General features: G+C 41.2%; 2 protein-coding genes and 1 long non-coding RNA gene across 6 annotated transcripts; 1 reads left to right on the top strand and 2 right to left on the bottom strand.

The window, feature by feature from the left end:
- Positions 1 to 44,108: 44,108 nt before the first annotated feature.
- On the bottom strand, positions 44,109 to 65,794 carry KIAA0408 (KIAA0408 ortholog). The gene is made up of 7 exons (XM_064649561.1): positions 65,528 to 65,794; positions 59,168 to 59,274; positions 55,087 to 55,283; positions 52,005 to 52,346; positions 51,586 to 51,665; positions 48,895 to 50,269; positions 44,109 to 46,997 (listed from the first exon to the last, which is right to left on the bottom strand). Exons 2-7 carry the CDS (start codon positions 59,172 to 59,174, stop codon positions 46,824 to 46,826), a joined length of 2,175 nt encoding a protein of 724 aa, XP_064505631.1. The 5' UTR covers positions 59,175 to 59,274; positions 65,528 to 65,794; the 3' UTR covers positions 44,109 to 46,823.
- On the bottom strand, positions 65,572 to 100,600 carry MTCL3 (MTCL family member 3). 4 transcript variants are annotated; one of them, XM_064649558.1, is made up of 9 exons: positions 100,444 to 100,600; positions 99,608 to 99,722; positions 96,565 to 97,517; positions 96,009 to 96,233; positions 92,519 to 92,677; positions 68,955 to 69,026; positions 67,153 to 68,328; positions 66,387 to 66,533; positions 65,773 to 65,863 (listed from the first exon to the last, which is right to left on the bottom strand). In XM_064649558.1, exons 3-8 carry the CDS (start codon positions 97,441 to 97,443, stop codon positions 66,429 to 66,431), a joined length of 2,616 nt encoding a protein of 871 aa, XP_064505628.1. In that variant the 5' UTR covers positions 97,444 to 97,517; positions 99,608 to 99,722; positions 100,444 to 100,600; the 3' UTR covers positions 65,773 to 65,863; positions 66,387 to 66,428. The 4 variants fall into 4 exon arrangements, with proteins under 4 accessions (XP_064505627.1, XP_064505629.1, XP_064505628.1 ...); XM_064649560.1 differs by having other exon boundaries at positions 67,162 to 68,328; XM_064649557.1 differs by lacking the exon at positions 66,387 to 66,533 and having other exon boundaries at positions 65,572 to 65,863; positions 100,444 to 100,599.
- Positions 81,660 to 87,453, top strand: LOC135411667 (uncharacterized). The gene is made up of 2 exons (XR_010429250.1): positions 81,660 to 84,347; positions 84,859 to 87,453. It is a non-coding gene; the product is annotated as an uncharacterized LOC135411667 (long non-coding RNA).
- Positions 100,601 to 107,798: the final 7,198 nt, after the last annotated feature.

The raw sequence follows: 107,798 nt of genomic DNA, 5'->3' as shown, positions 1-107,798 counted from the left end.
TTCCTCCTCCTTCCTGGGAGTGAGAACCAAGAGCCAACTGAACTCACTGACCTGGCAGGAAACTCTTTTAGCACAGCAACTAGTTTTTATTTTGATTCCAGGGCTAAGGAACTGAACCAGCCTGGCTTGCTACCTGGGGAGACTGAGGGACACAAAATAGGGGAAAGAAGATGGAGAAAACTGGAGGACGAAGGCCATCCTGTTCCAGCAGCGCTGAGCTGTCAAAGGGACCCACCTCCCAGTGGCGCTGAGGTCATTGCCGATTTGAGGAGAGGGAATGGGTTAGAAATAAGTGGCCCAGGGCAAAGCTGAGAGGTGCATGAGTGGGTGCCTCTCTTTTGAGGAGACTGATTGTACTGGAAAACTGGAAATCAGCCACCGAGACAGGATGATTGTACTGGAAAACTCGACCCTAAATCTCTTTGAAGATCTGGTTTTGTTTCCTTCCTCTTCCTTAGGTCTCTGTTGCCACTGTTCTGTAAAACTTTCAGGGGAAAAAAAAAACCAGCATGCCTTTTTCTCCAAGAGCATTTGAATCACACCGAAGTAGGCCAGGTGATAATTGCACAGCATATTGTAGTGCTGCTTAAATGTCAGCTGTTAATTAAAGCCTCTCCTGAAAATGGGCCATTAATTAGGGCAAATGCAGCCATTCTTTATGGATTCTAACTAACCGGTGAATAAAAGCATTATTTCAGCTTTGTTATGTCTGAGGTGTGTTTGCTATTGAAAGAAAAACAACTGAAAAAAATTATAACTCCTTGAACTTATTGTTCTTTCTTTTAAAGATGGTTTGAAATAAATACTCTGGCGCAAGAATATTCGCGCACACACAGATTGCAATAGGGAACATTTCAGTATTAGGTCCAGATGTCTCTAGCAGTTGTATAACCTCGTTAGGAATGCTGAAATGCTGTAGATATTAAAATACAGCTCTGACCTGCAAAAACAGCCTGTTGTGGTGCTTCACTCGTGGCTTTCTGTTCTTAAGAAAATGGCACTATCTGCATGAATAATGTTGCAGACACCAACATGTTTGCTAAATCAGGGCCAGAAAGTAAGGCATGAATTTCCTTTGAAACTTTTCTAAACCACCATGAACTATTAGGGATAATCATAACATTGATAAATAAAATATTAATAAAATATTAATCTAAGTGTTCCAGACTAAAGATATATTTACATATTTATATATATTTTATATATATATATGTATATATATATATATATCTATCTCCAAGCCTTGTAACTTAACCATCTTGCTTTTTTTTTCTTTGGCCTGGATTCAGCAAAGCAATTAAGTCCCTAAATAGTCCGATTGATTTCAGTGACACATAGGTAGTTGGTTGAACCAGGTCCATTCTGCCTGCCAAACTGCATTGCTTCCTGCCTCCCAATGTATTAGAGATTATGGGAGAGCAGTTCCAGTTATTATCAGTAGCTGTAACATGAAATCATAGTACATGTTGGCACTTCTATGCCTAGATACCTCTGCAGGAGGCCCATCTATGAGAAACTATGCAGAGATCTGGCTGAAGATTTCAGTCTTTCACAGCAGCGTTGCCACAATTCCACGAAGTGCATGGTTGAACACACCACAGCAGACACCATCCACTGCATCCATGGCAAGGCTTCCATCCTTGGAGCAGCCAAATCTCTGCAGCTAAAGCAGAGACAAGCCCTTGATTCAGGACCGATTTCTGAAATCTGGATATTGGAAAGAATCCCCTGTATCCGCTGTGCCAGAGGGGCAACTATCATGCATGGAGACCAGGAGGTGCGGGGGGGCATGAGTTCTATAGCCAGGATGGGCACTGGGGTAGAGCTGGGTGACACACTGACTGCCAGCTCCTCAGCTCCAGCTCCTATGGTTGCTGGTCACAGAAACACTAAATTGAGGTTGTTTTTGTTTAATACATGGTTATAGTTCCCCTTTTCACATGAAGAGATAGTGGTTCTGGGTGAAATGGAAAATGGTGTGATGTGAGGATTGCTGCTAAATAAGAAGAACTGGAATATTTTTAGGTACCTCCTTTTTTAAAGTAGCATTATCCCCTTGTCTCACCTGCCATTTCATTTCTCTTTGATCTTTTCTGGTCATCACTATTTGTTACTCATAATATTTTTCTAATTTTCACACTTTACAGGGAAAGAAGAAGTTGTGAGAATTAAGTGGTGACAGGAGCTGCAGAGCTTTCCTCTTTAAAAGCAGAGATGGTTTTATTTTTCTGAAGTACATGTTACATAATTGTATCAGTTCCACAGCTGAATTATTTCAAAAAATGGATAATGAGGTTGTCAGCTGAGTTGAGGCAAAGCTGCCTGCTGAATCCTGACTCCATGTTTGTCAGGGCTACTGGAGTTTACATGGGAAAGCTGACCAACTTAGAGCTTATCTTGTAGTAGCCAACATTAAATAGAAGAATAAAGCATGTGAAAATATTGTAATGGTAAAAGAGTTATTGAAAAAAAGAAAATTCTGACTGTCACCGGAGACTTCATGGTATTAAATCTGGTATTTTAATAATATTAAAGAACTGTTGATGGCCGCGATCATGTCTCTGACATAGTTAGTTTATACTAAATTCTTTTATACCTCTATGTTATTATTTTTTAACTATTATAAAATGCTGGGTTTGTATATATTTCTTTGTTTTTGCAGGAAAAAAATATTGAATATCCACTGTTCTTAAAGCCTTTAAACGTTAACCAGGCCCTGCACTTTTCCTCCATTGAAAGCATAATCCTATACAGATCTAATGTTCCAACCCATCACTCTTTTTACAAAAAGAGTTTCAAAATTTACTGCTTTTGTCATTTAATTTGAAGCTAAAAGCAAGTGCAGAGAGATTTGGAAGCAAAATGAACCTCTAGAGATTCTTATTGTGACACTGATGCTTCTTGTCCTGGCTCATTTCCTCCTGCAACAGAAGATAACTGGACAAACAGCATGCAAAAAACCTCAATTAAGTGTTTGGGATTTTTTAAATAAATAAATACAGCCTAAAGTAACAACTGACATATATAACACTGGAATATTAATATCTGTGAATTACCTTATCATTCATGCTATGTTTTCATTAGCAGTGCAGTCAAATCTTATTTCACTTAACTTGGTCTAGATAGGTGCATGTTGCCATCTGGCCTGAAGAAACAGGTGCAAAATCTCTGGACCATCAAGGGTAACCAGGCTGAAGTCAGTGTAAGTGCAAATTTATACGATCTGCGTCCCCAAAGCCCGGCTGCTCCTGCTTGCATTGGTTGTGCATAATCTGGTTGTACATTCAGACAGCTTTATTCAGGATGCTGCTGCAGAGTACTTCCGAAAATATGACCAGCCTACCCTGACAGGAAATAGCATAAAGAAATGAACACTTCATCAATTTTATCATCTTCTCTTACCACCTTTTAGATGCATGTGAATAAAATAGGATTTGAAATACTAACAAAAAGCCTGAATCTTCACAGAATGCCTTTCTGTCTTTCTGGTGCTTCAACAACATGCACTTCCCAGTAACAGACCAAGAAAACAAATGGTACAAGCTCTTAACTGCTGAATCAAGTAAATAAATAACAGTTAATTATTTAATGTAGACAAATTTGTTTTTCTATTCCTATAAAGCTGGTGATGAGGTACCACGTGATCATTTCTAAGGGTGCCTAGGATTTCTGTTGATCTTCCCTCCACACTTTTTACCAGGATGCCTTGATCAGCTCGGAGGGCAGCTGGCCCATGCACGCGCGTGTGTGTGTGCGTGTGTGTGTGCTGGCACAGTGCTGAGCGTGGCCCGCGGTGCAGTGTCACACAGAGGCAGAGAAGCTACATGAGCTGGCAGTGGGGGTTGCTCTGCCCGTGGGGTTGAGCTAACTTCTCTGCTCAGAGTGAGCAAACATTCCCCATTGATGAAGATGATGGGCACAGGCAAGGGGAGCCTCCTGCTTTTCCTTTTACCTCTCCTTCGCCTTTAACTCTCCCTCCCCTTAGCAGAATGATGGATCAATGACTAGACAGGTATCCTTTATAGTGTGTTTTCTGTCACTAGACATTGGTGTTATTGTTCATCAAATGTGATCAGACATTTGTGACCTTATGGTGTGCTGTGCAGTATTCCATTTGCTGTTTCCTCATTCAAGCAGGAAAAGATGAGTAGAAAGCATAATCACATATTTCAAAAAACCCGAAAACCACATCAAACAAAAATAGCAGAAATTAATCTTTCTATAGATTCAGGACAAAGATGCTGCACGGGGTTTTAGCCTCATCTCAAGCCGTACGTGGTTAAAATCCTGTTTGTAACCCGGTACCCAACCTGTCTGCAATTGTTTGGGAGCCTCAGAGCAGCTACTGTGCTCTAAGTGTCACTGAGGAAGGGTTAGGCAAGCAGAGAAAAAGTGAACCAAGATATTTGTCTGAATACGGTCCACGAGACAGGCTCTGTCTGTCATGTGCCAGGTCACACAGAAAGGGCAGGGTCCCCCGTAAGTAGCTTTAGCAGTCACATGAATTGTGCTGCTCCACAGCACTTCAGTTGCTTCCTCTATTGCTCTCTGGTGCATCTCAGCTGTTTGTCAAACAGCTGCAACAACAAATCTTTTCCAAGTACAAGGGAGGCTGAAGAACCTCCTGAAATGCATGTGATACAGGTCTTTGAGAGGAAAGTGGAAAAAATGTTCCACCAAAAATGTAGTGGTGGCTGTCTGATCCCATCTCTTGGTGGGCTCCATTGAAGCTGACCAGTGGGTGCTCACAGTGGTGCCCGGCTCCAGCTACTGCCCTGACCCAGTCAGAACCAGGAACTGAGCCACCGCTTCTCACAAAGGTTTCTCAGAAGAGATAAAGGCTTTTTCCGTGCTGTAATTAAAATAGGTCCTGTCGTAACTTGTAAAGCCTTTGCCAATACAAGACGCTAACGCAAATAAGCTCTTCCATACTAGAAGATAGAGGAGGGTTTATTGGCCTAGGAACATTTACTTCCAGAGATCTTTCTTCAGGCATTTTTTTTGTCAAACAATGACAAATAAGAAGTAGAAAATACTAGAGGTGTTTATCTGTGTTAGCTGCCATGTGAGCTCATTCCTTTTACTACTGTGCCTTGACAACACATAAGAACCTGTGACTTTTCAGGTCCCTGATGTACTATCATGCCTCTTCTCTGCCATATTGCTTTTGAAGTGGAATTAATACCTGTTCAGACAGCGCTGAAATTCCATTGATTTACTAAATCATATTGTATATTCCATTAATTTACTAAATTATATTGTATATTTAAGGCTGTAGGGAGAGAGAAGATGACTGACTACAAGAAGACCAGCATTCATTACCCCCTGCACTCCAAGCTTAGGAGACTCAGTATTGGGACTGACTGGACAGTTCTTTCTGTGAGCAAGAAAACCAAGGAGGTGTAATTTCCTATGGATTTGTGCATGCCTGATGACTCATCTAACTCCTTTGCAACAACCCTATGTTCTCCATAGGGCACCCCAGAGGCATCTCCATAGGCAGAGGCAGCACACCCCAACGTATGTACTGGCTGGCTCCTGGTGCAGTGGGTGACCACTGCTGGAAAGAGAGAGTAATAGTTGTTGCTTAACTTAACCTGGAAGGGGAATTCATTTGAGTCTTATTTACCTGAAACTTTCAGGAATCTGAATACCTGTGAGGCTCAGAGATCTTTGTCAGACTTGGCAAAGTTCTGGGTTCAGAACTGATGTGCAGACAGCACAATTCCATAAAACTAATTTTCAGGATAAAAATCATAGTAAAAAATGTAATGTTCATATATGTGTTTCTTATCTGGATTCTTCAGTCATGAGAATTTGGATCACATTTTTAAGAGTGTTAAAGAAGTAGTAAATTGAACTTAAAAGATTAAAAATGGATATTCTCACATAATTATTTGACTTACATTTGGAAATTTAAACTGACAAAATTCCTTGGAAATAAAGTAATTGAGTAGGTAGAGGTAAGTGCACGTTAGAGTTTGCCTACATCTGACAGATGCTGTAGGTTCAGGGAAGTCCTGGTGGCAAAGCAAATTCTTTTCCATTTTACAGGTAAGGATTTTCACTGGGAGAGGTTTCTTTCAGGCTAATGTCCTCACTGGAAACCCCTGCAGCTGCTGGAATGCAGCCTGGTAGGGGGACAAATGCCCACAACCTCCAAGACCTCTGGCTTGCGGTGTTTGTTGCTATGACAGTAGGTCAACAACAAGGACGGACCAGGCAGCCTGTAAAGAAGGGTTTGAAACTCACTACCTTTGTAGTGAGTTAGACCACCTGGAGTAGAAATTTTCTTTATGTGGTTTTGCTCCACTTCTACCCCTTGTCTTCTCGATAACTGATTTAATTATGGCATTAGTTTTTCTCCCAGCTACTTCACTGAAGAAGGTTTGTCTATCTTTCCTTCCATTTCAAAGCATAAAGATGCTTTCCTAAGATTCCACCTGGCCAGATGGCTCCTGCTAGTCTTAGCGCTTCAGCAAGTGAACATATCAGCCTCTGAACATATATGGATTTGAACACATTACTTGTTTACAGCATTATAACTTCAGAGCTAATCGTGATGCAGCAAGAGAAGCAGGGCCAAGGAATGGGGCCCATTAGCACCTCTCAGTATGCACTGGATTGGACTGCAGACTTGCGTTCTTTGTGCTGGCCTGAAGTGACAACTAATTGTGGCAAAAGGATCAGAGACTTTGCATTAATAGCATTTCCCCATGTTCGATAGCAGTGCTGCTGCAGTTTCTGTAGTACTCTACCTTCCTCTAGGAGCTCATTCCTAACCCAAGACTCTTCCATCGTGTCGTCACAAAGGTTTGTGTGTTCAGATTTGAATCTGTGTTTTGGTTTGGATGACAAATAGCACAGCCAAGACAGATAAGTTCTCTGATCTGGTGCATTGCATGACTATACAAACAGTTGTGCAAGGCACAGTAAAGGGGGGAAATATGGTGTAAGAACAAGATGCCAAGGTGAAGAGGAAGAAGGGGTCATTTCAGCAAGCCTTATCGCAGTATAAAGGTCCAAGGAGCTGTAACCCAGGCTGCTGTAGCAGAAACTAATAATTCTGATAGTTTCTGCACCAAGTATTATCTCCTTCTTTAATAAGGTATAGAGACATTAGCACTTCTTGGCAGTTTTCCTGTCCTTTTAAAAATAAATTTTCAACAATAATGTAATATGTCTGCTAAAATGACACAATGTAGCCAAGGCATACATCTGAGCTATAATAGCTTTTTCAATAGAATAAATATAAAATTTCCTGCTTTCACTGTTCCTCAGAATATTAATGTCTTTTTGACATTTTGCCTGCATTGTCCTGTACTCTGAGATCCCTTTCCAGATGCAGTCAGTCTGATACATGGAGGCTCAAATAGCTCACAGCTCAAATAGTTCACATCAGGGAAACCTCCTGCACAGGCAGTCAGATGTGCCAGATATTAGCACCTTTTGTAGTAAATATAGCTGTCCTCTGACACCAGATTTACACACATAAGGCCTGCACTGCATGCATACCTATCACCTGCAAGGAGAATGAGCTCAGAGAAGAAATTTATTGTTGTAATGGGATCATCTGCCCAAGATGTTCAAGACTCCCTGGCACACTTTCACAGATATTATAGCTTGTGTAATATGGTTAGTTTAAGGACTTCAGCTGCCTTTTCTGGCTCTCCTAGAAACACAATGGCAACGCGGGAGCCTACAACCCAGGAGGAGTGTAGTTTTAATCCCCTTATAGTAATAATATTTATTTCTTTCCGAAGGGGCTGCCCCTCTCTTCTTGCCTTATAAAGTCAAGACAGGAAGAAACAAGGAGCAAGACATTAATAACAATGGCAAATTTATACAGTGAAGGCAGAAGAGAAGTGTCAGGAGGGAAACAAAAAAAAGAGGAGGGAAAGAGGATAGGTGAGGTGTTGTGTACAGATTGCTTACTTGGTTTCACCAAGTTCAGAGACAATCAAATCTATTTGCAAAGATGACATTGTCTAGTCAACGCTTTTGTTGTGAAGCAGATGGATCCTTTGCTCTGGCCATGGTTTTTGTGCTTTCAGCTGCAGGACTTGTGCTGATAAGTAAACACTATGTTGTGTATCAATGTCCAGGTGTCATCCTGTCTGAATGACAGAGGTTGTAATCTATCTACTGAGGCTTGGGTGAGCAAACCAAGATTAATTTCTCTAGTGTGTGGTGACCCTTCATGGTGACCCAGCTGAAGAAGGAACCTAGATAGGTAGATGATGGATAGACTGAATAGATAGATGTATTAGATAGATAGATAGATAGATAGATAGATAGATAGATAGATAGATAGATAGATAGATAGATAGATAGATAGATAGATGATAGATAGATAGATAGATAGATAGATGATAGATAGATAGATCTGTGTGCCTACAAAATGATACCGGTCCAGTTTGACCTCACTGCGCTCTTTGAAATATTGGCATATTCTGATAATCTTGAGGTACCTACTCTACATAGCCTTGCTTCAGCATAAAACAATGACAGTTTTAGCAGCAGGACCACCCTAGCCTGAGACCTCTGTTTGAGTTAAGGGTGGATCCTGAGAGCAGGCACAGAATTATTGTCCAAGCACGTCCTTTAGCCTCAGGTTCAGGTGCTGCACTGATTTTCTAGAGGAAAATGCAGTGAGGGGCTTCGCTTAGTCCCAGGCGCTTGAAAGTCACAGCAACAGTGTGATTCACAGGAACATACCATGTGACTCAGCTGACGTTTGCCCCAGCACAGAGATGGAATTGCCCCTTTCTTTCCCAGAAAGAGCCACTTCAGCCACGGCAGACTGGGTGTGAGCTTGCAGCATGGCTGCCCACATCTCACAGAGGCCAGAAACAGAGGCTGCAAGCTCTGGTGCTCCTGCTGCTGTCTGTGACAACCTGGGACTGAGATCGGGGACAATCATGGGGTTTGCTTTCAAACAAACAATGGATGAATTTCTTCCAGATTAAACAATGTTGTTAATCATTAGTGGTAGTTATATGGAATCCCGAAGTAACTGAGAAATACTTTAGCAAAACAAAATGGAAGTACAGTATTTTTACAATAATAAGCCAATTCAAATTCACTGTAGGTTCAGACAAATGAGGTAACCCTGTTTTTGAACCAGAATAGATGAACATAGGACAACATAGCTGGCACTTTGTTGACCTTAATACAGCTCCAGAGAAGGCAACACAGCAATCAATATGCATTTTAGTTTGGCCTGGTATTCCCAGGACAGGCTTGACTTCAAGAAGGAAATAGCATGAAGCCTTGCACCCAAGGCTTACCTCAGAGTGGAGACTTTGGGAGTTGTGGCTTCTTGATAGGAAAACACTTCATCTCCTCATTCACTACTGACTTCACCTATCTGTGAGGGATGGCCACCCTTCCCACAGCAGAGATGCCAGAGCATTTACCCTGACAGGGACCAGTGCTGGTGAGCAGGCAAGGCAGGCAGCCCATGCCAGCAGCTCTTGCTTGCACCAGAGGAGTCTCACAGAAGCTGCGCTGAGGCTTGTGCATCACCTATGCCTTGACTCGGTTTTGTCATCCTCATGCCCACACCTGAACAAGGTATCAGTTTCTACAGGGTCCTTTGTGCCAGCAGAGAAAAAGTCATGATGTGAACTAATGTGAAACAGTTAATACCACATGATAAATCCTTCATGTTTTTAAGTGAGAAAATAGACACCTGTTCTTTGAGCACAGGGGTGGAGTGGGGAATTAACCATGGGAATAAATGCCAAGAGAACCAGCGGGGTTTTTATCTCTTCACGTGCATGTGACTCAAACATCTTCTAATCAAATTCTCAAATAACTGCACTGAGTGTAGGAATAAATGGGTGAAATGCAATGCTCTGTTTTGTCGGGTGGTCAGATGAAGTGGTTCCCAGTCTGTCCTGTGCTCACAGTTTATAAATCAGTATCCAGTACACTCTGTTACAGAAAGATAAAACCAAGCATTTTGAAGAATATTGCTGTGGGCAGGAAACGTATGATGATATATCCTAAACTTCACTCAGTAGTGTCCCAAACTACAAACTGTGACTGTCTTAACAAAGCCTATGTATAGCTGTAGCTGCCAAAATAGGACTTGCCAGCTGTTTGTTTGTAATCCAATAATCCAGTATCACCCCTGCAGCTGGCCTGCCTCCACTCACACTGTCACAGGCAGGCAGCAGAAGTTACACCACCATAATTATGAGACGGCCTGGACACAGTCATCAGATAGAAGTAGACATGTATCCATCTTACTGGAGGAATGATATTCCAACATATGCTCCATAAAATGTGTTTTCAGCTGTCTTGCAGAAGACTGTTTTCCAGTCCAGTTGTGGGAAGGAATCAGCTGTCTGCTGGCCATGAACTGCTTTCCCAAAGTACTGTATAGAAGAGGTGACCAGCTTTGATCAATAACACGAGGAAACTGGTGCTGTACAATGCTGACAAAGTTGACTTTTATGAGGGATCTGCAAAATGACCATGGTTTGTGCAGCTGGTTCCACCACTCTGAACTAAACTGTCTCAGCCCAGCCTTTCTTCATAGTGATCCAACTCCTCATGATGCCCAGGCAAGTTGACCAGAGAAGGTGACCAAAAAGCCAGTTTTCTAACATTTTGTGCAGAACACATGTATCTGTCATTTTAAGCTGAGATTTTCCAAGCAGCCATGTTGGGCCCAGTTCCCAGTCCCTCTGTGACCTCAGCTGTATTCAGTTAATGACCTGAGACTTCCATCACCACACAGCAGCTACAAAACACATTTCAGGGTTTTGGACACTGTACCTGTGGTGCTACAAAACAGCAGACCAATGGATCTGACCAATGTGGTAATAAAATACATGGGAAACTGTGTGGGACCAAGTGGGATAGTGTAAAAACAGTTGACTATAGGCAGGTTTTTTTTGGAGAATTGAGGAAAAAATATCCTGCAGTGGCAAAGACAGATGATGTTTTGAAACTGCTCATCATGATGTTCAGTTATTGCTCTGCCAGTCTATGCCAGGGAATACTCTATTCTCTTCAACCCAGTTACCAGGGAAATTAAATAGGAGGTTGTTACTATTTCAAGACTCAGAATGAAAAACAAACGTACTGGTTTGCTGCAGCACAATGAATTTGCAGGGACCCTCCAGGCCAGGGTGTTGAAACAGACTGAAAAGTGTGTGTGGGTTTTTATTTTTCATGTCAAAAGCAGACTTACGCTCTGAGTTTCCAAGGAGGAAAAACTGTAGTGGAAATGAATTCCCTTTACCTTGCCTGCAGTATGAAGTGAAAGAAAAATGTGCATATGCTATTCAGTGAAGCCCAGCTTAGTCTTAGTTAAAGATGTTGCAAAGACTTTAATGGTAGGAGTGCTTTTCTGCTGTTCAATTACTGCTATGCCTCATTTGGAAAACCTGGTAGTTACTCTGACCGCTACACACTGATACAATGAAGTCTCCGAGAGAGGCTGAAAGCTGCTCACAAAGCTCAGTGACGTGCTGGGAACGAAGTAAGAACCAGGGCTTCAAACAGGAATTTCTGTGGTTTGAATCAAGAGTATTCCCTCCCCTCTCTACCGGAAGTCTGGTTTCTTTTTCATTACGAAGCTAAAAAAGCTCAAATGTATATTGGTGCAGGAGTCTGGCATTAAACAGTGAAGGTAAATGTGGAGAAGCAGAGTTACTAGCTATACAGATTTATTGCTCCAAGTCATTACAGGAAAAACAGTGGCAAGCAAAACCATTCCCTAAGTTATATTTTGATAACCTCATAAAATTAATGACATGGTATTACATCCTGAAATTCACTTGCAGTTTCTCTGAAATTTCCTCTGTGCTCTGCAGAGGCACATGAAAAATTCATCCTCTGGCATTGCTGCTTTGAGTCAGAGGAATGAATGATCTCCTGTGAGGAACTGTATCTTCACTGCATTGACAGTTTATCAAATGCCAGAAGTCCTTGGTGAGTTCTGTTTAAATGAACAGCAAGGGGAGAGAGTAAGAACAGATCACCTATCAGATACTGCTGAAAAGTGACTCTCCTCTGCAGGGACATGCTACCTTTGCTGACTCCAGCGACCACTGGAGTAGCATGGAGTTAAATGGTGTCACTGGCAGAACACGAGTCCTCTGAAAACAGAATAGCCTCTCGGCAGAGCCAGACACTGTCCTGTCAGGCCACGCTCTGCAGGACAGCTGACATCAGCCAGCCACCACTGTACCTGGAGGTGCAGCACTGCTGTGCCCCGAACTCATGTCAAAAGTGACACAAGTCATCAAATGCTGCTTCAGACCTCTGCTCTCCTCCTCCCTCTCCTTGCCTGTAGCTACAAATGTAACATAAGGGTTTATGCCTGTCAGCTTTGCAAAATATTTACCATAAACATCACAAATTGTGAATTTTGCTAGAAATGCCACAAGGGGGAAGAATTGGGTTATTTACAGGGCAGCATTCGCTTAAAACATTTGGTTTGTTCAGTCGAATTAAGACTGAGATTACTCTACAAACCCTTTGTTGGGAGAGACAGGAAGGAAAGAGGAGAAAGGATAGGGTGAAACTAATCCCTGAGATCTAAGGAAAACTCAGTCAAGCAACCCTAGTTCTGTATCTAGACAGGGCATACTGAAGTATTGCATTGTACTGGTTCAAAAGAACTCACATCTGCCCCATGCCAAAACACTCTCTCAAAAGGGCTCTTAAGCAAACTGGTTTTTGTTAAGCCTTCCATTAATCTGTTCAGCAAAAGGTTTAACAGACTGTCCAGTTCTACACCTGACAGTACTTCCTCTGGCTTTGATAATAAATCACTGAAACCAGAGGTGGGGTTGACAGGGGCCTACCATGGCAGCACAGTTAGTCAAAGTGCCTGCAGGGTCACTGGGCACAATTCTTTTTTAAAAAATTGTTTTCATCATCATTCTAATGGCATCTAAGCACCTTACTATAAAATGAAAATCCCAGCCACACATTTCAGGTTTGCTTCAAGGCAGCAGTGCTTGCTTCGCCAGCAGAGCTGTACCTTGCTAATACTGTACTAGAGAGAGCACATTTGTATGACAAGGTGCTGGGTTTTTACAGTAAAGAAGCAGAGGCCAAAACAACCTTCTGATTCAGATTAACACATCAAACCATAAGTGCTAGAAATGCATGTATATATATGAGAATGTTGTTATACTTATGGATTGACATAATGAAGATGTGATTTCATGATGGTGTCATTTGGACACTCTTGGATATCTGAGCAGTTCAATGAGACAGCAAAATGAAATATGGAGTGCAAATAACTTTAAAACAACCTTGTATGTTCCCAAACTTCTGCCTGACTGGTTTGACTGTATGAAAAGAAAAAAGAGGAACACTGAATTAGCATTCCTGGGAAATGAATAAACTATTGCAGCCCAATCAGGAAGGCAAATATAATGTTTTCTCTCCTCTCTCCTCAGGAAGTAAGGAAAGCTGACTTCATGCTGTAAAACATAATGCAGAGTGTTTGTCATAAGTTAAAAATCAATGAACTCCAGCTGCTCCTGTGGTCCTGGGAGCTTCATTTTCAATAAAGAAATATTTTTTCTTGCAGGACTATTCTAGAAAATAGACTTCATCCTCAGTGACAGTATGAAAAGTCAAGTTGGATGGGACATAGCTTTCCAAGCTAGTAGATAGGATCCCTGATGAGCCCTTAAAATAAAAAATGACCTTGTTAAATGAGAGTATTAGCCCAATATTAGCTCAATTAGAAAATCAGCAGAATGAGACTTTCCTCCTCTTTTGAACAGAGGTTCAGCGTCTATTTTAGAAGCTGTCTACTTGCTTGCCAAGGAGCACTTTCTCTTACCAATGCATTATGCTGAAGTATGCAGAAGACAAACCAACTTCTGGCATGAACCAGACTATCCTTAGGGTGTCTATCTAGTAAAACATTTACTTATCTAACCAAGAAGGCATCTCTCTAACCAGAACAGATGGATCATGCAGGATTTTGGCTTCTTCATCTTCCATTTTGGATCTGCTTCCTTGTTATCATCCAAGAAAGTCTTCTGGTTAAGTGTCTTGCCTCCGCACAGGGATTGTAGATGCTTTAAGTCCCCTTTGAGTAGGAGGAGATGCCTCAGTGTAGAAGACATGTCAGGGATTTAGATCTCCAGTTCTGCTTTTTATTCCGTATGGGCATTGCAATAAGTCTGTGTGATGGGGAAGAGATGAAATTAAATGCAAACTGTGCACCCAGGCAATCGATCTGCCAGTATTCTATCTACTGTTGGAAAAATATCCCACATACAGCCTGTTTGGGTAGAAAAGAAATGAGTTCATTGTTTCTGGAGTTCTTGATTCCTGCTCATGTCAGTGTCTCCCAGGGAAAAAAAAAATATTCTAATGGTATTTTTAAGCCAGAGTTGGAGCCAGGTAGTCAGCCATGAAAAACAATCATGTCACATTTGAGAGCAAGCACAGCAAGAAGAGGTGTGAGGGAGAATGGCTTCTGTGTCCAACTCTAAAAATGCCAGCATATGTGTGAATTTAGCCTAGAAGCACGGTAGAGGAAACCCACCTGTACTGCAGCAAATAAAAATCAAGTTCACAGAGCAGTTTGGTTGCTAGCAGTTATTCACACATTGTGAGTAAATAACTGTGTCAACAGGAAAGAAGACAGGGGAAGTTACAGTTAAATCATAGTTCCACATTCTTCTTTTAGGAAATGTAAAACCATAATAATTTCTTACGGAAAGTGGGAATTTGATAGCAAATTTGAGCCATGACTTCCCAGGAATGCAAGGTTCACAACTAATTAAAATGCAATGTTTCACAATTTTTATCATCTTCTAATGGTGGTGCAACCAAAGGATTACATGGTCTCACCTACAAGTGCTAAATTTAGGTACTGCATTGTCTGCATTAAATGTAAGTTAAGTGCATTGATTTTCATGCTAAAGCTATTAAAAAAATGGGAGAGGCTTTTCCCCCTCAGTTTCCTCAGGCTGCACCTTTCTTGTAAAGTTAATCCTTGTCACAAGCTGCAGTAATAAGCAGTGCTTGTGCACAAATACATTTTTCTGACGTCATGGACTTGGATTCAGTGAACTTGCTTTGGAATATATTACTATGAGTGAATTCAATTTACCTCAACTGATTAAAAAGACAATTTTTAAACTACAACCAGTCGTCTGTAAAAAAGCACCATTCTTTTGCAATCAACATATGCTCAAGAAAATAATGTATTTTTCTTAAAAAGATTTAAGTAGGATTTAAAAAAATCTGGATGTGCAATGTAGCTCTGAGTCTCAATGGCTTTCCTCCAGAAGTCATAGCAAAAATAATCTACAAAAGATCAATGACCTTCTGTCAGTATTTCTGGTAAGTCATAATATATTTGAGACAATCCCAAGTCTGGAAGTGTTCAAACAGAACACAGAAGAAGACTCAAATGATTGCAGGTCATCTATCCTGATATCATATTCAATGTGGCATGGTGTCAAGCAACATAGTCATCAAAAACATTTAATGTAAGACAGCCCTGATTTCACCTACTGAACAGTTCAGTTGTTAAAAGTAGCTTTCACATACAGCACCTTAGAATCATAGACTCATTATGTCAGATAGGGCCTTTAAGTTTATCAAGTCCAACTGTTATCTCAACACTGCCTAGTCCACCACTAAACCTTGTCCCTAAGTGCAACATAGAATGATGGAATTGTTTGGGTTGGAAGGGACTTTAAAGATTATCTAGTTCCAACCCCCTTGGCTATGGGCAGGGACACCTTCACTAGACCAGGTTGCTCAAAGCCCCATCTAGTCTGGTCTTGAACCTCCAGGGTTGAGGCATCCATAGCTTCTCTGGACAACCTGTTCCAGTGCCACACCATGCTCACAGTAAAGAATTTCTTCCTGGGATCTGTTCTAACACTACTCTCAGTTTTAAGCCATTCCCCCTTGTCCTACCACTTCTCATCAAGGAAGAAGAGATACAAGCTAAGCTGACAGACTGAAAGGCACTATGCTGGGGAACAAACAAGCAAACAAACAAAATGACCTAAAAAGTTCAATCATGACAAAAAAGATGGCATGGCTGCATGGTGACACTTGATGAGGAAATATATAGGGTTTCACAGAAATTTCAGAGAATATTCTGAGTTGGAAGGGACCCACAAGTTTGAAATATCTCTAATTGTGTAGACATAGGGTTACAATAACTATGGCTGGAAAATGAAGCGAAGCTAATTAATGTGAGAAATCAGATATATACCTATAACCTTCCTTGGTGTTTGTGCATGTGTGTGTGTATACTTATATAAACCCAGCAACCCAGAACAAACTGAATGGTATGACAGATTCTCCATCACTGTGATCCTTAATTTCCTCCCAGAAGCCTGATCTAAACTCATTACTTTTGCATTAGAAATGACTTATTGCACTCAGTACAGGAATAGTTGGATGAAGTGTGTTGACCTATTGTTTTATTGGAAACCAGATTTGAAGATCTAATTGTTCCTTTAAATCTCTGAAGCAACAAATTAGCACCATAAGCAGAAGTATTAGCAACCATTATCCAAAAAGCTAGTCCCAAGCTAAATATTCAGTCAACCTAAGTGATTATGTTTTGCATTAAGGCCCCAAAATTAGTCTCTAGAAACACCATGATGTTGGAGATTGTGGTCACATTCTTGGAGACCCTATGCCCAGCGAGAGATTAACTCATAAATTTACTGTCCTTTTTTTGGTACTGTCTTTTTCCTATGGCTGATGAAATGGCTTGGATAGGCAGTGTGGACTGAGTGGGCCAGGGACTGCCTGCTGCATGGCAGAAGGCTGCACATGGCTTTTTACAGCAGTTGGTTTCTTATGGATTTTATTTGCACATATTGGTTCAATAAAAGAAAGTTACATGTGAAAATCACAAATACAATTTGTGGAATCTAAACAGGTTTTTGATTTAGATGTTCAAGGAGCAGAGACATGGAAAAAGACAAAAGATAAAAATCAAAGGAGGTAGACTATAAACTACATCATCCTCAATATGTTACTAAACAATCCTGTCAGGGCCCTTTCTGCCTATCACCTTCCTGTCTTGCAATAAAAACAGTAATTCTTAAGAATATAAATCATTATTACACCTATCAAAGGGTTGACAGAGATGATGGACCCAAGAAGGCTGAAATACAAACACTAGGAAAATTCTAGATGCAGAAAGAGACGGGAGTCTTTCTTCATGTGGGCAATGATTGCAAGTGCAGCAGCTGGCATCATCTAGAAATACAGACCATCATGCACTCTGATACTTTCTTGTGTCTTCAAATACTGCCTCAGTACTGCTTCAGATTTGGCAGTGCAAGATAGGTCTGGTTTGATGGGAGTACCCAGCATATGACATGAGCGTTTGAAAGAAGACTTTCATAGGGTAGGAAATGAATGAGAAGGGAAAGCACAGGGCTGGAGCTGGATTTCACAGGCAGACAATAAAACCCAGCAGGCAGGAGATGGAGCAAGTTCAGAGCCTGTTTCTGCACATCCCTGTTTTCCTCATTCCTGGCTGTAATAGAAATGCTAGTGAGGAAACTAATCCAGTCAGTCAAGACAGAAAAGAGCAATTTGGGTTGTGATGCAGCACAGATACATAGCAAAACTGTCAAACTTCACTTGAGCTATTCTGCCGTCACTGGGTCCCACCTATTTTTATATTTTGTTTTGCAGAATACACAAGTTCACTATCATTTTACAAACTTTGCATGTCAGAGGGCCTCTCGCCTTTGAGGTCATTTTATTCAGGTAATGTAAATGTCAGCTGCCAGTTGTAGGTATTATTATTTATATGGAGATGTCAAGGAGTGAGGGGAAAATGATGCAGGCAGCTCACTTCTGTCTTAGCTCTCAGGAAAGGTCAGCTGAGCCTTTCAAAAAGGGCTGTCAAAGCCAAACCATCTTTCAAAATACATTTGGTAGAAACAGTGCAAAAAAGCACATGCTTTAAAGCCAGCCAAGGTAGGGCTGAAGTGACTGGTTTTTTCTGTTGTCAAAAGGTTCCATTAGTGACTACTAGTGGTGTAAGAACCCAAGGCAGCCAGAGAATGGACAGAGCTCACTCTAGTAACTGCATCCAACTGCATTTTGTTTACTTTGGGGATTATGTTTTTTAGCCTTCTGTTTGACCTAACTCACATCTGAGCAAATTTCATCCTCTGATGAACATCCCCACATATCTCCATTTCATCCTCCTGATCTACCAGTACACAGAGCAGCTCTCTACCCCACGACCCGGATGGGAGCAGAGGAAGACCAAGATGTACAGCCTACAGCTCTAACAGTGAGGGTAGATTTTGTCCTTGCAAACTTGGCAAAGGAATATGGGGGGTATATGGCTGACAACACTAGGATTCGAGGCAGATTATGGCACTTAGATGTGGATAGACTGGGCAGAAATTTTGTAAGTGCAGAAGGGAGATCTCTTCACAGAGGTTTGGTTCAAATCCCAAAAATATTTAGGTGCCTGATTTCCAAGGAAATCAATAGCAATCAAATGGCTAAATGTCCTGCCAGTTACGTAAAAGAAGCAGAAAGAAATTCCTTTAGTTCTCCTATAAGAATTGCTTATGCAGTTCTATGAAAATGTCCCAAAGAGCATAAGAATAAAGGAGGAAAGGCAAATTCCAGATGAATGCAATGACTAACTGCTAGTTATTCAGAGGTACTCTCTCAAGAACATCCCAGCCCAAAAATGCTCTGTTTCAAGCATATTGAGTTCTAGACTAATCATTCCATCTCCTTTTTTTTTTTTCTTCATCCAATTAAAAAAAAAAATCAGGAAACACTCAAATTTCCCTGAAGACATCTAAAAGAGACAAGAGACCCACTTAATATTGCTGTTGCATAATACTTCAAGAAAAAAAAAGTGAGCAGGACTTTATGATCTCTGCCCACATCAATATTTACTATTCTGGCTCCTCATTAGCCAGGTCCGCGTTACTAAAAAATGAGATCTATCCCCAGTAGGATGTGAGTGAAACCATATAGGAAGAGTGAATCCCTCTGTCCTGCTCCCAGTTTTCTGATCTGAGGGGAATGTTGAGCCAGACTGTGTGGTTACAGAGCCTTGCCCCTTTTGACATGGCTACCATGTCTATTTTTAATTTACTGGTGTGCTCAGCTATTTTTTTTCCCCTTGGCTCATGTCCTGCTGGGATCTCAGCTTCTGAGACCTGCCTACGAAATTCACAGGCACTGAGAGAGAGAAGCACTAAAGTGAAAAATAGTTTCATGTGTATTTAAGCCTAGTGTTGCTGTAGGGCCAAGTCCTTTGAGTAACAATGTACTTAAATCTGAGCTTGTTTTCGCTGCTGTTTCTGATTCTGCCATAGGAGGTCCTCAGGAGCAGAAGCACGAGAAGAAAGACAAAAGCCCACTGCCAGATCACATTTTGGATGAGGTTATCACATCTTGGAAAATGCACAGCTCTTTCACCCATGGGGCTGATTTCCCTTTGACACAGAGTTTGTCTTTGCTAGCATATACTGAAAGCTGGAAAGACTTGCCAGAAGTTGTGTTCACTAGGGAGATGGAAACACGAATTCTTTGGTTCCTCTAGCTCTTCACCCTCATCTGTGCCACCTCTGGCCATCCCAGCAAACTGGACACTTTCCTGCAGTAAGCAGACACTGGTTAACACGGCTCCTTATCTCCCAGCTGAAGAGGGGGCACTGTCTGATGGTAGGGCTCGAGAGAGCTGCCTGGACTTCACCAAGGTTTCTTGCAAGATGGTGGAGAAACCCACATATACCAATCTTCACCTTCTCACCTGTAAAATGGGAGGAGAAGTGTTTTCCCACCTCATGCCTCTTTTTAAGTCATCCATGAGTAGGAAGTTCTTTAGATTAAGTGTTTATCCAAACATCAGGCCTTATCCTTTCTATGCACCATTTGTTTTTGGCTTCTTATCCCCAAAGAATTTTATTGGGAGTTTGTTGTTCTTCTGTGTTACTTATTCCCTGGAGAGGTATATCACTCCGTCTCCCCTTTTTTATTAGCTCATTCTCTCTTTTAATTATCTTGTTCTCTTACTATCCAATCGCTGCATGTGTCTTCTCTCAAGACTGTTGTTTATGATAATCAGTACCAGACCTGAGTATGAGGACAAATGAGATCAAACAATCATGTTTTTGCCAAATTAACCCAAGCCCATAGCAGCGGTTTCTGGCAGATTTTTTCACAAGAGCTGGGAGAACAGGCAGTACCTGATGTGGTGTGAAGTTAAAACAGTGACATAAAGCCAGCTGATAAAAGCCAAACCTTTCAATGTTCTTTGAAGAAAAGTAAAATGGAGTGTTTTTTGCTGTCAGATTGGTTTCAGGGATCCAGTACTAGAACCCCAAACTTTCCTAGTCTTCAAGTTCTTGTATTACCAAACTGCAGCCTTATGCATGTAGACATACCAGCTCCTCCATCTCCTCTCCTTGTCCCTCAGTACTGGTGAGCTGCACCCTTTCCCACATCCCTACCTGGCAATGTTGGTGTGGGGACAAGAATGAGAAGTGAAGAAAAGCAATGCAGGGCAGAGAGCGAGGAAAGGCTTTCACTGACAGTGTAACATCTGAACTTTTATTTAGCAGTTGGTCCCTTTATAATCAAGAAATAAATAAAAAAGATCAGGAAATTGAATCCAATGACAGTGGCCAAAGCAAATTCTGTACCGCTTCACGGAAGTGAATGTATAAGTGAAAGTCTTTGCCAACTCTGGGGCACTGCTTTTGCTAGTCAGCTCCCAGGTCACTGCATGCCTGCAAGGACTGCTCATATGCTCCAGGCTTGCAGCTGGGCTGTGTGTGACTGTCCGAGTGGTGAGGCTGGCCAGGCAGGCATCCTGGAGCTGATGATGGTCTGCCAAGCTGCAGTGCCACCTTGACTGCTATGTGTGGTCCTTACGTTCACCTGGAGAGCTGTGTCAGGAAAGGTCAAACTCTCAACATCCCCACTTTTCCCCTTTGGAAAGTCTGGCATTGGGAAGGCTATTATTTCCACACATAAGAATAATTTTTTTTCTCTGACAGCAGGATAGCTCTGGGACTGATATGTCAGTCAAACATTGCAGAAGGAGAGACCATACACACTGCCGTTTTATAAATCCTGAAAACCTATTTGTAATTAAAAGGAAAACCAAAATTACACAACCCCACAGCTCTGATTTGTTGTAAAGATGGGTTTTTAGAATTAAAAAAATTATAGAATTTAGGGGAAAGAGTTGTTACCATGAAAAAATTTTCATATAGATTAGCCCTGTGGGCAATTTTGTAAGTTTATGTGAGAAGGGAAATTAATCCATTCAAGATGCCCACTCAGCCCTTTCCCACAAATAAAATAAAACATCCAATCACATATTGACAATAGGAAACAATGTGTGTGTTGCAAGATGGTCTGGCTGGAACTGAGTGAATTTTTTACCTATTCCCATCTATTTCAGATGTTCTGATACATTTATTACAGTGAAAATACTGAAAAGTACCCTTTTGTGGCAACCTGAGAGGATAAGCCATCACTTTACCTGTGTCTATGTGCTCTCTCCCTATTTCCCTGACCTTGAAAGTCACCTTGCAATTTTTATGCAAAAAAGCCAAAAGTCAGCAAAAAGGTGAGTTGCCTTGGTAGAGGATCTGCAGCGTGTGGGGGTGTGTGCTTGCACAGAGAATATCCTGAGCAGACAGTTTTTTATGGCCCTCTGGCTCTGTTTGTGCTCTCACAACACCAATGGTGTAACTGCAGTAAACAAGTCTGAACAAAAGTCTTTGTCTAAAGCTCATGCAGGACCATGTTCAGGCTTTCTACAGCAGGGACCCTTCTGGCAGCCGTTTTCTTCAAAGAACAAACCAACATGGACAGGAGCACCCTGGAGTAGGATCTTCAATGCAAAGGCCTGGTAGACATGAAAGCAAATGCTGTGAGGAGAAAGGGAAAACCAATTCTCCATGTCAATAACAGGTAAAACAAGAAGGAAGAGTTTTAAATGGAGTGAAATGTCAGATGTCCTGTTCAGCCTTTGAAGAAAACTCTCCCAAGATTAGGCATAATAAGGCATGGGAAGAGAGCTCTCTGAGGCAGTTCAAATCTGGCTAATCTTGCCTGGATATTTCAGAGTCTTCCTGAAGCTTCTTCCATCTCTATTTCCTATCATTTTATGAGCTATTCCAGAATGCAGATACCTTTTCCTGTAACTAAACTAGCCTGACCAGTGAGCTGTCCTCTGTTTCAGGCCTTGTGTCATACAAATATAATTTTTCTTTTATTAACCTCAGATCATCTGGGAGTTTCCCAAGCTGTTGCATGTGCAAATAGTTTTAGTGTAATTTGCTTATGTGCAGAAATGCTTGTACTTCCCTGGGAATTTCTGCTTTAGCAGGTAGTCATGCATCAACCAACAAGCTGAGGAGTCCACAGAAAATATAGCTAAGGTCCATGTCACCTATATATGGCCATATAGCTAATATAAGCTAGTAAGCTAATAAGAGAAACAATGGCAACTTTATAGCACACTCTGACAAACCACAAGCATGTAAACTCTCAGGCACCCTTTACCGAAGAGAAACTGAGCTAGCCCAGTACTTTTCAGCTTATTTTGTTTCAGAGCACCATGCATTTCCCAGAGAAGAAGACCTTTCTTCTCACTTTCCTTAGCTTGCTTTTCTTTCTATGAACTCCTTAAGAATGATACACACAGTTGACCACAGATGCTGCCGTGGGAGACGGCTAGTTCTACATTTCTGAGGTAATTGGAAATACCAAGATGCAGAAGGAGAAGAAATGGACTGGCAGTTTCCATGGCAATTCCCTAGTGTATTAAAAATAATCAATATAACTATAGTAACAAGTAAAAACTTGCTGACACAGAGCAGGGAAGCAGGTAGCAGGTTCATTCTGTCCACACCATACCAACGTGATGTTCTTGAGACGCTGAAGTGGAACTACCAAAACAGAAAACTACACTCGACCTGATTTTCTTTCTGCATCCAGAAACATTCCTGACCTGAGCAGGAATTGTGTGCGCCAGCATCTCTGAGAAACAAGGTCCTAACAAGCATATACATGAACGGAGCATCGGGACACAGACCATGGCAAAATATAACCTGCTCATACACAGGGTTATTCACAGTCTGTTTCAGTCAGTATTGCTCTATCTCTAATAAAATGCCAGAGCCCAGACGATTTCCCAAGAACACTTACATCAGCAAGGAAAGAACTATAAAACCAGATTAATATCTCAGAAGCTTGGTTTAAGGCATTATAACCGTGACAGTTATGAATTAAACAAATCTGTTTTCACATGTGTAAGCAGAGATTTTGCAGAGCTAAATATGCTGAGAATTTTTACTCTTGGGCCAGGTATTCGTACTATTTTTTCTTATTCAGTAGATCTCATCAAATGCATGCTCTGTTTTTATGTTGTTAAGTGATTTTCATTACATTTTCATGGAACAAATGCCATTCCTTCTGCTGGATATCCAAAAGAGCTTGCTGCTTGGGCCATCTGATCTTTACAGAATTTTACTTTACTGCTGTCTTTAAAGGAGTCACTGCGATGGGCAAAAGCCTCCTCATGCAGTACCACAGGCAGGCTTCTCACCACCCCTCCAGTATGTTTGCAGGGCTATCACACCCTCAGTGCACACCAACATATATACCTTCTGAAATATGACAATAAAATGTGGCTCTCTAATGTCACATGCAGTAAACAAGATATTTAAAATGCAGGAAAGTACTTAATCACTACATTTGCTAATGCTTTTTAAAGCTTTCAACACATTTTAGCACAGAGAAATTCCTTAGGAGGAGAGCTCCATTGGGTGGTGTCAGCCTGTGCCATCTGCTGAATGCATTCATCAGCAGACTCTGCTCTGGGGTGCTAAAACACAGCAGCTTTTGTTAGGGATGTGCATCTCTGTGGGCACTAGCAGAAAGGCACTGGCACAGCTGGAGGGTGGCTTTCCATACAGGCATTGGTACCAGCCAGGGAAGGGTTTGTCCACCCTGTGGTCAGCCATAATAGCCATGTGTCCTTGGTACACATATCAGGATAGACATGTTCCTGGTGGTGGGGTGGGGGCCTGGAGAGGGTGGGTTGTAGGGTATGGGGTGGGAGCACACGTCACTGATGCCATGAGCTCCTACAACCTGTCAGGCTGACCTGTCTCTGCACCACAGCCATGACTGTGCCCTCTTGCCATCCCCCCTCTACCCTCTGGGCTTCAGCTGAAAGCCTCCAGGGACAGCAGCTGCAAGAATGAGCCAAAAAAACCCAGCAATGCCATGTACATCTCTTTTTTGTGTGCAGCCTTTCTTTCCCTGCGGAGCAGGGAATGGAACAAACTGTGAACTGTGTGGCTGAAATTCAAACACTCGGGGTTAAGGAGCACATGAGAGATTAAAAGCAGCATCACGCTACCAGGTGAAGCTCATGACAGCAACAAACCTGATGGTAAAACTTCCCCCCAGTCTCAGACTTGCTCTTACAGCATTGCTTGCATGGAATAAAGTCTGCTCTGTGAATTTGGCAGTATCAGAGGACACAGAGAGTTGGCTGCTTTTGGGGCTGAATTCCCTTGCCTTTGTTCAGCCTTTGAAGCAGGAGAAGCCAAGCCAGCAGGAAGTGACTGGAAACAAGCCCATTCCCAGCTGGCCAGTGCCTGGCAGGGACCTGGGGTCACCCAGGCAGAGCGGGGAGGCATCACCACCCTGGCAAGAGAGGGTCTCTTCCTCCCCTCAGCTCCCATTCCGAGAGGGCAGCCCTTCCATCAGCACTGCAATATCAGGCTGGCTATATCCACTGGTGAGACTTGGCTCCCTACCTGCTACCCAGTGATGTACAGCAGAGGTATGTATCTACAGCATCCAAGCACTATTCCATCCATCTGCAGGCAGTACAGCAAACACAGCTTGGTTAATTCCTCACTACTCACTACACTTTTCCTCCTCAGTGACAGTTAATGAACAATAATACTAGAATGACCCTTTAAAAATAGGTCTGCTATAAGAGCATGTGGTTGTAATTACTGTCTTTATGGACAAATCTATTATTTTTGTTTCCTTCTATCTCCCCTGTGTTATAGGAAATGTGCCAGTTTTCAAGCATTCTGCTTCATTACTATTGGAAGGATGTTTCCAAAAAGTAGAGTTTGTTTAACACAGGTTCCTGAGCCCATCCTGAGAGTCACCCTCAAAAGCTGGGGTGGAATAAGTTTGAATGAAGTTTCTAAAACTCCCAAGCACTTCCTTGCTTCTTCACTGTCATTCTTTATTTATCTCTATTGCATTAATCTTCTGCATATTTTCTTTCCCTTTTTTCCTTCGGATTCTTTTTACCCCAAGTCCAGCTTCCCTTCACCTTCTTCCCATTATCTTTTCTCTTTTGCATACAGCTATCCCATCAGTCCTCGTGCTGTCTCCAATGCTGGTATTCTTCCAATGTCCTTCTGTCACCCCAGGCAGTCCCTTCTCTTTTTCAGCACCTGATTTCCCTTCTGGGTGTCTGAAATTGTCTTCTCTCCTTATTTTCCCTGTTCTGTCCTCCTTTCCATGGTTTCTCATGTCACCATCTTTTCCCCTTCCTTACCCTTCCCCCAGCTCTCTGCTCAGCTGCCCTCCATCATCCTTCTCTATCACCATTTGTCTTCCTGAGGGCTTTCCTTGTAGGGCTCCCCCTCTCAGTCCCTGTTGCCTCCATCCACCATCTTCAGCCCTCCCTCGTGCCTTCTTTGCTTGCTGTCAGTGCTGGGGTTACCATCCGGCAGTGTTCCATCACTCTCCCCCTACATCAGCTCATGCTTCAGTGGGTCTGACACCAAGGTGGCACAGGATTCGCTGAGGGCCATGAAATCTGAATGGCTTGCCAGGGGGCTGCCGCTGCACTGGAGTGTTGGCACTCACTTTCCACCTCCATGTTGCCCCAGGGAATCACTGTTAGAGCCAACAGGCACAAGGCAGCGTGGGCTCCAGCTCTACTGTGAGAGTTTTGTTTGTAATGGAAACAACCCTGATGGATTAAGGGAAGCTGCCTCTTCCAAAAAACACATGAGATTTCAATATTAAATGGGGAGAAGTGGCCAAAGTAACATGACCCACGAAATACCTCTGAACTTTGGAGTTTTTTGGCACAATGGCAGCAGGCATGGTGTTTCATTCAGCTACCAAACCAGTCCCACTTGCATGGCTAAAACCACTCCTGCTGCTGCTGCTAAGGGTAACCACAGAGCCCTGCCTCCTACCAGAGAATTTTGGAGTGCAATGCAAATAATTGATGAGTTATCAGAACACTGACCGCATATTTTCATTATTCTCTCACGCACAAGGATTCCGATCAGGCATAGTATGTATTTCCAGTGCTACTCACCACCTTCATTCTCGCATCATTTTGATACAAGAAAGATAATCTCGCAGGTTGGCATAAGGCTTGATAATCCAGGAAAGTGGAATAATGGGCAGGCACTGGAGCACTCAGAAAATTAAAATGCATTTTTTATAGTATTTTTGGTTTAGAGATTTGGGGATTTCTTATTTTAAAAAATTATATTTAGAAGCTTGAACACTGACAAAATCTAAAAATGCAAATGGGCATATTTAGGATATTTCTGTGTTCAAAAACTGAACTATTTTTAGGGGAAATCTGCTCTGATATGCAAGGCTTACATCTGCCACCTTTGGTGAAACCACTCTGTCACATACCTGTCTCATGCATAGACACGTGCACACAGTCAGAGTACTCCTCCTAGATAATGTAGTCAGTGCACCCCATGAAATTAATTCCTAGTTTTTGCAGGACCAGAACTGATCATTAATTCATAGATTTATGTCTTTCCGGAATAAAGTAGGAAAATCTCAAAATAAATGGAAAATATTGGAAAAGTAAATGCACATGCTTTTAAATTTACAATATGATTTTCTTTATTGACATAATTTATTATCAAAAACTATTGGCTCAAGCTGGTTTGAGTTTCCAGGAAGTTCTCTGGCCCCTGACTGCCCATTACTGTCAATCTCAAGTCTGTACACATACTGACATTCCAAGTATGTAGTCAGTGTTTCACTGCAGTTCAAAACAGCTCCTAGAAACGGTCAGGTGACCAGTCAGGGCCAAGGCAGGCAGTAGCAAATGAATAGGCATGAGAGGAGAGGGGCGTGCATGGAGACAGTGAGAGGAACAATGGAAAATTACACTTTCCTAGTAGACAAAACCACAGTGGAAAGGAACAAAGTGTAGTGTAAAGAGAAAGTGATTGGATCAGCCATGTACAAATGGAAGAGGAAACCAGAATGTAAAAGCTTAAAGAGTAGAAAAAAATATACAAGTAGAAATACAAGTACTAATGTCAGGGAAGCCCAGAATAGACATGAGATACTTGCAGGACTGAGCCTCATGTAGATCACAAACATGTTTGTTACATTAGATTAATTGCTGCCTTTTATATGAGAGGGAGAAAGGGCTGTGCAAGGCTGCTCCCCTTACCACCACAGGGTGCTTATGCAGGGATTAGACATCAGGAAATCAACCTCTTAAAAAATCTATCTTAGAGAGTGCACAAGTCCTGACAGTTTTGCTTAGGTCTTTGTACAACAAGACCTACATGAGAGACATGACTGCAAACTAGAGATGTGGAGTGCATTTCTCCTGACTCAAGGGGAGCAGCCACCAGCTGCCATTAGCAAAACCTCACGAAAACAAGAGAAGCAACCTGTGAAGGCTACACAGCATGTTGTGGTGATGAAGTTTGCCAAGTCACAAGCCTTGGATGAGCATATGAGCTAAAGACAAATGTGTATTGACAGCAAAAAACAAAGAGAAAGCATCATGGGTCTTCCAGAAGGCACAGAAATCAGGCAAAGAGTTAGCTGGCATGGCAGGCCACATGGCTAACGCTTATTTCTATTTTAATCTAAAAGAACAGTCCAGAAAAACAGCCTCCTTGAAACAAACCCTTGAATGCTACTCTAAGTCTGACCTGCATGAACCAGTCTGGGGTTTCATGTGCGCAGATCTGATTTCACACTGTCATCAAAAGGGATAAGACTGGCCCTGCTGCATATGTCTAAAGCTTCCCTTGCACTGTCACCAGCAGAAGTAGGGACCTAGGGCAGGGAATATCTCAGGCTGAACATGAGTCATTATTTTTCCTCTGGATCGGTTTTCAGCTGCACCTCTCCCCAGATCCTGCCTGCCAGGCAGAGGCACAAGCATTAGCCCTAGGAGTGTGCAGCTGGGAGTAAACTCCCCTTTGGCAGCAAACACCGGCATAGACTGCAGTCTGAGTCAGCGGCACCATCTGATACCGGTGGCATCACAGGGCAACATGACTCCAAGTCATCCTGGGACATGTGTGCCTGAGCTGAGCATCTGCATGTGTATGTGTGACAAGGTCCATGGGTAGGATCTTAGTCATAGCAGAGCAGCCCTTGCAAGCATGGAAATTGGTAAACATGTGATTTTTGTCCTGACTCGGCTAAGCTTCTGCATATTGCTGTTATTAGTGCGTTTTTAACTTTCTGTGGTCCAGCCCTTGAGACCACCCTGAGCTTTTCACGGGATATGTTTGGCAGCTACAATTGTTTACATGCCAATTGGATTGTATTTTATATATCAGCAGCTGTGCCTGGAGCAGCGCCTGATCTTTTGACTTCCTTTTGTGGTGACCTCCTCTTTTGTTCAACCACTGCATGCTCTGATGCCTGTCAGTCTGTCATGTGCCAGGGAAGCAGCAGCAAGACAGAAATTCTCCAATATTTTTATTTTCTTTTTCACATGAATTCAGGCACAACAAGGAGGTTCATGAAGAGCATCTTGTGAACAATTCAGCTCTGGTTGGACAGTGTCCTCTGTGTCAAGCAGTGGGCCAGCAGGAGCTTCTGGATTTGACAGCTTTGGTTTGTCTGAGGTAACAGTCATGCAGACAACCCAGCCCACAAAAAAACAACGAGATCTCGTCATCCCTTGGAGATGATATATGTCCTTTGGCTAGTGGCCCTGTGAAAGTTTGTGTGTTTGTACAGATCCTGCCCTTGCTGTACAGTGATTTAGTTGTGCTCTCTAACAAAATCTTAAGCTGCTATAGGCCACTCCTTGACACAATATGGTACCTAAGATCAAATTCATATCCCACACCACATGGTCCAAAGGATTGTGCCTACCTTTTCACAAACCCCAAGACACTGCTAGCATCAAACCATTCCCTGCAGACACAACAGATACGTTCACATGGGTCTGCTGACTGCTCAACATAACTTCATGGATCACAGGTAGTGAGGAGTGGGACCCACATGTTCTCCTGGGACCCACAGGAATCTGATGTGAGAGAATCCAGCACATTTCACCCACTCCTGCACCCCCTCCTGCACTTTACCTTGTGTATTGGGAACAACATATATTCTTTTCTCTGGATATATGGTTTGCTTACTTACACTCAGGAGACACCTTAACAACAAGAAGCTCATGAGGGACCACTGTCACTGAAGGCATGGGATAAAAGCTGTTGCAGAGAAGAGACTGCTGCATTGCTCCACAGTCCTGCTCACAGGCACCACTGAGGCTGCACGGAACTGAGAGGCAGACAAGCATGTCAGTGAGAAATGTGTCTGCCTTTGGCACATTTTACCCAATGCAGAAAGTGTGAAACACCTTGAAGTAGACGTAAATTTTGTTTCAACTTGATTGGTACTTTTATTGCCCATTTTGTTCTAAATGACAGCTAGGCCTAATATATCATAGCAATAGCATTTCCTGTTTTATCATACCATGAAGGACAAATGAATAATGCAAAAAACATTAAATACCTTCAGAAGGCTCTGAAACAGCCCTTGATGGCTATTTATAGCAGGTGTACATTGCTCTATGGTGCTCTGAGGTCTGGGGTCTGCTGTAGCAGAAGGATGTACAATGTGGAGCAAGCTGTATTTGCTTACAGCTAGTAAACAACACCATTTATTGTAGGTCATCTTCCACTGCTGTTTGCTACTTACTTTCTCTGCCAGAAAACTACACAATTACTACTAGCAATCAGAATAAATTACACTTCTAAAATAATTTCTGCTGAAATAGAGACCCCTCCAGGGTGAATCACTCGAGCACTACATAGCTGTGCTAGGGTGCAAGCAGGGACAAAAGAAAGACTATACTGGAACTTGAAAGAATTGTGTTTCCAGTGACATGCTTCTTTTTCTTTTTGCTTTTTAGTTGGATATTCGTTTGCTGTCATCTTTTCCATACTTTGGCTCCAGTTCAGAACTACTTGGGCACATATTTAACTTCAAGTAGTTAATCATGTGCTCATGTTCTTTGCTCTGTTGGGACCCTGGTTATTAAATACTTACTTCATATTAGGAAGGATGGCTCTGTATGATAGTAAGTACCTGCCAACCTTGCCCTTTGGGGCTCTGGGAGGTTGCTCCAAACCTTAGACCAAACAGACTTGTTTAAGAGCATTACAACTGCTGTTTTCCCTAGGAACTCATCATGCTGTCAAAGCATCAGTCTTGGCCTGTATACATCTCATTCTTGAGATGGTCACTTTCTGTGTCCTCTGCAGAAAGCAGACTTTAAATCAGAGGCTTTGTGTGGTTCTTCACTATTCCCACCCAGCAGCAACAGCTCTGAAGACAGCAGTCACAAAGTCAAACCCTTCATGGCGTTCAAAGCAAGAGGTAGGAAGAGTATTTTGCTAGCACATTCGTTTCTCTCTAGCTATGTGTGCAGATGCACTGCATTAGCCTAAAGGTACTTTCCTCCTTACGTGCCTGTTAGCAGGTACCTCATTCAGCTGACTACAGTTTAAAGTGAATTAGGTCTGGCAGAGCACAAGCCTTGCTTTCCCCTGCATGCTTCTTTAAGAAAGGCTGTCCTGGGACTGCAGGTTCCTGGAGGGAGTGGAGGAAAAGCTGCAGAGCTGGGCAGAGAGCCACTTTTGCAGGGAGAAAAGACTCGCATAGTGCCATCTGCCCTGTAAAACTTTTTGGCAATGTAAAAATACATACCATGTCTTCAACGTATACATATAGAGAAAGCTAACATCCCTTGCTAAATCACACCCATTTTCCCCTGGATTTCACTCTACTTGCAAAGATACTTACAGAAATGCTAAATATTGTATTCTCTGACTGACTTTAGCCCCTGTCACTTTTAACAGGCCCCAGTTAGTATGCTAACAGGAATGCGTGTTTAATGCTTTGTTCATGATTGTGCAATGAGGATGGAAAAGCTGTAACGACTGTTCCATGATGCAGAGTCTATAAATAGAGTGCATGGGAAAGGATGCTCTCTAATGCATTATGTTCTAATCAATAACAACAAGCTGACTCCAATTATATTTTATTGTCTCAGAAAAGTATTTACATGGTATAACAGCTGTGAGTCACAGTGGTGGTTTAGTTAAGAGTCAGATTCACTTAGGAATATTTGAGGCTAATGGCTATTGTTTTCTGCACTCAGGCACTGCACCACTGACTGCTCTTGCTGCAGTTAATATTTAATCCCTTCACTGAACTTGCACCACTTACGTGTAAGCGCTCTTCACAAGACCGCACTCCAAGGCCATAGGAAGAAAAAGGTTGGTATCCCAGCTGGATGCAAACCTCAGCAAGCTTATGAATTCTTTGGATAGGGAAAGTGTAGAGATCCCAAGTGCATATGATCCTTCAAATTCTTTTAAGTAAAGAGAAAGATGACAGGTTAAAGTGATTTGCCCAAAATTGCGTAGCAGATGAGTGGCAGAGTGAGGAAAACAACCCAAGTTCCCTAAGCCTTGCATTGTTAGGTTTGACCGCAGACCTTGGGTACCACGTTTTGTTTTCTCAATGGTCTGAACTGTGTTGCATTACCCTATATCTATGACAGACCAGCAACTGGTATACAGAAGATTACTAGAGATACCCAAGTCTTGGATGGTACATGGCAATTAACCAGAAGTTTAGTCATGTGGCAGAGACTTCATATGTTCATATGAGCTTGAGGAAAATCTTCACAGATCAACCTGCAGATACTCTGAACATGAATAAATAAAATCCAAATACTGTGTATTTAATGAGAACCAGACCTGGGAGAAGCACATAGTTTCAACTTTCAGCCATTTTCCCTCTTCTGAAGCAAGAAACACTGAGAAAAGATGTTTTATCTCTCTTTTCTAACAGACTTAAAAGCTTGACTAATAATGCTTTACAAAAAAACCCCCTTCAGTTATGTACTGCAATATGGTAAGTACAATGGTAATTATTACAATTTCATGCATCCATTTTCCATAGGAGCATTTACATCCCTGATTTCTCCAGAGCACTTAATGCTTTCAGACAGCCAGTGAGGATGACTTTTCGAGAGGTGGAAAGCAGGGAGGCAGAACAACTTCAGTGTTCCACGAGAGCATTCACATTTACGTGGAGGTTACCTACAGCAACTAATGGTATAAGCTTCCTTTTGTCTCCCTAAAGTGATAAATTTTAAGACACTTGCTTGTGTTTTCTTGCTTTTTTTTAAACTACCAGACAAGGAGAAAAACATGAAGAAAGAGACCGAGAGTAAACGAGAGAAATAGGTACCAGTCAAAACCGAAATATAAGGTAGCCTCAGAGGTAAACCAGAGTTACTTATGTCTTCGACAGAGTTACCCTGTGGTGAGAGGAAACTCACTGCTGTCAGTGAGTTACAGAAGCCAGGACATGTACCCATTAGTACATTATTGGTATGCTGGATTCCAAAATAACTTTGCCTTTGAGAAAGGTGAGGTTGGCTTGCTCTTGACTCTGGAGATTACAGACTCTGACTATGTCCCGGGGAGTTGCTAATGTCTGGAGCCTGATTTCCAGAGAAACTGTGCATTATTGGTTGTATGTTTTGCCGAAAGTTGGAGGTTTTCCCCTCTGTAAAGTCTACGTATTGCTTAAGTAGCCAAAGCAAGCACTAAGTACCAAGTTACACTTGTACTAGGATTGTCCAGTGGTTATTCTAACACAAAATGTGAATTCACCTTATCAAATCATTGCTTGCCCAACACTTTGGGGATCTAACATACTACATAGCATGAGGTGTACTTAACTATCATGGTCAATTGGTCACATCCTCCTCCTCCGTTGTAGACAACACTATCCAGTTTCACAGGCAGTGCTGAAGCCCATAGAGACAGAATGACCACAGCTGTGTGAATAGCATCACCATGGTAAATATGTAAACATGCAAGGTTAGAAGGTGGTCAGGTCTGATACTTGCAATACCAGACCAGAGTCAGTACCTCTGCTATGATCTAGTCATGCAGAAATGAGTCACTGTTGACCTCCTGAACTTGGTGAGCCTATGAGTTCACATGATTCATCTCATTTTGCAGTAAAAAGTTTTTTAATATATTTCTGCACAGCTACAAGAAATGCAAGGTGTAGGATGCATCTTGATGTGACAATTTACACTAGGGTATTTGTAGATTCAGTAGCTACACTTATTTTAATTATAAACTTTCCCTCAATAGTTTCTACCTGATATTGCTTACATTAAGAACTTTCAGCACAACATTTTCTCATCCATTCTCATGGATGGTCTCTATCTCATCTATTTAATGCTTTTCATGCCCACGAATTCTATCAATATGTGATTGTATGTGTCTGATATGATGCAGTCCAAATCTTCCCTGGTGCCTACAAAAAGTACTCCACTAGATTTGTGTTTCTCACATTAAAATGCATGTCTCTTAGTATTTCGATGTTTTTAAACAATTGCCCAGCACATGATTATCCTCCTACTTTATTGTGTCTATCCAATTTTAAAGGACATCTTTTTTGGAACCCTACCTTGGCAGAATAATAAATACACTCTGGTAATCTAAGAGAACAGATCACTTCCTGAAACAAATTTATCCACTTAAACACTTCTTTAATGAATCCACAGATCAGGAGCACTAAACAGGACCAAGGGCTAAGCAACAGGATACTATACTGCATTTGAATCCTTTAATTATCATATTTTTTAAATGGCGAGAGGGTTACATTTTACCAAATCAAGATAGCTAGCAACTTTAATGAAGCTGTATTACACTAACTTCATAACAGTGAGTTTCAGAGCAGGGGATAACCTAACTTGTACCTGTACAGGCTTAACTTACAGCCCTGCTTTTGGCTTGAACTTAGGCTCCTTTCGAATATCACTCGGCCTACATCAGATAGCTTTTCTAGGAAGAAGTAGATTATTCCTGAGTGGGATCCAGGATCGACTTCTTTCTACCTGTGGTCTGCCAATACCAAAGCCAATGGGTCTCTGGGATGATTTGCACAGTGGGGAGATGTGCCAGAGAAGCTGCCATAACAGAGGGCTCACAATGGGGAAGCATCATTTGGCTCTCCCTGGATCCTGTCCAGAAGAGCTCCCATTGGCAAGTGCTGTCGGCAGGGTGAACTCAGCCACATAGTTTGGGGGCTGATCCTGAGTAGCTGTGCAAGTCCAGCCAGTGAACTTATGAGCAGGACTTTTATGTATATGTTTCAAGTGCAGCTTTCAGCTAGATTTTTCCTGATATAGTTCTACTCTTTGTTTGACCCTAAGAAACTGCTAGTGTTTCCACTAGTCATGGGCAAAACTCCTATGGACTTCAACGCAAGTTAAATTTCTCTGCAGAAAGAGACATGTCATTTAGTCTGTGGTTTGGTCTCACATTAGTATTTACTGCCCACTGCTATGCAAAACAAAATGACAAGTTTCTAAAAGGAAAGTTTATTCTTTTGCATGTGTGTTTTCTAACCACGTGAGTAAAAATAGACATGGTAATTTCACTGTCTGCAAGTGAATGCCTGGAGCTTCTTGAAAATCATCTTTCAGAGACAGCATGTGAACCTGCAGGACTCGCTAACTGAGATCCAGGTGGTAAATCCATGACAAAGCTGCTTTGATGTGACTCAGAGACAACTGCAAAGTGACACTTGGCGACTTATCATCTCTCAGGTCAGTGAGTGCCCCAATTCCACTTTTTTTGTGTGGATGTGCCCCAGGACATCTGTAATTCATGATAGGAATTACCTAGATGTTGGCAGAAGAAATCACAAAAAAACTCTGCCCAGTCTGCAGCAGTGGTGAAAAGAGCTGATTTATGTCAGAATACAAAAATAAGGTGGTAGAGAACAGCTTGAAATATACTCTGTGTCATTTGATAATTCGAGGAGAGTTTCTTTTGCAAAACAAATTGGTTACTCCTGTCTATTCTGAAAATGGTATTGGAGACAATTCCAAAGCATAGTTAGAGGCAAAGCAAAAGTCCTCTTAAAGAATGCTTGAAAAGTTTGGAAACACTTTCTTAGACTAAATAAAAAAATTTGAATAAAAAGAAACAAGACTAAAAGCATATAAAATGATGCAGACAAAGTTAATCAGGAAGAGAATGAAGGTAACTTCCTGAAAGGAAGTTTTTAACCTGGTTTTCTTTCCTAAATGAAAGAAAAGCAGGTTTAAAAAATGTGCATTTTCACCGTATGCACAGCTAACCTATGTTGCCATTAAAGCAGGCTCCTCTCAACGCAGAAAGGCAAGTTATATGTATTTACAGCTTAAAGCAGTGTCAAGAGTTGTAATAGGACAAGTAAGCAGGGCTCAAATCCCAAACTTAGTTGGCAGGACAGTAGCTATAATGGTGGATGTGAGAGGTGTGGGTTCAATTTCCTTCTCTACCCTGTAATCTGTTTGGCTAGAGAGGGATGAAAGACAATAGCTAGGCAGATGCTGAAACTTGGTTTGGAGACCAGAAACCCCTGAGAATTCTCTGGAATTCCACAGTTCAATGCCATTAAAACATTGGCTCTCTGCGACTCTGCTCTCCAGCTACAAAGAGGGAACAATGGCATTGCACTCCAACCAAAACATATGAGACAATCCATCAATGTGCAAAGACATATAATCCTGTGACCAAGAACCAGAGAAACATTATCTTCAGAAGAAATTAACTCCTGTTCTTACTTCTGGGGTTATTTTTGGTTGTGTCGTTTTTTTGTTCTGGTTTGGTTTTTTTTTCTTTCCCTCACCCAAAGTACATGATGTTGTTGACTGCTGCTAAGGTCTAGCTGGGCTTGTACTACAGCTGCAGCCCTAGTCCTGGAGGAGGGTAGTCAGATGCCAGAGTGCCAGAAGGGCAGAAGCAATGCTTGATGAATCTTGCCTGCAGATCAGCATTCCTCTCTTCTGCCTGTGTGCTTTAAAATTCAGTGACTTGAACCCATGCTTTCCTTCCAACATGGATCTTTATTAACAAAGCATCAAACAGGGTAGCAAAAGTCACCCCAGAGTGAATCTAAGAACCAGCTGTTGTCAGCTTGTTGATCCTTTACTTCCATACACTGATACAGTGCTGAAACTGCAAATCCCAGTGTGCAATACCACATCTTTATCAAAATGGAACATCGGTTGCCTAGCAGTTAAATATCTTGGCAACAAAATATCTATACTTATGACTATGTGAGCAGACATTATCTGATTTGCTATTGCTGCCCCCTCTAAACTGTGTTGGAGGTATTTGGTTACAGCAAAATTCAGAAGTCAGGAGGTTCAGAGCACCAAAAAGCTACTAGATTCACACCAGAGGAGAAAAAAAGGGGATGCAACACTTTTTGACTGCAGTATATACTATAAATCACACAGCAAATATCAGAAGATGCAATTTGGCATTATGTCCAACCATGCTTGAATAATCAGGTCAGTCTTATTTGTTGCTGTTCCAATCTCTCCTGCAAATACTAGCTTCCTTGTTTTATTCTGATTCACGCAGGCCCCACAACCATCTGCGATTTGGCAGCTTTACTGAGTCAGAAAATGTCAGCAGGAGTGGGGAGGGGTGATTAAAGAGAAGAGACAGAAACTTTTCCAGCCCTCGGCTTGCCTGCCTTTTTAGCACACTTTGTGTGAGCTCTGCTGGCAACACCTACCATTCCTTTCTTTCATTAGAACATCTGATTGTGCTAACTGGGGCTGCCCAGCACTTGATTAAAGATGTGTTTTTGACTGAGACTGTGCAAATAAATGTGAGAGTTGTACGGATCCAAGACCTTAATTAGGGGCTGGAGAGGGGAGATCTACTGTTAATACAATATAGCCCTGAACTACTTAATAGACTGATATTTCATGTTGGAGAGGGGGGAGAAAGAGGTGTAAAAAGTCTGAGGTCCCATATGGGGAAGCAGGATGCGAAGCTCAGGGAAGAGGTTTGCCTTCTTGTCTTCTCAGTACCCTAGCCACAGACCTGCCACTGACCCTTGGGTAGCCTGGTACAGATCACTAGGGACTGGTTTCTGACCTCACTTGGCTGTTCTGCCTTTGGCTATATGAAATCAACCTGTGCCAGACCTGTTGCAGTGTGTGTACAGGAACATATTACACGCTGTTTCAGGTCAGACTAATACATTATCAGATTTGACCAACTCTGCTTGGACAGTGGTGATGCAAAGTCTTCTGCCCCACAACAAAGGCATGTTAATGGCACAGTAACATCTTTGGACTGGAGCACTGTTGTGGGCTGCAGTGAGCTGTCACAGCAAGCACAATGATTCTGGCACAGTAGCAAGTATCCCCTCTCACCAGTTGCCTCCCTTGCCTCTGCACACACCTTCCCAGGAAGAGCTGCTGGAATGAATCACAGAAGTCCCTCGCCCAGTTCAATGAAAAATCAGCCAGGTTTTCCCTTCCCCAGCATTAGGTAAGTTGACATCAGTCTGAGTGTTTGGCTTGTTAGGCAATGCAGGTTTCACTCTTCAAAGGGCAATAGAAAAGAGCATGGCACTTCTTACATTGCTACAGTTGTGTCTGCTCTGATCTGCTTCACTTCATTCCTCCCACTTACCCCCAGGAAGTCAAGAATTCCCTGCTATTTCTTTTTCTGCTTCATTTTCATGCATTTCGAAAATGAGATTGTTAATACTTGCTCCACAGGACTATAGAAAACACAGTCAGAAGATAAACATGTACCAGTGCAGTGCTTTAAAATCTCATATCTAGCACACTCTCACACTGTAAGCTGCTTGTGGAGAGAAGAGTGGTCTTCCCAACTGCCAAGTTTATTACTTAGCTGAATCACAGTCATTTATTCTACCTCCAAACAAAGTGTAGTGATCAGAAGTTCTTCTTGTGTGATAGCATTAAAGAATTTTGCTGATCAAGGCCTGTCTGAAATGATGGAGATGGGGCGAATACCCCTCCTCTTGATTCAACTTAGCTGTGCGTGTAATGAAAACCAAATTCCCTGTATCTCTGCCAAAGAAATAAGAAAACTAAGTGTGGCATTTCCTTACTCCTGACATCCTACAACTGGCCTTTTCTGTAATACAGAAGGTCTATGGTAAGTAACCATTCTCATGAAAACCAGTTTAGATAGCAGTGACTAGGTGAGTACACACAGTGTTTCAGAAAGAGAAGTGTGGCTGTTGGGGTTTTTTACTGTGTTTAGGAAAAGAAACACTGTAAGTGTCACCCTTCAACAACCCTAAACTTGCTGTGGGTGTCAAGAAGATGGTTCTTTTCTCCTGACTTTCTTGGTCAATAGTAACAGCAAGGAGTTCTGGAGCAAAGATGATAACTAATGACATCAGCATCCACTTATGGCACAAGAGCTGATTTAAATTCAGCTCTGCCAGTTGTTGCTCTTTCAGGAAAGTTGGTGCAAACCTGGGAATCCAGCTATAAACACAGAGAATTTCATCTAATGCTCCTCTGTGCAAGAGGAAGAGACCATTCCCTTTCCACATCTATCTATGGCAATACGTAATCAGTGGTGAAACCTGTGCAGCAAAGCTGGTATCTGCTTCCTTGTTTTAATAGAGATGTCCCAGGTGTGGCTGGAGCTTGGACTTCTTTTATGTGTGGGTTTTTTTGGTGTTTTTGTTGTTGTTTATCCTATGCATTCATGGCTTTTACACAGTCAGTCTTACTGGCTAGAGTGGTGATCACCAGTGTGAAATATTAGCAGGAAATGTTGAGCTGCATGAAGTGCTCTGAGATTCATTAGTCTCTGCACACTGATAATACTTATACATGCATGTAAAGTTTCCCTCTGCAGCCATTCCAAATGCAAACTCTGTGGGAGATATCAGGACTGGCAGATTAATATGAAATTTGTGGTTGGATTTTAGGGAGGTTCAAGCAGCAATTAGACTAAACCAGAAATCTGAATTTGAAAATTCAATTCCTCTCCAACTTCCAATATATTCCTGTCAGACATAGTTTACATTTGACCCCTGTGTGCCAAGTGAATGAAGCAAATCCAATATTCCTGAACTGGGGAAATCTTCACTGTTAATTTAAGTCCTTTTTCTACAGCCTGTGTTTCTCCAAATCACAGGACAATGTAGGTAGGGAAAAACATAAATATATTCACACTGGCCCTGTAAAGACAGAGTAAAATCTATAATGTTTGAACAAAATAGCATAAGAAAGGATTAGGCTGCTGTAGCTGAAATGAATGGTAAATGACTTGGTTCAACTCCCTACCCTAAAATGTCTCAACACTTCCTTTCACCGGATTTTTGCTGGGGTCCCAAGTCCAGCGTCACACCCCTATTTCTTCCATTTTGGCTAAGACCGATTGTAAGAGGCCTCACTTTGGTTTCCATACAGTGCAAAACCAAGACGGAAGCAGAAAAAAAAAATGATCAGTGTATATGTCCATGTGATGTGTACATATCTGTGTGCATACAGACATAAAAGGAAAGCAGGCACTCTGAATCAGTGAGCTTTGATTTTCTCAAATGTTTCTCAAATGATCACAGTGATGGTGGCTCCAGCATTACATCAGCCTGGTTCTTCCATATATATATATATAAATGTATACCTCCTATGAGACAGCAGTCTAGACCAAAACACATGCGGGCTGGCACTAAATGGCATCCTAGGAAAATCAGAACATCTATCCTAATAGAAGGCTGTGCAAACAGCATAAAGCTACTTAAATCACCAGAGCACTATTATCTTCATTTCTGAATGTTGCAAATTACTTTCATCATCCACTTTCCACTCACTACAGCAGAAACAAGTTGGTTTATTTCCCAGAATCAAGCTTAAAGAGACAGTTGACTTCTAAAAACCTTGGTGGGCTGACTGCAGATCACTTTGGCTGAAGATTTTTAAACAGTTTTAAATTCGTCTTGGCCCTTTGTACATCTGGTTCAGCTTTTGGCCAACTTCCAATAGAGAATGACGAATTCTTCACTTTCTGTCCCAACTGCTGTGAAATTTTGCTGTAAAATGAATTAAAATTGCAGAAACCCATCCAAGAGGTGGTTTAAAGACAGACTCCTGCACAGAAGAGGAAAAAGCTTTTTTACACTACAGTTGGAAAAAAATCCCATGAAACTGTTCAGCCCCAAACTGGCTGATGCAGTGCTTGCTGCAGAAAGACCCCAAAAGGCATCTTTCTCTGGCTTCTCACATCGTCTCAAACATGATGTGTTTTGCAGGTCTGGAGGCCTGCAGAAGAGAAGCTGGAAAGTGAAGAGAAGCTTCCACACAGCTTTTTTTACCAGGCCTACTTCTCCTTAGGTGGCTGAATTGTCACCTCCTGATGGAAGGAGAGGGAAGGAAGGAATAAAACTACAGAGAGGAGAAATGGAAGATCATCTTCTTTTCATGGTCAATACTGTTTAATAATAAGCTGTCAAAGTCTCATCCATGTACAGTGAGACCAGTACCAGTCATTTTGCAGTGCCTAAGCTAGAGGCACTGACAGAGGATTTTTCTGACTATCTCTATTTCCACTTCCCTTCTTTTTTTTTTTTTCCTGCAGTACATGAGGCAAAATTAGGATCAGAGCTGTAAGACAGGCTTGAAATATTTGGAAGGAAAAAGTGACATGCATAAGCATGTTTCTTTCATTAAAAGATTTGATTGCATTTACTTATATGAAAGTGGGATTTCAAAAACTACTGGATCTCATTAAGTCACATGCTGTTTTTAATGTAAAGCATTTCAGCACCATTCTTTGGGAGGAGTCTGTTTACATACAGTATTAGACATAATTTTTCTGTATGTACTATATGTGTGACTATGGTACTCCTATATGCAGTAAATAGTGTCATATGGCAAACCAGCTGCCTTGGACATGTGGGATTTCCTGGAGGATAAGTTCCTAAGATGTGTGTGTGTATGTGTACACAGACATGTAACAGCGTATGAGCCAGTTTGTGAACTGGCTTGTTCAACTTAGATCTTACCATCTTACCTCCTTTGGTAGCCAGCTACTTCTCTGAGTAGATATTTTGGTTTCGGAAGAACACCTATGAGACTTCTTATCAGCAATAACTTGGGTAGCTCAATTGCTTTCAGGTAAATTTGGAGAAAAAAATTTCCAAACTCCCAAAACAAACAGAATATCTTTGTGGAAACTAGAAAGATTCTGCAAAGAAACAAGCAGACCGTATGTACACACATATCTGTCTGTGGTGCGCTTCCAACAACAATATCTTAAGCAGCTCTACATCATATATGGTACCAGAACAGCTGACCTGCTGCAGATATCTCATGATATAGCAGTAAAACTCAGTCGGATTTTCTGAGTCACCATGACAGTTGGCAGTGGTCATGTTCACAGAGTTCACATATAAATGCAATTTTCTTTAATGAAAGTCCTTTTCTACTGTGATTATGTTTTAGAAATTCTTCTAGCTGCAGTAAATTACCTTACAGAATTTTAAGGGGCACTGGCAAAAGACTATGTAGGCACATCTGCCACAGGCAAGTAGCATCCCTCCAGGTGGAAGAGCAATCAAAATCAGGCTTCTCAGCATTACAATCCCTGTGACACATTAGCAGGTTAGCAGAAGTCTATGCATCCACTGAGACCTAGTATTAAAGAACCTCTGGCTTTAATGAGGTGACTAGTCACCTCACCCCATTAGCTCACCCCTTAACATCAGCCAGCACAGCTTAGTTGCTTTTATTACATACTTTAGGCCTATCTGTGCAGTTTCTGCTCTCTCCCCCCAATTCATATTGGGATCAAATCTACTCTGTAGTACAGGGTAACATTATCTCATGCAATAGAGTGGAATATTTTGGGCTTACACATTAGATAATCTGATTTAAAAGTGTAAGATGTATGGACTCCCCTATAGTGTCATTTTTCAGTACATCTCGGCCATACACACACAGACATGCACCACTAGGAGGAAACAAACTCTGGACCCTTAAACAGAAATATTGCAGAATGCAGGTACTAGAGAAAAGGCATAAACCACACTTTCACTCTGATCATGTTGAAGGTTCAATCTCTCTTACCCCATGGAAATTCTGATACAATACTTTTTAGAGTAACATAGTTAGCAAGGCTCCCTTAGGCATGAGCTCCCACAGCCACACAGCAACTGCATCAACTCTACACATCAGAAAGATGTCTCTGCTGATGCAAGCACTTTGCAAATACAAAAGATGCAAGGGGGAGGGGTAGAATCAAACTTCAAAAGCAGCTTAAATATAACTTCAAAAAACAAAGTTTTGTGTAATATATGCCACTAACAGTTGATGAAGAAAGTGTGTTTTCAGTGATGCAAAACAATAGATCAAGATCTAATGTATTTATGAATGGTAGTAGTAATATCAGAACTTTTTAGAATAGGCTGTCCAAAAAATATTTTGGCTGCAGTACAGATAGAAAGTCCTATGGTATGACATATACATACACACCGATGGCAATAAACCACATAAAAATACACATCCACTGGAAATTGAGAAGGGGTGGAAAGACCAGAGAGACAACAAGGGGCTTTGATTAGTGCATTTAGAGCAAATGCATTCCACTTTTCAGTTTAAAGAGCATGAACACAACCAAATTCACCATTACAGATGAGTCCAATAGAGAATATCAGCAGTATAATGGCTAGAGTTGTATGTTACATATCTCAAAGCCAAAGAAATTCTTTGCATTAGCAGCACTGTGAGAATTGCATAAGTTCTTGCATGCTAGGAAATTTAGTCCAGAAATAACAAAACTGTAAGGGAAATGTCCTGCTTTCTGTATTGCTGTAGATCTTTGCTAAAATGCTGTTGAAGCTGTTTGGATACAAAATCCCTATTTACAGAAACAATTTTTTAAATGGACAACTGGAAAAATAGATTGGTATTTTGAATGCTCTGGAAAATTATATTACTGATTGCCAATTCTTTCCTATACATAACAGCCAACTCCCTTACAGTGTGTGTAATAGTGAAAGATAATTCTGTTGTTGGTGGAGAACAAGCAGAGTTCATCTCTTCAGCAACATTTTAAAGATACATAAGAAGTCTATCACTAACACTGTAAAGACAAAACACTAGTGGAAATGTACTCTGAGTTTGAGGAATGATACCGAGGGGTTTTAAAGGAAATTCTTTTTCTCTACTCCTTCTGCCTCTAGCAGAGGCTGAGTCAGGCCAGTTTTAAAGCCTCCAGGTGGCCTGCTCTGTTGATGTGCAGATAAGGTCTAAATTATTCTACTCTATGTGCTTCTACCCTGCCATGTTCCTCCCTAAAACGGCTTCAAGGAACAATTATGGCTCCATCTCCCAGCATGAAGGAGAATGATGCTTTCTGTCAACTGAGTACCAGTCAGCTGATTCCTAGTGGCATCCCTATTTCAATGGGCAGCTGACTGTGTCTGCAGAGAGTTACTAAGGTCCACAAGCATGCAATAGAGTTTTAGACTCAGTCAGAGTGCAAGTAAGAAAAACATGTATCTGCATTAAGACTTCAGACAGCATATGGAAGAATAATATTAAAACAGGCTTACAAAACTCACCACTTCCATAGGTGACACTAGGATTAATAGGAAGGTCAAGTTATACTTAGATCATTTATGTTTCTTGCATGAATGTGTGTGTATGTGTAGATTTCCTTTTCAGAAATAATACAGGAGAACGGAGCCCAACGGAGCTCTTCCCCTTAAGCAAATAAGTGAATAAAGCCATTACTGTGGTTCAGTAATCACAGTTATGGGAACTAGAAAAATCACCACAGTCCACTGGCCCTGTTATGAGTGCAGCTGAAAAAAATATTTAAACAGTGACAGCGGCAACTTTCTAAAATTAGTATGTCCAACTAGCCACCTGCAAACCAAAATCACCAGTTTTGATACTTTTGGGCATCAGAATCAATGTCTGTAATTAGGCGGACACAGAAAACCTTGACAAAATGAACTTGTACTTGACCTATTAGTTTATTTCAAAAACCTTCTGTTCATTAAACTTACATACATCAGGGAATGTTGTCGATATTTGATCCTTTCTCTGTTATTCAACAATGTGGTCTATGTCAAAGGTAACCAAAGAAACTGAAGGGAACAAAAGAAACACCTTCACTGACTAATCAAGGGAAATGCTTTCATAGTTAAATACTTCAAACAAAAGTGCACCACCATTTTTCAGAACAAAACTGCTTAACTTTACCTTAGAGGTAATTTAAAGAGTGTTATTGCAGTCATCTCTGACTGAAATAAAGAACCATTTTTTTTACAATTCTTTCATATTACTCTTTCCTCGGCCTTAGGCATTTAAAGCTGGTCAGCTACTTAGGCATTAAAAGGTCAATTTTCAAGGCATTTTGGTTTGCTAATTTCCAGTTAGAATATTAAGCCATGTTCCAAATTTACTGTGAATCATCTCTAATTTTTTTAGTGCTAAGGAAATTAATGGAGTGCAATCTCTAAATTAGGGCAAGCAGACAAATTTATAGAACTCTTGATTTTTCACTTAAGCACACAGACTTTTGCCTCCATCCAAACTGTATAAATTTTCCTCAAGATTTTCTGTCCTTGTATCTTTTCCAGCAAGAACTTCGCAATGTCTGAGTAAATTTTGATGAATTGTTGATTGGCTTGAAGTCTTCATATATTTTAGTGAGATAGACTTAGAAAGGACCAGAAGTCTAGATAGGGCAAATTACTCTGGGCATGGTTTTGCCAAGCAGACAGCCACAATGGCATGACAAGGTGGGATTTAGCACTCTAATGCCTGCTTGTTCTAATATTGGCAAGCTCAAATAGTTACCGATGCTACCATATAGGCTATATTGCTCAGAACACATGGCCTCCTGTTTTCTCTCTCTTCAAAATCAAAGCTGTGTAGAGGAAAGAACAATAAGGTCCTAAAAGGAAGAAAAAAGGTGTGAATTTTCAACATGACTGGAATAGGACAACAGATCACTACCAAATTAAGCACAATTAATTTTCCCTATATTGCCACATATACAATTCACTAGGACAAAAGCCTACACTCTCTCTGAAATCCTTTTTACATTCACATAAGATGCGCACATTAATGGATCCTGGGATGATTTTTAAAATTCCTTTGAACATCCTATGTTTCTCCAGGAGAAGAAAAGTTGTAAGACAAGATCAGGCTGATGTTGAAGAAGTGCCTCTTTACTCCTTTTAACCTAGACATGCTACTTAAAGGTAACATTTATCATCATTACTGCACTATGCATCCAGCGACAGCCTAACAAAGGTTGCAAAAATTCCAGGATAACAGACACTGTCTTTCTGAAAGTTCAGAGTGTGAGAAGCATCCATGTTTCTCTCACACTGTGGGAAGGAACAAGCCAGGCTCTGTGCATGTCATTCAGATGGCCCATAATACCAAGTCAAGTGATGGCAAAAACATACTTGCAACGCCACGTGTCTACGATTTTGGGCACAATTGTGATCATACCTCGATGCAATATTTCCGTACTAGATGCAGCTTGTTGCCAGAGTGCAAGTAAACTTTGGAACTGACTGCCACGAGTCAGTCGGGGAACAGTAAATGAGCAAGTGGCTCAGGCACTCTAGTCTAGGAGAAGAGTAAAAGAGGAGTGTGGCTGCAGCACTGGGTACAGCGGTGCTTGTTCTCCTGCCTTGAGTGAAAGTAAACAAGTCCATTGTTATTTGACTTTGCCAAACCTCAAAGTATAATGCTAGAAGGAAAAATAAGTTTTACAGAATTGAGCATATATAACCCTTTTCTTCCCTTCATAAATTGTATGTTACAGTAGTTGAAATTACCAAAGTGTTTACAGTATGCTATATATAAAATGGCACATTTAAGCTTTTTAAAGGATTGGAACATTTCAGAAATGTCTCTGGTGCTGAAAAAGGCTAACATATTACAAATCATATAATATTTTAATTCAGAAAAAAATATGTTTGGGTATTTTGACCTAGCATAAGGGTTAGGAAACCGAACGAGTATGCCATGAAGCATGACTGATAAATCAGTCGAGCTAGTCTGCTTCAGATACATATTGTGCAAGGCATTATCGCTGCAATCAGTCACAAAAAATGAATATTTAAGTATTTTTTACATTAAATACTACGCCTGTGAACCTATGTAAAAGATATACAAAATATAAATGTCATCAGGACTGTATATTTCAAACTTCTTAAAATAAACATGAAGTATATATATACGTAGGCATATAGGTTGCAATTTCAATGTCAACACTAGCACAGTTTGTCTCTTCTAAGTACAGGCCTGTATACTTCCTAGTCCAACACATGCACCTACAAACACATGATCATGCATACAGCTTTACGTTCTGCTGTTTGCAGAAGAGTCAGAATATACAGCACTATACATTGTTTCGACTCAAAGTTGATTGGCAAATTAAGGAAGATGCCATTCAAAATAAATTCCTTGTGAACTACTACCAAAAAAAACCCAGAGAAAACCAGGGGTATAGTTATTTCATCTCAATAAAAACACTGAAGACCACGGTGATGATGACCTAAGATTCAGAATGCTTTGTCCAGCACGTGGTGGGGGTCACTCTCTTGGACAAAATACAATGGTGTAGAACTGGTTGCTATGACACATACCAAACACAGTTATAATGAGGCGTAGAGCTTTCACAACACCATCCAACCCAGCCCTGGGTTCAGACTACTGAGGTCTCTGACCGAAAGGAGACAGAGCAGTTGTACACCGTTCTTCTCACAGCAGGTGGTGCTGAGGGGGATCTAGATGCCCATCTGGAAGGTAAGCGTCGATTTGCTGGCCGAGCGGGACGGGAAAAACCCTTCTCACTTGAACATTTAGCTGGCACACAGATCTGGAACACAAAGGCAATTCCTTGCTTTAACAAGTTAAGGCTTTTGCGGAATGCAGCGGGAATGCAGGAAGACATTTGTGGTGACCTCAGAACAGGTGGTCGGAAGCTATTAAAAGGAGTGCAGTCATGTACAGAATGCAAAAGAACAGCTATTTCTATGTACTGGGATTCTCACATCAGTTGTGGTTTAAAATACATGGAGACAAGTGTCAGACACAAGGAAAGGTATAAAATGTTAGTGCAAGACAAAACTGACATTTACTTCTTATTTATTTTAATTTTTGGAAGGTTTTTTTGTTCAATGAACACTGCAAACTATTTTAAGTATAGAACTCAGAATACCATCTTATATTACTGAAGTATGATCTACATATTTTTCAGGTATTTTTTGATAGATCCTATTTCAGCAGTCACATAGTCTGTTAAGAACTCTGTTTCCATTAGTGCAGTGTGAAGCTGTTCACACTTGGTAACTAATGTTTACATATTAATACAGTGTTATGTCTACCTGCAGAACTTTAGGAAACCCAACAGATCTTGATCATAGCTACAGCGATATGAATTGGAAATAATGAACATAAACCACATGCCTCATGTCATATATAGTTCTTTACAGCTCTGTGACATGCATGCTGTTGGACCTAAAATGGTAACTCCTAATCAGGCAGTATTCCACATTTAGTTTGTTCAGATAGAAATGACAATATAAAGTGTGAGCCTATGGAGAAATAAAATCTAATTGGCTTAATAAAGTTATTCTGGGCTTACATCAGTATAAACTCAGTCATTATTTAGTCATTATTTCTTTCCTCCATTGCTGAGAAATTGTTTTCCTGTCAAAAGTTTATCAGATGAAAAACAAATGGTAAGCTTCATGGGTTTTTCTTTCTTTGCTGTAGTAAAGATGTGTCTGCTAAGTAAGAGATGTTGGTTCAATGCAAGGCTGTCAGAAAGACATGTGGAAGAAAATCTGCATGGTCAGATTCTCAGCTGCTTAAATCCACATAGCTCCACTGAAGTCTGTGAATTTGTGACAGTTTAAAGCATACCAGCTGACAGTCTGAAACCATTTAAGTTTCTCAGCTCAAAACACACCTGCCTTCTTCTTTTTAAGATTCTAAGGGGCATATCTATCTGTGTTTGTTGGCCAAGGAGCACTTCAGGAAAAAATATTTTTCTTTCTTTGCGGACTTTTACAGAACCTGCAATTTATAGTATATTTTCCAAACCATCTGTTTCTCTCTTCATTAAGAAAAAATGTTGTCAAAGGAAATATTTCTAAACTTCTGGAAATAAAATTCAGCCAAATATAAATTAATTAGTCATGCCATGATCTTCTGTTTCTGTGAGCGTATGTTTGAATATATAGGAGAAGCTGGTACTGAGACATGAGTAAGAGGAGGTCACTTTATTACTGGAAAATTTATGGAATTACAATATCCCTTGTCATAGGCAGTTCCAAGGAAATCCTGAACCAAGCAGTACCCTGGATGCTGAAGAATGCTATCTAAGACCTCCAGGGTTTTGGACATGGACAAGGGTGCTTAAGTCCTTTGAGAAGGCTTATGAAATAACTAAAGGAAGGAAAGATGGGGTTAAAACCTGATTGCACTTCTCACTAGTTCAATCCTTGCGTAACTGCATTGCAGTTAAAATACAGTTTTATAGAACAGCAGCAGGGATCAAAATCTGGCACGTCTCCACTCTTACTTATATGCTTCTGCCCTTCTACAACTCTATAATCTGCAGAGGAAATGCTCCTGATTCATCCAGATCTTGGTTTAAAATATCTATTTCTACATAATTATTTACAACACAAAATTAGCCTGCCTCATTTTAGAATCTGAGGATTGGTATGAAACAATTTTTCTGGTCTTGCCATTCTTATGAACCTTACCTCTGGTAACTTCTGTCTCTCTTTTCCTTGCTTGAGTTGCTGCCCAATATGCTTGGCTGAATTCCTCGGAAATTCTTGCTTTTCTTGCTCAATCTGGAGAATTTCTAAATACTGACTCAGTTTCTCGCAACCCCCATCAGTGAATTCAGAATTTGCCTGTGTCCACTTATCTTTGCAGCATTTTGCATTACAGGGAGAAGTCACTGTTGATTTTTCATAGGTTTTCAAAAGCTTTTCAACAACACCATAGTTCGACCTTGAGTCAGCTGAACGCGGGCGACCAGATAAATTACTTGGTCTCCAGTCATGCTCCTGGAGCATGTGCCTATAACCACTAGTATTTGGAAGTCCATTCATTTGTTTTTGTTGCCCTGCTGTCCTGACAGCTTTGCTGGGGTTGCTAGCTTCTTGCTCCTTGGCTACAGAGAGTTTGGGATTTGAAATACAAGATGTATTTACAGTGTCTGTCCTGCTAGTAGCAGAGTCACACAGTGGCCCACAGGGTTTGTGATCTTCTGATGCTGTTTGAGGCACCTGGTTTTGTTGCAGAGCATTGTTATGTTTATCTGTGTGAAATACAGTCCGATTAAACTCATCGATCTTTGCTGCTAACATTTCATTTCTTTGGGTCTTTCCCAAAGTATATCTAGTGTCTTCCAAAAGGTCACTGTGCAGGGTAGCGGGGGTACAAAAGTCATTACTGTAAAAAGGGCTGCTGTGAGACTTGGGGTTTTGTTTCTGGTGCATCTTGTTGCTTTGGGCCATATTTCCATCTGAACAACTCTTTTGGGCTGACAGTTGGAAAGGCTCACTTCTGTTGTCTTTTCCAAGTTTGACCACATCATATGCCCATGTGTTATGGCAGAAACTTGTTGGAACTTTGCACTCATTTTTGGTTACAGGTACCGCAGCAGTTACCATCACAGGAACTTTCACAGCCTGCCCTTCATTTGCACAGCCTGCTGCAGATTCATTCTTGTTTACAGGTGAAGAATTCTTCAGTTTCCCTCCACTCCAACAGTCCTGAACCTTGTAATTGCTTTTGATGCCTGAGTCTCTTATTGGTGCTTCAGAAAGCTGTACAACTGCAGAAAGTGAGTTTGTTAGGTGCCGAGAAGTGCTCCGTGGAGGAACTGGTGGAGCTTCTTTCCTTTGCCAAGGTCTGAAGTCTGTTCCTATGTCACCAGTAAGATCACCATAAGACATGTCCTTCAAAGCCTTGGTGGAGCTCATCAGATTCTTCCTATTATTGTGTTCCTCTGTTTCAAAAGCAACTGAAGTCTGTGATTCATTGCTGGACACATGGTTCATCTCAGGCAGAATAACCGTGTTTTGGGTTTCCTCAAATTCCCCCAGGAAAGGAAGTGACTTCATTCTGGAAATAACAGGAGAAGTGTTTTAGGGACGAGCAATAAGGATCCCTCCAGGGGACCTCATCATGGATTCATTCCCCCATGAGCAGGCGTTTTAACACTGGCTGCTTAAAGAGATTTGGGAGCAGTTTTGCTGCAGCTGATACACCCAGCATAACTGAAACATACATGAAGAATTTGAAGAAAGATCAAAACAAGGAATTTGTATTCCTTCCCTGTGCCACTAGAATTCTTTTCCTGAGTTTTTCAGATGATTGTTCATTTTCTTACCTATCCTACAATAAGGACAGAGGAATCCTGTGAGTTCTAATAACTCCCATGAATCTACCTGATTATAAACTGACTGAAGCAAGCTTCGGGACACAGTGTCTCCCTTGTATAGGTTTCCTAACCTTACACATGACAGTAAAAATGTCTTTTGAGATATGTTAAAAAATCACCTTTAGAAACCACACGTCAGCTATGAATCTATTTGCTTTAAAGATACAAACACTAGCCTAGCTACAATAATAAACTAGTGACAGACAGCCAACTGATGGCATGGGGGAGTGTAAGAAGCCCCTCTTCTCTTTGGGAGCATCTGAGAAGAGCTTGCCATGATGCACACTTCCATGGGGTCTCAGCATAGCCGCGACAGCCTTTTTCAATCTCTTTCATGAGCACCCCATCACAACAGCAGTTCAGTGTTACCTGAGAATTTCTGCACAACTCAAGAAGAAGACTGGTATTTAGCTTGCTAAAGAAGACCACAAATATCGAATTTTTAACAGAGAGTGGAATGTTCATTTGCCATACCTTTCAGGGGCTGACTTGCTATCTCTCCATTAGTACAAATGTACGGGGTTCTTCCTTCTCTTGCCTTCTTTGCACTCTTGAGTTGTCAGTTCCTGATATATCCCCCATGCTTATGGCTAGATCTGGGCTTTAAGTAAGAAACTTCCAAGCCTGACAAACACATACAGTGTTGTATAGAACTGCATGAAAATGGGATCAGGGCAGATAGAACTACCTGTTCACTTTGCAAATCCTCCATATAGCCATTAGAAACAAGTATAATTTCATCTCACAGAAATACTAATTTCAATTTGTAGGTTCTGGAGAAAAACTCCATTTTGCTAATAAAACACGCTCTTTTGTCATATTTCAGTAAATTTAATTTGAATGTTTTATGCTGAGCACTGAAACACTAGGATGGTAGGAACTGCCCAACTCCTAATAAATCCAATAGCAAACCCAGCTTCAAAGTGAACAGCAAAAGGACCACAGTCTCATTATTAATTTTCTTCCTCTAATATAAGAATTCCAAATATGTTTTTACCTTCTGTGGTTGGACCTCTTTCGAATTTCTTCTTGATAGCTGCATAATTCTTCACTGACTCTGGCAAGTTCTTTAAGAGCCTTTATAAATATAAAAACAGTCCTTTAATATAAGTGTTTTAAATGGTATCTCCAGAATTATTTTGAAACCTGTGGTCATTCGCATTTCAGACTCACAGCAGAGGAAAGTGGCACAAGAAAAAATACAAAAATGCCCCCACAGTAGGAAGAGAGGTAAAGAGCATGCTGTTAACACATTTAAATAGTGAGAGGACACTCTCTGATAGCAACCAAGGAGGAAGTAGTGACTTGCTGGAAAGCTAAAACCAGGGAGATCAGTTCTTTAGGTTAACCTGGCAGGCCAAAGTCCTCAGTATTTTCCTCACCCTTGTAACTGAAACATGCTCATACTTTACTTACTACATTGAGATCACCAATATAATTCTTGGTATTTTTCTTGGAAGGCTTGGTGCTGTGGCTGTCTTCAAGTTCCTCATGGTTCTCAAAGGCCAGATTGTCCATTAACAGAGTATTGTTTCTGCTCTTGGCTCTGGTTTCTTTACATTCGTGTCCTGTTTTACTGAGCAAACTCCCTTTTTCCATTTTGTCATTTTCCATATTGTGTTGAAAGTTCAGCTCCACTGTGTCACTCTCTTGCAAAGTAGGGGAATGCATAGACAGCTGCAGCATCTTGCTCTGAATGGCATTGTTATCACGGACATTCATATTGCTCTCCCTTCTAAGTCTTACCTCCTGGTAGAGCTGAAAAAACAATAGAACCTTCTATTAAATCATGGTATTCTAATGAACTTTATGGTAAAATACATATTTATCTTCTGTTGTTAACAATGCTTCACTCAGTAGCACTGATTGGAAAGTTTTTATACATGTGTTTGTAGAAAAGTGCTGAGTCACCTAGTGTAATAGCTCACACACCATTATTGTCACCGGATAAGGAAAGGGCTGTTACCATCCACAAACTCTTTGCCATGGTTTTAACCATGGTTGGAATTGGAAGAGATTTCATGAGATCAATGGCTCTGTCTTGAGCTGGAAGCTGTATGGTTGTCTTCCAAGTAATCTTATTGCACTTGTGGTGGACACAGCCCTGACCTGATGGATACGGAATGTGGGGGAATGTGAGGGAGGGAGAGGGTTCTGGCTATGTTACAGCCTATTAAAGTATATTAGTCGAAGGAGAGGAAGTGAATTCACATCAAATACAGTGCCATCTGCACTATAGCAGACTTTTCTGGTTCTCAGGCAAGTGGAATTCTTCCCTCTGACTGGAGTGATAAATCAGTACTGCAGAATAGTTTTATTTGGCAATGCACTGTCACGCTCTTCTTCCATGCTATCTGCTGAGATCCAGTGGTTTCATTTGTAAATGAAAAAGTGTTAATTCCTGTCGCCCAGCCCATTCAAACTATGAACCGTGATAAATTATACATTAGAAAAAAATAGCAACATCATAAAAATCTCTTGTGCTTACAGTATAATTCCCAGTGCCAAGAATCCCATGGCTCTTTATAAACCTTCATTCTTAACTTGCTCTTACAAAGAAAGCACAGAGCAGGCACCTCTGAACAGCCATCTGCCTGCCCTCTCACAGTGCACGAGGCCACCACAACAGCTTTTGAAAGGACAGTGAAAAAGAATAACATGAAGAACATGCGGCTATTTCATGGGTAGTGCTGTGGATGACAAGTATTCTCACGTTCAGAGACTTAACACTTGACCTCATCCTGGGCTTTCAGATTTCACTTCCAAAGCCCAGCTGCTCATGGAAACTGAAGGCTGAACTTTGCCATTTCCAAGAAATTGAGAGCTTCATATGGATTCAGCATAGCAGTAAGAAGGACGGATACCATCCCATAACTATAATATCATCTCCTATACCACACAAGTCTTCCTGGAGGAATCCAGGAATTAAGTTAGGTTTTGATGGGCTAGAGAAAACTACCAAATAAAAATACAAGCTGATAAGGTAGTGAAAATTTTATTGAGGAAATCTTTCTACAGATGATGGCATTTAAAAGGTATCTATCTCCCCTTTTCTCCAGGCATGTGGCTTTTGGAGAAGAAATGTCAGGCAACTGAAATCAAGAGCAGCTATGACATATCTTAAGAGGAGACCTTAGATTACCAGTAACCGTGCAGTATCACCTGCAGGTTTGTCTGGTCCTGCAGTACACAGCAATTTGATTCATTCTCTTCCCCTCAGCCCCATTCCATTCTTTATCGCTTTTTCTGTCTCAGTCATGCTTTCCTAATCCATGTGCTGATAAAGAACATGATGAAAACAGTCTTTGTTGACATTGTCAGAACTACAAATAGCCAGAATACCTTTTCATTACCATCATTCCAAAATGCTTCATATACCTAAGAAAATGAAATTCAACTACATATACAGATCACATTACTAATTTTTGGAGTATTCTCACCTTGGCAGTGAAATTAGGTACAACTCCACAGAAAAGTCCTAACACAAAAGGAAAAATGTGGCAAAGACCATCATATTAAAGTCTGCAAGTAAGAATTGCAGGTAAAATATAAGAAAGCTGACATTATGGAGTTATGCTGCAGGCTGGTTTAATGGGCAGTGTATGCCTTATGCCTGTAATTCCTTTGGCTCTGACCATTTTACTTCTCATACTTTCATGTCAGCAATCTCTGCCATACATTCCTGTGTTGCTCAGCCACAGGACAGTTGGCAGAGAGCAAGAAAAAACTACTCCATGTGTACATTAGATGAAAAATGTGAAAAGTTCACTAATGAAAAAACTTGCCTCTATATGTAGCCAAACAGACTCAGTTAATGCATTATAGTGCCACAGGGTTCTGCTGCAGGGACAATTTGGGGATAAAAGAATAATAAATAATTGCTATAACAATTTCTGGAAGGAGATGCATTACAAATGGCAGGGAGTGAGCGTTTGTTACTATGTGTAAACACAAGTGGTGTCAGGACTTTCATGCTATTTACTTTACCTGTTCCCTCTCCTAAAAGCCATCCATAAATGGAACAGGTTCTAGCCAGAATGATTCTATATCATGCTGCATTTAAAATATGTATTCTTTTTAATATTACCATTTACCCCAGCAGACATTGCCATATGATTCCTTTTTGCCAGATTATGATACCTAGATTTTTTTGTTACTAAATATGTATTTTCCTAAACTCCATATTGTTCAGTATGTACTTGAAAAAAACTTGTATAATATAGGCAGTGTGGCTCATGCCCAGTAGAACTGGCAGCAGTATGTACAGCTAACAATCTCATCACAAACAAAGTGACATTTCACCCGCTGCTCTTTATTCATGACTGTTAAATGAGCAATTGCAAATACTGCTTAATCCCAGGTTTTTCATCCTAGCTATTAGAAACTTCCAGTGAGACATAAGAAACCAGATAAAATTTAGAAAAAAAAAATTGAAGTGATTCCATGTCACTTTACCCCAAGTGAAAATGGTAGTGCTCAGAGTTTTGTTTAGAAGTACCTCTTCTATTTTCTTCTGCATGATTTTCCATTGACATTCCCATTCTTTCCTTTCATTGTCAAATCTCTCCAGCAATTCCATCTTCTCTTTATTCCAGTTCCTCTCAGTATTCTCCAGTTGTTTATGCAGGTCCATGGTTACAGTCTGTGCAACAGCAAAGAGAGCTCTGCTTTTTTTCTTTCTTCCCTGAATGTTTCCTGGAAATTTATCAGAATAAGTCTTATTTGTATTTGATTCTAGCTTTCAGGGAACAAAAAATAACAAAGCAATTTCACAAAATTCATAACTGAAATGTGCTTTCAGGAAACAGTATCATATGATTGCTTGATATTTATCTGGAGTGTGACTGAAATATGGATGAACTAAGTGTTACAGGACATAAACCCAAGGGCAGAGAGGCCCAATCTGGAAGGGGGAGGTGGGACATGCATTTAGCATTACAGAATTCAGTAACATCTGCCACAGTGGGCTTTGTACCATGGCCACTTTGCATCTTCCATTACTCTTCACTATAAACGTGTTTTCAATGAATTTGAGTCTGTATAATACTGAATGGCACTTCAGGACCATGGGATCCTGCAACATCTGCCCTTGAGGGCAAAAGTTATTTTAGGTTTGTCCAAAAGACAACTGCAAATGGAAAGGTATCATATTTACTCATGCACTCCTTTCATGCATGCATGGAGCACAACAAAGACTGTGACATTCTTTTGGCAATTGAAGACTGTAAACTTGATATATGCAGAAAATTCTCATGGCTATATGCTTTGGAATACATGAAGAAAAACAAGACAGGAAAGCTAATAACAGGTACAAACATATATACAGTAGAAAGCATCATTCTACTATATAAAGGACTATCAGTCACTATAAAGGGTTCAAGCTTTTTGGATTTACAAATCTAAATCTATACATGTTAGTTTCAGGACCAGCATAGGGAAAAATAGAAAATATTCTCCAATAGCACTAACTCCAATCTAGTTCAAAACCTTTCTCAGAATATTTAACTGATTTGTACTCTGGTTTCTTCTTCCCCTAAAGAAGTCTTTAGTGTCTTAGTGTCTCTGAATGAAAAAATTATTATATGAACCACTAAATATTTGTATTTTAGGGGAAATATTTTAGACCTGCTCATGTGGCTTTGGAGCAAAGCAGCTACAGATTTAATGGACCCGGTGTTACTCTCGATTTCTTAGGCTTTACAATAGAAACCCCACTACCATCAGCGCATTTACTATGCCAGCAAGACCAAAATAACACTCATTCATTCAGTTATGATAGCTCCTGTGGTATAATGGCTGGTACACATACATTGATACTTGAGTTTGTTAATTTTAGTTCTCAAAGCCAATTGTTGTGTTACTTGGGTGGACATAAATGTAGTTCTAGTGATAAAACATCTCTGCATTGCTTTGGTCCCCTGCCAGAAATCAAACAGGCAGACAAATGAATTACCAGAGGGTTAACTAGGGCTAAGACCACCCTACCTTCCTTTAATTTGTTCATTTCCCTGACTGACGATCAGTGATTGTAAACTCACAGGAACTGCTCATTTCATTGCATTTCATTTCTATGATACAGTGAAAATTTATTCCTAAGCTTCACACAAAGTTCTTCCCCATCCTATATGTTATTGGACAAGTCTTGTTGATTCAGCTGTGGCTACTGTGTAATCACTGTTTACCAGTGTCTGTGTTATTTCAGCTCACTGGGAAGATGACGCCAAACTTGAAGTAAGACTCTTTCATGAACAAGCAGAAGAGCTCAGATGAAACCCAACAGTTTACTCAGGTCTTTGGGTCATAGCAAGTCCTCCCAAAGGACCTCTCAAGCCATCATGGGCCCAATCCTAACTCAGGGCTTGCAAAACAGTTTACCCCAAGCACCTGTTCTTGGGCCTCTGAAATGGCAATCTGTCCCTCAACTGCCTACAAACAGATTTCAAACCCTCCGTCTTTCCCCTGCCCAAAAACATACAGGGCAGCTTTATAAAAACATGAAACTCCTTGAAACTAAGACCTGCTGAAAGACAGCACAGCATTCTCACCACAAGAGAAGCCAAGCGCTGGTTTGCTCCCGGCTTCTTAGGGAATGCAGCCAGGCTATAGAGACTGCACCTCTCCAGGCCAGTGTTTCAGCTTTGTGCCAGACTTCAGTAAGTGTCGACCAAAAACAACTTGTAAAAAAATCCTATTGCGTTTAAGATCTGTTGCAGTCTAAACATCTAGTGATAATGAACTTTAGAAACATTTGCATACTTTCTCACTTTGCTAATTCAAAGATTGCAATTTTTAGTACAGTTGTTAGCTTTTTGGCTACATTTATGCCTTTATAACCTTTCAAGATATCTCTGAGAAATAAACAAAACTCTCTGCTCCACTATAAACCCTATACAAATACATCTCAGAAAAAAATTTTAAAAACTCCATGTGTAAATGCTGTGAAATCATGAACAAGACAGGCAGACATAATCTGTCAACAATTTGCACAAATGGTGATTTTGCTAGTGTACTCATAGTAATAATGACCATACTTTAATCAGTAGCATATTACTAGAAAGGTCAATACTGTATAGCATATTATTTTTACACATATAAGAACAGATATAATATGTACTCCTTTAAAGCATGAACATAGTGTTGAAAAGGCCCCTAGTGTTTTCTTAGTACTATTGCCATGTTTGCATTAATCTTAACAATCTAATTTTTTCATGTGGAACTCCGATTATAAAAAGAGATGAGACCATGAGAAGGAAATCAAGTCTTGAAAGAGGTTACCGAAGTTACAGATAGTCACTTATAGCTCTAAGATTCACAAAAAGCTTGTATTGCTTCTTAAACTTCTACAATTTCCTCTGAGAATTTTTCTGAGAAAAAAACCACATTTATTGATGTTAGCAGCTGAATGACTATACAGTTTTGCTCCTGTTGTACAGTGGATCAGTTCCTCAGAGAGTTTTAACTCCTATTTCTGCATCTCTTTCCTCCTTTTTTTTTTCTGTTTGTTTTGTTTTGTTTTGGGGTGGGGGTGTTGCTTGCTTTTTCCCCTACTAGCAATAAAATCCAATATGCAGTCCTGGTAGTATCCCTCTGTCTGTATAGTGCACTAAGATGTCCCCATGGGTATTTCATGTGGCTTAAGCAATGCAAAGGCATGTAAAATGCCACATTATAATTTGCTCTGTAGATCAGAACAGTATCTGTGCTCTTGCAGTATTGGCAATTTCTGCATGTCCTAGACAAGGTCAGAAGCTCATTACAGCAGTCAAATTCAAGCAAATAATCAATTTTGTCTACATCAGCTGCATTTTCCTTTAGTCCTTCCTCCTTTCAAGCAAAAAACGTTTTAAGCAACGATTTGATGTTAGTCATTATTCCCTCATATCATACCCATTCCCTTTCCATCCACATTTTAAAAATGCAAAATAGTTTGCAAACAACCTCTATCAACTTCTGAAAATAATCTGTTTGACATCAGCCAAGATGTTACTTTTCAACAGATTATAATTAGATTGGATGTACACAACCATTCAGAGACACAAATCTTCTCTTGTTTTTACAGAAAAAAATGAAATTAAATTATATTTCCAACAAAGTGTTGTATTTTGGATGACTAAGAAAATTGTAAACATATGTATTCAGTTATAATCATGTGCCATGTGTCACAATATTGTGTGCTTTATCCATAAAAAGAAAGTAGAGTTGAGTGAGAGAAGGGAAAGAAACAAGAAATAGAGAGAAATGAGAGCCAGAAAGAGTGAAAGCAAGAAAGAAAAAGAGAAAAGAAAGAAGAGAGGGGAAAAAGAAAGAAGGAAAGAAGGAAGGAAAGAAAAAGAAAGACAAGTGGTCACAATGCTCCGTCATTCCTGTTCTGTTAATATATCTCTGCCTGCCCTGAAGAAACTAACTGAACTAATGAAGTCTTTCTCTAAGAATAAAGACCATATATAACATACATGAACATCACATTACATATAAATAACATTAGATGTTTAAATAACTGTTTGCTGCATCAGTAATATGCTTTCTTTTTTAATCTAAAGTGTTCAAAACCACTGATTTAAAATAAACTGCAACCATACCTTTCATGGAATAAGAAATCCTTTAGAAGTTTCTCTGTCCATTTCTAAGCAGCAGTGAAAGCAATGAAACACGTAACTAGCAGGGATCCAGTTCTGTGAATCTTGATCTTTAAAAGAAATAAGAAAGCTCAGCAAGACACAACCTTTCAACTGGGGCAGTATTTGTAACTCTCTTTGAATAACTCCTCAACTTCTGCAAACTGAAAAACAGTTCCGTTCAGCATCATCCCCGCAGCTGGCTTCCACGTGACGTCAGTGCATGGAGGATGGTTTTAAAGCCACCTCTTCCAGCCCCCAGCTCTGTAACTTTATATCTCTTCATATTTTGTGTAAACAACTCCAAGTCCAGGACATTTTTAGGTTTTATAGTGCAGTCCAGTCTTTAAAGCTTGCCAAAGCAGATAGTGTTAATATTAAAGCTATGACAATAGGCAATTTTAGGTTTCTTTTATTGTGGTCCAGATTTTTTGCTGTTTTCCAGACCCAGCTTTCAGGGTTTTATTTTTCAGTATGATTATTTTGAGCTTTGCAACTTGATCCTCATAAACTGCTTTTTAAAGGGAGTTTTGTTTAAAGCAGCAGAACAACAACAAAAGGTTTTGTCAGTTAACAGCTATCTTAAAGAGCTAAAAGCAAACCACTCCTCTCTAAAATCTTTTTCTGTACTCTAAATATGCTCTTACTTATGAAGTGTGGAATTATTAGGCACTGTGTAATCCTACTGTCTTGCATTCTGGGAATGAAAATAATGGTTTCTTTGGTATATACCCAAATATTCCCGATACTTTATAAGGTTTCTGGATCAGATTCTCCAGTCTGTTAAGACACTTGGTGTCTCAGCAAAGCAAAGCACTTGAAATTGGATGGAGAGTCTCCCTTTCACAAGGAAACTCATCTCCGGCATAAGTCTGGTAAGGAAGGTACAAAAACACCTTGGTCTGGATATAAATCACTGGGAGTGCCCATAGCAAGTGTTGGCTTGGGGCAAGGTAAGGGAATGTATGTGACAAAAATGATCCAGCAAGTCTAAGTCCACAGGAGACTCTGAAGCCAGCATGCTGAAAAATAGCTGCTCCCCCTGCTGAGCCACAGGCACAAGGAGCCCAGCTCACTCTTCCTGTCTCTGCCCACAACTCTCCTGTTGCATTGTATGTTAAATTGCTTTCATTTTGCAACTGAGAGAGACCCTTGGGTGGAAGCTTCGCACACACATACCATTGCCCTGCTGGGTACTTGTGCTTGGATGTGTTTGTGGACAGTGACTGAGGCACAGTTAGTAAATTCACATTTCAGAGAACATTTTTACCCACATGTACCTAGAGAAGGGCCCCAAAATACTTGACTCAGGCAGCATAAAACTGGATAAATCCAGCTATCAGATGGGTGTCTTAGAATGCACTAAGCAGGAGTGACATATATTTTTGTGGGCAGAGCAGCTGATGACAAGAGGATCAGTGAGACAAAGGGCATGATATGAGGTTTCACACAACCTTTGCTTAGTCAGCACTCTCGTCTTTAGAACAGTAAGTTTTTATCTGTGATAAAATCCATGCACAGTATAAAGATTTTAGCTCTGGGTGCATTTTATAGTAAATACCAAATCAGGTTTCAGGCAAAACACATTTTTTCTCCTTATATGGTCTAGCAGTAAGTCTTAGTGAATACATTACTGGGGTGCTTATTCTGCTCCTATGTAACATAAATAATGGGACTTGGGATGTTTGTGAAAATTTTAAAGATGATTTAAAAATTGAACAAAGATGCCCAAGTACTCGACTGAATGTTCCTGAAGAAAATCCCCAGACTCTAAACTCTGAGGATTTAAAAATAAAGCAACAGTGTGACTTTCTTTTGTGACATTAGGACCCAAACACCAGCTGACATGGCTGGGGGTGAAGCTGGAGTGCCTGGGAGCAGAACTGAGCCCACAGCTGGAGGCCAGGTGCCACAGCACAGCCTCCTCCCTGAAGCCAGCACAGCTGCACCACTGCACATGAAGACAGACTCCTAAGACATGTTTTTTTACTCTTATCCGTCAGCATAGGCTATTATTCTTTAATATTGCTAACTCAATCCCTCTAGTCTTGCTGTGTGAACTCTTTGAAGTAAAAGGAGTAAAATTAAAGAAAACAATGGATTAAATCCCAGGCTTGAGTTTTCACTCAGGCAAAGGCCTACACTTCTGTCAGTGTGAAGAATTAGAAATGTGTGAGACTGAAGGGTTCATTAGGAGACAAGCACTGGACCCATCTCATAGGTCAAAGGGCCACATTAAACTCATCCTAATATGGAAAAGGCAGAATAAAATTGAGACAAAGAAAACATGTAGTGAGTTCTGAAAATCTGGGATCATTATTCTATATACCCTTAAGTGTAGCAGTAGTGACTTCTGCTTTTGAGGAAAAGAAGTTATTTAACAAAATATTTAACAAAGTTATTTAACAAAAATTGTCCCTACTGTCTCTCCTCCAGCAGCAGGGGCCAAAGCAGCTTTCTGGCATCTGGCACAGGTAAAATAAGCAGGAAGATTTATCACATTCAACACATTGCTTCCCCAGGAAAGCATATTTTGTCTATATCTGGCATCAGCTCTACTTGTGTCAAAAGTCAGCATCTCAACAAACAAAAGGTGCAAGGGCATTTTAAACAAGCCCTCTGCTAAATTTCTCTTCATCATGCAGGACTGGAGGTAAAGCAGCATGAGTTTCAGCATGGGCTATAATCTGATTACATACTCAGGGTAGTGTGTATTCTGGTTACAATAGTCTGTGCTCAAGACTGTTTCAGGGCATCTTCGGTTCTGCTGCACTAGTTTGATTATGGCACACCCATTGTGCTATGGCAACATAAACTAGTGACAAGAAGGAAGAGCACAGCTGTCACTGCAGTCAACCCATCCACAACATTAGATTCCTGAATGATGGACATCTTGATAATCTTGGTATATACATTTCAGGAGTGGATATATACAATTGGTATATATATACACAAAACTGGCAGAAGGGAGTAAAAATTCTGTCTCCTCTTACTGTTGTGCACTTCTGAGATAGTAACATAACTCAGTGGAGAAACAGAGCAAACAACGTGTTATGTCATGTCGCTTCTCCAAGGTTACATTGGAAATCGGTGGCAGATAGTTTAGATGTTTACTTTAAATAGAGCCACTCTAATTTTCCTCATAGGCAACTGCATGTGTAATGGCAAAAGTTGGGTTTGAATATCACTTCCCCTGGCATTAAATCAGAGACAGGCATGTAAGCCAATGGGAACTATGTCCGTGATACTGATGCCTTTAGAAGTCTCCTACTCACCTATCAGATTCTGGGGTGATTAAGGGAAAGGGCATGTAATACCCTGAAGCTCTGCTTGTTTTCGTAAACAACTCCCAAAGTTCATGTGCAGTTCATCTTTTTTTATAACACATATCTAGACAGCCATGTTTCTGGCAATTTTCTATTTTCCGACTGCCAGGCATTTTTCTGCACTATAGCACCTGCTCTCTTCTGGTTTTGATTCTGAAACACTGGTGACATGTGTCAGCAGACACTTATTCTATCTCTAAACTGGAACTTCAGGCACGGATATTCTTGGTTGAAAGAAATATCTCTGATCCTAGAGAAGATGATCATTCTAACTTCAAGGGAATTTTTCAGTAGCAGTAAAGAAAATATTTGCAGAAAGATTTTGTCAGGGCATTCAGAGCTGGCTCTAAATAGAAAACAAATACAATTGAGTTTATCTGGTTGCATTAAAGGAAAAAATACATCTTTCCCTAAATTACATAAAAATTCATTGGAGTTACTGCCAATTTACACAAATGTAAAAATGTCAGAACGAGACCCCTAGATGAAAGATTTTTCCTTTTGAAAGAACATGGAATTAATTCCTTGGGAACACAGGAAACAGAAAGTAATATTTCAGAGAAATGTTAAATTAAGGCAATCTCATGGTTCAAATTCAACGACTTTTTTTTTTCCCAGAATGTTAATATTTCACCAGAATGTTACAAAATGGGAACCGTGAATCTGCTAAGTGAGACCTGAACTGATAGGTAACCTGGCATATCCAGCTTTTTGCCACATGCAATTAAAATCTGTACTCTTCTTATAACTGCTCTTCAGAATTACAAGCTATGCAGCAGGCAGAATCAGTGAATCAGCAGTATTCTGTCTGTCTCTGCCCAGCCTGACTCCCCTGCATTCCTGCTAGAGGATGCTGATGTATTCAGCTGCATCTATTCACTCACCTGTGAAGTGGTCTTTGCCCACCAGGCCAGTAAATGAGTGAGCAGAGTCTGCTTTCTTTCTTGCAAGTATAATTGCTGCATTTCGTAATACTAAGTTCAATTTAGCAAGACAGAACATTTATTTCTTTGGCTAGATCTTGTCTTCTGGCGAAGAATAAATGTTCATACAGATTTTATTAGCTTTCTCAGCAACTTTTTAAATTATGCAATATCTGGTGTGAAACAGATAAGCCACTTCAATTCCTGCCTTCAAGGAGAATGAAAAAAGACAGGAAAAACACATCTCATTTCTCACTGAGATTTCTCTGTGGGGCTCCTCATCATTTTCTGTGCTCGTCACAGAGTCAAAGACTGTGGGGAACTTCTAAAATAATTTTGTATACTTTGGTGTGCTTTTATTTCAGATTGTAGCCTGTACAATAGCTCCCTAAACGTCTCAAAAAGTCTCATCTTTGATTTGTTTTGTTGCTGCCCAATGGAATTAGGCCTAGGAAATGTTCAGCTATATGCAAGAAAAAAACACTGTGAGAAAGCAATGGGGTTGTAACCGCCAGTGTTTGTGCAGAGATTAGCTCCATCTCTTGTCTGAACACATATGAAAGCAGCTTAGAAACTCCTCAAAATTAGTTTGGGCCTGACTTTCTTTTTATTTGGGTCACCAGTCAAGGCTATCTAATTATCTCATATGTATTGATTCTAATTTCCTTTAGACATATCTTGCTAAGTATAAAATAGATAATGACAGCATCCCCTGGCAGCAATAAGTATTTAAATCAAAGAGGCCAATAATTTAAATTATAAGGTTACTACACCTGCAGAGTATGCTGAGAGAAAGCTAGACAAACAAGGAGAAAAATATAATATTTGTTTAATACCAAATATTTTGAGTTTACTATTTTTTTGTTCTTAAAACATAAATTTTATTGCTCCACCTCTGCTGCCCTTCGAGGATTTTCTCTCAAAGCGGTTTCTCTCAACAAGTAGCAGAGCACAACTCAGGTGTGGAGATGAACTTTTCTCACTGGGAATGGGTTAAGTGAACAAAGTGCTAGCATAAGTCAAAGGGAATCCTTATTGCTAGCTGCTTTTTTTATTACCACTATTCATTATTAGATTATTTAACATGGTAACTGCAGAAAAAAATGTCATTAGTACACATACTTGTTCACCCTTGGAGAATTCACATTTGCGGGACTTAATGGTTTCAACATAGGCTGGATAAAACAGAAAAGAGAACTGAGCCCTGTTGGACATTTCAGATGAGGTTTTCACAGTGGGAGATCTACTGTTTGTAGGAACAGCCCATGTAAGTGTGGAAGAAAGGTAATGAGTTGCCTGTATTCTTAATTCAGCCTCTCATAAGCAAGACAGGAATATTCAGTGACTATTGATGCAGACCTATGCACACAAGCTTCCCTCACCTATGGTGGTTGGCTACCAACAGCATGGTTAGATAGGGGTCACTCAGCAAGCCAAGAGTTACCATGTTCATTCAAAATTCGTTCTGAAACCTGGAGAATGTAAAGTTGTGGTAGCTACAGACTGGGAAATGTTATCTGATAAATTCAACGTGAGACAAGGTGTCTTACATCACTCTCATCAGTTCAAGTTAGACTCCAGCGTGGCCATTTTTCTAGAGCATAGAGAAAATGCAGCCAGCCCATATCTCTCTGAAGACTCCTAAACTACTCTGATACCTCCTCCTCAGGCATCTCATTCTCAGGGGCTCCAGCTCCTAGACACAGTTCCAGAGTGCTTTATGTACCAAGCATTCTGATTTTGTCCCCTCCAGGGTGTCTAATCCATGTTAATACAGTCCTGGAAAACATCATCATCACAGTCATGCAAAACATATATACAAGCTGTGATATACAACTGCAGAATAAACATGGAATGCGATTTTACTATTCATATGTGGCTAGAATACAAATTCTGTTTCTGGGAGTGGGAAGAGAAAAGTAACAGAGTCCTCACACCCACTGTGCATATTTCTGTTTTGTTTCTGATTTGATGCAAATTAATAAATATTAAAATGGTTTCAGTCACCCAGGAAACTTTTATCCAAAAATGATAAAACCAGAGAAAGTGAAAAATACCATTGTCTGTTTGCTTACCTGGAACACTGTGGTGAGCAGGTTTCCTATTCAACTGGGTGACTTTTTGGTATGGTTTTTGCAGCTTTTTTGGTTTTTTTTTGGTTTTGGCAAACAAGTAGTCTTCAGTGTTTTTACAGTAGTGGCTATTACAAAAACTATGTCTCTTTCACTTCTTATCTTGGAGGGTGGACAAAATAAACAAACTGAAAATAACACTACAATGAACAGTAAATGATGAATGACTTACAGTACAAAAAACAGTGTAAAAAGGAAGACAAGTTTAAATATTGTTGTGTATGAAAGGGATGAAAATAATACAAGGATGAGAATAAGTAAAATGATAGGCTGGAACATCTGGGAAAGTAAATACAAAGACAAAAAGAACAGTCAATTAATGGAATAGCAAGTCCAAAGTTTCAACAAAATAAATAGTGAATCAGACTATGCTTGTGGAGGGACCAGTGCCCATCTCCCATTTACTTCAGTAGGAGTTCTGCATGGTTATGCCCTGAAATGTCCAATTGTTAAATGTTAATTGTTGTTACTTGTTTAGAGAAAATACTAATTAGTTTGCTTTAAATTTGTGTAAGTCCATGCAGTGCTCTGCCTTTAAGCTAATGGGAGCTCTACAAGCTCAGAGCTATTGCTAGATCAGAAAGTGAGCATGCTAAATGCCGTCTCTGTTTGATTTCATGCAATACATGTATAGTAATTGATTAGCTTTAAACTCACTGCGTCTGTGACTTTCTGATACAAGGAAACAAAAGACTAATTAGTCAGCACAGGAATAAGAATAGCTTTCAGGTTCACCTGGCAACTACTTTGACTGTAAACTAGCAAGACAGAACAAAATAAATTAACACAGCAAGAGACTTACAAAACATTGGGTAATTCCATGAGCAATAACAAGATATGCCAACTATAGGACTGCATGATAAGATAAGAGTTGGTAATTTTCATTTTTCATGGCAAAAGATCTTGAGTCAGCAAGGAATTTGCTCCCCAAAACCTCTCTGAGACAGTTCTGCACAAAAATGAACCACAAAAAAGATTCTTGTCACTGCTGCATGCAAGCAGTGACCCATAGGCCTTCAACAAGATGCAATCAGTTACAGCAATTCCAGTATTCACACTACTGTGTGGCTCTGTGACTCCATAAAGTAGATTCACATGATTTCTTTTTATCCGTGGTTTGCCATATTCTCTATAATTTCTGAAATTTATTGATTCTTCCTGTTTAAAATTAATAAAATTTTCCTTTTATCCATTTAACAGGAAACCAACCACTAAGAAAACAACCATGTTCATTCATGTGCCAGAAATACCGTCTGTACTGCCTTTAGTGGCAATGAAGGCACAACTCTGTCAAAATGCAGTTGCAAAGCCAGAAAGGAGTAAAATCTTCTACCTCCTAGCACATAATTTTAATTTCCAGGAGACCAGACTTATTCACTGTTCACAAACAATTCTATTGGTAGAACATGTTTTTATATGGCCAAATAGGGATTTTAAGTAATTTGAGAAATAGTGATTGTGGTCCACTGCCTAGAGTAAAGAATTTTCACGTGCCATAAGTTGAATTTGAGGCTTAATTTGCTTGGCAGAGCCTTTTTACCTGTAGGCCGTAATAAGTAAAAGTCTACCTGACTCACTGACAAAGGTTCATCTGCACTTCGATCGTCCGAAGACTTTGGAACTTCGAGTCTGTCAATGAAAGCCTGGAGCTCTTTCCTGAAGGCCTTCATCTGCGCATTGATGCGGTAAAGAAGCTCATGCTCACGTATTCTGCTGCCATCGTCTTCCTCATCCATGAGTCCAAAGAGATCACCATTAGCTACATAAATTCGTGCCTCTGTTATGATGGTGCTCGTGTCAGAAATTAGGCGATCTATTGTCTTGCCCAGCCGCTCAGCTTCAGAGCGAATGTCCTTCATCTGCTGCCTGTCAGTGAAGCTTTTCTGCCACCCAGATGGTGTTGGATAAAAAGACCTTGTGGGTGTCAGGCATCGAATGTTGCGCACCTCTTCAGAGTCACTTTCCCCACCTATGGGGCCTTCCCTTTTGCGGTGAGGAGGGCGGGAATCATCATCGCTCTCCTTTTTTCCTGCATCACTTTCCGCATCACTGTCTCTAGGACTGCCACGGATCCCAAGATGAGAGGCCAAGTCATAGCGCTGCATGTTGGACATTAAGACTCTGTTCTCATACTGGAGTTGCATGACTTTGCCACTCAGCTCGTTGATCTGCATTCGTGCAGCTTTTAGCTCCTCCTGTAATGCTTCTGTCTTGGCATTGTCATGGTGCCTAGAGCTCTCATGGGCCCCAGACTTGTACTTGTATTTGTTCAGCTCAGCTGTTATGCGCTTGTTTTGTTCTTCCAAATCAGCTACATTTCTCCTCAGCAATTCTGTTTCATCTTCTACTAGCTGCAAATGCTGTCGCAATTCTGACAGGGATTCACTCTGCTCTCCCAGGAGTGGGTTAGTGGTCCCTGAGAAATCATCTCCTCTTAAATCATCAAGCTCCGCTTTCAGTCCTCTATTTTCTACTTCTAGTTCCACTATTTTCCTCCCAAGAATGTTAGCTTCCTCCTCCACAAGTCTCAATCGAAGCTTGAGTTCAGCTTCTCTTGTGGTAGGTGGCCCACCTGCTTCACCTTTTGGCAAGGGACTGTCCAAATCCCCATAAAATGATCTGTATTTTTGCAGCTCATGTTCAAATCTGTCTTTCTCTTTATCTATTTTAGCCATTTTCTTCCTCATCAAGGCTGCTTCTTCTTTGACAAACTGTAGCTGGCATTTCAGGTCTTCATTGTCCTCCTTAGGAAAAAAAAAATAGTATTTGAAGAAACTTGATGTCAAACAGGAGACCTCCAGTGGATAGTCTTAACTTACAAGATTAACAATCACAGGTATATGGCTTTATACACTATGAGATTTTTCTGCAATCATTCTTTCACTGATCAATAAATTAAAAAGAGGGAAGTAAGGACTTACACATAAAAGAGGAGAAAAGAATATTTTACTTGTGACTAAAATATGCACAGAAAATACATAGTGAGGGGCGGAGAGAAGGGCTTGTAAAAAACCCTAATATTTTCTAGGCTTGCAACACAGACTTTACAGTGTTCAAAAATCCTGAAGTCAGCACACAAAGAGCCTATAAACTTGTTTCACTGGTGCTGCCATTTACATTTTCTAAAATATCAGGTAGATGAAAGCTGAAGGGTTCTTTCACAGTACCAACAGTTTGTTTAGGTGGTCCTTGAGATTAGTGGTGTCTGACTGCAAATCTGGGGTAAGACCTCTCCATTTCACAGCATATAGGAAAACAAAGGGCAAAGCAAAAAGCAAGCCAAGCGCACACCTACAAATCATGTACCCCATTTCAATAGTGTCCTTGAAGCCTGCACGTAAGAATCCAGGCTACAGTTCTTTCAACATACCTCTGTTGGTGTCTGCTGTGACTTTTTTTCTGATTTTGGAAGGTCTTTGCTCCCTCTCCTTTTCAGTGATTGCTGCAATTACAACAAAAGGAGATGCACTGAATATTTTACTAAAGAGGTATATAATTCATGTATTGTTCATTTCAAAATATAGCAAGATGCAACTATAAAGGAATTAATTTCTTCCAATTTTTGAGATACCAAATACAGAGGGGAGACACAGCTGCCCAAAAATGACACAGCAATGGCATACAAGTAAAGCTTTGGTTTAATCAATCTGTTACCTTTTTTGTTCAACACATTTTAAGACTAATCCATTATGAATGCTTAACAGATGACAAGAATGGTAAGAAAGCAGGTATCCCAAGTAGTGACTTACAGATGGGAAAGCTGAGACAAGCAGTGAAACCCAGCTTGCCCATTTGGCATTAACCTTAGTTAGGCTAAGGCACTTAAAAATGCCTTAGCCTTAGCCTAGTTTGTGGTAGTAAAGCTACATAAAAGTATCTCTGAGATTTGTCAGCTGACATCAGAGTACACCTACAAACACACCTTTCTCCATGTCCTAGTATAGTCACAGCTCCATAAGTGTACACTGCAGATAAACTCACACATAGGTCTGGTCACTTTGTTTTGTTTTCAGAAGTTATTTAAGGAAATACAACTTAAAACTGCTTGGACTACAAAGTCCTGGCGAGAGAGCACGTTAGCTCAAGAACACAAACACACATATGCACCACCATATGAGCAAGATTCTTTGGTGTCCTCTATTCTGCTATGTAGCCCAAGTGGGTAGAAAAGAAATGCCTGCTTTTGAAACAGGATGCATTGGAATTGAAACCTGCTAGTGTATCCAGCAAAAATCTTGTAATTGCTGACAGCAGAAAGGTTGTTAGTGGGAAAACGGCAGCAGTGGAAAACAACTACCACTATCCCACTGGCAGCACTCAATACAGATCATCGAGAAAACAGCAGGAGAGAGGAAAGCAAATTAGAGAATATGTTAATACATAACACTCCACTTGCAGCTGTTCCCAGTTTTTATGTTCCCCAGGTTAACTGTAGGCCCCCAGGCAGGACAGTGATAAAACCAACACCATCTCCCTCTGAGACTATTCTCTGGTAAAAGGACCCTTCGTGCCTTTGAGAAACATGCATTTCCCTGCACCAGCTAGGGGAGAATCCAGCTCCATCTAAAAGCCACTCAGTTCCATAGAGTGGGAAATAAAATATGTTCATAATCCTCAAGAAACAGAGTACAGTGGGCAGGTTTGCTGTACATAACAATCCTGTGCAGTATTTCTCTGCTGGTACCAATCATTCTCTTTTTTCTGCAGATCAACCCCAGTAAAAAATCCTATGTTCATAGACTGCTCACTCGAAAGGAAAAGTTAACGCCATAGAAGCGACTCACATATAAATCTGAGCAACCACAAGAGATGATTTTTCATGAGGTTTTTTGCTCAAATTTGCTATAGAATTAAGCAATTAAATATTACCTCAGATTCAGAGTCAGAACTAAAATTCAATGATGTGTCCACCAAGAATTAGAATTGAAATTCTTATATCTCTTCCAGAAACATTGAAAGCTCTCAGCAGACCAAATAATAAAATCAATCACAGATCATAGCTGGATAGCTGTGAAACACAGGTTTCTAAGGTAATTCAGAAAAGACATGAAAATAGTTAAACTAACTTATTCTTCCCTCTAAATACAAATCCAACAACTCTGGATCCAGTCTACAAACTGGTTCTTTTCCGGGGTCACCCATCAGTTATCCTATTATTGAAATAGCAAATATGCTTTGGAGGAGTTTTTTGTTGTTTTTCTTTCTGAATTGGCAAATTTATAAAGCCTTAAACTTTCAAAGGAGCAGGTTTCTCCTCTGTATTATCATTAATTATACCACTATATATTTCCACTTCGAAAAACCCTTTTAAATCAGTTAGCACCACAAATTTCTCCGTGCTACAGATTCTTGCCAATACCACTGACTGATAAAACAAATAAGGGATAGTTAAACTAGATTTCTGCTTGATTATATAAATGCCTTCTATTCACCCTGCTGAGCTCAGCATCTCTCTAGAAATAATGAAGTTCTGAAATGCTGAGCTGAAACTTCTTGTGTACCCTACAACGTTTCAGAAGATAAAAGAAACAAGAAAAAGTACTTTTCTAGGTGTGACATGGAAAAATTCAACTTGTTTTTCTCCTTTCTCTCTATATTTTTTGTGTTTCTTTTAGTAGCCAGGATAGCAACATTTTAATTACAACAGTAGTTGTGGCTATGTAATGACTAGGCAGCACTTTCTATTCTGCTCTACTTGAATTACAACAAATCATCCACAGAGCTTGTATTATTCAACAATGAAATGACAGTGCTTAGCAACAAAATTTTGTAGCAGAAACCAATGAAGAACACACACAATTCAACTAGCAGGATGATTGGGGTAAGTGGATTAGGCCCAGCTGGAATTGGTATGATTTCTTTACTTATGAAAAACACCATGAGACAATTTCTGATCACTAGAGGTTAAGATCTCACACATTTCAGCTGATAAATGATATCTGCAAAATCAGTGTCCCACAACATCGTGCCAGAGCACAGAGGCAATGCTCATACCAAATAAAGAAGGCCACATATCAAGAAGTATATCCTGCTATATATAAATACTACATTTTTGAGAGTTTCTTCCAGAGGTGCATTTCACAATTTACAGTGGCTACTCTATCACTTCTCTCAAGCCTTGCACTACACTGCACTCTTCCAATCCAGTTCTCAACATGGAAAAATTCATTGCTGCTAACAAAAAGAAATCCATCGCGGGAAAATAGAAAAAGGAAAACATATGGCAAAGCCAAAAAATAGCAACTCAGATTTCTCCAAGCAGATCTTCATATTACCCCTGCAACTGGACACTGCTAAAATCGCGTGTTGCTTGTTTTGACACACTAACAAAAGTTAGACTGGGTGAGTGATTCAGCCACCTTCATATATAAAATTTGTTTATTTAAAAGCATTCATGTTAGATCACCTCCAAATATAATTCACCACTTGCTATATTTTTCCCATGACACAGTGTACCACGAAATCTACTGTAGTGCCACTAAAAGCCACCTCTACTGTTTTCTCAACTGTAGCAAAAAACCGGTCCTTCATATTCTAGAACTGGTTTTTTTAAAATTTGTTGTGAAGGACAGTTTGGAGGCTCAGATAATTTTGCTTCCATATAATTTAAAAAATCATATTCAGTTCACTCTAATGACTATGAGTTAAAAAAATGACAACAGTAAAGCAAGAAACGTGAGACTCCTTTTGCACTATCTGATCTGTAAAGCTTACCAGACAGTGCTATGGTGTTAATAACCTTGAACCAAGAATAAGCAAAAAAATGCATATAATACTGTTTCTACTCCACAAAAGAGTTTGGCAAAATAAAGACTTGAAGAAAAGTACAAAGATCAGTATTTACAGAGCCATTGTGCTGTCTACTCTTTTATATGGATCCAAATCATGGGTCATCTACCGCCACCACCTGCGACTCCTAGAACGCTTCCATCAGCGCTGTCTCCGTACAATCCTAAACATCTACTGGTCAGATTATGTGACCAATACATCTGTTCTAGAACAGGCAGCAGTCACAAGTATTGAGGCCATGTTGCTGAGAACACAGCTGCATTGGGCAGGACACGTCTCAAGGATGAAGGATCACTGTCTCCCTAAGATCTTGCTTTATAGTGAACTTGCCACTGGCTGCCGCAAGAGAGGAGCCCCGAAGAGGAGATACAAGGACTCCCTGAAACAACATCTCAGCCTTGGCCATATTGATCAACATAACTGGTCTACTCTGGCCTCCAATCGGGAGGTCTGGAGACACACCATCTATAACACTGCTGATGCTTTTGAGAAAGCACACAGGATCACCCTTGAGGAGAAAAGACAATGCAGAAAGAATCATGTCTTGCAGAATTTACCACCTAAGGAGTCTTTCTGCTGTGCCTTTTGCAGTTGGACGTGTCTATCTTGGCCTTTTTAGCCACCAGCATGCTTGTAACAAACGTGGGTAGAGCCCTTCCCAAATCTTCGTTCACGAAGCCCAGCCATGATGATGACAATGAGGAGTTTGCTAAACTGCTCAAGTATTAATAAAACATTTGAACAGTACTGGGGATTATAAAACCAGTAACTGTGGCATGCATCATTATATTGTATAATCTGTGCTTACCTCTGCTTACCTCTTTACCTGTGAGGTAAAACTGGGTGTCACCTGACTATTCTAGCATTCACTGTAGCCAGCACACATGGGGCTGCATGTGTGTTCTGATAATGCTGAGAAGTGTCCACAGCCTAGATAAGACTGCAAATAATATTTGTATTAGATGCATACCAGATCACACGCAACGGGCAATTCAGTTGTGATGTTCAGCAGCATCAAATCCCCAGTGACCTTCATTGGAGTTTATCCAATGTCTCGCTGGAGATGCTAAGCACTTCTCAAGACCAGATGGCACAATCCTTCTCTTGCCAGCCCTAAATTGCAAGCCAAATGTGCAGTCCAAACATCACCTGCCATGCTCAGTGCTTCTCAGGTGTAAAAAGACCTGAAATCTACTCTGAGAGTAAGACAATGCAGAAATAATTGCATCATGCTCCACCGAGTAGGAAAGCTATAAAATGAACTCAAATTCTTCCTACCTGATTCTAAGCTACAATAAATATATCAGCAATTAATAAAGAAGTCTTAAGCAAAACATATCAATATTTTTCAAGATTCTCAGATTTGATTATTTCAAGCCTGATCTAGGGGTATTATCTAAAAATTACTGTAGGAAAGCACAGGAGGAACTCCTGACGCATCAAAGGATTTATGCATGCACATGGGTCCCATAACAGCCCTTAGCCCTTCTCACAGAGCAGGCTAAGGCAAAGGGTGTGCAGCTCCTTGAATCTCCACTGCTACCACTGAACCTTCTAATCTGCACAAAACTGTACTGTACTCAATTATGGTTAGCTGCCTCCCAACTGTGACACATCTGCAGAGTTTTCAAATATCAGAGTAAACCTACCACCATCTTTACAGTCTTGAAAAGTTGATGAATACTGAACAACTTTTGGGCTGCACAAACTTGGCTCTGTCTGATACAGGGTGACAAGGACCAGGGAAATTAAAATTTGCCCTAAGCCTCTCCCTGTATTTTCCCTTCAATCAGTATGGCTGGGTAACTCATGGAGCTGAATGAACTCCGACACAAGATATATTTTCAAGTTTTCTGCCACTAGCTCTAATGTAGTAAAAACTAAATGGACACTATCCATTTTGGCAAATTGAAAATGCCTATTCTCCTAAAAAAAAAATTAATTGTTTTTAAAATATCTCCCTTATACTGCAACTCTTATCAGTGCAGTTTGCCAACAACCAACTCAAGATACTGGCCTTGTCTGTCACTGGCACAAGTACATAGAATAATACAACACTTTATTCCTCCCACCACCCTTCAAGAGCAGGAGTCGTCTTATTTCTGTGTTCTACTTCTTTGCAAAATTAAGGCACAAATGAAAAAGCAAAAGATAATTGAAATACAAAGATGCACATCCTCCCTGTCCATGAAGCAAATACTAAGCATATCCCCACCAGCTCTAGTAATGCTCTCTTCATGTTAAAACTGGTGTATTTGAAAACACTGCTGAGGAAAAATACAAAATGAAAGCAATCTTTATTACTTCAATACAGGGAGAAAAATAGTTCTAATGCAGTCTTTTGCATGACTTCATATTGTAGAAGAGAAAAGAGGAGCTGCCCTCCAATATTTGTATTATTTCATTTGTATTTATTTAGGAGTTATTTAAGTTATCATTTTCAGATCCATTATTCATTTGCCAATTAAAAGAGAAAAAAATAAAAGAAGGGAAAAAGATACACAACATTTGCACTTTATCTAGAGAAACCTTTTGCAATTTGAACAAAAACCACATTGCCAGAGCATATAATGGTAACTCTGTGGTATAACTAGGTAAAAGCATTCTTTGCAGTGCATAAATGAATCACCATATTTATGCTTTGATTACATTTGCTTCTGTCTTTTCCTTATTTGAAAAAAATCCCGAGCAATGGAAGATGAAAGATGCCTTTTCAAAGCTCTCACTATGGTCTGGTCAAATATCTGGCCAAACTCTGATACTTTGCTTCCTGTGATTACACATTCCTTCATCCACCAGGATATCATGAAATAGTGAAAGCAATTTATCTGAGGAGGAAGAGGTCTCCTGCCATTTGACCCTTTAAAAAGATGGAAGAGCTAGATATGCTTAGTTCCCCAGTGCTATCCAACTAGGCCTCATTGCGGATGGAGAAATCACAGTCATCTTACACTTGGCTCCCTAATCCTGAAATGCAAAAGAAAATCTCAGAATACCATGAATATTTTGGAATGCAAGTGCAGGAATAAGGTATTTTATTCATAGTGATGCCAGTTAAATCTCTTCCTAGGGCTTCCTAAGTTTGTGTTTATTTGTCAACTCAGCTATTTGTTTTGAGAGAAGAGAGTCAGTCTTTTTGCCAGGGTTTGCACAACGCCTAGTCCAGTGTACTGCCCCAGTCTTTATCTGAGACTGCCAGCATGACAGACAGCCTGTCAACATAGTTCAAACCATCACCACATAACAATAGCAATAATCACAGGCACAAACATGGATATGGCAATTATGAATTAAATACATATGAGATTTTGTCAAATGTAAAGAGTTTTCATTCTCACACCTAGTATCACATGTAGAGCTTTCCAGTCTTCTTAGAGTAATATCCCAGAAGAGATTGCAAACAGATTTTCATGAGAACACGAAAGTGCAAGCAACCAGACTAAGTTCATTGTCTTAGTTACAAAAATGCATATCTATAACCAAAGAGTAATTACTATACCCAAAAAACCCAAAGTGTAGTTGCTATACCCAAAAAAAAAGGTTCATCTGAAAATGAGAAGTAATGAGAAGGAAAATAAGTATGATTCTGCATACAATGTGCACCTCTACACTGCTTGCTGGAAATGTATACAGAAGCCAGTTTGCAAAGTTGTGGGCTGATCAAACATGTACATTTGTGTTTATGCTCATTTCATACTAAAGATTTGTATGAAATGCACAGACAGCCCTCACAGTCCCTCACCTGGATTCACAGGGTAGGATGGCATCAAGTACACATATCTGTGTGTGTTTGTAGGCACACAGCAGAGAAAGGGGCTTTGAAGCTTGCCCTATGAGACTGTACACCTCTGACAATACCTTCAGTTATGGGGACATCTCACAAAAAATCAGATTTTAGAGTTCATTTGAAAGGATGCTAAAATTTAAGATGAATCCAGGTAGAAAAAACTCTGAAATCAGTGCTTAGTCTAGAAACCTGAGCAATGAGTAGAAGATTTTCTATTAACAAGAGAAAGAATTACAGCTGTTGTGTCAGCAATCATCACTCTGTTCTCTGGCTATAAGGAGGGGTCTTCTATTACACTTGGTCTCTTCGTTTGCTTGTATTTTCTTGGGAAAGTTCTATTCTAAAGCTAGCTTTTTGTAAATTGACTGAAAAATATTTTCCTCAATATAACATATGGGGAAGTTTCAAAGGTGTTTGGGAACTCAGATTATTGAAAACAGAGGATCAGTCTCTGCAGTGCTCTGAAGTTATACCAGCGTGATCCTACCATAAATTAAATCTACATTTTGAGCAGCTCATGTAAAGAACATGGAATCATAGAATCAGCTGGGTTGGAAGGGACCTCAGAGATCATCAAGTCCAACCCTTGATCCACTACCGCTGTGGTTACTAGGCCATGGCACTAAGTGCCACATCCAGTCTCTTTAAAAATCTCCAGGGACGGAGAACTACTTTCCTGGGCAGTCCATTCCAATGTCTAACCACCCTCTCTGTAAAGAAGTTCTTTCTAATATCTAACCTAAACCTCCCCTGGCACAACTTGAGATCATGCCCTCTTGTCTTGCTGATAGTTGCCTGGGAAAAGAGACCAACCCCCACCTGGCTACAACCTCCTTTCAGGTAGTTCTATAGAGTATGCTCTAGAAAAAAAAAACTTCAGAGGCTAGAAGCTAAAATGGCAGGAAGATGTTTTAGGAGTTTGGACATCCCCATATCTACTTTTCTCTGATCTCACATAAGCCTGCGTTCAATACTTTTCCTGGTATTTCAACAATGCAAAGATGGAAATGAGGGAAGGAGAATATTGCAGCACTGGTTGGAGCAGCTTCACTGACTTCAAGAGGCTCATAAGACCTATGACTTGTGATCCATGTCTTGTCCTTATAAATGATAACACTTCTCCTGCTCAGGTTCTTAAGGGAAAAGCTTATTCCCAGCAAGGGAGAGGACTGTGGCTCTTAAGCTGACTTAAAACCTTAATGCAGAGGTTGACTTAAGACTATTATTTAAAGGTTCTCTTTGCTAGGAATGTGATAATCTCATTCTGAAAAGAAGCTTGACAGTCATCAGCTCATTATAAATATTTGATCACTGGGATGCATTTTAAACTAGCTACCATGAACAAATATCTGACTCTTCAGAATTTATCATAAATGTCAGTGAACCAGCAAATCACCTGCCACAGCAACCCTAATGGGGTTATGCAAGAATCAAGTCTTCATCCTACACTAATTAACATTTTTTTGCCGCTACCTGGAAAAAAGACACATAAAATAATATTGGATTAAGGCTGCAGATAGGGTAAAGACTGGAGAAACATTAAATATTGAAAAGGACAGTCACTGGTACAAACCTTGGAGCAATCAAATATCTGTTTTAATATGTGTAAATATGAAATACACATGTAAGAACAAGGAGTAACAACTATGCTAAGACAACGGGAGAAGAGTTTAGAGAATAGAGAAGACCTCTTGAAAAGCCACATCTCTGAAAAAAACTACAGGGTCGTAGACAGTAATCAGCTGAAATAATATCAAGGTGTAATTTTGTGACCAAAAGGTTTAATGCAGGATGTAGATGTCAAAACTGAGGTTCACTGTGCAATAATTAGAAATGGATACGCCTCTCCACAGAATCAAACCAGTCTCAGACAAGTGGAATGATTCACTTCAAAGTAGTGCCCACCTTCCTCCTTTGAGCGAGGTCAAATTCCCTACTTAGGTTAAATACTTAATTTTTAAATGGCTAAATGATATCAACTCTAGGCATGAAGATTTAAAAAAACCAAAACAAAAAAAACAAACAAATAAAAAAAACAAAACAAAAAACCAAACCAAACAAAAAACCACAACAAAACAAAACAAAAAGACAAACAAACAAACAAAAAAACACCAAAGCATTGATTCTGTACTTTTGAATTTAGCTGAATAGTAAGAAAATATTTCCTGACTGGTAACTAGCAAATTCAGTTGAGAAGGCAGGTGCAAATTTTTACCTGTTCCTGAGACAGTTTAGGCAGAGCTGTGGTAGACTATTCTCAGCTGTCAATTTTTAATACAGACAAGAACCCTTTTCTGAAATGTAGGCATCAGTCTGAACAAATTTAATTGGGGTATTTTATTACCCACGTTATTCAGAAGACCTGACTAGTTGATCATATAATACAGTTCTGGCCTCACAATTTCTGAACACATGAAGCCCAATCAAAATTTGGAAACTCAGCAACAATACTCCTAGAAGCACACCACAAAGAAAATGAAGCTCCTAGAAGCACATCACAAGGAAAATAAACCTTTAAGAGTATCTATGTGTACCAGCAAGGCAATGTTCCAGTTCAAAACTACTTCTGAGGCCCTGTTACTGGTGCTTCTAATTAATCATTTAATCAAAGATCTAAACTGGTAGCATCTGTAAATTTAAAATAATTCAGCCAAGCCTGTAAGGCTCTTGGTAATCAGGCCAGTTGGATGTCATCATCAGTCATGCTTTGCAGGGATGTGGAAGCCTCTCATCACACACAACACTGATGGCAAATACCTTCTAAGTGCAGCTACTTGTCTGTGATGTAAGCAAAGGGCTTCATTGTTATCCTAACCTGGATTTATTTCTAAACTAGCCAAAGTAAATTAACACAATCATGCAACCAGGATGAGAAAGAGCAAAACAGGGTTAACACCCAGTGGTCCCATTCTACACATCTCAATATATGCAGTTGTTAATACTAGCAGTGGATAGGGAAAAATCACATAATATATCAAAACATCTCAGCAGAAACAAACACTTTGGAAAAGCATACCTGCACATCTAAAAGGTTAATCCACTGCCCTTTACTTCAAAATAAGAAATGCAGTGCTTGGAATGCTTAGCTATGGAGCATTACCAAAATCTGAATCTGCTTAAATGCCAGGGGGTTGCATTTCTTTGTATCATGAACACTGCAGTAAGAGAAAAAAACCCAAAACATCAAAAGCCAGGTGTTCTTGTTCTTGGTTAGTATTGATTCCATGTGATTTCGAAGACCCACTGGGCTGATGCCACAACCCAGCACACCCTATAGCTGGGCCTTCTCCCTGTCAAGTGACATACACTATAGAATATGGCTATAAATGTGTGCAAATGAGAGGGTCTAAAATATGAAGGAGTCTAAAAGAAGACGGTCAAACATGCCACTTTGCTCTCCAAAGTGTCACATACTTCCAGGGCAGTTCAGAGGTAAAGCACAACTAGCACACTGGTAGTTGATGTAGAATCAGCTGGCTGCCTTGAATAATCACACACAGTCTCTACTCCTGTCCAGCCAACCACAGAAGCCATTTGTTGGGCAGTATTCCCCTCCCCTGTACTGTGTACAATACATTCTTTGTTACATTTTGTTCTTCATACATCAATCCCCTTACTGCATGTGAGGTATCTGCCTGAAGGAAGGTTTAGTACTCTGCCCACAGACACACACATGTACAGATATATGGCACAGAACACAGGTAGATGCACAAACCACTGTGCCTATCAGTGCCTTAGAGAAAATGCCCTGCTTGATAGCATGTAGCTGCCTCTGACTTCCTGTTAACTCCTGTGTTTTGTCTGAGAAGAAGGTCAGCTTGAAAAAACCCTGGATTCTCCTGCTTGACAGAAGTAACCCACAAACCATTTCCTTTCTCCCTTTCCAGAACTGGCATTTTCATATGCTCTGCTGTAAAATGGGAAATCAGATTCTGCTTGTTGTTAACAAGTACGCATCACAGAGTTGATAAAAAGCACAGAGCCATTGAGGCTGAAAGATCTAGTCCAGTCCCCCTGCTCAGTGCAGAGATAAGCAGGCTTCTCAGGGCTTGTCCTGTACAGTCCTGAATTTCTCCAAGGATGGAGTCTCCTCTTCTATAGGCCGTGTTTGACCACGTTCATTAAAAAGTTTGTTCTTGTCACTGAACACCACTGAAAAGTGTCCAAGTCCTTCTTTGTACCCTACTACCAGGCATTTCATAGAATCATATATCTAGGGCCTCCCCAGACACCCTGCCCACAGGCCCTGGAGCCCCATTTCAGCTCAGCCCAGGAGGCTCCAGGTCCTGTTTGAGCTATGTGAGATGCAGTGAATGTGAGCCCATGTCTTTAGCTCGCCACAGTTGTTCCTGTTGCCAGCCACAGACTCTGTTGATACACCTGTGGATTGGCTTTCTGGCTGCACCTCAGACCTGACTCATCACCTTGAACCTGGTTGACAATCTGGTCACCCTGATGGGGTAACGGTGAAACCAGGCCTTGGCTGACAAAACCCCTGCCCCGCTGTCTGTGTTGTTCCCCAGAACTCCCCAAACCACAGGAGGAAGCCAGCCCTTGCTGGTCCCCAACATCTCCAGGCTGAGCAGTCTCAGCTCTCTCAGCACCCCTGGAATTTAACATATGCTCCAATTCCTTATCATCTTCACAGCCCTTTCTCCAGTATGTCCATACGGGCCTCTTGAGATGAGAAGCCCAGCACTCCAGGAGTGGCATCACCATTCCTGAACAGAGGGGAGAGATCACCTCCCTTAACCTACTGACCTCATTCAGGTCAATAATGAAGATGTTAAACATAACTGGCTATACATTGACCCCTGGGGTCCTGCCAAAAGCCTGAATGTTCTAATAGGCCTTCACTACCCTGATGAGCTTCAGCAGGGGCTTACACCCACAGTCCTGCCCACGGCCCCAAGAGCTCCACCTGACTTCAGATCTGGGCCTTGCATCCCTGCACGAATTACATTGTAGCTGTATCCAGCTTTGTCATAGCTCTGGATGGCCATGGACCCTCTTGATCTTAATCCTCATCTGCGGCCTGACTTCCTGGTTTAACCTTGCATTTTCCCCTTGATTACTAGACCTGTGGATTAATATCTAAGTTTAACCTCAGAGCTCCCTGTCACCCCATGATCTGGATTCCTGGTTGATCCCAGCTGCCATCCCTAGGCTGGTTCTGGTCACTTCGTTGGATACTGCTAAAACCAGGCCCTGGCTGTGCTGCCCCTGCCCTATGCTCTGTGTTGTGCTTGGCTTCTCTTCCCAGTTCTTAGAGCAGCTGGCATTTGCTGTTTCCTGACAGGTACACCACCAGGCACCAGACTCCAGATGGACTTTGCACTGCTGATTGCAACTGTTTGAACCTGGTAGTTCATCTGACAGTTTTCAGTCAACCTCATTGTCCAGTTATGTAGCCCATACTTTATCAGCTTATCTAGGAGAATGCTATGGAAGAGGTTCCCTACACCATTAGGGTGCATACATTTTCACTCATCTTTCCAATCCAGCGGGTTTTGGCTTTTCTAACCCCACTCCTCTATGTTCTGACAGTGTCTCTGTATTTTTCTAGGATCACCTTCACTTGATTTCCTGCACACTAGGATGGACCATGGCTATTGTTGCAAACAATAGCCTCACCACACTGCATAATCTTTTTTTTAAAGTGCACTAGAAACAAACATAAGAGATGTTATAAAGCATTTGAAACAAAACATTAAGTGGGGAGGCACCTTTTTTTTTTTTTTTTTTTTTTTTTTTATCCTGGAGAGGGCAGAGGAGAAGATGAATTTGAAAGAGAAGGACCAAGCCAAATCAAAAGCCCAGAGTATCATGCTACATTTTTTGCATTCTATGTGCCTCTAGGATGCTAGTTAACAAACAGTATCATCTCTCCTTCAGGAACTACTTAGTAATCACATATAGCAGCACATAAAGAAGCTACCCATGCTTCACTTGGCTTTTCTGATTCTGTAAGTACTGGGCACTTTATGCCAGCCACCTAAGTTCTCAGAAGGATCGTTCTAAAAAAAGTAACAAGTAATATATTGAATAGTAAATACAGCAATTTCCATGGTAGTTTTGCTGTACATGTCTGTTTTCTATGTTCCCTTTGAGGTTTTGCCACTCTGTTTCACCTGTTTTTACACTGGAAACTGTACTGAGGTTACTCCCTGAGGGCCCATGACATGCTCCAGAACAGCCATCTGTACTATGACATGACAAGGTTCTCCTTCCTCACACTGACAGCTGAGTTCAGCCAAAACGCAGGGCAGTGCTTAACTCCACTGTGCTACATCCTGCTTACTCTCCTAAAGCCAGAACAAACTACCTATGGCTGTGAGGCTCTGCCAAACTTCTATCAGGAACACAGGAACCTAAAAGACGCATTGGGAAATTCCATGTGCAGAATAATTGAAAAATCTACCAGGCTACAGAGTGTTCCGTTCTTTTTTTTAACTGTAGATTTCACTAGCAGCACCAGAGATTGTAAAGACTAAAAATTGTTTCATGTGGGGTTGCTGAAGAGCTCAATTCAAGACTGAGAAAGACAGCCCTGAAACCAGCAGTAACCACGTGCACTAAAGAATAACAGAGCTATGCTAACTTTCCTTTCAATCTGAAACATGCTCAGCTTTGATCTTTATCAACACATTGCAAATGCTCTGTTATTTCAGGTGTTTCTTTGAAGGGACAGGTGCACTTAAGCAGGACTAAATACAGTGGTATAAGGGACAGAAAGCATGTATAACTATTATTCATCAAAGCCTTGGTGAGACTTCAGTAAGATGACGACATTTGGTGTACACTGATTCCATATAAAAACATGTATCTAGACCTCTTGTTCAGCACCAAAAGATGTCTCTGTTCTCCCTCCATAAAACCTTCCAAGTGATAGAAAGAAATTTTACAAAGTCACATGGACTTCCTTTAAATCTAGAGAATTCTGGCCTACCCCTACTCTCCCATTCATGTTTTTGTAGCAGTACAAAGACGTCGAATTTGTCCTCTCTATCATGCAATTTCTTTCTTTAAGAAACTAAGGAAATCATACACAGTATGTCACAAAAAGATTCCAGAGACCTGGCAAAACTGGTTATAAATAAGATGTTAGTTAGAATTTGAAAAGCATCATATATTATTAAAAAAATGTAAGCAAAACAACAACAAAAGAACAAGTGTGGATTACGTACTATCTGTGGATACAACTGTGAAAGGTAATACGATAGCTACTGAAAAGCCAGCTAAACCAGGGAGTTCATTTTTAAGTTACCTGGCAACTTTTTCTTTCATTTGAGCAACCAAGTTGGTACCTGTATGTCTAAATTACATATATGGACACTTGAATGTCCATTTGAGTAAAAATATACTGAGACCGTGAAGTACAAAACCAAAAACTTGTGACCAAGGACCATTACAGAGCCCTGTAAAACTGGATTTCCCCAAATTTCCTCCATTTGTTAATGTGGTATCATATTTTGACAATCTTAGTGAAGTCAGTAGCGAGATTACCTACTTCTTTCTCCTTTAGATCTCTAGAAGGTCATACCCTAAAGTCTGTAGCAAGAGAAATACTCTTTTACAACCTGCCCCAAGGTGAGTTCATGACCACAAACTATTTTCTCTGGTAACCAGTTACCACCTACGCCACAGTTACCACACTGCCCATTATTCCTACAGACAACTGGGAATGCCAGCTATATTGGCTTTGTCACTGCTGATGATTGCCCCTTGCCAAGTAATTCTCAGCAGTGGGAACTCATATGGCAGCAACAGACCGAACTTGCTGTTCTTCATCTCATTTGCCACCTCATCTGGCTCTATACCAAGTCAGAGAACCTTTGCCTAGTTTTTACACTAGTAAATTAAATGGTCAGGGACTGTTCTCAGGACCCGATGCCAACTGGCACTTCATAATTCAGTCTCCTTTCAGCTATGATGACAATACAGCTGAACTTCCCTACAGCTTCCTTTCAAACAAACAGGACCATATCCAAATTGTCAATCAGGAATAAGCTCTGACCCAGCCTAGACCCCAAATTATGCTCAAGCACTGAAGCAGTGGTAGCTGATCCAGGTCAAAACCATCTGAGGGATGTACAAGGAATCACTTGTCAGTGTGCAGACCCTTCTTTAGCCTGATTTACTTTATAAATATAGTTTTTGACTGATGGAAGCAATTCTGAGTATTGTGTTCAGTTCTGGGCCCCTCAGTTCAGAAAGGATATTGAGGTGCTGGAGCGGGTCCAGAGAAGAGCAACAAGGCTGGTGAAGGGACTGGAGTATAAGTCCTATGGGGAGAGGCTGAGGGGAGCTGGGGTTGTTTAGCCTGGAGAAGAGGAGGCTCAGAGGTGACCTCATCACCGTCTATAACTACCTGAAGGGAAGTTCTAGCCAGGTGGGGGTTGATCTCTTCTCTCAGGCACTCAGCAATAGGACAAGGGGGCACGGGCTTAAGCTCCGCCAGGGGAAATTTAAGTTGGATATCAGGAGAAAATTCTTTACAGAGAGAGTGATCAGGCATTGGAATGGGCTGCCCAGAGAGGTGGTGGATTCACCATCCCTGGAGATTTTTAAATGCAGATTGGACGTGGCACTGAGTGCCATGATCTAGTAAATGGACTGGATTTGGACCAAGGGTTGGACTCGATGATCTCGGAGGTCTTTTCCAACCCAATCGATTCTATGATTCTATGTAGCAAAGAAAAACTTTGAGAAGCTTGATCCAAGCAAAAAAAAGCCTCAGGTGCTCGAGATCATGATGGTGGGAATTCTGTCCTTTCTCTATAACATAGCTTCTATGTTTGGAAGCTCAGCTCTTATTTTATGTTTCCATTCTAGTTAGGGGATTTTTTTGAAGACGGTCATTATTTTTTTTCCTTTAAAATACACCTTATTGCAAAGAGACTCTGATTTTATCCAAAGACTGTATATAATATCAATAACACCTTTGACAGATAGCTTGCAAATCTAAGGCTGCTGATAACTATTACAGAAATGAAGGAAAACAAAGTAAGATTCTGACACAAGGAAGGAACTCACATTTCCCATGAAACCAGAGTAGCACCATTATGGTTACAGGTTCAAAAGAAGAGAACAGACTTTATTTTTTGATGGCTAAATTAGTTTCTGTTTTAAACCTGTTCTAGATATACTCTTTTTCACTACAGCTGCCAGCTTTCATTATTACTTTCCAATTGGTCATCAATCCTGCCGCTCCTTTTACACATCCTTGCAAATTTTCAGACAATTCAATAGGAATTCACAAAGCAGCACAGCAGCTTGAAGGACAGAAGAATACCACCTCCAGGCATCTTTACTCACAAATCTCTTCACAATAAGATATTTATGGAGCTTTATTCTTTGGAATCATTCACTATTTATTACATATGTTTTGGAGTATATTACTATTGAGCATCAGGCTATTTAGTTTTAATTTTGAGTAACTCTCTTGAAGAAAATAGCTGATGTGAATTGCTGATGGCTGATATATAATTAAAATCTAATTTTATGAAGTTTAAGTGCAAACTGCTTCTAAAATGCACTTTTTCCCCTATTTATGGCATGACATTTTCAGAGAAGTACTACAACAGATTTTGTAACAGAGATTAATATTTTTCTCCATTATGATTCTTTTCTCATATTCAAAGAACCAAACCGATGCAAACTCTGCATATCTCACTCACACACTGTGAAATCCCAGTGTGCTCTGAGCAAGTATGTCAGAATCACACCCTCACAGATCATGAATAGCATCCCTGCAGAGTACTGCTTTTAAAGAAACAAAATATTTGGGCAAGATACCAAGGGTAACAGAATATCACACAAGCAAGTCTGAAAAGTAACCAGGGGTTATGCATCTACTGGAATGTGGTGCTCAAAAATCATTGAGCTAGCTGTGCTTAGAGATAGAGAACTTTTTTTTCTTTTTCCTGTACTAACTCAGGCAGACACTTATTTCTCATCTCTTTTTAAAAAACCCTTTCATTATCCTGTTGTTCTCTTCACCAAAGCAGATTGAATTTTGTTGAGGCAACAAACCGAAATTCCAGATCATGGAAAGTCTCTGCTTAACAGTACTATTAGTAAAAGTGTAGCTGATACACTTAGTGTTTGGGTACTCCAAAAGGCCCAGGAAGGAGCTGGACTGGTGAGAGCCCTATTAAACCCTCCCCTGCTGCCATCTGGTGCCAGGAGCAAGTAAATTACCGTAACTGTCCAAGAGTACTGCTTACTGCTCTGAGCCTGTGAGGCTGAGCAGCTACATCAGCAGATGTACTAGCATCTCATCTCACTCTGCCTTGACCTTGCTTCCTTCATTACTAGGTGTTTAAAATGAGACTCTGAGGAAAAATGAAAATATGAGGTGCAATTATTATGTGCTTGGTAAACAGTATGATGGAGGAGACTCAAACTTTCCCTTCCAAAGCAGCACAACCAAATATCCATCTCCAGTGACTTGTATGCATGCAGCATGGGCAACAAACAGAAGCTAGAAGTCCATGAACATCTGCACAGTTATGACCTCACTGGAATCATAGAGACCTGTGAAGATAACTCACATGCCTGGAGTACAGTAATGGATTGATGAAAACTCTAAAGTTGAGGAAGAAGGGTTTTGCTCTACACAAAAGAGCAGTTCAATTGCATTTGGTGTTGTCTTGTAACAGGTGATGGGCCAACTGGGAGCTATGGGCACGAATCAGAGGACAGAGAAGCATGGTGGCATCATTTGGAGTATCTTCTACTGATCATCTGATGCATAAGAGAAAATAGATGAAGCATTTTTCAGACCACTAGAAGTCATGTGATTTTTGCAATGGATTGAAGAAAATTTTTGCCATGAGTGATTAATGTCAGCTGTGGGAATTACTTGTTGCAAATAAAGAAGCATTGGTCAGGGGTCTGATGGCCAATGGTAGCACTGGCAGCCTACTATGAGACTGTAAGGTGGTGAAGTTTAAGGTCCTGAGAGAAGGAACCGAGACAAGTACCAGATGAGAAAGTTCTGAAAGCATCCAAAAATGTAGCACTGCTGTTGGATAGGGTTGCCTTGCCCACTGGAAATGCTGCAAACCACCAGTCATTATGAGACTTGTTTCCAGTTTTTTGCAACCTCACTACATTTTAGATGTTGCAGATTTTCCACGCCAAGGATCTGTCCTGGGATAAGTTATCAATATGGCTAATATCTTTTGGAAAATTTTAGCAAAAATATTCATATTTTTTTAAGATGGGAACATTCTTTTTTGCTCAAAATAAATTATTCTAGCAACCGTTCTTTTGAGAAGTTCCAATATGTCTGTGCTCCGGAACATTTTTGTGTTTATACATTTCTAATTGTATAAAATCATGACATAACCTTTCAGAAATCTTCCGTTCCTATACATTACCAGCTAATTATTTGTTGGAACTTACCAGTTTAAGTTGCTGAAAATTCTATATTTATGAACTACCACACCCTCTCCCACCCCAGCTATCAATCTGCACATTTTCTCCAGCTGACAGATCATGTTCCAACTCCAGGCCAGAAGGCAAAACCTAACTAGTCCTGTGATTGCTGTTCCATGAGAGTCTAGATAAAGTTGAGTCTAGACATTAGAATCAGAAATCCTCCCTTCACTGCTCACAGTGATATAGCTGCTATCTCCTAGCACAGTGAGTGATCCTCCACAGCTCTCACTCCAGATGCAAAAATGAAGAGCTAAGGCTTGGAAATAAGGAAAGGAACAGAACAAACTAAGGAAGCTGACAGATTTATATGAGGGGGTGGAAGAATCAGGGGAAAAGGACAAATTTTGCAGCAGAGAGAAGTTGTAACTAAGAAATGTGGATAATATATCTGGAGTAGAATAAGGGCTGAATGAACTGGAATATACTTGAAATCCGGAGAGGAGATTGGACACTCATGAGGAGTCGGAAGGATACAGGGAAGGAGGGAATGGTGGGGGAGAAGGACAAGACTAGGACTTAAGAACCAGTAGACAGCAAAACAGCCACCACTACCACACATACGAAAAAAAAAAAGAAGAAAAGAAAAAACAGACACAAGATCAAGACCGAGTGAGAGAACCTGGAGAATTTGAGGCTTTGTGAGTTATAGATGAAAGACTTGAAATAAGCGGTGAAGGGGCTTAGAGAGACAGAAGAGATACTCAATTTTTATCAGAAACAAGCTGGGCAAGCTGGTATTGGTGATAAGAGGACTGGGGCAGGAACACTCCTTACTAGTTCTTACACAGCTTTCCGGTTTTGGGTTTTTGGTGTTTTGTTTGAGGGTTTTTTGGGGGGGGAAAGGGGAGAGTGGAATTTGGGTTTGTTTGTGGGGGTTTTTTACAGCAGTTTTTGTGGTGAAATTTCCAGCAACCTTCCTGATTTCTGTGCAGCCTGAACACTCAGAGAGGTGTAGAGAGCTAATCTGTGCTTAAATAGCAGGCAAAGGTTGCAAGAATAAGCAGAAGAGTGTAATTATTTTGCTGTGGTCCTGCAGCATGTTAGTATCTAAATCAGGAACAGAATTCAGATTCTTCCTCCCAGCTCCAATGTCCAGTTCCCCAGACCATATTGCCTTCTTCCATTTCCATACAGTGTACAAAGAGACAGACTGACAAGACAGGCACCACTCCAGCAAAACACAGACCCATGCAGGGAGGCATAAACTCCTCTGCCTGCAGTCTGAACTGAAGGGACAAAAGACATCTCTGGTTCACGTGCCATGTAGCCATGGTTATCACAAGTTCTATCACTGACCAAATACTTATGCTAAGAAGAAGAAAATTGTGGCTTGGCAACATCACCCTTAGGTGGCTGTAAGAACTGAGCTTGGAGCACTAGCAGAACAATCTATCTCTATCCAGAAAGATGTATGTCCCTGAAAAACACTGAGCTTCTTGCAATTACATGTCTGCATTGCAATGAGGATTTGTAAAGACCAGGGTTCAGTACATCTGTCATATTTTCCCTCTACTTCATTTGTCTCGCAACAAGCCATTTAAAGCACAGCTAACTGGGAGTTTCCGACATAGCTATAGCAGATGAATGAACTCTTGGTTCGTACTGTGATACCAAAAGCTTTACAAGAGTCAGCTAGGCTTTGCCAAAAAGTTAACAACAAACTAATGAATATTAATTCATTAACAACACGTTGACTTCTTTTTATATAAATGAAAAATTACATCTAGCTATTGTTGGTTTCTCAGTAGGAAGAAGAGGAAATCAGCAGCAGTTGCTACAAATAAAACCAACAAAGATTAAAAATCTCGTGTATCTGTGTGGACATATGCAGGAATAACATTAAATCAAATAGCTGCAGGTTGGGGGACTGAATGTAAAAGTAGCTGATAGAGAATGCATGCATTGCTGGAACACCTTCCAAATCCTGGATGCTTGCAAGCTTCTGCTGTCATCAACAACAATTTTTGATTTGTCGTGAAATTTACCCTAAATACAAATAAAGCTCCAAATCAAGAGAGCCAACAGCAACTACCTCTCTATATTAATGGACAAATACATTCACATGTCTATATTCACACAAATGTTCACTGAAGAACTCTAGATTTGACTCTACACAAACACATCTGCTAGCATTTATCTTTTATACAAGTTTCCAGTGAAGTCTCCATGCTTTTTAAAACAGCTGAGAATCCACACAGAGAGAACTTTGGCTTTGGTCCTGCCCTGGAGACTACCTAATAAAAAACTGTACTTCTGCTTCTTGCATTTTCTATTAAGTCTTATTTTAACTATTCTACGCTATCTCACACTGTTCATTATAAAAGAAGAACAAATTTCCCATGGCAGTCATGCATAAATAGATTTTAAGAAGAATGGAAATGTTTGTGTTTTGCAATACATTTAATGACATAAAAGTACAGAAATCAGTCATTACATATTCTGAGCACTGTTACTATGCTGTAAAACAAAAATGGCTCATTGTCTTTGGAGATTAACTTTGCCATTAATAATAACCTCAAAAAAGTGAAGATTGCAATCCAGACAAAAGATATTCCATTCATTTCTATCTATGCTGAGTAGAACTTCCCTAAGTAGGTGGTTCCATTAATTATAATGACTGTATTGAAATGAGAAAGGGTTGTAAACCCACGAAATTAGAGGAAATAACTCACAAGCAAACAGAAAATTAATATTATGACTATCTGACAATGACATTTAAGATGCACAAAACCTTTGATTGCCACAGAAGAAGAAAAGTATTTGTCACAGAAAAATTCCAATGCACTTCACATGGCTTTGGGTTGTTTTCATAGTTGTTCATGTTAACATTTTTGTAGCTTCTTCACAGATTCTAAATTTCAGTTCTGTAAGAATTAGTATTTTTTACCAGCATGCTTCCATGGTTCCCCCAAGTCATGACATGTTTGCAAAGTGCATAATAATTTAGCTTTGCTTCAAACTTGCTTCTCTCTGACTTGTACCATCCTACAACTTCCCCCATGCTGTGCCAAAAGTCCTAGCCTGAAAAGCAGCCTTCTCCTACTGAAACGGACTCAGCAATCTCTTTGAAGTACATAAATGGAAACTCCTGCCTAATTATGATGACCCATATAATGGGGCATGGCAGTTCTCCCCAGTTCAGTATAAGGATGTATATTTCTGACTCGTTGTCCACTCCACCTCTACTATGGTATCAAGTCTTACTTCATTTTTTCATTCTGGCTCAGTGCCCCCATTCTGCACCAGTGGGAATCATCCATCTGTTTCAGCTTCACAAAAACCACTATTGTGTAGCACAGCCCCTAATTTAAACATGACACTCTCTCTTTTGGAGTCTCCACTATCCTTTCATTGATACCAACTGCAAAACAGAAAGGGTAAACACCTAAGGCAGAGAAAGAACTGGAGAACAGTATGAGAGCAACAGAACTATAGTTCCACACAGTGGGCCAGAGGGCAGAATCAGGATAAGGGGAAAGTGACTAGTGACGACAGGGATAAAGAAGCCTATTTATTGGTTAATATCAAAGAACATGAGCTATTAAATTGCATTAAACTTCATTATAATCTGAGGATGTGTAAGAAGAAGCAAGGCAAAAGAAGCTTACAACCTAGTAGAGCGCAGGAGGGTCCAAAGATGAGGATCTACAAGAAAGTAGAGTCTGAATGGACAAGAATAATGAAAAATTCTGAGTAAAATCAATCTTAAAGCACAAGCTGCAAGGATAATTGCAGAAAGATCATGCTCTCACAAAGAAAATGGTCCAGGAAACCAAGTTGGTTTTGATGGCAGAAACCAGAGTGAAAACAGAGGAAGAAAGTCTCAGGAAAATGAGAGGAAAGCTGAATAAGGCTCAGATTTCATGCCCTTTTAAATCTGCAATTATCTGGGATAGTAGCAGAAGGCGGAGCAAACCACCTGTTAATCGTCTACTAACATGCTTGAAATTCAGTTCCTGTAAAGAGAACATATGAATATTTTTAATACTACATCACTTAAAGGCAGCACTTGCAGTTCCTAAAAATACCCTAACTTATCATGCAACTAAAAATTTCCTGTTGTTCTTAACAACTGAAATACATCTCTTTTGCTTCATAAAAGATCAAAGACCCTGGCATTCCTACTGGCCTATATTCCTAAAAGTGAAAATCTGTGGCATTCATTGATTTTTAAACATTAAACTGGAGAGCTGTTGCTAAAAGCTGTTCTGAAGAATTCATTCTTAATCAACAGGTTCTCCTCTTACTGCCTGCTTTGTTATCTCTGTTGGCCTAGCTATTACTGCTGTAATGCAATTTTCTGCTTACTTAATGGCACGGTATCTTGCATTTATATAATGGCAAATTGAGTAATTTTGAAGATTAATTAGATACAATGTAAAACTGTGCTTAGATTGAAAGACCAGGTAGAGTCTCTCACTTCCAGATAACTCCAAAGAGCATGACTGAACAAGATGGGAAGGTGGATAGATCCCCAGTCTCGGTTCCTGCTAGGCCCTACTAGGAATTAGCAAGGGAAAAACTATGGGTCTTTGTAAAAACATGTGGGGAACTTCAACTGTAAACATAGATGCCTCTTAACACACTTCAGCACTCTTCCTGCATGAATCTTTACATAGGTACAATGTATCAAAGCCTCTGAACTCCTGTTACTATCAGTGTCACATTTCCCTCCTTGTAGAAGAAAAACAAAGCCACAACTTGGTTTCTGTTTTGCCTAGAAAACATAGAATATTTTAGTTTGTATTTAGCTTCCCAATCACCACGTTGTACTTCAGCACTCTTTGCAACTTTCAACTTTTGCCTGCCATATTTTTTGACCCCAAAACAAGTTAGAGAAGAAAAACAGTTCAGTAATAAGAATTTGAGATCTTCAAATAATTGCTATAGAAGTAAATAGCAACACTAACCTCTTTCATTTTTTCCAGTTCATTCTGTAGTGCTTGTTTGGCAATTTCAACTTCTATAAGCTGCTGTCTTAATTTTTCATTTTCGTCTTCTGTTATAGTACGTTTTTCTTCCACGTTTTCTAACTCATGATGAAGTCTCACTGATACATCTTTTGCAACCTAAGTGAAATGGTATATCAAAAGAAAGGTTAAAAAATAAATTACTGCTGCAGTGCTTAGTGCCTAAGCAACCATTTAGAAGCTAATTCTGGATGTTTTGATGAAAGTGGTATGTAAGGACCCATGTAGACAAGGACATCCACAGACAGAATTCTAAATTATTCCAAATTCAAGGCAATTCCTTCCAAAAGATGGTACATTGTTCCTATGGACTTCTCTGGAAATCACATTAGATACTAAACCTCAACTCCTTCTAAGGTTCTGTTACATCCACAGTTAAACAGGACCTTCAATATTCCTGGAGACAGTGTATCACCTATCTTCTCTGAACCACAGCTAGTTCATGTTTTTCAATGCACCAAAGCATATGCCCTTCAAATACTTGACATGCAACAGCATTGAAAAGCAGGGCCCATCTTCTCCAGGCCTTCCCTAACTATGCTTTGTATAGGACCACAAATGGACACGTGTTTATTTCTACTCTGCTAGTTTCTCTCTCCTTCATGGACAATTAATCTAAATATTCACTACAATTAATTCATTTTAAGATTAAAATAAGAACAAACAATATTTTTACTGACGTTGTGTTCACCCAAATGATGTCCAATATTTTCAATGAAAATGAACACTAAGGTTTTTTTTTTAATGCATTTTCACAGGAATAGAGTTAAAAGGCATATGACAAGATCTGACTCCTCTTCTTCATAGAAAGTAATGAGAATCTTGCCCTCCAAGGCACTTGCACTGCATTTTGTAGAACCACTAGAAACTATAATAACACACCAAAAATATTTAAATATACACTAATCACTGTTATGGTGGTGATTTATACACATAGACACATGATTTGAAAAGCCTAATTTTCAGCTTTTTTTAGAACATGGGAAAGCATAATTAATCCTACTTAGCATTAGCTAGGGGAGCTCAGTGAGCTATCCTTCATGGCTTTGACTAGAATGATCTTTATGTTAGTATGTCAGAGACTTCTTTGACATACTAAAACACTAAAGAAAAATAATAATTGTAAGCAAGCAGTCTAGAAGAATCAACCTAGAAAAATCCAACCAGAAAACAGTAGCAGTTAGTGACTCAGCCTCCCCTGACAAGAAACCCAGTATGTGTGAATTACAGATACAACACCAACCTCCCCCACTGCACATGCACTCAAGACACATAATGCCCAGTAGAGAGCATGAGGGGAGGGGAACTTCAATTATAGCCATACTCCAAAGAGACTACAGAATGAGCTGAGAATCACACCACAGGGCTTTAGATTGATGTCTTTTCCTACACTTAGTGTTAAACTGCTCATCTGGTTGCCCAATCAAAGTAAATGGAAAATCATGGGGGATATTTTAAACAGCATCCTATCAGAATCTGTCTTCAGTCCATAGATACAGCCTGGATAGGTAAATAAAATCGAATTAAAATATCATTACTGGTAGCAAATGTTTTGACACAAAACGTGATGGAGTAGCTATTAATGCAGGGAAATCCTACAGAGCATCCTAGGCTACATGGGAAATGGGACTCACTTATGCAAGATACATTTTAATACAGCTACATGCAAGACTATATCTGTGAAGGATCAAGTCCTCTAATATATTGTCCATGCAGAATGAAGAATGTTATTTTTTGGATAGTCATTCTTCAGAAGAGGAGTTGGGAACGCTACAGATACCTGCACATGAATTGTTATTATGGTTAGCCAGCACCTAGAATTCTATTAGGCAACAATCTGGCATTCATCCCTACTCCAAAGCAGAACACATTCAGGATCCTTGGGAACACTCTGCAAAAACACTATTCCTTCCCAAAGAGTCAGTCATATAGTTATATAAAAACATGGGAAAAATGCTAATTAAAGTGAGCCCTTTGTCCAGCTCAACCTAAGGCCTTAGCTGCTATCTCCTATACTGGCAGGCAAGAACCTCAGCAGAGGTATTCTCACCACTTCCCTGGCTCGCCTGCATGTGTATGACTTGCTAATACAAAGTAACATTGAGTCAACAAAGAAGCCAACTCTATAAGCTGGAATCACAATATTCACTTGGAACATGAAGGCTCACATTCAAATTCTGCCTGCAAAGGTGCATATCTCAACTAAGCACCTAAGCATCTTTCTGAGTGTGCAAAACATCCCTTGTTTCGAACAGAAATCCCCGTGACAAAGGCATGTTTTCACTTCTGGCCAGGAACACTATTTTGTTAAGAGCCATGTGGGCAGTCGTATTTTTAGAACTGTCACAGCCACAACAGAAAACATGGGGTTTGATTATGCACAGAGAAGGAATATCAAATAGAAATTTTAATAAGAATGATGACAAGATGGAAAACTTTCAGAAAAGATGATCCAAACCAGGCCTGGGAATAACATACTCTCAATCTGCTATACCAATCAGAAAGAAGTTTAAAATTTACCTTACTCCAAATCATGAATTAAATTTGCATTATCAACTGCAGTTCACAGAATCCAATGCATCATAGGTAACTAGAATCCTGGGCAGAAGTGCAGCCAGTAAGCTCGCATTTGCTATACAGAGGTCTACACTTCCATGAGAAAAGGTGGGAGACCAGTCAACTGAAAAAATTTACAAGTCCTGGTTTAGCAGGAGCCTTTCAAAGTCTAGTGGATGGAAGCAGAAATTAAACTTGCAACTACCTCAAGAAAGCTTTTTTTTCCCCTGTAATTGGACCAATTTAGACTGGAGATGATGGCTATTTTACCAATGACAATCTTTAAACAAGGACTGAAACTTCTCCTCAACAATGGGTTGTGGTTCATTCATACTTTATGGATGAAATGCAGTTGATTACACACTGAAATCTGATGGGTTTTGTCTAAGGTTTCAGGTGGATGTGGAAAATCCTGGATCTGCTGAATGTAATAGCAGTTTTTTACTGACAGCAACAGCGTCAGGGTTTCATGTTGTGACTCTGCAAGTTTTCAATCCCTTGAAATCTTTTACTAAAGAGTAACAAAATCCCCTCAAAGTCAATGGAGCTATTCAGTGAGTTTGGTTTCATTTTGCAGTGGAAGGGTATGTTTTGCATTCAGCATAAAGGGTCCAAAACTTTTAGTTCCTAAATTGCATTAGAATAATTTCTTGCACATTATCTTTACAAAAAATGGTTGGACTGAAGCTGAAAATAGCCCATCTCCATACTGGAAGGGCTTCTATTACCAAGGATAGCTCAGCCACTGCTATTCTATGAGGCGCACTGGGTGCACAGTGAAATGGATGGAAATGCCTGACTCATGAGGACTGAGAGCACAGTTGTGTCTCCATCTGAAGTGCTCCCTCCCTTCGACACCTGCTCATGTCTGTACCTTGAGGTCCTGCTCCATGCTGCGTATGAGCTCGTTGTCAATCTCGCCGGTCTGGGCATAGCGAAGCCTCTTGCGCTCAGCCTTGCGCAGCCGGTATTGAAGGATCCGGCAGTTCTTGTTGGCCCGCTCCAGTTCGTGGCGCATTTCTTGAAGCTGACAAGCATCCTCCTCAAAGAAACTGTCCCTCATCTCGTCCATCTCTGTTCTCAGCTCATCTATCTCATTCTGGTACCAGGGCGAGAAAGGGATGGGGACGCAACAGGTGGGTCAAAAGCACAAAATGTCAGCACGTACAAGGGAAGGAAGCCAACATAGAGCTCCGCCCCGCAGGGACCGCAGGTAAATACAACCCAGCTCATTAAAAGCACCGCAACGAAGCAGGGAAGCGACAGTGCCCACATCCCCCACAACAGAGCCATCTTAACGCTGCCTCCAGCGTTCCTGCCGGGGGAGAAGGCGGCCGGGAAAGTCCCTCCCGGCGCGGGCGTGGGGAGGTGGCCTGACCCCCACCCGGCCCCGGTTCTCCCCCACCCCCGCCACCGCCCCGGCCACTCACCTTGAGGCTCTCGTTCTCTTCCCGCAGCTTCTCCATCTCTTCCTGCATCTCCTCCTGCAGCTGCGGGCTCAAGGCGCCTTCGGGGCCGCCGCTCCTGCCGTCGCCTCCCGCCTCGCCCTGTCGCAGCCCCTCCGCCCCGGCCGCCGCCATGGCAGCGGGCGAGGAGGCGGAGGCGGCCGGGGGAGGCTCGGCTGGGGCGGCGGCCGCGGAGGCGGCGGAGGAAGCACTGCCGCTGCTGCTGCTGTGATTGCTGACCTTGGTTTGCATCTGGGCGGCCGCCGCCAGCCCTTTCCTGAGGTGGAACTGGATGAGCTCACTTTGCAGGCATCCCTCCTTCCAGTACCCGCCGCCACCCGCCGCCGCACCGCGGCCCTTCCCCGCACCCGAGGAAGATGGAGGCGCCGGGGCCGCCTCCCCCGCGCCCTTCAGCGGGGACCGCCCCGCTTTCCCCCGCCACTGCTTGGGCGGCGGCGCCGCCGCCCCCTCCCGCTCGCCCCCGCCGGCCCCTGCAGGGGGCGCCTCCTCGGCGGCGCCGGGCGGCGGCAGCGGCTCCTCGGCGGCGGCTCCTCTCCCGGCGGCGGCGGCGGGAGGGGGTTCAGCACCGGCGCCGGGCTGGACAGCTCCCCGCGGCGGTCTGTCGGCGGCACGACCGCGGGCGGCTCGGGGGGCCTGGCCCTGCAGCGGCCGCGCCGAGGCGGCTTTGGCGGCGGCGGCAGCAGCGGCGGGCGGGGCGCGGGAGGCGGCGGCGGCCGGCGGCGGGCGCGGGGCGGTGTCGCGGGCCCGGGCCGGCGAGGATGCTCGCGGCTGCTTCCTGCCGCTGCTGCCCTCGGGATGCAGGCGCGGCTCGGCGGCGGCGCCCCCTGCAGGCGGCTGGCTCATGGCGGCGGCTATCTCGGGGACGCGTCCATCATCCGTGCTGTCCTCCGCCTCCTCCTCCTCCGCCGCCCCGACAGCTGGGGGAGGAGAACCGGAGAAGGCGGTCGGGGTGGGGACGGGGAGGACAAGGAGACGGGCTCCCTGGCAACGGCGGCGGCCAGCGAGCCCGGTCCCTGCCGTCCCCCAGCCCTGCCCAGCGCCCACCTGCGGGCGGAGCGGCGGCCGGGGAAGCGCCAGCCGAGGCTGCAGCCCAGCGCCAAAGGAAGGGGTGCGCAGGGCTCGGCTGAGGTTGAGACCTGTTCCCACTCCGCCTGCACCTCGGGGCGTTTTCCCAACCCCCATGCCGAACCTTCTCCCGAAGGGCCACCACATTAAGGATGAATTTCCTTGCACACACAAACTTCTCTCTCCCTCGTCCTCAACACCAAGCCTGGGTTGCTAATGCACCTGTCTGCCTGGTCAAAGGCCTCTTCCAGGTGTCTGTCATAGCCAAGGGGGGAAAAGCTGCTCTATAAAGGACTGCACACATGAAAGCAAGTACAGATTTTCCTTCAGCATTGACAAGGACTCTTCCAGGGCAAGGTGACTTGGCAATTGAGGGTCATAAAGGAAAGTGGTTCTTCAATCAGCTTCTAAACACAAATTTGTCCCAGTCTGTTACCCAGATGCACTGTTTCATGTTTATTATTGGTTATGCAGATCAGTAGGTTATACAGGACTGAGGTATAATCACTCAGCAGATTTTCAAACCAAAGCAAGGAATACAGCTTTATCCAGAACAAAATGTTATGTGGTATTCTCTGAAGGGTGCTCACTTGGCAATTTTCCCATACAGTGAAACAACCAGAGTTTTGATGGCTGCCACATATTATGAAAAAGGGTTGTTAAAAGCCATATCATGCTGTTAATGTCACTCAATATATTCTTAAAAAAATGGCTATGATCCATAAACTGCTTTCACACAGCCTTTATTCAACTGTCCTTAAAGGGAAAACGTGGGCAACAGCAGAAATGACAGCATTCCTAACACGGCCAACCACTTCCCTCCCAGAACATGGCTTAAACGTTCCCTGCTAAAACAGAGAATAAAGAAAGAAGCACAACTGGGCAAAGTCAGTGTAGACACTATACCATACCCTGACAATTGGTTTACTCCCTGGAACATACTAGACAATGAGGCTCTGTTTGCTCTGCTCTCACTGGCAGGAGCACAGCATTTCCTCTCAAATGCACTGTCATTATCAACCTGATATATATCTGGAAATTAATTCTCAGAATGACACAATTAGGCAGAAACTTCCCAGGCATTAATTAGTAAAAAAGGCGCATGGGACTGTAGACCTACCTACCAAAACTTGTATCACAACACTTTATAAAAGATTTGCTTTGCATTTCTATTTAACCAACACAAACAGAATTCCCACGCTACAGTTGTTTGGAGCTATATAGGTATGAAATATATAAAATTAAATTAAAATTAATAATCGGGAACCCTATGCTATATCTGAATCTTTTCGGGAACTTTCACTGCAACTAAGTCATCAGCCGCGACCTGCCAGAACACAGCCAGCACCCTGCATGCCCCGAATTCCAGGATCGGCTACCGCCTACGGTTAAGTTGGCTGATTTTAGATAAATATAAACATATACTTTTTTTTTTAACTGGCACAACGAAAGCCCATTTGAGCTCAAGTCCGAAATCTCCGTCCTCACAAAACTCCGCGGCAGAACCTTTTCCCCAGAGGCAAACCCACGTGGCGCCGGGCCGCGGCGTCTCCGCAGGTTTTCTTGTCCAGGCGGAAAAACGGGTAAATAAATGGCAGCAACAAAAGGGAGCAGTCCGGTGGCTCTACGCGCCGGCGCGGGGCTCTCTCCTGCCCGGGGCTTCGGGCAGGGTAACCCCCCCCGGCTCCGGCCCTTTCACCCCGCCGGGGGCCCGCCTCTGCCTCTCCGAGAATTTGCAAACGCGGCTTGAGCTTTGGGAGCGCTTCTGCCTTTTGTCCCGGTTTAGAGGCGCGGGGGGATTTTCGGGGGTCCCCCCTCATACCTGGCGGGTTTGTTGCATGTGGATCCCGAGTAACATTCCCTTTTTGGAGCGGGGGGGGGGGGGGAGGGGGGGGAAGAAGGAGAAAAAAAGGCTTGGATCTAAAGCATCCGCATTACTCACCACCACTTCGTTTGCTGCCCGGCTGGCGAAATGCATGCACGGAGAGCTGGGCACCGCACACGCGGTACGCGCCGCTGCCAGAGCCTCTCAGGAAAATGAGCTGACCTCACTGGGCCTGGGAGACGGAAAGGGGGGGGCAGGGAGGAAAGCAGGGAAGAGAAGAGAAAGGAAGAGATTAAACGGCGAGAACCCCGCCCAGGCCTGAAGGCTGAGTTAACGTCCTCTCATCTATCCGCACATGGTGGAATAGGATTACAGCGCAAATGGGGGAAAGAGCTGGTTGCACGCAAGGGATGCGCCCTCTTTCCCTTTCCAATGCATGCAGGCAATCGATTCTGATCAATTATTTAGTGTCCCCTTCAGGGGAGCCTGCTCGGGCCGGGCAGGGAAGCCGGGCGTCTTCTGTACCGACAGCAGGACGGTGACAGGGCTTTCTTTCCTTTGTTCGCCGCCCTCTTCTGCGCCCCTCTGGCAAGAGCCCGTTTCCACCGGGAGGGGTAGAGACAAAGGCAGCCCCCTCTCAGAGTTGGTGGAGATCTCCGGGGTTATTTATCCGCCTGAACACAGGGAACTAACGGGCCACTGACACTTTACTCGTGTCGCGGGCAAACCCCAGAGGTGGCCATCTGTTCTACCTTTCTGTTCTGTCATGAGGTGAATTTACCTTTGCTCTGAAGCACCTCAGAGGGCTCTTAAGATATTACGACTGAAGTCTTTCCTAATTACAAACAAAGAGAAGCAGAGAAAAGGCTTGCTTTCCTTCCCCTTCCCTCCCTGCCCTCCGAGGAGGGTCCCTTGCCATCTGATTGCTGTGTGTGGGAGTGTCCCGGACCCACCTGTGTCTGCGTATCTCTGTGAACATCGGGCAAAAATAGTCTCGGGGGGAGCAGTACTCGAGGTGGGGTCCTTCTCACTCCTCCTGCAGCAGCTGGCAGGTGTGGGGGAGCTCCTGGGCTATGCCTCAGCCTCGGCAGCGTGTTCGAGGCGGGAGAGGCGGAGGGCACTTCGCTCCAGCCGGGAGGAGACTGGGTTTCCGGGCTGGAAACTCCTCCCGAAGGATAATTAACCGAGGATTTCGTGCCCGTGGGTATACCAGCATATACGTACATGCATATGTCTATATACAAACTAAATGTACGCCGTACATACGTATATGCATAAATGTGTGTGCATACACACACACAAATACACGTATAAAATATACGTATATATGCATGGGTTTATTTATTGTATGTACATATATGCTTATCTCCGATGGTCTTGTGCGGTCCTTGGGGGAGGGCAAGCTCGGGAAAGGGCAAGCTCAGGGGAGACCAGCTGCCCCCTTTCCAGCTTCCCCTCCCCCACAGTCCTCTCCACCTCTTCTGATATGTCAAGCAGGACTCAACGTCCTGCCCAAAGGTCTTCCTCCCCATGCAGGTGCATGTCCTTCAACCTTGAGCCCAGGGACTGCGTGAACAGGATATATATGTAGATGTGATGAGTTGAGGGCAATCAGAAAATAGGAAATGGAACATTTATGCTGAAGAAGAAAATCATTAGGATGATGAAAAGCTACTTTTTGAAATCATAATATTTAATGATTTTTTAAGCCTTTGAAACTCATAAATAACAACTGCAATCATACCAATTAAACAGAATAACTGGTTGGAAACATGAGGAATGAAAATAAAAAATATTTCTAGAATTGGAGTTGAAAAACTTTCCTGTGAAAGCACTGGATAGATTCTGCTAGAACATCTAGGCTCCTGGTCTCAGTGAATATACGGAATAGAAGCAAACAGGTCATGACAAAACCATAACATTTCGTCTACACAGTATCTTTCAGAAGGGCAAACACAACAGTCCATTTAAGCACTGGACAGCAATTAGCATCCTTTCTGCTCACTTGGTGGGTGAGATCTCTGGATGAACTTTCCACAGGAAAAAAATATGGGAAGTGATGACATACCACCCACAATAGGTTTTATCATTATTTTGCAAAGATACAGATTCTTATTTTCTCATAGTAGTGTCCAAATGAAAATCAGGTCATCAGATTATCTTCACCCACATTTTCAGGCCATATGTCTGATGGCAAAGATCAATCTTATGGAAGAAAAAATTGCCCATCTCTCAATGTCATTTGGGATTGTTGATTTTATTCTCAAAATTTCCATTCTGACTAAACTTCAGTTCTGATGCAATTATAAAAATTGACATGGGCACAAAAATATTCTACTCATATAATTTACTCTTCTGGGGGAAATGAGTATAATCTACACAAGCTAAAACACTCTTTTTCTAATATAAGCTGTATTTCCATTAGGAAATTCTCTGCTAGATCTCTGTGGGCATTTTCTGTCACTAGCAGGTCATGATATAAAAGATACAATAATTATATCTACCCTTGAATAAGTACAGTATGAAGAGCTCTATACATAAAGTCAATATAGTAAAAATTCCCTTTATGAACAGATTTTGTTGTAGAGTCTCTAAAACCTGTGAATTGAAATAATGCACAGAAAGATCTTAACTTCACATAGGAAACAGGATGCTCTCAGCTGACTATCGTCATTCAGAAGTGAAGCACTGCCATGATGCTAAACAGTTGTATAAATACACTGGCTCAAGTGTCAGACAAAACAACGGAAATAAAATATTCAAATTAGGGAGAAGTAGAGAACAAATCAGAAAATATAATTATTGGTCCAGTATAATTCCATGGTAGAGAGATTTTGATTACGAAGAGCAGTTTTGGTCCCCCATCTCAAACCAGGCATGGCAGAAGAGAGTTAGGTTCAGAGAAGGGTGGCCAGGGTGTGAAGTGTGTGTGCTTGAGGAATGGCTAGGTATGGTAGTAGTCTTCAGAGTGGAAATGGGGTGACAGAGGAGGAATATGATGTATGTCCCTACAATCTTTAGTAAGGAAGGTATACAACGGTAAAAGGTTCACTGTCACTCACAGTCTCTTCCCACACAAGTAGTGCAAAGATGCAAATGTCAATGAAAGAAACAAGCAGGTGATGGATTCCAAAAAACTAGAAAACAGTCCTTGTGGTTAAGCTATTCAATTCCCTGACACATGGTGTTGTGAATACAAGGGTCTAGGTGGGTTTAAAAAATGATTGAAGAAAAATCAGTTGGACACAACAAAGGGCAAACATGCTCAAGAAACACCTCTCCACTGACTATTTCTTTGTTCTGGGAGATTGTCTGGGAGAGATATTAGTATGTGTTTTTGTGTTCTCTTCCAGCATCCACTATTGACCACAGTCAGATACCTACTAGTAAGATAAAAAAAGTCCTTGATCTGGCTTTGTATGAGAACACTTATCCTGTTAGCATCACCCTCTAGCTTTACCCCTCTCTCTTTTCCACCTTCTTTTATTTTCTTCATTTCTTTTTCATTCCTCCTCCATAGATTTCTTGTCATGCAGAGCACTGGCAACCTGCTGCACCCTGATAGAGCATACCTATGACTTTTTCATTACTTTTTTGTCTTCAGTATCTAAAAGCATTTTGACTTGATTTAAAGCTATGAATACCTTGTTTTCTAATCCCCATTATCGCGTGCTTATGTAGAGTCATATTTTTTTGTTCAGTCTACGACTGCATTTAGTTGTATGCAGTTGTGCAAGAGATGAAAGAACACCAGACTCAGAAGTAGAGGAAGAGAAAGGAGAGGAAGAATTTGTCTTCCAAGCAGAGTTTCAGTTTGTCATATAAGTTAAGAAGAGAATCCCTTTACGTAACACCCTAAAGGTATGACCGAAGCATGACCTCCTGGCTTTCAGTAGAGAATACTTTAGTAACAGATTTCAGAAGCAGGTTGGAGAGGATCTTTTTCCAGGAGAATGCCTGCGTGGCTCACAATTGCTGTGCTTTTACCACTTGCTTACTCACCTCCTCTGCCCTCTTGGGAATATGCTGATTTATGCTGGGGCAGAAGGAGAAGCTTCTGGAGCATGCTGTGCTAGTTCATGGTACTGGCACTGCCCCAGCTGGCAGAGGTAGCAGTTTATCTCCCTGCCCAAGAAGATGTGCTGGACACGACTAATTATACACCAGACCGGAGCCCATTTTCTCTGTCCATTAAAAAAAAAAAAAAAGGAAGTTTGGTACTTTTAACTCACCAGTTTCTAATATGTTGACTAAGTGTGCCAAGCAGTAATTCAAAAATAAACAATGAATACTTTACGAGTGTTCTCTTTTCTTATTTACTTGGAAATGGAAAAGCTTTCCAGATGTACTGCTGTATTGGGTTTGGCAAAGCTGAAGTTCATTTTCCCACAGTAGCCCTCACAGTGCTGTACTTTGCACTGGTAGCTAGAAGGGTGCTGATAACACATCGGTGTTTTGACTACTGCTGAACACAGCATCAGCACTGTAACATTCCTTCCTTAGTTGAGGGCAAGATCCTGGGAGGGGACTCAAGTAGGCCAGATGACCCAAACTAACCAAAGGATATTCCAGACCATATGATGTCAGCTCAGATATAAGAGCTAAGGAAAGGAGCAGGAAGGCAGGCATTCATTGTCTCCAATGGCTGCCTGCTGAGGAACCATCATGTGTACTGAAGCCCAGCTTTTTGGAAGTTGGCCGACCATCGCTGCTGATGGGAAGTAGAGAATAAACCCTGCTATCTTTTGCTTCGCTTTTTGCACGTGCAAGCTTCCACTTTACTTTTTGCTTTAAATAAACTGCCTTATCCCAACCCACAGGTGGTTTTTCCACCTTACTGTCTACCCTGTCCAGCTGGAAATGGGAGTGATAGAGCAGTTGGGTGGGCACCTGGCGTCCAGTCAAGGTCAGCCTACCACAACTGCATAGCAGAATTGTACAGCACCAAATCATCATATTTCAAAAAGAAGAAACCTTTATGTTAGATAGGAATAATATTTGGGTGAAAAAGCAAAGCTAAAACCTAAATATTTTAAGTTCATACAACTTAGTAGAATAGAAATAACAGCACCAAATAATTTGTTAAAAGAAGCAGTTTGGCATACATGTTAAAATCATGGTGGTCTGACTGTCATGTCTCCCTCCTTTTTCCTCCTCCTCCTCTTTGGCGGTTGCTTCTCAGCCAGAGACAGCTACAGCATGGCACACTGAGGCTGCACCTTCTGTTCACCCACAGACCCTACCAAGGGGACAGGATGCCCCATCAAAGGTACAGAAATACAATCTGCATCCTTCCTGGCAATTCATCCCAATGGGAGAAGTAGGTGATGCTGCTTTTCACTGCTGTGTAAAGGAAACAGCTTCAGCCTTCATATCTGTGAGGGATCTCCTATATCCTGGTTCAGAAAATCTGTATGGCATGCACTGTGTCATACCTGTCTTGGTTTAACCCTTGCATTCAAACACCTGACTGGTTTCTCAGCTTCACAGGCTTGTGAGAAGGCACAACAATTGAAATTGTAAGGAAAATTAGAGAAATCTTTGGCTCCATCAATGGAGAATAAAACTAGGTGAAATTGGGTCTGTTGCTTATAATAACTAAATTCTTATAAAATAAAGGCTTGGTTCTATTTTTTATATCATACATTTCATTCAGTCTTTCTGAAGGCTTCAGGAAGTTTTGAAGTCCTGATCTTTATTCCTTCAGCAATCAATTGTACCTATGGTTCAGAGATAGTGTCAGAACTGAACATGCCCTGAAATAGGCAAGTGCATGATCAAAAAAAAAAAAAAAGCATTAATTTGGAACTTAAGACACTGAAAAAAGTCTAACTTTGCTGCCACTCTACTTTCACATATTCAGAGTATAAGATTACACCAAACTTGCATAAATCCTATCATGGATACATATATCTGCATAGTCTATATATTGCATTAGCATCTAAAGCTCACCGATTACTTGATGAGGCTAATGGGAGAGGAGCAGTACAGAAAATTTTATAGCTAAGACCGTGGGAATGAAAGCCAAAATATGGAATTTCTCTAGATTAATCAGTCTTGTACCCTGTCTCACTGCATTTTATATAACATGCTCACTGGCTGCTAAGCAAAAACAATACTCCTGTTTGGACACTAACACAGTACCAATATATTCAAACAGTCTTTTCCAGGAACAGACTTCAAATATAAAGCACAATAATAGCAGGTGAATGGATGGTCTTAAAAGAAATTAGTCATGAGCAGGCTGTACCCTGTGGTCTGCCTGCTTCCTCCTGACAGGAGGCTGTGCCACAACCTGTGTGTCACACTGAGCAGTGGCTCATGATCAATATGAAGGTTTTATTGCTCACATTAGTCTTTAAAGTCCTCATTGTGTCTTTCTCCAGCAGGCTGCAGAGCTTATTACCCCATGGTGCTCCACCACAGCTTAAAGTAAATGGAAACAGAGGTTCTAGCATCCTAGAGGGGTTACAGACTCCTTCCTCTGTGCCTAAAGATAGTATGGGAGAAGCAGGGCCATCCCAGTATTGTACATCTGGTGACTAACAAAGTACAGTACTTTTCAGGGGTCTCCACAGTTGGTGATTTTTCTTCATTAAACTGTTACAGCCCAGCAGCTGACCATTGCATTAGTCAGGCAAGTGTAAAACAAAGCTGCACAACTTTAAAGGCGCTAGAATGCCCAGTTCCCTTTGACGGCTAAGAAACTTAGGAAAGGCAGGGATGGAATGAGGAAACAGGTGAATAAACAGTATTTTTTTAGCTGATGTTAGACAATTAGTTGCCTTTCCACCTGTGATGCCTCCTGAATTACTCTCTGCCTTGTTGTCCTCTTCTTATGGATAATCTTTCTTTTTGTTTTGTCTTTACTCTCTCTGGTAATTATTCTCTATTACTTGCATTTCGGGATCAGGGCATTTTTGTACAGATCATTTGTGAGCTTAATGTGATTTTTGGAGATAACTCTTGGACTAGGAACTTCTGAAAATATTGTCAGATTTATCTCTGTTCTTTTTTCTCCTAAATGCCTTTGAGACCTCAATGTAAGCAATTCTGAAACTAAGTTTTTTCATTTCTATGTTTTAATGGATTTTGAATATGACGATTTGACATTTTATTTGTTAATTTACACCTGCAAATGTTATGGAAAAATCACTGTACTTAGGCAAGCTGAAAATTAATAAATCAACAGTGAATCAGATCCTTTGTTCAACAACTTGCTGAGTTTTTTATCAAGCCTCTTATGCTGTTATCTACATTCTGGATCTTATCCAAGCTTCTTACATAGTACCTTAGTGCTTTTGGAGAAATTAGAGGACTCTGGCACACATAAAAATAAGAGAATCAGGATATCAGGTTTTCCAGCTGGTACATGTGCACAGGAGAAGCTCTGTAGGTGTATTGAGAAGTACATTTAACAGCTTCATTGCATGGCTTTTGATTCAGGGACCACATATTTAATGAACAAATGAGAAAATTATTTGCCCCAGATCTCATCCCTTGCATATGCTGATATTGTTTTACATGGCTTTAAATGACAGACAGTGTTGATCAGCTCTGACTATACCTACAATAGCTTCTGTGCTCTCTCCGGGCTGCAGGAGAGCAGCTCACTGTGTGAATGAGGCCAGAGCCTCTGTTTCTATGGTGACTTTACCTGAACGTCACCCCATCAAGCAGCCCTTCTTCAGTGCCATGGAGCTGGTGAAGGGGAGGGGGAGGAGGTGGAGGCAAGGAAGGAGTATTTCCAAGGAGGCACCTGGGAAATCAGCATTGGTTTGTTACCTCTGTAGCCCTTATGGTAGTGTCAGAGTGTCAGGGAATGGAAATAGGAGAGACCTCATTTCTGCGGGGCAAGCTTCAGGGAGATACTGGGCTCCTCCGCCCTAATCCCCTCCTGCATTCTTTGCATCTCACAGAAAGCACGGCAGTGACAAAATGCTGATAGCCTGATCTTGTTTGGAGTCCCAATGGAGTAATGTTATTCAGCACAGCACATCTACCCTGGTGTAATTCTATAACAAACAACATAACAATCAAGCTTTGTGCAGTATGGACAGGGCCGCTGACATCGGAGTCCTGCAACAAGGCTTTGGGTCACGTTGCCATAGCAAAATGTAAACCCTGGACAGCTCATACTGCTGCCCATGGAGAATCAGAACATTGCAGGACAGATCTGAGATAATCTTTTTTTGATGTGAGGTGCAAGAGACCAAAATTTTAGTAAAATTTACCCTTAAGCTTAAGATAATTTCTTTGGGTTGAAAAGGGTGCTGCAGAGTGAGTCTTTCTCCCTCTCCTCTGAGCC

This window comes from Pseudopipra pipra, chromosome 3 (genome assembly GCF_036250125.1).
Source record: "Pseudopipra pipra isolate bDixPip1 chromosome 3, bDixPip1.hap1, whole genome shotgun sequence".
NCBI classification, from domain to species: domain Eukaryota; kingdom Metazoa; phylum Chordata; class Aves; order Passeriformes; family Pipridae; genus Pseudopipra; species Pseudopipra pipra.
This window is presented reverse-complemented; position numbering and strand designations above follow the sequence as displayed.

Bases quoted from the DNA above. Each gene is read 5' to 3' on its own strand.
- KIAA0408 (XM_064649561.1), bottom strand. The intron at 51,666-52,004 runs GTAAGTAAAGTA...ATATTTATAAAG, and splicing joins ATATTGGTGATCTCAATGTA to GCTCTTAAAGAACTTGCCAG. The intron at 46,998-48,894 runs GTAAGGTTCATA...TTTGTGTTCCAG, and splicing joins AGAGACAGAAGTTACCAGAG to ATCTGTGTGCCAGCTAAATG.
- MTCL3 (XM_064649557.1), bottom strand. From the start codon at position 97,443: ATGAGCCAGCCGCCTGCAGGGGGCGCCGCCGCCGAGCCGCGCCTGCAT. The intron at 92,678-96,008 runs GTACAGACATGA...CATTTCACTTAG, and splicing joins GCATGGAGCAGGACCTCAAG to GTTGCAAAAGATGTATCAGT. The intron at 65,864-67,152 runs GTAGACTTTTAC...TTACTTTCCCAG, and splicing joins AACCTTTGTCAGTGAGTCAG to ATGTTCCAGCCTATCATTTT.